Source organism: Podarcis tiliguerta (genome assembly GCF_965153285.1).
Source record: "Podarcis tiliguerta genome assembly, chromosome: 6".
In the NCBI taxonomy this organism is placed as follows: Eukaryota; Metazoa; Chordata; class Lepidosauria; order Squamata; family Lacertidae; genus Podarcis; species Podarcis tiliguerta.
Window position 1 is genome coordinate 22100085 of NC_139539.1, and position 144179 is coordinate 22244263.

The following is a 144179-nucleotide window of genomic DNA, read 5'->3' on the forward strand; positions in this document are numbered from 1 at the left end:
ATTGGCTGAGAATTTCTATGGCTAAACGGAGGTCTGTATCAGATTATCACAGTCCATTCCTTTCTGCAGAGCAGAAGAACAGAACAGACTGAGCTGAAACAAATGTTTTCTCTGCCCCCGCTCTCTGCCAGAAGGAGACAGATCTGTGACACTCCAGTTGGTGACAGGAGGCTTTGGGGGTAGGGCGATAGGGGGCGTCAGAGCAATGATGTAGAATGGAGCATTGCACCATTAATGAGTACATATTTACAAATAGTTATCTCCATCACAATAAATATCCCTATAGTAACCCATAAACAGCGCCCCCTGAATCAGTTTATTATGGTCAACTATGACTCCCCAAGGGACGCGGGTGGCGCTGTGGGTAAAACCTCAGTGCCTAGGACTTGCCGATCGCATGGTCAGTGCTTCGAATCCCCGGGGCGGGGTGAGCTCCCGTCGTTCGGTCCCAGCTCCTGCCCACCTAGCAGTTCGAAAGCATGTCAAAGTGCAAGTAGATAAATAGGTACTGCTTTATAGCGGGAAGGTAAACGGCGTTTCCATGTGCTGCGCTGGTGCTGGCTTGCCAGATGCAGCTTTGTCACGCTGGCCACGTGACCCGGAAGTGTCTTCGGACGGCGCTGGCTCACGGCCTCTAGAGCGAGATGAGCACGCAACCCTAGAGTCGGACACGACTGGCCCGTACGGGCAGGGGTACCTTTACCTTTTTATGACTCCCCACCGGGACGTGGGTGGCGCTATGGGTTAAACCACAGAGCCTAGGACTTGCCAATCAGAAGGTTGGCGGTTCGAATCCCCGTGACGGGGTGAGCTCCCGTTGCTCAGTCCCTGCTCCTGCCAACCTACCAGTTCGAAAACACCTCAAAGTGCAAGTGGTGCTTCAGGTTAAGAACAGTTTCAGGTTAAGAACAGACCTCCGGAACGAATTAAGTACTTAACCCGAGGTACCACTGTAATAATGTAATGATCTTCACACAACAGCTCCGCAAAGCAGCCAGTATTAATATCACCCCCCACAGCAGAGATAAAAGATAACCTATCTCAAGCCACCTATTGCTCAGGGAAAAGTTTAAACAGCAACTGCCCAGTTCACATTGAGTTAAGTTGGCATCTGTCTGTTTCGGGAGACAATGGAGGAGTGCACCTTTTGGGGGTGAAACCGTTGGAGAGTTACAGCACCTGCTCTGGCTATAGAGACCAATAAGGGAGAGACATGTTTTGTTGCAGCTGGGGCAGATGAAAGCGTCTGGTTTTGCCGATACAGGTGTGCCACGGCCTTTCTTCTCTCTGCGCTGCTCCGAGCGGTCAATTCTCCTCTGGTCACTGCTGTGGATGCATGACCTGTCTGTTGCCAGGCACCGCAGTCGTCCGCGAGGGATTCCCAAACGGCACAGTTGATGTTGCCAGCCGACATCTTTGTAACGCATAATCACTACAATATACCAGCTAACTCCACAAAAGCTGAGAGCAATTAAGTGTAAAAGGATATCTCACTACCTTTGGATCCTAGCTGTGTATGAAGCCAATTATACAGTTGGAATGCAGCCAGCACTTAACACAGCCTCTTTGCTAGGCTTGGAAAACAATCCAGGGTTTAGTTTCCATTTCATGACAGGTTTCAAGCAGCCACTTCTCTGGAAAAGCAGCCACTTCTCTGGGAAGAAAAGCAGATGACTCTGGAGAGCAGGGAGCTTTCTGTCCATGGGGCAATAGGCTAGTCTGAGAACTAGGGATGTACAAATCAGGCCATTTCAGTTTCTCATTTTAATATTCAGTTCAGTTCATCACCTTTCTGCATCAGTCTGCATTTTTGTAAAATATTGCATTGAAAAAGTCCACAAAAATGGATAATTATCTCCCCTAATATGTACACTTTTTGCAAGATATTTTCTCTAATATGCATGATATTTTTATGCTTTTTCAGTGCACACTTTCCCCTAAAATAGGCATTCTTGCACACCTGCAATATTCAGAGAAGTGAAAATTTTGAAGGAGGGCTGTGCTTCAGTTCACATATTGTTTAAGGAAGTGTAAATTAGGCAGATACTGGACAGAATTTCCACTAATTCAGCTGACATCAGATGTCATCATCACATTTGCTGCATTGATTTTTTTTTTTTTTTTGCAAATTTAACAAAGGAACAGAAGGGAGGAACCAGTAACGAAAAAGAAAATGATGTGAATAATATTAATACAGTGGTACCTCGGGTTAAGAACTTAATTTGTTCTGGAGGTCTGTTCTTAACTTGAAACTGTTCTTAACCTGAAGCACCACTTTAGCTAATGAGGCCTCCCGCTGCTGCCACGCCGCTGAAGCACGATTTCTGTTCTCATCCTGAAGCAAAGTTCTTAACCCGAGGTAATATTTCTGGGTTAGTGGAGTCTGTAACCTGAAGCGTATGTAACCTGAAGCGTATGTAACCTGAGGTACCACTGTAGTAACAAAAACAAAAACACCCACCATCAGTTCACATTATGGATACAGTAACAGTCAGTACATGAATCTTAATGTAAACATATAAGTTAATATAAGCTCTCCAGATGTCCAATCAGGTATTTGCATGAAATTGATGTTTATATGAAGTATGTTCAAATATAGCCAGGGCACTGAGGCCCTCAGACCATTGCATGGTGGGTATTTATCCTTTGAAGTACAGTGGTACCTCAGGTTAAGTACTTAATCCGTACTTAACCTGAAACTGTTCTTAACCTGAAGCACCACTTTAGCTAATGGGGCCTCCTGCTGCTGCCGTGCTGCCGGAGCACAATTTCTGTTCTCATCCTGAAGCAAATTCTTTACCTGAAGGATTATTTCTGGGTTAGCGGAGTCTGTAACCTGAAGCGTATGTAACCTGAAGCGTATGTAACCCAAGGTACCACTGTATAAATGAGTTGAAGGGTCTTAATGTAAAATGGGTAGGTAATATGGGAACTGGGAACCCATTTCCCATTGCTAGGACTCTGAACAATTATTTAATTGGCAAATGTCTGAGAAGCATTCCACCCACAATATGCCTTGATTTCGCCCATAGCTTCCTTGAGAATAAATGTTTGTCTACACCTAAACAACAGCCAGTGGGTGTATTAAAGTAGGAAGCCTCTTTTGACAAACAGAAAACAGAAGGAAGGATGTTTCAGCGCACAGCTGCTGGGAGATGAGGTTACAATGCGAAGTTGAACAAAAGCAAAGGAAACAGATCCCCTCCTGTGTGCAGGGAGATGGGAGCCAAGCAAGTAGCTGCTTGGTTGACATCACGGAGGCCGAGCATTGGATTACAACAAACAGGGACTTACTTGGCAAGGGAAGGGAGCGAGGAAACGCCTCCTGAGCCCTAGAAGTGCGACTGCATTTAGCAGCTATTAACGCAAGGAAACTGGAAGTCTGAAACTGTGACTAAGCTGTCTGCTCTAGCCCTTTGACATTCCCAGCACACTCACGCTTGGGGGAATGTGTGGGTGACCGAGCCACACTTGAGCCTTGAGTTTTTACAGTTGGGGTTCCTAACTCGCCACACTGAGAGCTGTTGGAGCTTGGAGCCATCTTCTGTAAGTAAAACTTCGCATTCTGAACAATAGTAGGCAGCAGCTGCGTTGAAACCGTCGCTTTTATGCCACAAAATGTACGGTGTTGTATAGTGAAGGGCTGAGTTGAGTGGTTGGCTGGGGTCCTCCCTAGAACACATTTGTTTAAAATATCTTTTCTTCCACATGAACTTTTCGGTGTGTGGCAGAATTGTGTTCACCATGAAATGTATAACAGCTGTGGGAGAAAAGCAATGTTCTAGTGATTTATTAAAGATTAAATTAAGGGAGCAACAGTGAAATGAAGGGTGAGAAATCTTTCGCAGTTGGGGGAAAATAAAGCGAAGTTTTTACAAAACTGAAATTAAACTATTATTAAAATTACTAGTTTTGTGCATGTATTGTATTTGTGTGTGTGCATGAGAGTTTTTTTGACTCTGGAAATAATTGTATTTTACATGGTACAGAATGACCATCATATTCTGCCAATGAAGGAGTTGGACAATGAGGAATTTTTCAATTTTATGGTTAAGAATATTGACACTATTGATTGTCAAGCTGCTTCACCTGTTGTGAATGTTAACAAATGTCACCACCAGTTAACAAGTGATTGAGAAGAGAAAGAACATTGTGATGTTCACAATGGATTGGAGGCAAAAAGTTGGGCCTAAAAGGCAGGAATGTTTGGTGTGGAGGTCCAAACTGAAAAACTCAATTCGTCCTGGTAGCTAGCAAGCTAGCAAAGATGAATTATATATCATAATTTATTATTTATAGCATTCAATTCCTGCCACTTTGCCAAAAGAACTCTCAGAATAGTGGCTTACAAAAGTCCGTACTGAGGCACTCCCTGCCTTCAAAGTTCACAATCTGAAAAGACATGGCACGCAAGGGAAAAGGAATGGGAGGGAGGAGGAAAAAGCAAGCTCAAGCATTAATTCAACAAGTTACAGGTCTTATAAGTTCTTATATACAGTTCTTATGTATGAATATAAATTGCTGCTTACTTAGATATTTGTTTTGTCAAGCCCAGTAGTGCCAACTCTGACTTGCAGTAGCTCTCCAAAATTTCAGGCAAAAGTCCTCCTTCCCCAACTCCGCTATCTGAGATGCTCTTAACTGACTTTCCAGATACTGAAATTGGAACCCTCCTCATACAGAAAACCAGATCATGGGCTCAGTCACTGAACCCGGCTCTTCGCTACAGACATCTGTTGGCTGTGCGAATTAGACCCAGGTCTGACCAGTCCAGCGTTTCACCTATTTGAGTCTCTTCAACAGTTTTATCTCTTCTCTATAACCATCTTAATGTCTGTAGGAAAAAGTAATGGATCCTTTGGCCTTGAAGTTTAGGCCGCCTCAATAATTCCTGTGATTAGAAAAGCACCTAAGTACCCTTTATGCTGGATCCCTGTTGATGGTATTGCAAACACACAACAGCCAAAAAGTAAAGGTAGCCTTGTTGGCCTATGAGAAAAACTCCAAAACCCACATTGGGCCAAGCAGAATGTCACAAAATAGTGTGCAAGCTCAAGTTCTCCAGTACTCTTAAATCAGGCCCAAAATTCTCAAAATGTCTACCCTCGGGACCCACTCGTGAGGGCTGAGATTTACTGTGTTGGACTGAGACTTGGGAGACCAGGGTTTGAATCTCCACTTGTTCATGGAGCTCACCACACGACACATACTGGATGACTTCAATCTTGGGTGAGAATTTTCATAAAGAAGTCTATTGGCTGCTGCTACTGGTTAACGGAAGGTTGGAATAAACTTCACCATGAAGCCCAGTGTTAGACTAGGGGCTAACCCATGCTTCTGCTTGCCCCATGATATTTTCTATTTGTCCCATGGTTTCCAGCAGTGCCGGATTTACAAGCTATAGCTTAGGGCCCCCACTCTCTTGGGCCCCCCCCCAAAATTAAAGAATTAATTAAAGAAAAAAACAACCTAGATGTACATTTCCAAAATATAAGATAAAAAACAAATAAAATAAAACCGACATACAGCAACAGTGTTTTGTGTTGTGTAGGCTCTTATGATGCAAGTAATGGGCCCCGTCTGCCAGCCTGCTCCCTAAAATATCACTGGTTTCCTCATTTCTATATATAGGGTTCCTGCATTCTGCATGGGGACGTGGGTGGCGCTGTGGGTTAAAGCCTCAGCGCCTAGGGCTTGCCGATCAAGAGGTCGGCAGTTCGAATCCCCGCGGCGGGGTGCGCTCCCGTTGTTCGGTCCCAGCGCCTGCCAACCTAGCAGTTCGAAAGCACTCTCGGGTTCAAGTAGATAAATAGGGACCGCTTACTAGCGGGAAGGTAAACGGCGTTTCCGTGTGCGGCTCTGGCTCGCCAGAGCAGCAATGTCACGCTGGCCACGTGACCCGGAAGTGTCTTTGGACAGCGCTGGCCCTCGGCCTCTTTGAGTGAGATGGGCGCACAACCCTAGAGTCTGTCAAGACTGGCCCGTACGGGCAGGGGTACCTTTACCTTTTTACATTCTGCATGTGCAAATGGCTTTAGAATCCTGTTAGGTCCAAAATTACCAAATAGCATATATTCAACACAAAAAACAGCTACAATTTGTTGTTGACAAAGGACAGCTGGACATATAAAGGGAACCATTACCTTCAATAGCTTAGGGCCTCCTCAAACCTAAATCCGGCCCTGGTTTCCAGGCATGGGTCTGAAAGGTTTTTATTTTGTCCTGCCTTTTCCCTGGGGGAACCCACTATTTACTGCTGAATCAATCTGCAGAAAACCCAATTGATGTTTGTTCCTATTCAGTAGTAAATAGTGGGGTTTCCCGGGGAAATGGTGGGACCTCTCAGACCCTGTGCCTAGAGATCACGTGACGGATGGAAATAGGGAGGAGCTCTAGAAGTGGGGCGATCCAGATTCAAATATCCACTCAGCCATGGAGCTCACAGGATAATTTTGGGCCAGTCTCCATTTTTCAGCCTAACCCGCCTCACAGGGCTGTTGTGACGATAGGATGAGGAGCAGAATGATATATGCCACCTTGAGCTGGAGGACAGGTGGGATATAAATATATAAAATCAATCAATATTCTTTCATTAGCCTCTGAAGGATTTTTATACTCTCTAGGAATACCCACACTTATATTGCTTCTGTCCCCCTTTTTTATTCTTTTTACAAAGTAATAATAATAAATAAATAATAAAAATGTGCACTCCACCCCCGAGACCATTCCATTGTAACTATCCAACCTCCCAAAATTTCAACACCTCTTTCGCTGGTTTGATCCCTTTCCGTTTTAACAGTACAAATTCTACAGACACCTTCCATATCTCCTCCCACTTTTAACTGTTACGGTTTCCCTCAAAGAATGCTGGGAATTGTAGTTCCATGAAGCACCTGAGGATTCTTTGTTAGAGCTCCCAATTCCCCATCATAGGACTGCAGTTTCCAGTGCTTTCCTAGGGAATATGCCTGGCTGTTAAAGTATGTGGTATAGCTATACCTTTTCTCTGAAGCATCAGGTATTGATGCCCACTAGAGAAATAGCAAAACAGATTAATGACCTGGCCTGCACCTCCTCCAGTGTTTAGTCCGTGAAACAAGAGATGTCCTGATGACCTTCAGATCTTGTCATCACCATGACTTATATCTTTAAAGGATTTCCTCTTTGGAACAAAAACTAGTCTACGTAGCATTTGTTGGACAGCTGTACTTTTGGAGCATCTGTACTGAGGTCATTTGTTCCATCATAGAAATTCAGATAACAACAGTTACATCCTCCATCTATACCTATGGAACTGGCACTGTTTTGTAACCAGATATAGTTGTACTTTTGATACCTGCTGACCTAAAACCAATTTGTCCTTTTTAGGACAGCTTTGTCCTGAAATGTGAAGGATTATATCCAGCTTTTTAGTACCTACATCATTTGCTTTCTTTCGATTCCGGAGATGAAACTTTGATTAAAAACAAAACAAAGTGGCGACGATCACATCCTTGCTCTGGAAGGCAGACCAGCTCATGTTTTCTTGTTGGTGACGTTTTTCAGCTCAGAAGACTGCAATACACTAGTACTTGTCAGAAACCAAAGAAAATATATTGACTGAACATTAGGAACAAGCAGCTGCAAGCAAGGAAACCCAGAGAAGTTTTAAAGTGCTGAATGCAAGCCAAAATCATTAAAACCGTGGAGAGGGGGCGGGGATTTTTCTATGAACTTCACTGTGTGGATGGATTTTCAGCTAACTTACCAAAGACATTTCCGGATCTCGGTCCATCTACTAGGGAAATTCCAGAATGAAAACTCAGCTGGATACAGGCTTATTTGCATACTTTGCAAGGAACCCAGGGGGCAATAAAATAAAATGAATCAGTGAATATATAGCCCATTTTTTCCAAGCCAGAAGTAAAAATAAGGAGAAGACATTAGTGGGAAAGTTTTCCTACACAATCTTGCCACAGAATATAACAGAATCTCTACATTATGGACTTAGCTGATACAGTATAACCGCGATTCTTTGGAATTGGAAGATGGGTACATATTGTCATGTGTTCTCAGTATCTCACCAAACTATTATTCCTGGGATTTCTTAGGGGATGCTAAGATGATATAAACTCAGTATAACTTTCTAAAGCAGATATGGCCCTAGTAGCAGCAATGGCACAGTATCTTATCCACCCTGACCCAGCAACAATGCTTAAATATCCTAACCAGAGCAGATTTTAGGAAGCAGAAGAGGGAGGAGAGGAAGGGGATATTCTGTTGTGCAGATGGAAGTCAACTTATGCAGTGCTGGATACAACCACAATGCGTCTTTTAAATTTTCCATTTCCCTTCCAGTTCCCCTTCAAGTCTTCCCTTCCCTTCACACTTGTGGTCGGTGTTATGTACTGAAGTTCTCACCCTGGGTCAGCAGGGGGATACTGTAGATAGTTTTCACTCAGGTCCACGTCAGTTATTTTAGGCGGGAAACCCTGGGTTGTTGTTGCTACAATGTTGACAGCCGGCTGCCTATAAAAGCAGGCCGGCTGAGCTGTTTGCAGTTCAGTTCTGTTCCAGCTTACAAAATAAAGAGCTGCTTTGGAGAAATCGCTGTGTCGTCTGCCATGTCTACCCACTATTCAGCAGTCACAGAGTCCTCAGAAGGGTCCAGAATAAGTGTTTGCTAATGATTAAGGACCACGTTTATCCTCCTTTCCTTTCTACTTCCTCTCCAGAACTACTTGGTGCCTTCTGGTGCATGGAGCTAGATGTCTGTCCTCAGCAGAAGGAAAATGAATTAAGTAAGGTATGTTCCCAACACACACACACACACACAAACAAACACACGTTGGTGGCTGTATGCATGTGCAAGCACTGTATAATCATAATCATAATCATAATAATTTATTTATACTCTGCCCACCTGAGTTTCCCCAGCCACTCTGGGTGGCTCCCAATCGAGTGTTAAAAACAATTTAGCATTAAATATTAAAAACTTCCCTAAACAGGGCTGCCTTCAGATGTCATTTAAAGATAAGATAGCAGCTTATTTTCTTGACATCTGATGGGAGGGCTTCCCACAGGGCGGGCGCCACTACCGAGAAGGCCCTCTGTCTGGTTCCCTGTAACCTCACTTCTCGCAATGAGGGAACTGCCAGGAGGCCCTCGGTGCTGGATCTCAGTGTCTGGGCTGAATGATGGGGGTGGAGACGCTCCTTCAGGTATACTGGACCGAGGCCGTTTAGGGCTTTAAAGGTCAGCACCAACACTTTGAATTGTGCTCGGAAACTTTTGCAGATATTCATATTTCGCAGTTTGAAGCAACTGGATGCATAAAAACTGACTCCTTTTTGGAAATGAAACACTGTCAAGGCCCAAAAAGAACTGTCTTTAAAACAAAACAAAAGCATCATATGATGGTGGCCTCAGAGCAAGCAAGCAAGCGGAGCTCAGCCAACCAGTCCACCAGCCCTTGCTATTGCAAACAGACAAACAAGTGGGGGGCCAGGGGGGCCAGCAGGCAGCCAGGTGCTTGCTCTGTGACATCCACAAAAACTGTTGAGCTTTTTTTGTGCAAAAACAGAAAAAATATGAAGCCCGGACACTATTTCCGGCCAGCCAAATCCCTTTGGCCATTCTCCGTTGGGTCACAGAGGCTGGGGGCATCCTCTGTGCTCCTAAGAGGAGGCAGTGTGGGGAGAGGCACCTCTCTTTAGGGCAGGGGAGCAGCTCAGAGATCAGGGGCAATGACAGCTGCTGCCTGGAGGACTCCTAAGGAGAGGGAGGAGGAGACTGAGGGCACATTCCACAAGGGAGCGTGTTCGAAAAAGGGTGAGAGGCTGCCAGCTCTGCAGGCAAGGGGTGACATAACTGGGCTCCTGAGCCCCACAGGGGTGCTGCAGAAAGAATGTAGCTGGTCAAGAGAGCCGAGGACTCAAAAAGGTTGAAAACCTCTGGTTTAAGGACTCCACTTGGTTTTAAGTTGGTTTGAGAAACTGCATTGAACGGTACAGTGGTACCTTGGGTTACAGACGCTTCAGGTTCCGGCTCCGCTAACCGAGAAATAGTACCTCGGGTTAAGAACTTTGCTTCAGGATGAGAACAGAAATTGCGCAGCGGTGGCGTGGCGGCACCAGGAGGCCTCATTAGCTAAAGTGGTGCTTCAGGTTAAGAACAGTTTCAGATTAAGAACAGACCTCCAGAACGAATTAAGTTCTTAACCCGAGGTACCACTGTAGTATTTTGTGGGTTAAACCACAGAGCCTAGGACTTGCTGATCAGAAGGTCGGCGGTTCGAATCCCCGCGATGGGGTGAGCTCCCGTTGCTCGGTCCCTGCTCCTGCCAACCTAGCAGTTTGAAAGCACGTCAAAGTGCAAGTAGATAAATAGGTACCGCTCCAGCAGGAAGGTAAACAACGTTTCCGTGCACTGCTCTGGTTCGCCAGAAGCGGATTAGTCATGCTGGCCACATGACCTGGAAGCTATACGCCGGCTCCCTTGGCCAATAAAGCAAGATGAGCGCCGCAACCCCAGAGTCGGCCATGACTGGACCTAATGGTCAGGGGTCCCTTTACCTTACAAGAGACATATGCATTTTGGACAATGTTGTGTGAACCTGGGAGTAAAAACCCAGCACTAGCAATGTGGTGAGTGCTACAAAGCATGCATATCTTATTCGTTCTATATGCTGCATCGGACAGTTCTTGCCAAGTCAAATCATCTGTCCCACTCATTTGCAGCACTGCACTAGGACTGAAGCAAGGGATCTACATATAGTCCTGAATTCTCTGCCTAATGAATAGTCCACTGTGTGTAGTACGGCAAGACTGCTGGAATTTACCCTAACCCATCCTTGCTTTGTTGAGGAACACTATAGTCTTTTTTGGACATGCAGTATTTACTGTACATCCCTGAGAAAATCAGGAATTTTCCAGCGCCTTCAAAGGAGCTCAGACAAAATGAAAGCATTGTTTTAAAACAAAAACAAAAAACCAAGAAGATGGAGGAAGACAAACAACAGCATCTTGGGAGAGGAGAATGCTCCCTGCTGCGATTCAGCATAACTTCATTCCATAGTGACACCCTCTTGGGTCCTCCTTTATTTCTGTTTACTGAGAGCTGCAGAGAGAACAAAGTTTTCTGCTTTCTACAGATGATTCAGATTTCTTTTGTGGGGGAAAACCAGAAGCTTTTCTTTTCGGAATAATTGGTGGAGAAGTACCTACCGAACAGCTGCTTGAATGATTTATGCCCAAAGATGGAAGCAAGAAACAGTTCTGACAAAGGAAGACTGGCAATTAATGGAAGAATAAGAAATCAATAGGAGAGACTTTTAAAAATAGAATGGAGGAAATTGATTGACTATTGGAAGACACATTGGAAACAAATTAAAAGCATTAGCGGGACTGATAAAAACACGTGCAGTAAGAGACAATTCAGGGGAACATAAAGGGAAAATTATAAATATATTTGAATTGGATATACACTAATAAAAAGATATGAAATAAATATCCACAAAAGGGAGGGGAGGGAAGTTGAGCGGGAAGGTAAATTAGATTTGTAAAGATTTCGTTTTTCTTGTTAAAATATTTATAAAAACTGGGGGGGGGGGGATTTAAAAAAATGATTTCCCTACCAATGGCTTAAAATTCATCTCCTACACAAAATAAATGTGCTGTTGGAAAGTTGCAAATTCTGCAGAATTCAGGAAGATCACACAGGGAAAAGGAGGCTATCCCAAGCTTCTCCACAATCCCCAGAATATTTATGAACTTTAAAAAGTTTCCTTTTGAAGAAAACCGAATAAGGCTTCAAACCAACAGCAACACAAGAATATTCATGTGGAATTAAAATTTTAATTTTTTAATTTATTTTTTTAAATTAAAAGATGGCCGGGCTGCCTGCTGCATTATGTTGAAGGGGCAACAAACACTGATGACTCGGCCAGCATTCAATTCTCCAGGATGCTTGTCCACCTTTGGTCCCCACCTTGCACTAGGGTCTCACCTAAAGCTCCTAGAAGCTGTCAGCATGCAACAGCAGCCACACCCTGGGTCAACTGGCTGGCTAAACCAGCTGAGGATAGCTAACAGATCTCAAACCCTTGGTGAGTTAGGGATTTCCCCTGCAGCGGATTGAGTGGACAAGATCAATAGTGGGTCCAATGGTCAAAAAGGAAGTTTCTGCATGTGCATGTACTGTAGAAGGAAGTGAGAGGTAGAGAAGGAAAACTATGATCCTCAACCTCCGTGACCATTCGGGATATCTTCTGGAGAAGAAAAGGCTAAGGAGTAACACCTACACAGATTTGGAGTGGAGTCCCTAAGACTGTTGGATGGTGCCTTGGGCATCTCCTTCCAGCAACTCCTGAAGCCAAGCTGTTGCCAGGCGTATTGCTCTGTGTTAAGTTGTGGGTGAATGTCTCAGATGACACAGTGATTCTTCAAACAGCTCTTGTTTATTCATAGGCCAGAACAGAACTGAACTGAAGGCTTCAGCCAGCCTGCTTATATAGAGCTCCACTACAACGCAACCGTAACAACTTTCTGTAACTATCCAATCACTGAATGTCACTTTCAATCCCTTATTTGCATATGTGGACCTGAGTGAAAACTATTTACAGTATCCCCCTGCTGGCCCAGGGTGAGAACTTCAGTACATAACACTCTGCTTTCCTTTGGACCACATCACTGAGACTGAGCTCCCTACACGTTGCCCCGGCTTGCGCCCTGGGGAGGTCGCTTGGGTGCTACTAACATTGTGGTTTGACTTCACCCCTGGAGATGCCCTCCATTGTCTCTTGAGATATTAAGGTTAAACTCACCCATAATTTGTACCGCATTTATCAGATCGTAGTGACTGAAACCTTATTTTTCCTACCCCGCTGTAATAAAATGTCCCTTTCGAAATTTTCTCTGCTTGTGGATATGATTTTTTGGGCCTTAAGCACATTTTCAGGACCACAGACATTTTGACTCACGTGTAAAGATTCATCTCTCTCATGTTCACATTTTTGGGTTCATGTGTGAATTGCGCGGGTATTATGCATTTTCCCAGAGACACATTTAACGCTGATAACTTGTTGGTATTTACCTGCGCAAGCCAAGTTGCAAAGCCAGGATCATACTGCAGGGGGCACATTTGATGCCTGCATTCACCTTCCATGTCAGAGCTCTGCCCATATTTGTAATATGGGGATAATGATAATATGGGGATAATGCTGGCTGATGTGAAAAGCACAGGCTGCAGGCTGCACCACTAGAGGGAGGGGAAATATGTGTCATTTCTCCTGTGGTCCTTACTACCGCCACCCAGTGGATATCTTTAGCTCCTGCCGGACTAATTTCTTTCCTGGGTCAACCAGCTCTCTAAACTGGATAGTATGGTAAGGCAATTAGGGGCCTAATTGTTCCTTTTTGGGGGTGGGGGAGAGACACTATTCTTGGTATTGCATGCTTCCAATATGTTCAACACCCACCCCCCCCAAAAAAATATCTGCAAACAAACCAAATTTAGCTTTTACTAAAGGTTTCTATAAGGCAACTATTTAAACAGCTGTGAAGTTGTTAGTAAAATAAAAATAAAAAGGAACATTTAACCACTAGAACAAATGCAAACTACACAGGGAAACACATCCTGATACCCAGTTGAGACTAAGTGTTAAAGTGTTAAAGGCTTTTCAGTGTTAACTTTGATCCTGAAAAACCTGCTGCAGTCCTCTGGCTTTTTCCTTCTGGTTTCTGTACTTTTTCTTCAATAGCACTCTAACAAGGCAATCTAACGATGTCTACTCAGCTGCAAGTCCTATTGAATTCAATGGGGCTTCCTCACAGGTAAATAGCGCTAGCTCTCTTCTTTGTCAGTTCTACTTACACACCTCGTTTCCAGCGCTTGCCAAACCTGTCAGCTAATCAGAAGCGCAGCAGTAGAGTTTTATTTGCATTTATCGTCCTCTTAATTTATTTGGTTTCTTCCCACTCCCTCACTCCCCTTTAAGGCTTTAGGTTTCCTTTTCCCCTTTAGTGTCAAACATCTTGGTCGAACCTTTGCCCCTTCTGATCGGAGCAACTCGAAAAACATAAACCAACCGTTTTTATGATAAAGAACAGAATATAAAATGATGAAACAATCCTCTTCCTTGTGGTGCATATGAAGTGCTTTCGGCACCTTGAAAGCACTATATAAAAGTTAATATTTAACCTCATAGCGTAGCATCAGTTCATTCTCTAATCAGTTTATGCATCAGGTCCATATATGTGAAAGTGTCTATTCCACCTCTCTGTTCATAGAGTCCAATATAGAGTCGACGGCGAAACAAGGCTTAGACTCTGTGAACTGTGGAACTGCAACAACCTTTCGTGTGGATTGTTGGACTCTATGAACAGAGAGGTGGAATAGACACTTTCACATATATGGACCTGATTAGAGAATGAACTGATCCACTGGGTCTTCTACTTTTTCCGTTGAACTTTATGAGCTTCTTCTGTTGAAATCTACAATTCAATACAATACAATGAATAGTATACATTATTTTTTCAAACGTACAGCCAGTTACGTCTTGTGTGTTTATTGGGTATGCAAGGCTTTGGCAAAGGCGGACCTCACCTTCCTATTCTGCCTCAGGTGGTGAAACAGGATGGGCTGCCCCTAACCCCCACTAACAATGAGTAGCCCATGGGTGCCGAGGTAGGCAGAAGGTAGTTCCAGAGCGATCTACCAGTAGATCTTGGAATGATTTGCAGTACTGAGTTTTTGTGTGGCAGGGCTGAGAGTTCAGTTTTGGAACTGTATGCAAATTCCTGGGCTGAGCATGTGCTCAGAGGCTAGTTGGCAGATCTTGGGTTCTAGTAAAAAACCCAACACACACGCACACACACGCACACGATCCCTCCCAATTCTGAGGTCTGTCTGCCTCTGGCATACGATATAAAGCATTCAGTCTATTTGCGCCATAAGCTTAGTCATATTATTCAATGGTTAATGTTAACGTGAATAATATTCATTGGTTTGCATTACAGATATTCAGGTACTTACATATATGTAAACCAGGTGCTACCCACTTGATTGACATGCAGTAATTCATTCCATACCTGGATAATCATCTACTAATAAAATCTCCAGGGAACACGATAACCATATAGCTTTAATTGCTATTGCTAGTGAAATGTTAACAGGAAAATTTGTAGTGATTCTACTTGAAATTTGGTATCCTGGGGAAAGGCCCACAACCCTAATATTTCCCCCTCTCTTTCGAATAATACTGTCACAGTAGCCACAATGAAAAAGCCCAGAGGTCTTCTTGATATCCAATACTTGCATCAAATAAGATCTTAGAAGTAAGTAATCTGTACACTTTAAATCATTCAAGAGCTCCAGGGGAAAGTTTGAACACTAGCTGGAAAGGGCAGGAGGGCAGCTATTTTTAAATGCTGTTCGCAACTTTTCAAATAGTTGTGCAAATTTATAGACTAACTGTATCTTCACCGGAGATTCAGTATGCCTGTGACTGTTGAGGGCAGTTCACAAACGTTTGTTGTTTCACCTGAAAAAGCCGAGATAAGGATATAATATATGCACAGTCAAATCATGAATGGATTACGCAATTCATATATTTTGTAGACCCACTTGTGAGGGTTTTAGCCTGAAAGGCAGCCTAAAAAATACAACAACAACAACAACAACAATAAATATTTAAAAAATCTGGATGTCGCCTGTCCCATTTTTTCTTGGCATCTTGTGAAGTGAACAGCATCTATTGGAAATCCACATCCCAAAAAAACCTAGGCATGGAAAAATTTAAATAAATGGCCTCCCCAGGCCATTCAAGGCCAAATTGGGTATTACATGCAGATAAGTAGTATACTTCATCAGTTCAGCATTCCCCCCCTTTTTTACTATTGTATTTTGCATATCTCTTTTCTCCCCCCTTTTCTTCTTTTTCTATTTTTTTACAAAGTAATAATCACAAATAAATAAGAATAAAAATGTGCACCCCACCCCCAGGACCATTCCATTGTTAACTATCCAACCTCCCAAAATTTCAACACCTCTTGCAATGGTTTGGCCCCTTTCCGTTTTAACAGTACAAATTCTACAAACACCGTCCATATTGCCGCGAAATTATTTCTCCTGTGTATTCCCTGTCTTACCTTAATGGCACATGTTAATTTATCATTAATAGCTATATCCCACACCTCTTTACACCATTCTTCCATTTTAAAGTCTTCTTGCCCCTTCCAATTCCTAGCTACCATTATTCATGCAGCTGTCAATAAACCTGTGAGGAAGTCCTTCATGGCCTGCAAACCTTCCACCTCTTCAGCATCCTTTTTAAACCTGAAAAGTCAGGTAGGACTGGAGATATTGGAAGAGAAGGGGGTGCTTAAACCTTTCTCTTGTGAGCCTTCCAACCCTTCAATGCTTTAAACCAGTGGCTCCCAATTGGTGGTCACCCACCAACGGGGTCTGTGGCAGATACCCATCAACTGTCTGGGACATCTCATTTTGGGGGGCGGTGCTCTCATGCAGGTCACATGACTCATGTGGGAGGGAGCATGGCCCGGAAGATGTGCATCCCGGTTTTGTGCCAGGGGCGTGTTGGAGGGTATGGTGGCACCATTCACAAGACTACCAGAGGGATAACATTTTCAAAAGCAGGGGGTCCATGGCTTGGCTTTTGAAAAACAAGGGGTACGCAGTACTTAGCTAATTGGGAACCACTGCTTTAAATGGTTGGTGTGCAGACCAGTCCACATGTGCCTCCCTTGGGGAAACGGTCAAAAAAGAGAGTTGAGAAGAACTTTAAATAGCTTGTACTACCGCAGCCCTTCTCTTGCTTTGGGGGGGGGGGCAATATAATCCCATTCTTCTCACTCCATCCTGCCATGTCCTCTGCTCTGACAAGGCTGAGTGGGGCGAAGGATTCCATTCAGAACTTGCAGGGCGGAAAGAATTGCACATGTCTGTTTCACAGTTGAGGCTGTTGGATCTTTAACTGCCAGGTCATTTAAAAAGCGGGTATGTGGCAGGAGTAATGGGGGAAGGAAGTTGCTGAAATTAGATAACGGGTGAGGGGTACGCATGGGAGCAAAGGGGAGCAGCTTCACACATTCATTCCCCACTAGGCCAGTTATAGGCCGAGTTTAAAGCCTAGTTTAAGCTGCCACCCTTCTCTGGAACTAAAAATGGCCACTGGCAAATGGCTGTCGTGGCACAAGATGTAGGGCCTCTGGCTCACATCCACTGAGCCAGTCAGAACCTGAAGTGAAGGGAGAAAGCAAGCAAGGAGTAGATAGTACAGGTGGTCGGAGTCAGTGAGGAGCTGAAGAGAACAGGAGTGCTTATCAAGAAAACAGAAGTTCCCTAAGTATATCTCCATACACTCCAGTTGCCCCTATCAACAGGATTTCAGTGGGCATAAACACACTGGGCTGTGCTAGACAGTAGCTCCTGATTCTAAAAAGGAGAATAGGTGGTTAGGCTGAATTACAGGGTTGCTGCATACCTACTGTTGCGTTGTTAATGCTTTTCCCAATTCCCCTTCGCTGCAGTAAGTCCAGGACTGCTGAGCCTGCCAGTTTAACATTTGGAATGGCCGAGAAAAAAAAGGTAACCTTACTCAAACAATGCCAGAAATGCCTCATCGACATGAATGGAGACATGTTAGATGCACAGGGTATATGTCTTCACTGCAAAGCTGAGGAGCAGCAAAAGAATCAGAAAGGCAAGAGGTAAGGCAGGGTAGAACAGCAAGGTTTGGATTAATTTACGGAACTCACCAACTACAGTCCTACCTCGGGTTACAGACGCTTGAGGTGGCACGATTTTGGGTTGCGCACTGTGCCGAACCCGGAAGTACCGGAACAGGTTACTTCGGCGCATGCGCAGAAGTGCTGAATCACACTTTGTGCATGCACAGAAGCGCCGAATCGCAACCTAAATAATTGCAACGTTCAAATATATAAAAGGATGTCACATAGAGGAGGGAGAAAGGTTGTTTTCTGCTGCTCCAGAGAAGCGGACACGGAGCAATAGATCCAAACTACAAGAAAGAAGATTCCACCTAAACATTAGGAAGAATTTCCTGACAGTAAGAGCTGTTTGACAGTGGAATTTGCTGCCAAGGAGTGTGGTGGAGTCTCCTTCTTTGGAGGTCTTTAAGCAGAGGCTTGACAACCATATGTCAGGAGTGCTCTGATGGTGTTTCCTGCTTGGCAGGGGGCTGGACTCGATGGCCCTTGTGGTCTCTTCAAACTTTATGATTCTATGAGAGGTCATTGAATACAACCCGCACGTGCGCAGATGTGGCGCTGCGGGTTGCGAATGTGCTTCCCGCACGGATCACATTCGCAACCCAAGCGTCCACTGTAGATGGCTTAAAAAAAAAAAGTACCATTGGAGAATGGATCCATCAATAGCTATGTTAACTAGACAGAGCTTCCATGCTCAGGGCCTTAGGGAAGGGAAAATGGGGTGGGAAAAAGCAGGCTCTGCTTATATACTTCCTGTAACAACTTGGTTGGTCAATATGGGGAAGAGAATGCTGGACTGGCTGGCTCTTTGGTCTGATTTGGTTCTTGTTAAGTCTGGCTGGGGTTGGGGTTAAGAGAGAAAAGAGGAAGCTAGAGCATTCATTCAAAGACCCTGTGACTTAGCTGGCTAGCAAGAGCATCAGAAGAGCACTGCTGCGTCAGAGCAAAGGCCCATTTCATCTAGCACCCTCTTCTCCCAATGGCCAGCCAGATGTCGAAGGGAAGTCCACAAGCAGGGCATGAGCACAACAGCCCTCTCCCCACTTGTGCTTCACAGCAACTGGAGTATTACTCCACGCCTGAGAGTAATACAGTGGTGCCTCGCAAGACGAAAAGAATCCGTTCTGCGGGTCTTTTCGTCTTGCGGTTTTTTCGTCTTGCGAAGCAAGCCCATTGACGGAGTAGCGCTATTAGCGCTATTGGCTAAAAAAGGGCTAAAAACGGCTTTTTAACACTTGGGAGATTAGCGGTTTTGCTGCTAAAATGCTTTTAGCAGCTTAGCGATTCAAAATAAGGGGTTTTGGAGCGAAAAAAAAATTCACATTTTTTCGTCATTTTTCGTCTTGCGAAGCAAGCCCATAGGGAAATTCGTCCTGCGAAGCGCCTCTGCAGACGGAAAACCCTTTCGTCTTGCGGGTTTTCCGTCTTGCGAGGCATTCGTCTTGCGGGGAACCACTGTACTCAGCCATCATGGCTTGTAGTCATTGGTACCCTCAACTCCCAAGGCGTTCTTAAAGCCATCCAACTTGGTTGCTACATCTTGTGGTTACGAATTCCATACTTTGTGTGCTATGTGAGGAAGTACTTTATTCTGTCTGTCCAGGATCTTTGAATATTCAGATTAACTGGATGACTTTGGGTATTATGGGAGAAGGAGAAAAACTCTCATCTAACTCCACACCACTTAGAATTCTACACACCTTTAAAGCCCTAAATGGCCTCGGTCCAGTATAACTGAAGGAGCGTCTCCACCTCCATCGTTCTGCCCAGACACTGAGGTCCAGCGCCGAGGGCCTTCTGGTGGTTCCCTCGCTACGAGAAGCCAAGTTACAGGGAACCAGGCAGAGGGCCTTCTCGGTAGTGGCACCTGCCCTGTGGAACACCCTCCCACCAGATGTCAAAGAGAAAAACAATTACCAAACTTCTAGAAGACATCTGAAGGCAGCCCTGTTTAGGGAAGCTCTTAATGTTTAATAGGTTATTGTACTTCAGTGTTTTGTTGGAAGGCGCCCAGAGTGGCTGGGGAAACCAAGCCAGATGGGCGGGGTATAAATAATAAATTATTATTATTATTATTATTATTAGTAGTAGTAGTAGTAGTAGTAGTATCATGGCCTCCCTTACTTGTCTTTTTTCTGAACTAACAAACTTGCAAATGCTTCCCTTTCCTGAACCCTTTCCAGCTCTGCAGTGTCCTTTTTGAGGTGTGGCAACCAAACCTGAACACAGTGTTCCAAGTACAGCCTCACCAGAGAGTTGTATATCGACAACATCATACAGTCTCTCTTCCCCTACCCCGCCGCCCCCAATCCTATTCCAAACGATCCCGAACACAGAATTTGCCTTCTTCACAGCTGCCGTATACTAGGCCACTGTTACGACCAAGCTATCTACTATTATTCTACGGTGGTCTTACTCATCATCACCACTTCAAACCTCACTAGCACATCTATGAAGTTTTGGGATGCACATCACTTTTTACCTGGCTTATCTCTTTGCACGTTGAATCACAGTTGCCATTTTAATGATCATTCAGCCCAACTGAATGAGAAACTGAAACCGATATATTTGTTCACCCTTCCTTCTGAAGCTGTGAACCTTCATATTCTAAGATGTAGTCTCTTAGCTTCTTTACCCAAATCCCAAGATTCTGCTCTCAAAATTCTGCTGGCAAAATTCACTTTTAAACAGAAAAATCAAGCTTGGTTGGAATTTTATTGCTTACTTTCACTTTAAAAAATGCAGCAGTAGCATTGTTTTACATCATTTTCTATTTATGATCAAGTATGCATCACATCGGGGACGCGGGTGGCGCTGTGGGTTAAAGCCTCAGTGCCCAGGGCTTGCCGATCGAAAGGTCGGCGGTTCGAATCCCTGCGGCGGGGTGCGCTCCCGCTGTTCGGTCCCAGCGCCTGCCAACCTAGCAGTTCGAAAGCACTCTCGGGTGCAAGTAGATAAATAGGGACCGCTTACTAGCGGGAAGGTAAACGGCGTTTCTGTGTGCGGCTCTGGCTCGCCAGAGCAGCGATGTCATGCTGGCCACGTGACCCGGAAGTGTCTTCGGACAGCGCTGGCCCCCGGCCTCTTTGAGTGAGATGGGCGCACAACCCTAGAGTCTGTCAAGACTGGCCCGTACGGGCAGGGGTACCTTTACCTTTACCTTTTATGCATCACATCTCTATATAAGGTAAAAGGTAAAGGAACCTTGGACGGTTAAGTCCCGTCAAAGGCGACTATGGTGTGCAGCACTCATCTCGCTTTTCAGGCCGAGGGAGCCGGTGTTTGTCCGCAAACAGCTTTCCGGGTCATGTGGCTAAACCACTTCTGGTGCAACGGGACACTGTGACGAGTGCCAGAGCGCACAGAAATGCTGTTTACCTTCCCGCTGCAGCGGTACCTATTTATCTACTTGCACTGGTGTGCTTTCAAACTACTAGGTTGGCAGGAGCTGGGACAGAGCAACAGGAGCTCACTCTGTCGCATGGATTCAAACTTCAGACCTTCCTATCAGCAAGCCCAAGAGGCTCAGTGGTTTAGACTACAGTGCCACATGTGTACCTACATCTCTAGATGCAGATACCAACACCAGTGCTCAAAATTTAAATATTCAATGCCACCTCAGTTTCAAGTGACCGGGGCTGTGACTTTGCACTCAGTGAAATATGCAGCAGGAACTGATCACACCTTTATATCCTGCAGATAAAGTTCTGGGCTCGTGTTACCAAGATACTACCAAGTAGGTGAAATGACATTGCAAAACAGATCGGATCAGATCTAGTACACCTCTGTAGGCAATTTTCTTCTTATATGCACCTGCTTCTATTGACAAATTTTGAAATTTCAGAAGTGAAGCCAATGAAAGACCTCCTTGTGCTTGCTTCACACCTCTTATTCTCTAGGACCAATTTAGCATTAGGGGTGCTTCCAGATGATATGTTTATTGTGCATTGATCCTGATTTGCTCACAGGGAGGCTAGATGATGTTGCATCGAAGCAAGTGCTATCCTACCCTTTCCATTGCATTTGCTCCTAACTTTCCATATCACAAAAAGTTAGATCTCTTGAGGAAGTAGGTTTGTTGCCCAAGAGCTCCAAATCAACTTTAATTTGCCAGCATGTGAATCCTTCCTGGGGAAAAACCCCCACACCTTGATCTCCATTCTAGTACCGCCTTTGGCCTCAGGGAAAAACAAAGCAAAACTCAGTTATAGCTATCGCTCCAGAGCTTTTGGAGATCATCAACTGAAACATCAGATGAATTAGAGTGGGATACATTGCCACTTTCCCTCCTCACGTTACAAAAAAAACACCCTTTCTAGTTGGTGTCCTACATTTCTTCCATCAGATTCTGATGGCCTCACTCTCAGGCTTAGCTGCAGCAAGATGGATGCATCATGTATCTTTGGACCATGCCTTTGGACTTCAGTTTTGCTGCTTGAAAACAAAAACAAATAAGCACCATTTCATGAGAGAACCTGTTTGTTTAAAGCAGCTTCCCATACAGCTGAGCCAATTGCCCTGCTGCTTATTGAGAGCGTCCACAACCTGCTGCAGAACATGTGAACCTTGACAAAATCCCGTTTTACTGTAATGGGAGTTAAACATAACCCAAAGACTCCATCTGCTGGCCATACAATGTACTCAGTCCAGCACACCAGACTTGTCTCTTCTCTGTCTTAACAGGAGCCCCAGTATTTCCTAACTAGAACTCTAGTATTTCAACCCCAAAGATATTCCATGAGCAATGAGTCCTGTCAAAATCTATCTAGCAAAATAGGATGCAGCCCACAAAAGTATATCTTACAAGAAATTTATCATTCTATAAGGTGCCATTGAGCTCTGTTCCTCTGGAACTACTTAAAATAGTAATCTCCTGAGAGGACTTTTACATTTTCCAACAAATCTATTTATAAGTTATTTACCATGCCTTTTTTCTTATTAAAATCAAGGTTATTTAACATGTATCAAATACTAAACAAAAACCAATGATAGAAAATGGTGCATGAATTCTGGGAGGCAGAATAGCTTCATTAGCTACTTCTTTGTGAAAGCCATGGTGGGTAGAGGATAATCTAGTTAAAAATGGAAGGAGTCAGAGAAGCTTATCACAGTTTATTGTGGGCCCAGTGCTGCAAGTCTTTCACATTGTACACACAATGTTGTCCTCATCAAAATGCCACACACACCCATACCCCCCCGCAACTCAGACTTACCACTTCCACATGTATTTTCCATGGATATGATGAATCCAGATTAAACAGGAAAATAATACAGGGCCTGACTTTGATGAGGACAATGCCATGTGGAAAACACGGTGCAAAACATGCCTGCACGAGCAGCACCAAGACCACAGTGAGCTGCTGTGTATGGAGGCACCCAGAGTGTCATATGAAGAGTGTGCGTGGTTGGTGTGCAAAACAAAAAAAAGGTTGATAAGTGGTTTGTTGAGACCTCCAGCATTTTTCAAGTGCTCTGATAAAAGAGTAGTTTGAGAACTGAGGCAATAGGGTGTCTAGATGCAAAGAAAGGACATCTTTAAATGACTGTAAGAAGAGAAAAAGTGCAGCTTGTCATATAGTTACCGGGAACCAGGCAGAGGGCCTTCTCTGTAGTGGCACCCGCCCTGTGGAACGCCCTCCCACCAGATGTCAAAGAGAACAACAACTACCAGACTTTTAGAAGACATCTGAAGGCAGCCCTGTTTAGAGAAGCTTTTAATGTTTGATATATTGCGGTATTTTAAAATTGTGTTGGAAGCGGCCCAGAGTGGCTGGGGAAGCCCAGCCAGATGGGCGGGGTATAAATAATATATTATTATTATTATTATTATTATTATTATTATTATTATTATTATTATTAAAAACTGCTTCATGGTGCATTTCTAAGTTATTGGAACCAACCCGACATTCTCAATATAAGTTGCCAGAAATACAACCAGCAAATGACTAGTATCTATAGTAGCTGCTGTGAAAGCTTACAATAAGAGGAAACACATGTTCTCTTTAGTCCTCTCCTCACAACTTCCCTCATTTTTGCAATTCATCGTAGGCTTTTTGGTGGGATTGTTGCAGCTTTGACAATTATTTGTTTTTAATTTGAGTCCCAAGGGTGTCTTTTAATGCTAGGTACATGTGCGCTGCTAGGTTGGCAGGCGCTGGGACCGAACGACGGGAGCGCACCCCACAGCGGGGATTCGAACCGCCGACCATGCGATCAGCAGTTCGAAAGCACCCCCGGGTGCAAGTAGATAAATAGGGACCGCTTACCAGCGGGAAGGTAAACGGCGTTCCGTGTGCTGCGCTGACTCGCCAGATGCAGCTTGTCACACTGGCCACGTGATCCGGAAGTGTCTGCATACAACGCTGGCTCCCGGCCTATAGAGTGAGATGGGCACACAACCCTAGAGTCTGTCAAGACTGGCCCGTACGGGCAGGGGTACCTTTACCTTTTTTACATGTGCACTGCCCTTTTCCAAAAGCTCCCATCTCACTGGTCCCTGATTGCTGTTCTTGAATACAGCTGTTAGGTCAACTCTGTGTCACCTTCTCATACCAATGTAGCAACCTGATCAGTTGGTTTGCCACAGTTTATAGCATGCTTGTTCCAGGAAATAGCTCCAAAAGGACAACACCACAACTCAGAATGTAGGCGTGTATTCTCAGATCCTGAAAAAAGAAATCCAGATCTGGACAAGAGGAAAGGCAGTGTGAATTCTATGGACTTCAGGAGTTCAGTTCAGGTCTTTCCATTTTGGACTTCGGACAGATAATATTTCTTGAGATGGCAGAATGCCCCAGTTGGAGAAAGGGCATCTTTGTAATGCTGAAGGTGAATACATTTCTCAAGGGTAATCAGTTTTTAGCTCTGTGTTCCTTTAGCTCCTCATCAATCATGGACTTTACAGCTGAGCTTGAGGGGAAGGAGGGCAGGGGAGAAAGGATGTTATGCCTGCCAGTATTTTTGTACCAAACCTGCTAAGGTTTGTAGGGTGGTGGGACCCCTCCTGATAACCTGTGTATTGAACATTCATCCCAACGGTGGCCAGCTTTTTTAGTTTCTGTGTTGCATGTTCTCATAGGTTTGAGGTTCGATGCTGATGCCACCCCAGCCCTGTGCCCTAATCTTTGGGGCTGCTGGAAGCAGGGCACCAAAGAACATTGAAAGAGCCAGGCACTTTCACGATCCTCCCTCTCTCTGCTTTTAAAAATTCAGCCATGGGAGACTGAAATCAGGAATGGCAGCCTGGCTGGAGTGCAGAGATGGGCTGTTTAAATTGTTACCTTCCTTTCCCAGAAGCAGGTGATGTGCAGGACTAGGAGAGAAATTTGGTTCAGTTCACCTTTAAAGGTAAATCTACCTAATTTATGCCTTCCAGAACAATACATTGCCATCTTTTGAAAGCCGCACTTCTCTGAATTTTGCAGTACAATTCTCCAGTCAAGAATATGCACGTGTCGGTGAAAACAGCATACAAAAATGCACTGCATTAGGGAACATTGCTTTGCAAATATGTATATATTAGGCAAAGTTGCATATTTCTTAAGAAATGTGCATATTAAGAGAGATTTGTACTAAATTGAAGAAGTTTCATGAGGACTTTTAAAAATTGCCACCTGTTGTGGATATGTGGAGAACTCAGCTTAAGAATAGAAAAATGAGAAACCAACATTGAGTCACCCATTCCTACTTCCCATTTTTGTGAAAATGGAAGTGAAAGTAATCTCTTCCGCTGCCAGCCCTCCACCCCTGCTTTTAGCCTTCTGTGGGTACTTTTCATACAAAAAAAAAAAAAAAGGTAGGAGGAAGAATCATAGCAATGCAGTGCCCAACCCCTGGCCCCAATATACAGAACTGGGTTTACTCTACTGGCATCCTATGAGGCTTTCTGTTTTCCAAATTGTATCTGGCACTTCCTACCGAGCTAGATGGACACGTGGTCTGCCAATAGGAATTTCCTCTTAAGGCAGTGGGTCTGCCTTGCAACTCCTGAGCTATCTGGAGAAAGTGAAAAGGCGTAATTTCAAAATGGCTCCTTGATTACATTGGCTAGTGACAGCGGTTTCATATGATGCTTATGAATTGTTCAGTGAAAGCGGACCTCGTGCCCCTTGATGTTTTCTCAACCGTACACATCTCCGTTACACAGGGATCCTGCCTCATACAATGTGAATGAGACGATGGAGACCGAGCCTGCCTATTCTGACTTCATCAGCTGCGACCGGAGCGGCCGGAGAAACGCAATACCCGACCTTCAAGGAGACGCAGCTGCTCTTAAACTGGAGAAACTGGCAAGCACCATGGAGGATATCGCTATTGCAGGGGATGGTGAGTCCCTCTTTGCCCAAGTCCAACCCGAGCTGCTTCTCAGGCAGCTGATCTAATCAGGAAGCTCAGATGAACATGTTCTCTGCAAAACACACAGGGCTTATCTAAATCACTGCACAATGTATACCAGTTGCATCATGTAATGCAGATGGGACATAGGTATATGCTACTAACATCCAACTTCTCACACTTCTTAACACGTTGCTGAAGAGCTAGCATTCTGCTGGTACCACTGAACCATTGCCAATAGCCACACTAGCTTTATTTGCTAAATAAATCAATTTCCATCGGATCCAATTCACACAACTCTCTGTTTGATCCTTTATTTTTACAGAAAACCAAGATTCGGCCGATGCTACCGAGAAGGAATCTGGACTGACTCCTAAGAGCGAAGACGGCAGCCCGACCTTGTGAGAGCTCTGATTTAGGCTGCGGAAGGGTGGACGACGACAACTGCGGCTCTTCCATCTGTTAAGAAACCAAATTGCAATAAGGAGTCCCCACTTAAAGGTTTCTGCCATGGCCATCTGGCTCTTACAGTCACTTTCTGTGGCAGCTGGTACCTTCAGAGAACTGTCTCTCTCTCACTCTGCAACACTACACACCAAGAGATGTGTAGTGACTTGAGCCACTCAGAGAGCCTTTTGGCAACTATCTTCCTGTATAGGAAAAACACAATTTCAGTAATAATATATAGACTTCAGATTTTATCGTACAAGGTACATTTCGCTCACATGATAAACTATTATTTATTCCTATCTCCCTGTAGATTGTTAGGTGACTTGTGGTATCTATCTCACTTGTGCACATGTTGCATCTCAGAAGTGCTGATATTTTTTGGGCTGTGAACATTGGTGAAGAGAAGTATGGGACATAATCCGCCAGCCACTTCTCCAACATGAACGCCATTGAAACCAATGAAGTTTGGTTCATTTGTGGCATAAGGGCAGGTGCAGCCTTGCACAACACTAATTCAGTTCAGTGGCAATTCCACAGGAAGTGTTCTCCATGAAAGAGGCACCAGTGACGTACCACTTCTGCTTACGTCGCTGCTTCTTTCTGGTATGCAGAAAATAGGATTTCAGAGGCACAAACCAGTGGATTCAAAAATTGGTTTAATTGTGCGTGCTAAAAAGAGAAGGCAGCACTACTTCAAGCTAACTCATAAGCAAGTTCTAGAGTTCCAATGCCTCTGGTAAATTGTTGCATCCTCTGTTAAGAGTTGTATCTTGTGGTGAAACTTGTATGCAGATCTATAAACCTGTTGTCCCCCCACCCCAGCAATTAAAACTAAATGAGTTCTTCGTTCATGTGTTTTGCTCTTTTCTAGCACTTTATGCCCCAGAATTGCAGGGTTTTCATTTGGTCTTATAACCAGTGCTTTTTTTCTTAAATAAATATTTAGGGGTACTCTCATTTTCCTATTCATATTGAAATACTGCCCCCCAATGAGGCCAAACTTAGAATCACAAAATGTTTAGGGGTATGCGTACCCCCTGCGTACCCCCAGAAAAAAGCACCGCTTTTAACCCAATCTTAACTATGAGTGTGCTAGAAAACGTTTGCGTTAATTGGAGCATCCCAATTCCTGTGCCAGTATAAGTTACTGCTGCAATGCTGCAGGGACAGATATTTACGATCGGAGTTGTTGTTGTTTAGTCGTTTAGTCGTGTCCGACTCTTCGTGACCCCATGGACCAGAGCACGCCAGGCACTCCTGTCTTCCACTGCCTCCCGCAGTTTGGTCAAACTCATGCTGGTAGCTTCAAGAACACTATCCAGCCATCTCGTCCTCTGTTGTCCCCTTCTCCTTGTGCCCTCCATCTTTCCCAACATCAGGGTCTTTTCCAGGGAGTCATCTCTTCTCATGAGGTGGCCAAAGTATTGGAGTCTCAGCTTCACGATCTGTCCTTCCAGTGAGCACTCAGGGCTGATTTCCTTAAGAATGGATAGGTTTGATCTTCTTGCAGTCCATGGGACTCTCAAGAGTCTCCTCCAGCACCATAATACAAAAGCCTCAATTCTTTGGATCGGAGTACAGACAGCCATGTCTATCCATGAATATGGCAGGATTCTCAAACTGGCCTCTGGGGGGCATTAAAGCACTGGTCTATGTGTGCACACCTCAGGCAGGGTGGGGTGGAAATGGCAGCTGGCTGCCCCCTCACAGCAAGAGGATTTTAGCTGTGTGAGTGTGGCAATCTAAGAACAAAAGAACTTTGTTGGATCAAACCCAAGGCTATAGCCCAGCATTGTTTTGCCCAGCAGACAATGAGCACCACATGATAGCCATAGCCCTCTCCTGCTGCTGGTATTCAGAGACATACTGCCTTGATTATATTCTAGTACTAGCCATTGAATATCTTATTCTCCATCCATTTGTCTAATCTCATTTTAAAGCCATCTTAAATTGTTGGCCATCTCCACCACAGTCTGTAGAAGTGACTGTTGTTTAGTCGTTTAGTCCTGCCCGACTCTTCGTGACCCCATGGACCAGAGCACGCCAGGCACTTCTGTCTTCCACTGCCTCCCGCAGTTTGGTCAGACTCAGAAGTGTCTACCACAGATTAACTCTGAGCTGTAGGAAGTTCTTCCTTTTGTGTGTCCTGAATCTATTCCCATTCAGCTTCACTGGATAATCCTGGATTCTGGTTATTATCAGGGAGAGCATATACCGGTAAAAAAATTATATATTTTTTCCATACTATGCATTAATTTTATACAACTGTCTGTCATGTCTGTCCATACACTTCTAAACTAAGCAGCTCTGGACATTGTAATATTTCCTCATAAGAGAGTTGCTGATCATTTTGGCTGCTCTGTTCCAGTTCTACATTTTTTCTTTCTAAAAACATATATTAAGTTTTCAAATTTACAGTTCTCAAAGAAAACACCATTGCCATATGTAACACAGGAACTGGGTTGGGGTGGAGATAAAAGGAGGAAAGCGAGCAGAAGAGAAAAAATGGAAAAGGGGGGGGGTCAACAGGACAACATTCATTCACACAAAAAAGAAAACACTGAAAATCTGACAAATATGGCTGTTGTTAAGGGATGGGATGGGATAAAAGGAGATGTTTACAGTTATGAATTTAAGAAATTATTTCTACATTATTTTGAGATAAGACCCAAACTGTACACAGTGTCAAATACACACAGTCTACTGGCTCACTGCTATCCATATGAACTCACTCAAAATAATTCTAAAGGTTTACTGAGACTGGCTGGACTTACCATTGCAGAAGCCTTGCTGATTCTTCTTCAGCAAGGCACGTTCTCCTAAATGCTTGATAATTTTTGTCTTTCATATCTTCCAGTAATTTAGACATTAGGCTACTGAGTATGTAATGTTTTACACACACACACACACACACACACACACACACACACCACCCTCCAGATCCACTGTAAAATTGGTGTTACATTGACAGCTGTCCAGTCCTCTAGTACATTAGGCCAAATGACACATTTCTGTTAGATTAGCAATCCACATATGCTTTTAAAACACTTGGGTGGATACCAGCGATGTGTTAATTTTTAATTGACCAGTAATTCATTTAACTTCATCTATTGCCAACACTATTTGTGTCAGCTCTTCAGACCTACTTCCTGAAGAAGTCAGATCAGGCTATCTACCTCAGGCGTAGGCAAACTCGGCCCTCCAGATGTTTTGGGACTACAATTCCCATCATCCCTGACCACTGGTCCTGTTAGCTAGGGATCATGGGAGTTGTAGTCCCAAAGCATTTGGAGGGCCGAGTTTGCCTATACCTGATCTACCTCAATTCTTCCATGGTTAAATCTGACTCAAGAGTTGGACTATTAGATCATCTAATACAACTGCCTACTCAATCCAATCTCTCTCAGTAACATGCCAGCCACTACTACTCCTTCCAGAAAGCAAAGAGGCTTTGTGTTACCTCTTTCAATAAGAAACCAGTCTCTGCCCTTTCTCCTTGCCCTTTAATTGGGGTGAAGATTTAGAGGGTGGTGTCAATAAGAAAGAGCTTTCTGGGACATAACCAACAGCAATTACCCTGTTCAGCAAAATGAGTTTTCCTGTTTCAGTCTCCTTTGCAAACCCACTAGTAACTGTGATATCACAGGAGACATGCTAAACATAGTGCTTCTAGCCTGTTAAGTATGCCTGGGTTAAGTATTATATTTAGCCAAATCCCCTGTGAGCTGGTCCCAAGCTACTTCAACATGAAGTTTCAGTGAGGAGTTAACATATGAAGAACATTTGCCAATGGTACTGAAATATCATGCTCTTTTAAATCATGTAACATCCTGTTTTCCAAAGGCATTTCCCACTGAATGACATGCAGCCATTCATTATATCCGGGTTATATAGTATTTCCTAGTTCCTTACTATATAAGTTGGCAACCAAAAGTTGATGGATCTTGCATATGTAGCTGTATAGAAAGATGTGAATATTCAGTTTCAGACTTCATAGAATCATACAACTGTAGAGCGGGAAGGGTCCTCGAGGGTTATCTAGTCCAATTCCCTGCAATGCAGGAATCTCAACTAAAGCATACATGAAGGATGACCATCCAACCTCTGCTTAAAAGCCTCCAATGGAGAATCAACCACCTTCCAAGGCAGTCCTGTAACTTCTCTGTTGGCTTGCATTACATTGGCCTTCCAAAGCACTGTGTTACCTGCTGGAATATTTGGTGATGCAGTGACCATTCAAACTCTTCTAAGTTTTATCTGCTCTATCTATTGACAACCACTTGGTCCCCCTTGTAAGATGTTTCCCTTGGACTGATGTCCTTTTTGGACAAAAGATTCAAAGCAAATTCCAAAAGTGATTGGATTATTTCAGGCCAATCTAGATAAGAACAAAGGAAGTTGCCTTATACGACGGCTGGACCAAATATCCCACTCATCTTTCATAGGACCCTTCGTTCCCTGCTGAAAGTTAGATGGTATAAGTGATTGGGGAGTGGAGCAGACAAAAAACTAAACAAAACTTAAGGCAGGACTGAGCTTACTTTAAAGATGAGGTGGCCATTTATTTATTTTTAAGAAACAAAAAGCAAAGTTGCACCGTTGCTTCAAGCAGTGGCTTAGCAGCCTGGCATTTCTGTTGGGGGTTTATGCCCCAGGGAAATGATACCACATCATGATATAGCATCTTCCCAGGATCATTCTTTTGGGGTGTGGGGAGAGAAATGGCAGCTCTCATTAGGACCTCAGGCAATGAAGGATCTTCCTCATTACCCCCTTTTTCACTGGAAATGCCAGGGCTATCCACCTATGGCTTCTTTCTAAGTAAAAAGAATCCCCGAGAGTCTGTAGTTGTGGAAGAATGACATGGAAACAGTGTGTGCAGAACTGTTTAACCCTTTTCTTTCTTCCCTCCCCCAGTTGCTTTCCTGTACTCAAACTCACAGCTTTTAATTTCTATTTTTTAAAAAGAAGCAGCTGCAACAGCCAGCTGCTGGAGAAGAGGCATGCAATTGGGTGTCACATCTAATTTGGCCTTGAGAAGCATGAAGAACAGTAGCACAAGTTCTTGTTTCTTCTGTGTTATGTAGCCACGCATTGGCACTCTTAAGTGGATGTCTAGCCCACAGTTCCTTCATTACAGTTAATTTTGCCCATCCAGCTGCCCTAACAGGTTTCATAGCTACTGCAGGCCAGGTGGAATCCAACTGGACATCCCTCCATCCCCTTGTTCCACCAAGTGACAGTACCTGCCTTTGAGATAAAATCACAACATTTCTAATTTTGTTTTTTAATTGAATCACATCTTGCAGACTTGGGCTTGAAATCAACAACAACAGTGACATATGCATATAGTTAAAATGGAATTTATTTCATTAAACCAAAATAAAAATTCTCCTTTGTTCTTCAGGATGTGAACAACATAAGAAAAATTTATAAGGATAACTTTTCATTGACATTATAAAAATAACAAAATAATTCCTATATATATATTCTTGGTTATACATAAGACATTATAGTTTACATTCAGAACTTATTTTTGGAGACAAGCGCTATGCAAGGCTCAGTCTCTTTTTCACATGCGACCCAGTGACATCAAAGCCATTCATCAGAGGCATATTTTTGGTGTCTGAAGCTTTGTAATACCAGCCTATATAACCACCGAAATATGGCATTGTATGATTTCCTCAGCTGTGTTTATGAACTTTTAAAAACATTGTAAACCTAAGCCTATATCACTATTATATAGAATAATTAGTAGTACAGCATCAGAAATACAGTGATAGACAGGCTCTGGGTCATGCAGACTTAGGTTCGCCTGTACCACTTGTTATCTCTGATAGCAATAAGCCCTGCTTGCATTGTGATGAAAGCAAGGATGTGTGTCATTCCTATGTCCTACAAAACTAACACTTCATGGCCACACTTAAGACAAAAAAGGGACCACTAGTCCCAGCAATGTCAAGAGTACTTGGTGATAAGCTCAAACAGACAAAGGGCTCTGTGAAGAGCTTTCCTTTCACAAAGAAACAGTGTTTAAAGCAAGTCCAGCTCCTTGATATAGATTCTTTTCATTTTTTAAAAAAGCATAAAGATATGTTCGTTTTATAAAGGGCCTCAGTCTCATTTTCAGCTTCATTTTCAGTTTCATTTTCAGGGTAGAAGCCTATATTTTCATTTTCATTCAGTTTCAGTTTCAGGGTAGAAGCCTACAATAAGCCTCCATTTGTTGTGAACAGTTTGATACACATTCAGATTGTGCGCCAGCCATGTTCACAGGTACGTCAGTCCAGAAATGTTAAACTAAGATAAGAAATCCTGCTCTGTCGATAGACAAAACACACGATTGTGTGAATTCACTTTTGTGTGGCTGAAGACATGTGTCTCTGGACCAAGCCAGATTTATATTAAGTGCACAGCTGTTACTGAAAATGGTAACTGAGGTTTTAGGCACCATCCTCCTGTCCATGACATCTAGAAGAACTCAACTGCATTCTGATGTCACAACGCCACTTCATGTTGTTGGCTGCCACCTGGAAGTGGGCAGAAACATGGTGTGTCATGATCAAATCAGTAAGTTCTATTAAACATTATGGAAGGGGAGCTAAACATGTGGTTGCAGCAGATGCACTTTTGCTAGATTATCTGTTTGTGCCTTCAACAACTATTCCTTATGAATGAAGCACAAAGGTAAAATAAATAAAACCTGGGTATTTTAAGATATGCTGAGCCACTGCACAAACTATTCATGCTCTACTACTGAAAGCACCTTGAGGCATCTTTAGAGGTGCACAAATGCTGTTCACTTTTCTAGAAATCTGATAAAATTACATAATTTAAAAGATCCACTTTAAATGCTGCTCTGTTCATGTAAGAGGGGAGCAAATATTGCCAACTCCTTCCTCCATCTGCAGCCCCACAACGTATCTCACAACACATCCAAGGCTCCCCAGTCCCTAGGAGCAGATATGCAAAGGGAAGGGAGAATCAAGAAATCCCTGTTCTATGAACTCTGTTCTGTTCACGGAAATAATAGAAGTTCAGATCAAAGCACATGTATTTGGGAGTTTCAAGTTCCAGAGTGGAATATTTCCGTGAGTCTAGGAGACAAATTCTATAGTACATTTGTCTTATCCTTGCAAGTATATGACTTCCAGGTTCCTTATAATGAAATACAAGGACAAAAGGATCTGCTCAGATACATGGAGACTTTGTGGATATTTTTAAAAGATTCTCCAACAAATGAGTACGTATTTCTAAAAGATGCAAAATAGAATATTATAATCACTAGAAGAAATCCCACAAATGTATGCGAGATGAGGCCTCCTGTCATGGTGGTGAACTATTATTTTGATTTGGATACTATATTTTCTATTTCTGCAAAAGACCACTGACATGTGGTTTTTAAGGTATTTACTTACAGACTGACCATAACTTGGTTAAACCAAAGTATTTGCATAAGTCAAATCAGTTCCATGGATCGGTGTGTGTGTGTGTGTGTGTGTGTGTGTGTGCATCAAAAGACCATGAAGTTCAATTCAAGAAATTCAGCCTAACTGGTTTGTGTACCAGGCAGTTGAAAACCTACCAGATAACTTAGCACCATTAACTAAATTTACCATACTGTTGGTAACAGACAAGAATTATGCTATATAAAACAGAGCTTAGTCAAAAATGCTAGTTAAAAAGGGCAGCAGTTCCAATAGCGTAGGCAGCAGACAAAGCAAGTGTACTGGAATAAAGGAGCTTGCTTCTTTTGCAAATCAATCCTTTTTAAAGTGCTGTGTTGTTCTTTGAACATACACAGCTTAAGACATCTTGGACAAATCTGATTTGGGGAAAGGCAAGATGCTGAATCTGGACTACAGTAATTTGCCCCAATTCGGCAGCGATCCCTTGCTATATTGGGACCTATATGAACAGATCAGATGCATGTGACTCAGAAGAGTCATTCAAGGTGATCACCATTGACACTCTCTTCTGGATAGTGATGCACGCTCCCAGCATTCTTGAAATACAGGTAGGAACTGTTATCTTCCAGGTGCACTCAACAATCCTTGGATCAGAACCACTATTATTTAAGTATTAGCTCCAAAGAATTTGATGACATTTAAATAAGTTTTAGTTGGTATTAAGGCCAAGCAGAATCAAGGAAGGAATAAACCCAGCCTATGACTGTGTCAAACAATCAGACAACCAGGGATAAAGTGAAATACTCATTTCTATCAGAGATTCCCCACTAAAAGATGCTAAACATCTGAAAAAACTCAGCTGTGATTCTCTCTGTTTCAAGTGTATGGGCATACAGAAGACAAATTACAGAGAAATCTCAGTAAGGCCAGAGATAAGTTATAGCTTTCAAGACAGAGAGGGAAATGGTTTGAGAGATGCTTTGCTTCCCCACTGTATATACACATTCTTTTGTCTCTCTGTCGCTTCTGGTCAACTAGGTTCTTGAAATAATCCAGTCTCTAAAACCTGCTTCTACTTTGGTAAACAGAGGTAAATTCAGCCATTGCAAGAAGCAACCCCTCCTCCAAACTTTCCAGTCTCTGAAAAGATTATTATCTTTAGCCTAAAAAAAACCAAACATGTAAACTCATAGCACCCATCTTATTTATGGGATCTGGGTGCTCTAGGCAAATATAACACAAACATTGTAGGAATACTGTTCTTTATATATACTGTATGCCCCACTCTGTGGATGGTAATAGTAAACAAGATAGTAACACAGTACTAAGTTTGTGCGTTGTCTTCAAAGAAACAAAATGGAGGTCTCTGACTACCATGAAGTTGTCAGGAAAAGAGGTCACGAGTAGACGGCATCATATGGATCAGAACTCTGTGCTTTGTACCATCCCATAGGCTTCATACAGCTTGTAGAGAAGCTCCTTTTTTTCTTTCTCTGGCAAGAAGCTAGACTTGGCAGCATTTATGTTCTGCGAAAATTGGAACAAACACAGAAGTGAAGCTCAGCAAGTAGAATATTCTGCTTGTGTCTTAGTATGCATTACTAGCCAAGTCTAAGTGAAAGTAATGGATGCAGTTTCCAACCCTACATTTTCAGCTTTTCGTTAAGTGGGAAAATGACAGCCTTTTAAAAACAGTCTTAGCTTAGCTGGGATTAAGTCCCGCTACTCCTGATTAGACATGCAAAGTGGAGCACTTTAAGAAGCACACACAGTCATATTCCAGAGATCTAGTAATCAGTTGATGCAACACTGTGTTATGCCAAGTGAGAGCAATGATCCATCTATCTATCAGGACTAGTGAGGGCTCTATGGAATCAAAGGTAGCATTTCCCCAGTGCTGCTCCTACCACAGAACTTTTAAGTAGAGATTCCAGGGATTAAAGCTGGGACCTCCAGCATGCAAATTATTATTACCAGATTTTTCTACCACTACTACAAAACTTCTGTAATCACGATCACACGCAAGGAATGGAGCATTAGAAATCAGAGAGGTTCCTGGTGGGAAAATCAAAGTTTCAATCACTTGGCCCACTTCTCATTCCAGCGGCCCACCATCACTGCCACCAGCTCCAAGGGAAACCTAAGTGTGCAGAAATGCACATGGTTCTCTCCTTTCAGTTGTCCATGCCTAATATACAGATGTCGGGGCTGCGGCAGGGGAAAGCTGTGCGACAAAGCAGTACAGCCCTGCTCCCTGATGGGATGGGGGATATGCATTGGCTTATAAATTAAGGACCCATTAAAAATCAAACAAATGTTTTCCTTGCCTGACCAATTTTATGCCTTTGCTGGTCATTCCTATGCTATGGGACATGTCCAAGTTGCCAGTGTTAGGGTTCTGAGTTTCTAATACCTTTCTCATTACAGCTACAGTGGTACCTCTGGTTACGTACTTAATTCATTCCGGAGGTCCGTTCTTAACCTGAAACTGTTCTTAACCTGAAGCACCACTTTAGCTAATGGGGTCTCCTGCTGCCGCTGGAGCACGATTTCTGTTCTCATCCTGAAGCAAAGTTCTTAACCCAAGGAAATATTTCTGGGTTAGCGGAGTCTGTAACCTGAAGCGTATGTAACCTGAAGCATATGTAACACGAGGTACCACTGTACAAAGGTTTATACTTCTCATTTGTTCTCATATTACTGTCTGTGTCAAAATGACTTCAGGTCTGGGGCATTACGCAGGGATCATAGACAGGAACAAGTGGACTCCCAACCTGTCCTCATGGGGTGACCCTTAGCGGTAAGGGCTCACATTTCAACCTCTTTAAACGGCTGGGTGGTCCCTGCCACATCTCCTGGTTAGTCTCCGTAGATGAGAGAAGCAGACTACACTATGAGCTGCCCTATGTTAGTGGCCTTCTTCCCCCCAAACTTCTTACCTGCCAGGCTGGTGTGAACCACTGGCAGCAAACCATGGTGATGCACAAAAGTTGGAGCCTTGTGGGCTTATTGTTCAAACTAAAATACTGCTCTGAGAGCGCAGCAATGCAAGCAATAGATGGTTCCGTGTTTTGACTTCCAGAAGCAGTTTAACTGCTGATCTCTGGAAGCAAGAACCTATCACCTCATTTTTTGTAAAGTGCCAGATATGTTGGTAGTGGTGCTACATAAATAACATGTCATATGCTGGCTTGTTGGCTAAACGATGTGGTGACTCAGCACTCTCTTTCCTCCTGACATGTAATGTGCCTGCCAAGATGAGTCAACATTTCTCCAGAGAGATTGTAAACGGAGATTGTTTTTCTGGCTTGTAGTGAAACTGAGCACTTGTCTCCATTTGCATGCCTTGTGCCTTTGTTTTCATAAGTCAAACCCTAATATATTTTCTGCATATCCACATGCTTTCTTCCTACATAGTTCTTCCTTTTTATGGGCACAGTGTTTAAAATAAACAATTATATCCATGCTCCCACATACCAAGTCAACAAGGCTCTTGGGGTGAATGGGCAGATATGTGCCCATTTTTTAAAAAATGACTAAGCAAAGAACTGACAGTTCTGGAAAAGAAGGAAGAAGGGCTGAATGGGTGGGTAAGTAGAAATTCAGCTAAAAATGGTTTCAAGAATGGGTGAGGAAACACTCCAGCTATGAAGTGGGGAGGAGGACAATGGCTGCAATAAAGGACACTGTGTCTTGTAATAAGCACTTGAATGAGTATATATAGAATTACTCTTCTCAACAACTCCTTAATGAGTTAAGAAGCACTCCACTTCCTGGTTATTTTATTATCTGAAGTAAGGAGCTAAATCTATCAGTCAGAGCATGGGTTGAAGTGCATCAGTGCTTTACACAATGACAAAGTTTATGAACATATGCAGATACAGATTGTGAATTAAGATGTCCATTTACAAAGCAGTAACCTTTCTGCAATGGTCTTATAATTATGTGGTGAGCTGACTGACTACTGCGCCTGTCTATATGGCGTTAAGAATCTCACCATACCTCTACAATGTAGAGTTGTGATTTGGTGCAGGTGTGGGGTACAATTCACGGAAATGGACAGGCTGCAGATGTGGCTCTATGCCCATTATGGTGAGCTCCTATAAGGCCATTTCTGTTTTGGAGAAGTAACTTTGAGAAGATTTACTTTGGCTGCAGATCGAAGCACAGCTTACTTGGAAGTCAGCTATTCTTTCAAAGCAAAGATGTTTAGGATCAAGCACAACCAATGCAAAAAACCGAAACCAATTTACCAGCCTCTTGAATTCTTCCTCAGTGAAGCCCATGCAATCACGAGCTATTTTGTAATCCGTGTTAACTGTGGAGTTGAAAATGAGTGGATCATCCGTGTTCAAGGAATAATTTGCTTCATCTTTCATAAACCTGAAAAAAGCAGAATTGAAAGAACATCAGGTTTTTTTAAAGAGTATAATTTGCATTTTCCTCGGGGGGGGGGGAAATATAGTGAAGCCTGTTTTCTATCCCACTTGTATTGAGCCTCCTAGACAATTTCCATTAAACTACAGTCCAAACACCAAATATACTTTTTATTTATTTTTCACTGTACAGTCATACCTTGGGTTACAGACGCATTGGGTCGCACGATTTCAGGTTGCGCATCGCACAGAACCCAGAAGTACCGGAACGGGTTACTTCCGGGTTTCGGCGCTTGCGCAGAAGCGCTAAATCGCGACCTGCGCATGCATAGATGCGGTGCTGCGGGTTGTGAACGTGCTTCCCGCACAGATCACATTCACAACCCGAGCGTCCCCTGTACAATAATGTGACATGATACAACACGTTTCAAGTAATCCGCAGAAAATATCACAGGGGGAGAAATCACTAAAAAATGTTTTATCATACATCAAATCATATTACGTTTTCTCAGATCTTAAGAATAATATAAGATCCAATGTATATTTTCTTGTCATACTGTGTTACTTTTCTTTGTTATAGAAAAGACAAATTAGATAAAGTGCTAACTGAATGCTCTAGAAGGCAGACGGCTTTCTCAGAAGTGGCATCCTCCCTGTGGAACAGCCTTCCTTCAGATGCCAAGGAGATAAAGAACTACACAACTTTTAGAAGACTTCTGAAAGTAGCCCTGTATCAGGAAGTTTTAAATGCTTATTATGTTGCTATATATGCTGTAAGCCACCCAGAGCAGCTGGGAAAACCCAGCCAGATGGGCAGTGTATAAATAATAAAATTATTATTATTATTAGATGGCAAACTGGGAGGCTTAAACCTCATGGCTCGCCTCAGTATTAGGATTTGAGCTGATAACTGGGTAGTGATTTTGATCCAATAAGTGAGAAGTAATGTCAGAATAATTAAATAAAAAAAAACCCCAACCCAAATCCTTACCTTACTAATGGATGCTTACAGAAGCTGGTTTGGCATGCACTAGTGAGGTGACTAGACCAAGGACAGATCTGTATATTTATATAAAAAACAAAACAGAATCAGTACACATCCCCTTTAAAATACCTATGTTCATAACTCAGAAATGCTGGGCAGTGGCTGTCAGTGAAGGGAGAATATACTGAGCTGGATGGACTAATGGCCTGCCTTGATACAAGGCAGCTTCCTCTGTTAATATCAACTGCAGCTATTATCTGGTTCACGTAACAGAGTTGGAGACTTGAAAGACATTCCATTACCTCGAAATGCATATTTTCTTCCAATAGCCGTTTATATAGACTTTCATCTTCCAAGACATGGTAGCCATGGCCAATTCGCTCTGCCTTTAGGATGTTGACTGCCTATAATGAAAGACAGGGAGTGGTGGGAATGTAGAATCAGCTTTTTGCTAATTAGGTTACTCACCTTTGCACAGTTCACGATAACTACAGCCCACAGCATTAAAGTGAGAGCAGCTCTATAAATTGTTTTGAGCTATTACTCCTATTATATAAGGTATACTTATCACAGTCTGCTAAAAGCTTATTTAGAAACACAGCCATACTATGTATGGCACAGGCCTTCTGGAGACCCCCCCAAAAGCCTTGGATTGTAATATTTAAAAAAGTGGGAGACTATGGTTTAGTTTGTCATTACATGAACAAGCATTGGGCTCACACATTCCTTCCTCTCTTTATGATCTCCAATGCACTGTCTTTTGCAAATAGCAATAGTTGTCTTACCTGAAAGATTAAGCTATGTAGCTTGCACTCAAATCACAATCAAATTCGAGAGATGGGTGGAAGACAGAAATTAAACACCTGGTATAACTTTTTTTGTCTTTTTACAGAAGTGGGTGCAGCTCTGTTTGCCTCTCCTGAGTGGATTACTCCTGTGAAATTACACCACACAATGGTGGCTTTTTTTTTTTTTTTAAAGGAACAGTTTATAACTGTTTTGATTTTTTGTAAGAATTAGATGAAGCATACATGCATGTTTGCCCCTTGTGAGGAGACGAATCCCACCAAATCTCAGAAGGGTAGCTGCAGAAATCTTCTTGCAAGGGCAGCTCTTACAGTTTGGGGTGTGTGTAACAAAAAAGAGAGGAATCATTTAGTCTCCCTTAGCATCCTGTGGTCTGAAAATTGCAGATATGAGAGGTGGCTCTAGGTAAAAGTATCAAAATTGCACACAAATTGGTCTAGCCATTTTTTAACTAGGCACCTTTAAAGTTGAATGGAAGGGAGAAAGAACTAAATAGGATTCACTTTCCACCCTCAAGACGATGGAAATGGAGAGTCTAGGTAAAATTGTTCCCTCTGATTACAAACTTGACCTATCAGTCACAACAGAGCTCTCCTTCCACCCTCTCTCCCATCGTTCAGATCATACATTCTACAGTTTGCTGTATATTCAGTGTCAATTGTCAGCTTTTCCAATGACACAACATCCTTTCTTTTTTTTGTCCTGCAGTACAACTTCTTACCTCCTTGACAACCTTGGGTGGCCCAACCTCACCAGCATGGACAGTTCGATGAATGCCATATCTTTCAGCTTCCTGAATAAAAGGAAACACAAGGAAGAGAATAAAAACTGACTGGCAAATGCTAGAGATCCATAGAATTTCTCAAGGTAGCATTTGCTACCTTATCTTTCTTTGGCTGTAGTCTAAGTAGAGCTGCTAAAAACTGGAATATGCACAATAGAAAAATCTGCTTAAAATTGGTATTTCTCCCGAAGAGGAAAATTTGTTATTTTATTAAAATACATGTAAAACTAAAGATTGTCACTTTTTGCTTCACAACAATCATGATAAAATGTGTAGCAAAATACCACTTAATGCCAAAATAGGCTTCAAAGTGGTTTACAAAATATAAAAAACACAATAAAAAACACAATTACAGCATTGTTAAAATACCCAATAAAACCATTCCATTAAAACATAAACATGTGGAATTAAACTATGCAAAAAAGCTCCTTGGAGATTAAAAAAAGGAGACTGCTTGAAAGTTCTTGGGCATGTCTTCAAATGCTGGTGGAATAACTTCATTGTAGCCGAAGGTAACAATGATACCAAGATTTTTCAATAAGCCTAGCAGCAGTACATTTCCTTCCCTATCTCCTTCCCACTTTTATGTGTTCTGGCACCTTTCCTCCACTCTTTCCAGGCATGGTCTGTGCTTTAAATCTTCGTGTCTGAGCACACGCACAACCTCCGAGTTTTCCCTGAAAAAACCCACTCTTTAAATCTTAATTGGAGGAAACGGCAAAACACAGAAAAACTGAATTGACGTGCTAAAGTGCAAGTTTCACAGGGAAAGCTGTGCAGGTTGCGGGGCAGTGGCAAATGCTTGGACAAAGAGGTTTTAAGCGTGGATCTGTGCCTAGAAAGATTGGGGCAAAAAGTAAGCATGGACAAGCTTTTAGTCTGGAAGAAAATGTATTTCCCTCATCCCAAGAGTCTTAAGTCTTTCACAGCAGAGCCTAGCATCAGTCGGTGGCACCCAAGAGTCCTTGGCTAAAACTGGTGGAGCGCCTGTATAACCTCTACCCCATGTATAACTGTTCACATGGTTGATTAAAAAAAACAAACAGCAAAAGCATATTGATTTATACCCGAGTAAATCTACAGAGAGGAGTAACTACACCAATCTTCTATTTGGAAAGCTTTAGCCAGACATTTCTTATCTCTAGTCTCAGTCTGTGACTGAAGGTTTGCTAGCAGTTGGGATTAGGTTCTCGTACCTGTAGACCAGTCCCGTTTTAATAAAAAGATGTAGCAAGTTTTACATGAGTGCATGATAATAAAACCCTGGAATGGGAGTCTTATATGTTGTTCTTCTCAGATTGCATGTAAGGCAGGCACTGAGGGTTTTGAACTACCCAGCTCCCCCCAATCCTGTTCTTTTGGCTCCTTACTCATATCATCTGAACAAACCTCATAAGCCTTCCGATGATCTGGGTAGGTCTCAGCATTTATCAACTCATCGCCAGCTAAGTCTATAGCAACCACTGTATCATTCTTATACTTCTTACACAGTTCCACCACTTCCAGTGACCAGCCTGGAAAGAAAAGCACAACAATCTTGTAAGGATGCAGCTGAGTTTCTGCAGCTGCCAATGACATACACACACACACACACACACACACACACACCATGTATAGGAAAATATTTGGCATACAAAAACATCACTTTGTTTTCTAGAGTTTCCCTCCTTTGACAAGGCCTTCTGAGAAGATCAGGCAATTGTTGGTAAGGTAAAAAGGTAAAGGACCCCTGGACGGTTAAGTCCAGTCAAAGGTGACTATGGGGTTGCAGCGCTCATCTTGCTTTCAGGCCAAGGGAGCCGGCATTTGTCCACAGACAGCTTTCCAGGTCATGTGACCAGCATGACTAAACCACTTTTGGCACAATGGAACACCGTGATGGAAGCCAGAGCGCATGGAAATGCCCACCTTGCTTTGATAGAGAACAATTAAAAAAACACACACCATGATTCTATAGAAAGAACATTATGCAGGCCACTAAGCTATCCAGAATCAGAGAAAAATACAAATCCTAAAATGGTCTCCTGTGAAAAAAGTAAACTTGCAACAATAGCTATTTTTACAAAAGCTGTGAAGTCCAGAGGTCAGGAGTTCAGAGAATGCCAAGCATCTGGTTAGGTGTGATTTAATTGGGTCAGCTGCTAGACAAAATAGAAAGCAGATGGGAAGATAAATATAAGCCTCTTCTAAAATACTGAGGACATCTTAATAGTGTGTGTATGAGAGGATGGGGAGGAAGATTTGCGGTATAATTGCAAACATTGCTGGAAAGCAGTTTCTGCCAGAACCCTTTCCGTTTCTTGGTTTTCAGCAACTCTAGTTATGATTTCATAGAAAACTGTAAGTTTGGCATGCAACCAAACTCAGCAAACACTCTGGATGCACCATGATTTTTTAAAAAATCTAGAATCCCATCAATTATTGCATTACTCTACTCACTCCTTCGTGCATGGACCACTATAATTTATGCATGATTACAAGTCGGAGAAAAATGACACACTGTATTTCATTGATCCAAGCCAAGGGTTCCCAAACTGTGGTCTGTGGACCACCAGTAGTCCAAACTTCATTCAGACAGTCCATGACATGTCTGGATTTGTGGCTGAAGACAGTTGAAGATGGGAGATGGCACACCCATCACATTAAAATTTCACACTGATTTTTAACTCTATATTTATTGTGTCTTTTATTTCTTATATATTGTATTTTCTTGTATTATTCTATGGAATTCAAACTGAAATACAATAAACAGGGTGCACCCGGGGTGTTAGCTGAGTTTGTTTGAATGCAACGCAGACAATTTTTAAGAAATAAAAATATAACTGGTTTCCCTAAAAGCCAATTAATGGGAAGTGTTCTGACAGAAGCTGTTTTCAAGCACTGTTTACAGGTATACAGTACAGTGGTGCCTTGCAAGACGAAATTAATCCGTTTCGCGAGTCGCTTCGTCTTGCGGTTTTTTCGTCTTGCGAAGCATGGCTATTAGCGGCTTAGCGGCTATTAACGGCTTAGCGGCTTTAAGATAAAGGAAACAAACTCGCAAGAACTCGCAAGACGTTTCGTCTTGCAAAGCAAGTCCAAAGGGAAATTCGTCTTGCGGAACGACTCAAAAAACAGAAAACCCTTTCGTCTAGCGAGTTTTTCGTCTTGCGAGGCATTCGTCTTGCGGGGTACCACTGTACTGCATTCTCTCTCTCACGCACACACCCAACTTCAAAAAGCAACACCAACAAACTTTCTTTCTTTCTTTTTTACAACTGAAGACGTCCAAGTAATTGCTATATTAGTGAATCAAATGTAGTTTTGTTTAAATATTTTGCTTTTTATTGTACCACTTCCTAAGTGCTCTGGGTAGACAACTGTTCAAGGAAAGCAAACCATCAAAACTAATCAGCTAATTAAAAAAACAGTATACAGTCACTCTAGATCTTTTCCGCCTTTATTATTTGGTTATTGAATACCAGCTGAAACAGGAAGGTATTGCATCGTTCACGCTTAGACAGACTTTAAGGCAATGGGAGGTTTACAGCCTTTTAACCCAACAAGAACACCTCTTTGCATGTTATTTAACGTAGGCATAGAGGACAGTTGGTCTTCTATCTTAAACATTAACTTCAAAGGTCCATATAGCGAAATATGTCTGCTGTTGTCTAATCTAAACAGCTTCCATGCTTTCTTACGCTGAAGCGCTATCCCTGCATTAAGGTCATGTATATCAGAGTGTTTGAAAGAACAAGGGGAAGGATATCTCATTATCTAATCTGTAACTGCAAAGGTTCTTTTCATTATTGCCCTGGGCCAACCGCAAGGAAAATAAAGGAGCAGTGAGTTCAAATATTTTCTTCAGGCAATAGTTAACTTATAATTGAGACTTGACTGTTTAGGTCAGACTTTATTGGAGAGGACCTCCTCAAGAAGATATCTTCAGGAGATACTCACAACTGCTTCCTATTATTTATTTTTTTACATTTGTTAGTCAATTTCCTCTAGACATGCTTGTTACCACATAATTCCATAGCTGGCTTGAAAGCAGTATTATTGCTCATTGCTCAATTATAGTTCTGAGTAAGCACAGGGTTAGCACAGAAGTCACAATGGAGTTAGTTATGCAAGTGACTATATCTGTACTGCGGATTATCTTGGCCCTGAACTTGAGTCATTCCAGCCACAATGCCAATCATAATATCAGAGCTGTCAGATTTCCACACACTAACAGGAAAGTGTGACCCTTTCCTTATAAAGCAGTGGATTAACTCTGTCCTGACAAGTCTCAGTATAAATGCCAATACATTTTCAGAAGCTTAATATGGAAATCACTTAATCAATAACCATAGCAGTCAATTCTGTGACTTCCAGCTGTGAGCTAAAAGGAAGGCACGTTTGATCAACTCCCATCTGGAATCAACTCCCACTGTGATCAACTCCCATCTGGAAACCTATGTCCTGACTATGGAAGGATGTGCGGATCCAGAATTGGCCTCAACAGTCCTTTATGGACACACTATTAAGACCATATTCATGGAAGACAATCCTACTCAGCTGCAAGTGATCACCAAAGAAGAAGCAGCATCTGGTGAAGCAGCCAAAGCACTTCAGGGTTCAATCCTGCCCATATCCGAGGTTCAAATGTGGAAGAGCAGAGGGATGATCACCCTCCAGCAGATCCAGCCCTGCCAGTGATCCTGAGGAGGTTGCCTGGGTTTCTGGCTGGCTCTGCCATGTAAAACAATCCTGCTATCAGGAACAGTCAATTCCACGAATATCTCAACGGAACCTTCCATCATCATATTTGCCTTGTCTAAACTGAGCTTCAAATTTATTCATCCACAGCCATCCATCACCCATTACGGAGGATGCACCTGGTTCAAATGAAAGGGAGAAATAGGGCAGCCCTACCCATTCTTGTGCCCTCCTGATGTTGTTAGACTACAACTCCCATCAGCCCCAGCCAACAAGGCCACTGTTTCAAGGATAATGGGAGCTGCAATGCAACAACATTAGGAGGGGACCAGGTTGTGGAAAACTGAAACAGAGTGGGTACTATGGTACACTCCACTTACTGTATTTTTCCATGTATAAGACTATATTTCCCCCCAATTTTTTTAAGTTTAAAATTGGGGTTCGTCTTATACATGGAATGTTGCAACTAAATATATAAATAATTTTATTTCTTAATTTTGGGCTCAAAAAATAGGGGTTGTCTTATACATGGGGGCGTCTTATACATGGAAAAATATGGCACTTTACATTTTTTATTAATTTATTAAAGTTGCAGTCACTTTATCTTGCCCAAAGCATCTTACAGCCAAAGAGAAACAGACAATAACTCCACATAGATACATTGAAACCAAGAGGAAAGAGAAAGACATTAAAAACATCCCACCCACTTCTAAAAAGCCACAGGTAGTTAAAGCCCAAAGGCTTGGTTATAGAGGAACGTTTTTGCCTGGTGCCTAAAAAGATATAATGATGGCTCCTTATTAAGAACAGCTGTTTGTACTGCACACAGCAAAGCACCTGTTTTTAGGTGTTCCAATTACAATATTATTTTTAAAAAAACAGGTGTTTGCTAAAGATGATAGTACAGACAACAGCAGCTTAAACCAAGAGGCTTGACTGATCTGAACTTCTGCCTGTTGCAGCTTCCTTTCAACTTGCAGTCTAATTCTATGCAAAGTTAGGTATGCCATAGTCCACTCAAATGAATGGACTTAGGTGCACCTAAATATATAGGCTGTAAAGAGGCTGTTCTAAGTTCCAGGCAATATTTTGAAATCAGCTCAGCAAGATCTTTAATACCTGCCAAAGTTTCAAGGCATAGGCAAAGCTTCACTGACACCAACTTTAATTGACTGCTGCTTTCACAAAACTCAAGACAGAAAATTCTCGTTAGCTCAGCAATCTGTGATTAAGATGCTATGCGGACTCTTAATTTATTACATAACCATACTTCAGCAAAGAGCAGAGATAAGTTAGCATGTTGTTAACAATTAACTACCTACTGTGTAGTGCTCCGACACATTAAGGCAATTTGTTTCATCATTTAATAAAGATCAAACCTCACTGTAATCATTTCAGACACTTCAGCTACATTTAGCAGACATTAATATCCAACCTGCCATTTTCTCCAAAAATTCTGGCAGCAAACATCTTCTAAGATCAAAATATTTTTAGTCCAGAAAGCAGAACATGAGCCCAGTCCACACTGGGAGGGCACAGTTGCCACTCTACATGCCGCATGTTCCACTGCTGCTAGCTTGTGAACTATAAACTCTATTTGAAATTAACGCGGGTGGTGCTGTGGGTTAAACCACAGAGCCTAGGACTTGCCGATCAGAAGGTCGGCGGTTCAAATCCCCGCGACGGGGTGAGCTCCCGTTGCTCAGTCCTGCTCCTGCCAAGCTAGCAGTTCGAAAGCATATCAAAGTGCAAGTAGATAAATAGGTACTGCTCCGGCGGGAAGGTAAATGGCGTTTCCGTGCACTGCTCTGGTTTGCCAGAAGCGGCTTATTCATGCTGGCCACATGACCCGGAAGCTGTACGCCAGCCCCCTCTGCCAATAAAGTGAGAGTCGTTCACGACTGGACCTAATGGTCAGGGGTCCCTTTACCTTTATTACGAATTCGAAGAACCACATCTGCCTAAAATAGCGCAGAAGCATTTCTGTATTATACGTCCATATGCCCACAATTTAACAGTCCCAGGAGATGAAGTTTTAGATGTTTACTCAGAAATTTATTTACTTACTGCACTTACATAAATACATAAAAGTATTTACATTCTGTCTTGCAAAACATCAGGGTGGTGACAACTTTTAAAAGCAATACAAAGCAATCATTAAAATGACTGTCTACTCAAATGAACACACAAGCATTAATGTATGACTGAGACTTCTTGCCTGGATAAAATAAATGTTAAAAGGGGGGGGGGGCTTGCATATTATTTGCCTTAAGGATATTGTTAAGAATTAGATCAGCATATTGTTCTCAGTGGCTGAGAAGATGCCAGCAGGCAGAACCTGAGGGCAATAGCACTCTCCCTTCCTACTGTTCCAAGCAACTAGTATTCAGAAACAGACTGCCTCTAACCATGGAGGCAGAACATAGCCATTGTCGCTAGTAGCCACTGATAGCCGTACCCTTCATGAATTTGTCTAATCCTCTTTTTAAAGCCATCCAAGTTGGAGGTCATCACCGCTTCCCATAGGAGTGCATTCCATAGCTGAATTATGCATGCATTTGTATTTTTCTTTTCTACCCAGGAACTCAAGATTGTGTAGGTTTTCCTCCCCTCTCCCCTTTAATTTTTGCAACAGCGCTGTGAGGTAGGCTAGGTTAAGTTAACATATGTACATAAGCAGTAGGTCTGGGTCAATAGATTGCAGAGAGGTAGCTGTATAAACAGTATTTATGTGAAATTAATATCTGAGAAAAAAATAGAAGGCCAACGTAGAAAATGTTAATTGTGTCATTAGAACCATGCGCAGAAAGTGAATGAATGAAGGTTGGCAAATAGAGAGAAAAGAACAACTGTGGAAGAAGTCTAAGATTACCAATACCAACAGCATAATTGCACTGTTAATTCATACTTGCCAAAAGTTCCCAACTAATTACTACAAATTAGCCCACTCTCTCATGCCTGAATGGTTAGCAAATGGTTGTTCAAGTTTTCTTATCTATTGTTATATGAAGTTATCTTCCTCCTGTCTCTATTTGTTCCTCTGTTTCTATCCCTGGACCTACACTTAAGTGAGAATAGTTAACGAGGTTATGTTGTGGTTGGGCATCTAAACACAATGAATTACTTACTGATATATTGCAAAAGGATTTGACCTCGGTGTGTGGGGAAAGGGTGGGGAGGCAGAGAGGTGAGCAAGACAGATTTGATAAAGTAAGAATCAGAGCCACAGATGACCTGTAATACATTACTTGGCATGTGACGCATGCAGCATAGAATAGACCTGGCTTTGATGTTGAAAGCCTTCTCTCCAGCTTTTAACCCCCGATTAACAAGGCTAACCACTTCATCTGGAGTTAGGTCTCCCCTGTACAAAGAAAAATACAAAGAGATCAGTTAGGCATCAGTGCTCAAGGAAGTGCTCATAATCCTACCACCAAGCTGCTTGCATCTCAGGCTGAATTACAAAGGACTCAGTACAACCAACATCTGGGTACAAATAGCAAACAAGTCTGCCAGATAAAACCTAGTTCAGTGGTAGAACAGATGACAGGAATGCAGAAGATCCAGGTTCAGTCCCCAGCATCTTCATTTGAAAGGATCTCAGGGCTCATCCACACTTGCAAAGCACGAGAGGTTTTCTGTTTGGGTCTAAGCAGTTTTCGATTTGCCCTGCCACTTTCCCTGAGAAAACCCGCTCTTTAGCGCTGAATTGGAACAAACATCAATTCACAGAAAACCTGACTGATGTCAGCTCCAATTCAGTGGTAAAGAGGTGGGTTTTCCCAGGGAGAAAGTGACAGGGCAAGCGAAAGTGTGGATGAGCCCTCAGATAGCAGAGTTGGCAACAGCAAACAATATTGGTCCTCAAGGGATCAGTGGTCCAAATCAGGCTAAGGATGTCTCCGCTGTTCAGATCCAGCAGTTCCCAAAACATTTTCTAAGCACTATAAACATACCAGAAAAAGTCTAGGTGCTATTCTTGGTATTAAGTCAAATGAATTTTACATCTATATTGGTAATGACCATGGTAGATCATTGAGTATTTCTATAAGGAAATGGGTTTTTCCAGCTGGAATAGCATCCTCCCTGCTATCTATTAACATGCACAGCTTCAGTCTTCCCTGGCAGGAATTGCAGGCAATAGCAGCAAACGTTCCTCCCTTCTCTACTCTCACTCCCGAAACTCCCTTATACAAATTAGCAATGTATTGTCAAACAAAGCTCTGGTTTCTTCTAAACAAATTAAGAGCTAGAAAGATCACCTGCAGGGTTTCAAACCAGTAGCTGTAACAGTCAAAACGGCAAGGATTTTTTTATTTTTAAGTAAGAGCTGGGGAAGAAAAATGCTTGTGTTTGAGCTCTGGTTCTTTTCTTCAGCTAAGAGTAACTTCTGCCAAGAACTCTTACAGCTGCTTCACACAGGCAAGATGGATGAAGTACTCGGGGCAGGAGGTCTCACTAACGTGGCAGCATTCTCAGAGAAAAGGAGGGATGGAGGAAAAAATACGACAGGCTTGATAAATCACCAGCTCTGCTTTCTAAAATGGAAAGCTAAAGGCAGATGGACTTCATGTGCTCTGTAAATACAAAAGCTGTGGATTTCATATTCTAAAACTAAGATTATTTTCTTGTCAAAAAAGTAGAAACACAAGGCAAGCCTCAACAATTCTGTTAATTATGGGCACATCACAAATACTTATTTTATTTATCCTACACATTTGCTGCCATTTATTTGCAACCTGTTGCAACATAGATCTATTGTAACCTATTTTAAATTTGGGTGTGTGGGGGCATGCAAATCATGGCAACTACATAAGGGTAGCTAGAGATCTTTGTCTCCTGACTAATTACAGTAACCTGATATTCAACTCTGTTATGTCATATTTGAGGTGCAGGATTTTACTATCTGTTCACTGTCTACCTCAAGCAACGGGTAATTTTCTAAATATCCCTTTTCTGTTTTATAGTTGAAAGTTTAGTTATTTTTCTATTGTGCACAGTAAAGAGTTTTATGTAATTTAAAGAATCTAAATATGCTGCTCCATTAAGAGAGTGAGTGCTTGTGAGGATGATCCAAAAACATGGAAGTATTTTAACTAGGGAATGAAATTTCGGAGTATCACTGATTTCTAAGGGAAAGTTAAACAGTTCCTAATCCCTGTCTATGACACCAATTGGACTTTAATGCTACAAGCTTATGCATGCTTACGTGGAACTAATCCACACCGAGTTCAACAGGTTTTACTCCCAGGAAAGTGAACATAGCCTAAAATGCTAACTTTAGCAACAGTGCACTTTCATACTTTTCTCTCATTCTCTAGGGAAAATATAACAACAGTATATGCAAAGAAAGTCAATTAGATATCCGTTGTTGAACCATATCTATCAAAAATGCATGGGCAGCATCCTTTAAGCCAGCGGTTCTCAACCTGTGGGTCCCGAGATGTTGTTGGACCACAACTCCCATCATCCCTGAGCTCTGGCCTTGCTAGCTAGGGGTGATGGGTGTTGTAGTTCAACAACATCTGGGGACCCACAGGTTGAGAAAGGCTGCTTTAAACAAAGAGACTGGTATGTTTTATTATTTAGACTCTAGAATGCTGGTTGGGCATACTGCACTGATCCCTGGTGTAGGGTGGAGTGCAGTGAGGCATGTGAAGGAATTTCACATTGCCCTTGAAGATGTACTTATTTTCAACCTATTTTCTTTAACTGCTTGCTGCCAGTTAGTAGCATGCCACTAGCTATTTACCTCTCTTAAGAAGGTTGCTTTATATTGTGTTATCTTACACCTTTAAGAAGGTACTCACTCTTCTTGGTTCCAAGGGATAGGATGCACTTTGCAGTTGGCTAGGAGGTGAGGGCTGTACCGGGCTTCAACATAGATTACACCTTCCTTTGCTTTCATTTCTACAAATTCATAAGCAATTCTTTCCACAGCCTCACGGTCCCCCCTGTGAATGTAGAAAATATTGATTTCTATAATTGCTGTAGTCAATCAACAATCTAAACTCTACAAAACATGGATATGCGGTGCTGTGGGAGTTGATGCTTCTCAGCAGACCAAAATTCTACGCCTCAGCAACACACTGTTCAAACCCTTGTGAATTTGCAAGTCTGATCTGACCACAGATTAATAAAATTTTATTTGGTACATTTATATCCTGTTTCCCCAAAGGAATTTAAAATGGTTCACGATAATTAAAATCATATAAAAGGAGCCAATATGGTCTCATCCAATTCTAAAACTCAAAATATTATGAAGCAGCTAAGCTATGTTTGCCAAATTAATGCAGGAAAAACATTTTTCCTATTTGAGCATGAGCTACATAGGCTAATGGGAAAAATTCAGGATACTTAAGTAGCCAATTAGCCGCAGCAAAGAATCTTTTCGATCCTTTTTGCATTACAAGTGGCAAGGCATTCAGTGTAACTCTCACACAGAGTAGATAAGGAGCTGAAGAAATGGTTGTAGTTCTAAGTGTGCAAGACAGATAAAAAGCAAAGTGTACTTTGGATTCACTGGATAAGGGCTGTGTACTTATTCTGTTTTGGAACCAGCACTTTCTCTACTTGCCAGTGTCCTCCTACCAGTCATCAAAATGTGACATTTCTGTTATTCATGAGTGCCTAAATTTTAAGGTAGTGTCCATAAGTTATGAGTCAGTTCTAACTCACGATCTGAAAAAACAACAATATGAGCCAACACTGTCATTTCTTAAGCAGCCAAATTTCAAGGGTGCCAAAGAAGCCTGTAGGTTCCAAAAGAAACATCCCAGTTCTTCTCAGTTTTTAGACACTGTGGCTTGCCTAGTCAGTTACTAGCATTCACACACCATGCTAGTTCAGATGTAATACAAACTACTGTCTGAGGTTGCATGAGATTCAAACTCACACACTATCTCTCTGTCTCCTCTTGATTTCTTAATTGCCACTATTGGCAAACCACAGTTTGCCTTTTCATCCAAAATGTGTATCTTATGGCACATATCAGTGGCAAACTTTAAAATTTCAGCAGCACCCTGTGCAACACCAAAATTCAGCACCTTCCCATTTCTGGCCTTACACTGTTTGTCGTTGCTCAGCACTCAGTGTGGGCAAATGGGTTGCGCTTCTCTAAATCTGCCAATGCCATACTAATCAATTATTATTTAAGGATTTAAGAGTATTGCTACTTTCACAACTGAATGGATGTTAATTTGGATTTCAGGAAGTAGTACACTCTCTATTTTGAATCATCCCTAAGTGACCCACTAAAAGTTTAAAGGGTTCAAGGAAAAGGAATGTCATGTTTGTTGTCATCTGTGACCTTGGTCCTGTATTTCCCTCCCCCCAATCCTGCAAATTAGGATTCTAGTTGGAAGATAAGTAAAAGCTCCCCTTTTTGCTATTAGAGTACAGAGCAAATCAAAATCCCCCAAAAGCCATATTTCTCAAGTTAGCAGTAGTTGTGCTTTTCCTAAATATGGCCTGTCAGCAATACAATTAAGCCTGTGTTTGGTTAAGATCTAGATGGTCAATGTGGACCAGAATTTATTCCAAGAATCAGAATGCAAAAAATCTATGTACTGGAAGAGATTTCTCCAATATGTCAAAATCAGTAAGCTCTGCAACCAGTTCAGGAGTCTGATGATCATTTTGCTATGCTGAAAGTATATTGTGCTGGTCCCAATGAATCCAATCCTGCTGACAGCAGTTCTAGAACTGCCCACACAGGGCTTCAAGGACGAAGATAGATTATGAACCTGTTCCACTCATTAACTACTGATAGGGTACAGGGTCACCATGCACCAGCAAGTCACATACACCAGGCTGTTTCTTTCTCAGCGGGAATAACGGCACTGATCTCTAAGCAATCTCACAAATTAAAGGTTTGTACTATTTTGGTCTAATGCTTTAATGGCAAGAAAACATAATCAGAGCAAAACCAAAGCAAGTTTTGCTTGGTGCTCATATACTATGCAACATGCATCAACAGCAACTCAAAGGGATAGAAGGGAGGTTTGATAACAGTAAAGATGGAGCAAGTTACTTTACTCACGCAATTGCTGGCATGTAGACAGAAAATTTTTCTAGGAATTCTGTGAGACTGATAGGTTCGCTGTAGCTAACATATTGTAGAAGGCCTTCTACTGTATCTGCAGGAAGCTGTTTTCCCCTTTTCCTAGATGTTAAACAAAATACATGTATCAACTGCTGTAGGCTTACTTGGGTAAGTTCTGAACTAAATTCTTTTAGTAAGTCAGTGAAGAAAACTGATGGTCAGAAAGCCCTAGATATTTTTCATGTAGTCACTGATTAATCTGATGGCACTTTCTGTGTCTATAATTCCTCTCTTATGCTCTGGAAGACCATAAAAATATACATTGTAACATATGTAACAACATACAAAGTGACTCTATGTGATTAATGGAATTATGTCTTTATTTTTATATTATAAAATTTCTTGTTCTTATGTTGAAGGAGGCAGCCTGAGGACAATTCTCTTAAACCAATTGAACAAAGAATGTAAATGAAGCACACATTTGTAGAATCTTGGCTTTCTGATTAAATAAATCAGGAAATGTTTGTGTAGAATCTCCATCCTCAGCTAAAAGCCAAACTAAACTGAGTGCTGGCTAATGAAATAGCAAATTCCCTTTTTGGAGTACAATTGCTGGTAAGCTATATTTTTGTACTCCAGATGTTTCATGGCCCTTACTTCTGGTTCTTCTGTCAAATTTCCTTTTTTCATAGAAACTGGTATCTCTGTAAACAAAAGCATCTGACTTCGGCCTTAAGCAGTCCCCTTTGCAAATCTGAATTCCTAACGCAGTAACCTTATATGACCTTCCCATTTTGCTGTAATAGTTAGGTCTGAAGTATATTTATATTAGTTTATTATTTGCAAAAATCTTTGAACTTTTCACATCTGGAAAAAGTTTTAAAACAACAATACCAATCAGTGATAGTCTTGATTCTGAATAGACTCTTTTAGTTCTCTGCAGAGAATCAGGCTCTTTCACACTTCTTAGCTTGCTTGATTCTTTTCTGTCTCTGACTCCCAGATCCCCCCACCTTCCTGACTGGGGATGGATTTCGAAATAGTTGCAGAGGGGTAGTTGATGAGAAACATGCCACTACTGCAGCTTGCAAACTTTGAGGGGGAAATCCTATGCACCCTTACCTGGGGATAAGCTCCATTGAACACAGTGGGACATACACATGCACAAAACTGTGCTTTTGATGCATTTCCCTTACCAAAGCACACTAGTTGTTCTAGAACAATTAGGTGGAATCTTACTCTCTAAAATTGCATTAAACTAACAAAATGCAAGTAATGAAGCCTGATAAAAGATTTTGATATTTCATTTGCTTTTATCCTGGAGACATTAATGACCAAGGAACATTTTGCAAACAATTCAGACTAAGCATGAGCTTCTGAAAAAATAAAAAGGAAAAACACCACCCAAAACCACTCACTCACTTGCCAAAGTATAAAATGGTTTCTGGTTTAATGGCCCCATCTAGGTGGACATGAAGTTCTACCTGCAAAACAGTTGAAAGAATGTGAATAGTAATATACATTAAAGCCCTTGTGACCTAAGAGTGGAAAATGACATTTCTGACAGATATGTGCATGCAGTCGTAGTTTTTAGTTTAGCACAGCAGCTCTCTCTCCCCATCCTGCAAAATACAAGCAACTTGAAAGTTGGTAGCATTTAAAACCAGCTTCTAGAGCAGCATAGGGAAATGATAAGCTTTCGTAAAAGAAACTTACTAGCCAAAGCCTCTGGTTTCTTTTGCAATTACGACAACTTCTCAGTGTCAAAATTTCAGATGTAAAAAGAGAACCAAATATTCTTACTCTCTGATCTCTGAATAATGCCTGCTTACACAACACAATCTAAACAAATAAAATGAGGATAGTAATTTGGCTGATGGTTGCGTAGCAGCTTCTTATGAAGGAAGAAGCCACAAACATATCAGATTCCAAGATTTGCTTCATTTGCCTGCTCCCAATGAAAACGCCTATTATGGACGCTCTTTTGAACCTGTTTGTAAAAAGCAGCACAGCTCATCATGAGTGCACTAGTAATTTCCTTTTGTGGTAAAGAGATGTCTGTGAGTTTTGGGTTTTGCAAGCTAACATCATTTTGGAGTGCTGGCATTCTCCCTCTGGAGATCTGATGTGAGAGCAGTTGATCTTGGAATGCTTAAGCCCTGCCTTCCCTTACACCCAACCTATATATTTGTAAATACACTCAAAATATTACAGAACACCATACACTTCCAGTGACCCCTTTCCAAAGAAAACTAAACCTAGTATATGCTGAACTTCTCACCACTCAGAGAAGTGGAGAGAACAGAACACTATTCACTATAATATGCCCAATCCAGGCAGCCCAGGGTTGTGAGTTGAAAATAGAATGTATTCAGCTAGTTTAAGAATAGTGGTACACTTCAGCAACAAGTAGCAGACTTTGTTTCCAACATATTATTTCTGAAATTTCTATCCCACCCTTCCTCCCAAAAGAACCCAGAGTGGCTCCTTATGTACATGACAATAACCCTGTCTGTAAGTCAGTGAGTCTGCAGAAGGCTCATATTAAGATATACTGTATTCAAAATTCCAATGCCTTCCTCTGACATAGCAAAAGCTGCTAGAGTTGGAAGGTATAATCTATCAGGCTGCCTGATCTGATAAGTCCACAATGCAATGTTTCAACTGCTGTACACGGAAAAGAAAACTGCTCAAACCTCATACAAACCAAGCTGCACATTGTGAGAGTTCTGACAAACCATTAGGATTGCGCAGTACATAAGATCTCTATGTTACATTAAGAATTTATTTTCTTATAGTTCCTTGTAAAAAATTATACAAATTTTAGATGCATTTTAATTTCATATTATTAAATTGTTTTATTACCAGTAACTTTATTACTAAAACCTAATTATATAAAGCAGGTTAAACCAATTCTTGACTTCTCTAATATGTTTCTGCCCAATGGGGGACTACTCTGATTCCTTGACATCTATTGTACTGAATTGCCCCTCACTAATGAGTGTATTTTCAGATTAGTAGCAAAGAAAGCCTCTAATTTATGAGATGTGAACCTAGTCATTACTCTCATTTTCCTTCCTAACAAAAGAAACTGGGACAAGCTGAGGTATGGTATTTATGGGGCATGTATAAAATTGTACTACACTCCCTGGGAAAGGATCAAAATGATCTCAAGACACTCATGCAAACAAGTGAAATCATAGCAATGCTAGTGTTCAACAAGCTGTTGCAACGCCTCAAGGGTTTTAGTAGATGAATAAGTTCACAGTAAGTCCACAACACTATCATTACTCTAGAATACTTCTTCCCACTCAACCAGTTTCATTAATTACAGCTTGACAAATACATACAGACTTCTTTTCAAACCTTTTATACTGGGAAGAGCAGTGCATTGTAAATGACCTGGTAGAATCTTAAAATTGTAGAATTGGAAGGGACCCTGAGGGTCATCTATTCCAACACCCTGCAATGCAGGAATCCTGCTCACAGCTGTCCCTGTACCAGCTCAAACCAACTATCTTCTGGTTAACAGCCAGGCTCACTGACTCATTGTACCACATACTTACATTGATACAATGACTGGGTGTCTCAATGGTATAAAGGAGCACAGCAAAGCTTGAAATAAATGCCCTCCATCCAATGAAATGGAGCCTGTTCAGACATTACTTTCTGAAACCACTATCAACACAGCAGGGAGAAAATGGCAAATGAACTGCCCTGTCCCAGCTACTACATATCTCTCTGGAATAAATGGATGGTTCAGAATTGGGAGAGAAATGCAGTACAGCTCAGTTTATTATTTTATCTAATTTATTAATTACATGTTTATTATTTACAATCTAATTTGCCACATTAAATTTTAATAAATTATTCTTATCAGATACTTGGAAACATGCATATGGTTTTAGGTTTGGTCCCAAAATGTTGTTTCATAACTTTTTCAGACTAAACATATTTAGTGGAATTATTCTAATTACATTGCTTTGCCTTTAAAATTATTTCATTAATAAAATTTGACTCATTGCACTGCAAATCTATGACAAGCTGTATTTTCTAACAACAAAAATGTAAGCATGATAGATGGCTGTCATCCAATTAAAGAAATCTTGCAGTGTAATCCTAACCATGGCAACTCAGAATAAGTAATAAAGAATTCTGCTAGTCTTATTCCCAGGTAAATGGGGTTAGAAATGCAGCTGGGTAGTTAATTAATCCACCAATTAAATTTATTTATGGGTAAAAACAATACTCCTGAAGCAAGAATAAACTTTTGCTTGTTTCTAGATGATGCATTCCCGAAATAAAATTTCACAAACTGAGTTCCATTGAACGTATCCAATTCTGAATAGGATCAAGAGCAATATTGTTAAGGATCAAGAGGATCAAAAGCAGTATTGTTGAAATTCTCCTAGCTGTAACCAAACAATTGTCTATCTTCAGTACAAGTCTGAAAGCCTCACCATATGATTATTATGCCTCTGTTGTTTATCTTTTCATAAACAAATTCAGAGCCAAAGACCAAGAACTCACTTAGATGTTATATATAAATAAAACAAGAAGCGCTGAAGCCTGATACTGCAAATTCTTCAGTATGCATACTGAACTTAACTACCAAAAGTCTTCCAGCTGATGCCACTTATCAGAAGAAAGCAGATGACTCCTCCTCAGTCTGTGACGTCAATGAGACTACTTAAGGAGGGCAAAGTGCTCTTAAGAAACTAGGGTCAACATTTTTATTATAATAAACTGCTTAGAGAATACTGTAGTCCCTGCTTCTGGATTTCCCAAAGGCATCTGGCTGGTCACTAATATAAACCAAGATGCTGAACTACAATTTGATCTCATACAATAAGGTTTACCTTATGATTTATGACCAGGGCTGACAAACCTATGGCACTGTCCTCTTCCACATATCCTATTGATATTTGTAATCAATCATGAGTGTCATCATTACTATATTATTTGGAGTCTGAAGCATCAGAGAAAGGCAGTCTAGACAATTGCACCATAGCAGTAAAAGTCAGTTTCCTAAGGGTTGCCAATGTTTCAGCTTATTTCAAAAGTGTTACAAAAGATTGCCAGATGTTCATGTGCCTCCTTCACATGAAGGCAACACAAAAATGGGCCTTTTCTGTAGTGGCTCCCTGTTTATGGGATGTTCTCCCTAGGGAGGTTCACCTGGCACCTTCATTATATATCTTTAGGCAGGCCTTGGCTGATTAATATTCTAGTATTTGAAATGTGTTTGTGGGAGGGGGTTATTGTTTTGTAGTTTTTATTTTAACCCTGTATTTCTGTTTTTAACCTGTGTTCTTATCTTGTGAACCGCCCTGAGATCTTGTGATGAAGGGAGATATATACTGTAAATCTAATAAATTAAATTAAATAAATGTTGTTTTTAGGGATGCAGTAATATCGCTGCTACCAATATTTTTTTAAAAGAGGTTGTGTTTCACTGAATTTGTGTAAACTTTATTATTTAATGAATTAAGTTGAGCTTGAGCAGTGAAGAAACCCACAAAGAGATGAAATGAGTTGGCACAACACAGAACTACCCCAACTCGTTTTAACCATAATATCTGGATCTAAGTTTAACTACTCCCACTGAGTAATGACTAATGGCACTACTTATTTCGTAAATACGTAAAATCTTGTTTTATCAGATTTCTGCAAAAATGTGAAGATATTGTGTCTCAAAGCGGCAATGAATCATAAAAGAAAAGCAATTTTTAAACTTACTTCATGTCTTATTCTTGCAATTCAGCATTGCATATTTAACTTCCTCATCATCTGGAACTTCCCTGCTGTTTGGAACTCTACTGACTAGCAGAATGTGCTGTCACTGAATGTTAAACAAGGCGAGTGTCAGAGATACAACCCATATGATTACTGCATAGATTGAAGTAGTTTCCAGGGTTTTTTGTTTGTTAAACACTCCTACTTCTTTCTGCTGAGCCTTGTTGAAGATAAATAAGCTGGTTCCAGCAAAAAGTTGTAGTGCCATCAGCAATTGATGCAAGTTCATCAGTGCTGAATGGATTAGATCTATATATTATTAGTCGATAAGACTGTTGGACTACGAGCTCAGAGGCCAGGGTTCAAATCCCTGCTCTGCCATGATGCTCACTGGATGATCTTGGGCCAGTCAGTGCCTCTCAGTCTAACCTACCTCAGAGAGTTGTTGTGGTGATCAAATGAGGAGAGGGAGAACCATGTCTACCACCTTGAGCTTCTTGAAGAAAAAAGGTGGGATATAAATAAAGAATAAAGTGCTGTTTTACTAAACAATTTGTGCCGCCCAGTCAGTCTGACATCAATACCAGGGAAGATTCTGGAGCAGATCATTAAGCAAACAGTCTGTGAGCACCTAGAAAGGAATGCTGTGATCACCAATAGTCAGCATGGATTTCTGAAAAATAAGTCATGTCAGACTAACCTGATCTCGTTTTTTGACAGAATTACAAGCCTGGTAGATGAAGGGAACACAGTGGATGTAGCCTACCTTGATTTCAGCAAGGCATTTGACAAGGTGCCCCATGATATTCTTATAAAGAAACTGGTAAAATGCGGTCTTGACTATGCTACCACTCAGTGGATTTGTAACTGGCTGACTGACCGAACCCAAAGGGTGTTCATCTATGGTTCCTCTTCATCCTGGAGAAGAGTGACTAGTGGGGTGCCACAGGGTTCTGTCTTGGGCCCGGTCTTATTCAACATCTTTATCAACGACTTGGATGATGGACTCAAGGGCATCCTGATCAAATTTGCAGATGACACCAAACTGGGAGGGGTGGCTAACACCCCAGAGGACAAGATCACACTTCAAAACGACATTGACAGATTAGAGAACTGGGCAAAAATAAACAAGATGAATTTTAACAGGGAGAAATGTAAAGTATTGCACTTGGGCAAAAAAAAATGAGAGGCACAAATACAAGATGGGTGACACCTGGCTTGAGAGCAGTACATGTGAAAAGGATCTAGGAGTCTTGGTTGACCACAAACTTGACATGAGCCAACAGTGTGACACGGCAGCTAAAAAAGCCAATGCAATTCTGAGCTGCATCAATAGGAGTATAGCATCTAGATCAAGGGAAGTAATAGTGCCACTGTATTCTGCTCTGGTCAGACCTCACCTGGAGTACTGTGTCCAGTTCTGGGCACCACAGTTCAAGAAGGACACTGACAAACTGGAACGTGTCCAGAGGAGGGCAACCAAAATGGTCAAAGGCCTGGAAACGATGCCTTATGAGGAACGGCTAAGGGAGCTGGGCATGTTTAGCCTGAAGAAGAGGAGGTTAAGGGGTGATATGATAGCCATGTTCAAATATATAAAAGGATGTCACATAGAGGAGGGAGAAAGGTTGTTTTCTGCTGCTCCAGAGAAGCGGACACGGAGCAATGGATCGAAACTACAAGAAAGAAGATTCCACCTAAACATTAGGAAGAACTTCCTGACAGTAAGAGCTGTTCGACAGTGGAATTTGCTGCCAAGGAGTGTGGTGGAGTCTCCTTCTTTGGAGGTCTTTAAGCAGAGGCTTGACAACCATATGTCAGGAGTGCTCTGATGGTGTTTCCTGCTTGGCAGGGGGTTGGACTCGATGGCCCTTGTGGTCTCTTCCAACTCTATGATTCTATGCTTAAAGTTGGTGTGTGCAGTTCATGTTGCAGGAGCTGCTAAAATACACCCCAAAAAAGCATACTGCAATTTAGCAAAATTTTCACCCATTGACTTCCCCTTATAAAATGTGGATGTATGCATCCATGTGGAGACAGTACTCATGAATGTCTTAACATACATTCAGATCATGTTACTACCCAAAGTGTAGTAAGAGAGAGAGTGAGAGAGAGAGAGAGGTCACACTTGTCTAGCTTGCAATCAGATTCAGACTACATTCGTTGAATTACTGACAAAAGCAGAAGTCGCACAATAAAAACACTTTGATGAACCAGACACTGTTTGCTCACTCTCTGTATCAGTACTTAAATCTGAGTGCCTATCCTGACGTGGCACTTATCTATGAGCAAGACAGAAGTATCAGGAAGCTCTAAATGATGAGTAACTCAGCCACAAGTTTCACTGGGTGTTATTGGGCCAGTCACTATCTCTCATTCTAAACTACCCCACAGGGTTTTTGGAATGTTAAAATGAGGAGGGAAGACAACCCCATGCATCCTTGAGCTCCTTGGTGGAAAATAAATGCCGTAACCGATAAGCAAAATCTTGTTTTCTGTGTAACGCTCGGTGATAGAAACTGGGCAGACCTACAAACAGGATGCCCAAAGCGGGGCTAAAGGTAAAAGGAGTAGCAACACTAATGTTATCATTTGATGGATAAGGCAAGAGGACACTTAGGCCAGGAACAGGGAAGGAACATGTGCAACGGTAGATAAAATGCAAGAGATAGGAAGAAAGTGGGGGAGAATAGGCAGTTATTTGCTATACTGTATGTGTGTGTATGTATGTGTGTGTGTGTGTATATATATATATATATATATATATGCAGGTTTTGGTGTCCTCGGGTGTCTTCCCGTGTAAAAGTTGGGGTGTCTAGGCGACGTTTCGACGAGGTCTCACTCGTCATCTTCAGGCTGGTGCTTTCGGCTTCTTGTTACTGGAACAGAGCAGGATCTCAGTGTTTGGGTTCCTATAAATACTGTTGAGGAGGTGTGGTGTATAGCCTCCAATGTTCTGGGCAGAGAGGAGGTTCCCAGGCTAGTGTGCCTTTTCTTCTTTTGTTCTTTAATTACTTGAGGGATATCTTGAGTGATTTCTTGAGTGATTTCCTGAATCCCACTTAGGTGGGTCATTAGGTGTGGATTAGTTGCTAAAGCCTTCGTGTCTTGAACTCTTGAACTTTGTGAAGAGTTTTTCTGAGAAGATGGCTGTACTGCACTTGGTTGTGCTCTGGCTTGGCTTCGTGTGTAGGGGCGAGCTGTGGTTTTGTGGCCTGTGCCAGCCAGATCTGTGTAGGGATTGCAGGGGGGTGCAGCATCCGGAGGTGCCACCCTGGTTTGGCTACTGGATGGTGTCTGTAATTTATCTGTGGAGAGGGTCTGGGTTTGGGTCTGGTGTGGTTGATTGGTGATGGCGTTCTGTGTGCCTCCGAAAGCACCAGCCTGAAGATGACGAGTGAGACCTCGTCGAAACGTCGCCTAGACACCCCAACTTTTACACGGGAAGACACCCGAGGACACCAAAACCTGCATTCCTGTACCCGTGAAAATCTACGAAAGCATATATATATATATATATATATAAAATTTCTATTCCGTCGTTTTCCCAGGGGAGCCTAGGTATATCAGGCAGGAGCAGTAAGGCAGGTAACGTTAAAGGTAATAGGGTGATGGGAGGGAGAGGCAGGAATTGAAAGGGAACTGGGGTCTTGGGAGTGGGCTGCAAATAAAGTGGGGAAAGCCGAAATAAAAAGAGGTGGTTATACAGAGGTAAGCGAAGGGGGCAGATAATAATAATGATAATAATAATTTTATTATTTATACCCCGCCCACCTGGTTGGGGTTTCCCCAGATAAGGCAGAGCGGGGAAGCCCACCTACCTTTATAAAGCAGCAAATAGTAACGAAACAACAAAATACCACCGGGGTTTTTTTGGGGGGGGGGAGTTGGGTCATCTGAGACCCCGTTTCTGGGAACGGGTGTCTGAGGGAGAGGTGAAGCGGGCACCTCCCCGAGGCGTTAAAGAGGCAAGAAAAACAGAAATAACGTTGAGGGGGAAATGAAGGTGGGGAGGAGTTGCTGGGGCAGAGCCAGAAGGGCAGGAGAGGGAAGCACGGGCAGGGATCCTCCCGCCAGGCGCGCTTCCCGGGGAGTAAGTCCCGCTGAGGCACCGCGGGGCTTCCTGCCGAGCAAGCGCCCTTGGCGAAGCCGGCAGGTCCGCGGAGGTGCCTGGGCAGGGCGAGCCCGGTGGCGGGCGGTCGCTCCCTCAGCGGCCCGGGAAAGCCTCTTGAGCTGACGGCGAGCTCTGGGACGCCCAGCTTTCTCACCTTGGGCTTGTCGAAAACCCGCGGGCTGTTCTCCATGCTGCTGCCTCCTCCTGCTCCTCCGCCAGTCCGGGCTTCAGTGGCCGCCGGCCCGGCCTGTTGCTCTCCTGCAGGGCTGGCTCCGCCCAGCGGTCTCTTCTGGGACCGGCCCGCCCGGTGTGTGAGGCTGCGAGAAGGGCGGCTGAGGCGACGGGGAAAAAACAACAACCCTTCCCTGCCAGTAACCGACGCTGCCGGTCGCGGCCAGGGCTGTCAGGGCTTCGAGGGTTACGAAGCCGGCTCATCTCTGACACACATACGGAGTTTTTTCCCCCGTCCCCTACCCTCACCAACAACACCTCTACGGTTCAGTGCAGGTTATGAATGCCCGACAGCAGGGCCGGCCCAAGGCATTTTGGCGCCACAAAATGGCGCCCCCATTCTACCAGGCAAGAAAGGGTGAATGAAGAACAGCTACACCAGCGACCAGGAGGGACTAAAGATCTACATCAGGATCTCCTGCCCCTGCGGGTCCTGGCGCCTGAGGCGGTCTCCTCACCTTGCCTTTGCAAGGGTGGGCAGGCCCTGCCAGAGAGGCACACAAAATCAGGTTAATGCTCCCGCCACCCTTGAGCATGTGCGGAGTTCGGTTAGGAACATGCAAGCCTGCCTTAAGACCTTAGCTCAGGATTGTCTGCACTGACTGGCAGCAGCAGCTCGTCGGGGTCGGGGGTCTCTCCTAGCCTCATATGGAACAGACTTGACTGATTGGTTGATTGATTGTTATCCATGTACAGTGGATGCTTGGGTTGCGAACGTGATCCTTGCGGGATGCACGTTCGCAACCCGCAGTGGCACGTCTGCACACGTGTGTGTTGCGATTTGGCGCATCTGCCGAAACATGGAAGTAACCCGTTCCGGTACTTCCGGGTTTCGGTGCATCTGTAACCTGAAAAAACAACCTGAAGCGTCTGTAACCCAAGGTATGACAGTATTGCTTGATTGCAGGGAAAAAAACCCCAAAGAAGTTTACAAAATAAATAAATAAATAATAAATTTACAACTGTAATTTGTAAAATTGGGATAGCTCAGTTGGCAGAGCAAGAGACTCATAATAATAATATTGTTTATCTCTTTGACCTCTTGGGAAGTACTGCTAAGAAGGCCCTCTGCCTGGTTCTCTAATGTCTTGCAGTGAGGGAACCGCCAGAAGAATGGCCTCAGTGTCTAGGCTGAACAATGGCGTGAAGACGCTCCTCCACAATATATACAGGGTGAAGCCGTTTAGGGCTTTAAGGGTCAGCACCAGCACTTTGAATTGTGCTCGGAAATTTACTAGGAGTCAATGTAGGTCTTTCAGGACTGGTGTTATGCTGTCCCGGCTGCCACTCCAAGTCACCAGTCTAGCAGCTGCTTTCTGGATTAATTGTAGTTTCCGAGTCACCTTCAAAGGTAGCCCCACACAGAGCGCATTGCAGTAGTCCAAGCAGGAGATAACTAGAGCATGCACCACTCTGGTGAGACAGTCTGCGGGCAGGAAGAGTCTCAGCCTGCGTACTAGATGGAACTGGTAAACAGCCATCCTGGACACAGACTTGACCTGTACCTCCATGGACAGCTGTGAGTCCAAAATGACCCCCAGGCTGTGCACCTGGCCCTTTAGGGGCACAGTTACCCCATTCAAGACCAGGGAGTCCACCCCACCTGCCCGCCCTCTTCCCCCAAAACAGTACTTCCGTCTTGTCAGGATTCAACCTCAATCCATTAACTGCCATCCACCCTCCAGTCGCCTCTAAACAATTACATAGGGCATTCATCACCATCAATGGTTCCAATTTAAATGAGCCACATGACCCCTGTCTGAAAAACAGGTGGCATTCCTTTCTGCAATAGGTAAGGAAGCTTAAAACGGAACTCCTATAACTGTGTTAATACTGTCTTAGATCCAAAACAAGTTGTACATGAGTTCATATAGAAGAAAAGACTGTAAGATACTGATGCCACTGACAACATTCTGCAAATATCACCTGCCATGATACTAGATGAACAGGTTTGAACTAATCTCTGTACACAAATGTACAAAGAGGTATTTGACTTAGGTTTGATGCTGCACATTCAACAACACAAAAAGTAGTAGTTACAATTTAAGTGAGCGCTAAAAATGTCAAGCTTGATTAATTCTTGATTTATTTATTTTTTGATGGAAACCCTTATATGGGATTTTGTATATAAAATTTTCCTCGGCTCTTCTTGCTGGCCCATGTAGGACTAGCATGGATAGTTGGCCCCTGTGAATATTTGACGTTTTCTCCCCTTACGGCTTTGATCTATGGGCTACCACTAAAACGAGACTGCATTTTAAACTGTATTCTAATTTATATTTTAATCAACTGTTTTATTTTTTGTTTTGTTTTTAATGTTTTTACTGTATTTATATTCGGTGTTAGCTGCCCTGAGCCCAGTCTTGGCCGGGGAGGGCGGAGTATAAATAAATTATTATTATTATTATTATTATTACCTACATAGTAGTTTGTTTCTGATGTTTAACATAGGGCATTTGAATAAAACTAAACTTCAGATTAGTTCAAATTATTAAAAGCTTTTTCTGAGTTTTCTCTGCTAAATGTAAATATCCAATTTTCTAGATTTGTTCCTCGTTTTCAAGATTTAAGATGAGATCCCCACCCCCCGCAAATGTCAGGAATACAAGTTAGACAAATAATACAAAGACCGTGTTCATACATCGCATCCTTGGTCCAGCAAATTATGATCAGGAATGTATCACATGCAGTATACTCCCTATGATTCCTTTCCTTTCTTCCCTTGTAAACTCAGATAAACTTCAGACTTTCAGGTTTGTTAAACTACAGTTTAATTACAGTTTCTGAATGATGGAACTTTGGTTTGAGCATGCCGGTAGTTTACAAACCAGAATTGCAAAGAGCAGTTAGATCTATGGATGAGTTTCGTGTAATTGGATGGGGTTGCACTCTCCGTGAAGGAGCGGGTTTGCAGTTTGGGGATGCTTCTGAATCCAGCTCTGTCACTGGAGGCTCAGGTAGCCTCAGTGGCTAGAAGGGTCTTTTACCAACTATGACTTGCTCAGCAGCTACAGCCATTCCTGGAGCCTGCATGCACATTCAACTGCCAAACAGCATCTGTGTCACCCAGGGGATCACAGCTGCAGAGATGAGAAAAGGAAGGTTATTCCATTGTCTGGAGAGGTCATTTTCTGGTTCACATGGAGAAATGGTTTTCAATGGAACACAGTGGTGAAAGTGCACAGCTATATTGAGGCAGCACCGGGTGTTGAAACTTTGCGCCCCTAACAGTTTTGCACCCAGGGCAACTGCCCTTGTGTGTCCCCCTCCGCTACGCCACTGACTGTACAGAACCTACATCTGCTTTATTTCAAGGCCCCTTTTCAAAGTGACCCCACTGAGTAAAGGTGTGTACTTTGGAAACAAAATTGTTTGGGGAAGCCATGGACAAGAAGGGTAAAAGCAGGGAGATAGAGGGAAAGGGTCAAAAGCATACCTGCCCATTCGATCTCTAACATTAAGAATTTATAACAGGATTACCACTGTGAAGATCTGAGATAGGAGGCTGGCTCCAATTGAAGATGGTAGTTTGGTCCTAGGCTTTAAAAAAATCATTACCATTTGAATTGGGCCCAAAAGCAAATAGGGAGCCAGCCAATGAAACTGATGCAACGTTAGTGTTATGTGATTGCTGTACCAGATTCTAGCCGGCACTTTTGCTGCTGCATTTTGTACCAGCATAAATTTTCCAGTTCTTTCAAAGGCAGCCTTGCACAGAGCTCAGTGTAGACTTGGGCAGGGTTTTAACTTGAGTAGCAGGAAGTAATAGAGCTATAGTTTTAAGATGTTATTTTTGTTTTGCATTTATCAGCTATTGTTTTATATTATAATGCTGACTGGTGTTATTTTTAAATTGAGTTAGTGTATCTAGCCTTGCTTTGAGGGACAGACTAAGCATTTTTTTAAAAAAATTAAATGAATACAAATTAGCAGCTGCCATTTTAACAAGAAGTTCAAAAACGAAAGAAATTTGGTTACACATTTCTCATCTAGCCTAGTCTGTATTTTGAATTATTTCCTTCGTTAATGGTTTTGGATGGTGTTTCAGGCTCACAAGGATGTCAGTGCTTTAATAATAAATGATAACAAAAATAGTTATAAAAATACACACATCCAATTTTGTGTTGAACACATTGGCATTTTTGTTTTTGTTGATGTCGCAATTGCTGGGGGGGTGTGGATCTCGAAGGGAAGCCTTATTAGTCTGTTGCAGAGCGTACAAGTCCTGTATTAGGGTTGGTGTCACCTCTGTTTTACAGATGATATGCCTTTGTTTGAGGAACTGTCAGATAACAGCCCTTTATCTGAAGGCATTCTCTGTTTGAAGGGATGCCTAGTAGTCCATGTCCAATTTAAAGATTAAAGAAACACCAGAAGAGAGAGCGGAAGGGACCTTGAAGTTATCTGTCAGCAATTGTACCTTCAATTTGTACCTGGGCAGCAGGCTAAGCAGGCACGAAGGTCTTCCACACTACAGAGAGATGTGTTTCCTTTTAAATTATAGCAACAATAATGTGCAGTTTTTATGCAAGTTTGTGCTTGCTTTTCCCTTTCCTTTCCTCTCCCCACCCCCTTTTTTGAGGGTGGGGGTGCATAAGTGACAGCTCTACCTGCAGCACCATGAAGATCTACACATCCACTGTGGCATAAGCCTTTGCGGGGCCCAATTTGTCAAATGAAAGGTGCAGCCATTCTGGAGAGTGTGCTCTAGGACTAAATGTGTGCATGGCTGCTTTGTAGCTTTTGTCATCTGACTAAGCTTTTAACCTTGTTGTATGGGGCGCTTGTATCTAATTCTTGTGAATGCTTAAAACAAACTCTTGTGAAACCTGTTTATAGTTCACAGATGGCTGATGACTGATGGTGCATAGGGCAGGCAGGGACAGGCAGGTTCCGGCAAAGCTGGGTAAGCAGATGTGGTTTCAGTTTGCCTTTTGGGGGAAACCACAAGTGGGCACTGAAAGGTCGACAAGGAAGTTCCTAGATTTTTTGACATGATTAACTTAAAGAGTTCCTATGGTGGTTTTTTCCATGCTGCTTCAGCTGCACTGCTTCAGCATGCTGTGCATAGTATTACAAACTGCCAAACCACACTATTTTGTATCTCCTTTATGATTCTACACCCACAGCAAGAAACGCTACATCGGCGTTGTTCATTTTGCCTATTTGGTTCTTGTCATTCAAATAGTGAGTAGTGATTCTAGTCGCTAGATGCTTCTCAAGCTTGCTGTCTTTTTCAGTGGAGCATAAATGCCTATTGGCCTGCAATTCTATACACACTTTCCAGGGAACAAAGCCCCATTGAACACATGGAACATACTTCTGAATAGGCACATGTGGTATTGTAGTAATAGGGCAGGGATCCCAAATCATTTTGAACCTGGGAGCACATTTGGAAATCTAAGAAATTGTAATGTGTACCACAAAATAGCCATCTCACTGAAGAAAAGGTGGCTCAGTACCCGTCTTCAAACAACAACAACAGGGAACACACCTATGCAGACCCTAAAACAAATAATATACAGATAAGAAAAAAAAAAACAGGCCACCATCCCCAAACAACCAAGTGAACAATAAACCCTCATAGATGGGCACCTAGGAGGGTGTCTGGGAGTGCCACGACATACCTGCCAAGTGCCTGGAAAAAACAGGACATCCCATTTTCTCATGTGAGATCATGGCAGCCATTTGGGTGTTGCGATCTTGCACTGTGCTCTTGTCCCGAAAAAGTGCTTTGGGGGGGGTATGGGAGAGTGAGGGGCAGATCACATTACTCACCTGGGAACGCATCCTGGAAGACATGCGTCCCAGTTTTGGGTCTCCAAAAGTTGGATGGTTTGCCATGGTCCCACCATTGCCACCTTGGGGACCCCAGCACTAGCGAATTAGCTACCCAAGAGAAGAATCAAATTTACACTTTTGTAGATTAGAAGTCATGTTCTTGAAGTAAAAAGATTGCCTTTCCATTATGCTGTGCATTTGGCTCCAATTGCTCTCTCCTTCTTCACTGAGTGAGTAATCATTGTCCTGCTGCATTTATTTATTTATGCAGGCCTATGCACATGATTGGAGCATAAGCAAATAATGAACAGGTTCCTACTGACTCTGAGTAATTTACAACCTGCATTTTAACCGTGGTCAGGAAAGAGACAGCAAAAGGAAGGGAAGAAAAAAAGAGCAATAAAGGGTAAATGTAATCAAATGTGCATGCATATACTTAGGTACACATACTTAGATCTGCTAAGTGCTATCATACTTCCTACTTTACTTCCAGGCTTCGTTCTGCCCATCTCTTTTTCAAACACAAGCCCAGAAACATGCACTGAGTCTCTTACACACTTCTAGTCATGTACATTTATTTGCTTTTCACCTACCTGATCACAGAATCCTGCCACCCACTGAAAACCCAAACCACTTTATCCCATGGCAGCCACAAATGCTTTCAAGTAGCACCTATAGAGAAACTATAAACCTATAGGGACCTATAAATATGCTTGCAAATGTGCCTTATTAATTGCTCACCGTGACTATGTAAGTAATCGTCACTGCCTTGTTGTTATTGCATTGTATTTCTCTGACCTCACTCTAATACTTCTCCCCACTACAACACAGTAACAGAAGCTACCCTTCTGAAATTCATACAGAAATGGTGTTGGGAGGTAGAGGGGGGCTCCTCTGAGGATTGTTACAGTGTGGTGTAGTGGTTAAGAGCGGTAGTCTCATAATCTGGGGAACCGGGTTCGCGTCTCCGCTCCTCCACATGCAGCTGCTGGGTGACCTTGGGCTAGTCACACTTCTTTGAAGTCTCTCAGCCCCACTCACCTCACAGTGTTTGTTGTGGGGGAGGAAGGGAAAGGAGAATGTTAGCCGCTTTGAGACTCCTTAAAGGGAGTGAAAGGTGGGATATCAAATCCAAACTCTTCTTCTTCTTCTTCTTTTACTCCAAGGAAGCAAACTGATGGATGCGAAAGTGTGAAGTGTGCCTCTAATTTTAATTTAAAATAGAAACCCGTTTGGGAAGTGCTGGTCTAATGATCTGTGATGCTAACATTACAAAATATATACCACAGTACGACACACCTTGATACAAGACACTCCAGAACAGGGTTGGTCAATGTGGTGCCCTCCCGATGTTGCTGGACTATATAACTCTCAACATCTTTGACCATAGGCTATGCTAGCTGAGGCTGATGGTAGTTGGAATCCAACAGAACCTGGATGCCAACATATTCATTATGCTTGCTCTAGAACCGGTTCACAACCTGTGGGTCCTCAGATGTTGTAGGACTACAACTCCCATCATCCCTGAGCTCTGGCCTTGCTAGCTAGGGGTGATGGGAGTTGTAGTTCAACAACATCTGGGGACCCACAGGTTGAGAAAGGCTGCTCTAGAAGCATTCTTCAGGGTGTGGTACGGGCTTCTCCTTGGTTGGTAGATGGCTAACTCTGCAAGGGTAATTGCATATGTCTATGACAGTGCAAAAACAAAAAAACTGATATGCCTTTCCCAGTAGCCTAGCAGAGAAGGAAGCTGTATGGACCAATAGGGCTAGTATGGTTTAGTAATTAAGAGTTGTTGGTATAGGACAGGCATAGGCAAACTCGGCCCTCCAGATGTTTTGGGACTACAACTCCCATCATCCCTAGCTAACAGGACCAGTGGCCAGGGATGATGGGAATTGTAGTCCCAAAACATCTGGCGGGCCGAGTTTGCCTATGCCTAGCCTAGGAGCTCAGAGGCCAGGGTTCAAATCCTCACTCAGCCATGAAACTTACTGAGTGGCCTTGGGTCAGTCACTGTTTCTCAGCCTCACTTATCTCACAGGGTTGTGAGGATAAAATGGGGAGGGAGAGGACCTTGTGGCAATGGTCAGGACTTATTGGAGAAAAGGTGTATTTATAGGTAATACAAATTATTAGAACCAATAGATGACAGATCTAGAAAGAAGCTGTTATGATCACCAGTTAAATGGTTGCTGTGAGTGATCAGGCCAGTGTTTTCATCCTGTATACATTCAAGCTTTGCATAGAAACATCACATGCAGAACTCTTGTTGTTTTTGCTGCAGCAGTAACCAAGACAACAAAGGGGAATAATCCCTGACCCAACAAAACTATGAAACCATGTAAGAGTCAGGAACAACAATATAATGCAAAAACATTTTGCTGCTTTACTCTCAGCGATATAAAATCAATCATTTTAAAATAAAACTGAGATGATTAAAATGTTAACATGTTATTTACATTACTGTTGCACAACAGAGAGTAATAAACTAATCACCAATATACCTGGCGATCAGAGATTCCAGTTCAAAATTATGAATACATAGTACACCCCGCCCCCCAGTCATGATACATAAAAATTATTAAGAATGATCCATCTGTATGATACAAGTGTCAGAAACAAAGCGGAGACTTCTTTCACATGTGTTGGGATTCTAATTTGACCAACGCTTGAGGAAACTCAAAAGCCAAATAAATACTAATGACGGTATGAAATTCCTCTCCATCTGGTATTTTTCTTGCTAAATTATGTGGAAAGATCTGTGAATCTCACATATGTTAGCAGCTGCTAGAATATGATTTGCAAGGAAGCTGAAATTGTTTATGATACCTTCCATCAAATAATGGCAGGGCAAAATATAGGAATTTGCCATTGTGGCTTAAATAACACATTTTCTTGGATTTAGAGAACAAAAAAATACCCCTGTGATCTTTTTAATACGAAGGAATAATTTTATTGAATACTGTAAAAGAAATCATCTGGTGCCATATTTAATTTATGGTTTTACAATGTTCTAAGATTGCTCAGAATCTACAGTAAATTAGGATACTGCAATCCATTTTTTGAGAACAAAAAAGGGCATTCAATTTTGCCTCCTCATTGGTGTTTCCTTTTGTGCATTGTTGAAGCTATCAAATGCTAATTTTGTAAGACCTTCCTGTTATTGTTAATTACAAGATAATAACAATTAAAAACAATCTCTTTAAAAGTAGCACATTATTTACATTATTGCCTCAAGAGAGAATAATAAACAAATTACCAACATAACTGGTGAGTAGAGATTCCAAAGGCCAGAGGTGTTGCAACACTGTAGTCTTCTCCCAGTTCTGTCACCCTCCTGGGCTGTGATGCACTTCACATTCCAATCTGTCACCTAACATAGGAGCCACCAACATTGCACCCATAGGTGTCAGTGTGCCCGCCAGTAGCTCCAACTGGTGCCTCTGAAAGTTCTCAGTAAATATTCCCTCAAAAATAAAAAAATGCACAGTGGTCTGCTTTCTCTTCCTGATCAGCTCCTGTTTGCACTGGCTTTGCCTCTCCTGCATTCAACATACCCCTTCAGATATGCCCACATTTCATTGGATTCAAGGACTGTGTACCCATCCTCACTTCCATCTGAACAGGTGAGAGGTGTAAAGAGCTCTGTGAGTGTGGCTGATGTAGGAGCCTTGCCCACATTGATGGTGGACCTTTTTGCGGTCCTGCCTCTTTTTCTGCTCTTTTAGATGCAGCAAAATGGGCATAGCCAAGGGGAGGGGGCAGGGAGGGGAAGCCCCCCCCCAATCAATAAAAATACATAGCAAATTGAGGTTTGGTCCCCCCTCCTAACAAAAGGCCTGTCCACCCCCACAAAAATCCTGGCTACTCCCATGTGCAGCAGCCATTTTGTCTGATACCAAACCCCATACCCATCAACTGTCCTGGACCGGGACATCCTGTTTTTCCCTATGAGAGGACAGCGGTCATTTTGAGCACCACCATCCGACCCTGAAAATGTGCTTTTTTCAGGGCTGTGATCTTGCCACTTGCAGGAGTGTGCCCTGGAAGATACCGCCCCCGTTTTTCATCACAGTGTGTTGGAGGGTATGATACCCCACAACAACAATTTGGTGTTAATGTCATGCCACTCATGACAGCCATTTTATGACTGGCACCACAACACTTTTTCAAAATTTCAAATGTACATAGTGCCCGCCACAACATTGGTGACCCGTGCTCTAACTAGTTTCTGTAAAGAATGCACAATCCCCATTAGGGTAATTCCTCTATTAGGTCAATCAAGATGTCACAAAAGTGTGTGCAAGGTTTTAAGTTTTCCAGAACAGTTCAAGATAGTAAGCAAAGCAAGGTTCAGAGAGAGCACAAAAATCGGCTAACATTGTAATCTGTATTAGTCACAGTCTTAAGATGGAATTTGGAAGGAGGTAGCAGATATTCAGATGTGGATTTGATTAGGTGCTATGCAGCTTTCTGATTGCACTGATCTGCTGGAAAGAAGAAAAGTTAAAATGGTAAATCTGTCATTTTAAAAAAATGCAATCCAGCTTCTATTTCCCTAGTTAGTCATTAAGTAACAATAGCCAATCATATCTCTTCTATGCATACTGAGACTCATTCATTGTGATCAGATAACAGAGTTCTGGGAACTGTTCATCAATGGTTTTCTGGTAAGGTGGACACACACTTCTGCTTTGAATCAAACAGCAAGATGAGGAAACCTTGCTTAGAAAACAACCTGGACTTCAAAGCCATAGCAACATCTGATTAAGGATAAAAATAGATACCTTGGATCAAGGTCAGGCCAATTAAAATCACCCTGACCCTAACTACAAAGCTTTGCACAAGAGGATTGTGTGTGCTATAAACAATGGCATCCTTTGGGAATGTAGCACACACTATGCTGGCTCAGCAGAACAAATGCATTTAACGTGCAGCTGCAGTGCTTCTTTTCAAGAAAGTCATCATATATGCTAATAGCAAAATCAGTTCTCTGAGTTCTGCTCCTTATTGGGAGGAGCTAAATCTAAATGAACCAATGGCCTGACTTGGTAGAAGGCAGCCTCCTATTTTCCTGTGTAGCATTAAATGGCATAATTCACACCCAAAAGTATCAGTGCTATTAATGGGACTGCAGAAACTCCAAGTTTTGTAGTTGTACCATCCCCACCCAAAAAAAATTCTAAAATAAAACACTTAAACACAGTTTCTTGTTGTTTGTACTATTATATATATATATACATATACACACAAAGTATTAAATATATTTTTAAAGTAAATACTGTCATTCCATGCTGGCTGCAGTTTCCCAAAGAGAAGTTGGGAACAGAACAAAACAAAAGGAATTCCCACCCTGTTCCTGTTCAGGTAAACCTGAAAATGTTATAACAACGTTGGCAGAAACAGTCAGACTCTGTTTGGCAGCCTACCTTCTGCCTCCATTTTAATTTATTTTAAGATAAAAAATGAGTACAAAATAGCCTGGCTTAAACCCACACAATTTGTTTCCTGCAACATGCTTGTTAGATGTATGCTTTTCCTGGGGTCAGAAAGTTAACCTTCACCAGGCATATGGAGGCTGAAAACTGATAAAGGGTTCATCCATTGGTAAAGTCTCTTCTTCATGAAACATAAACCTCTCAGAGTCCGACAGGCTTTCTTAATCTGTGTGTACTTTCACATGCGAGTCTTAAAAACAAGAATAGAAGGCAGCCCCTGGTGGATTAGCCCAAAGGCCTATTTAATCCAATATCCTGTTTCCCACAGGCCCACATGTGAAGATCACAAGCAGCACAATAAGGGCCATATTTTTCTCTAGCTTTCGATCACCCAGGAACTGGTAGTATTCAGATGCATGTTGTCTCTGATTCTGGTGGTAGCATATGGCCATCTTGGATGCTTCAAGCCTGGTAGATCCCAGCACTGCTAATCATTGTTTTTTAGCTATAAGCAAAAGGTGCATTTGCAGTCAGTAAATATTGTGCTTTTCGTGTGTGTGTGTGTGTGTGTGTGTGTGTGTGTGTGTGTGTGTATCTCATTATTTGCCACCCACATCTATGGTCATGACATGGCCCTTTCTTCTTTTCCATAGCAGGGAAAACTGATGCTATCTCCTAGAGCACTCTTGGGCAATCCTCTGCCTACCAGATAAACAAGCTTATCAATTCAGCAATCAGAAAATGCTCTCGGTTAGTGAGGAAAGAGCTTAAACGCAAGCCTGGGTACAGATGACACACTGAGCAACCGCCTCTGCACACTTGACCTCTTTATGTGCAGCGCACTGCAGAGAGTATCTCATTCACTTCCTCTCTCACCTGCACTCTGCCTCAGGTTAGTTGGGTGGATTGGGCCCAATGAATTTTGCAAGTTAAGAAATTTAAAGTTCACTTCTGTTGTTTGGTCATAATGAGGATGGGCAGGTATAAGGACTCGTGATGGGAGTCTGCACTCCTATATTGGGGCATCCGCCAGTTAGACCAGGGACCACATTTCCTTGTCGACAGCCTTTGGCAAAGGGCTCATGTGGTGGACATGGTCAAAACAAAAGTGGGCGTGTCCAAAATGGGCATGGTTGTATCTCGTACTGAATGGGGCCAGCACACACACCACACACACACACACACACACAAACACACACAGTGCAACATATCCCTCACATACACATTCACATAAGAAGAGCCTGCTGGTCCAGGCAAATGATCCATCTAATCCACATTCTGCTTTCACAGTAGCTGGCTAGATGCCTTCAAGCAGGACCTGAGAACAACAAGTAAGAATAAGAATAATTTATAACCTGCCCATCTGGCTGAGTTTCCCCAGCCCCTCTGGGCGGCTCCCAACAGAATATTAAAAACACAATAAAACATCAAACATTAAAAACTTCCCTAAACAGGGCTGCCTTCAGATGTCTTCTAAAAGTCAGATAGTTGTTGATTTCCTTGACGTCTGATGGGAGGGTGTTCCACACGGCAGGCGCCACTACCGAGAAGGCCCTTTGCCTGGTTCCCTGTAAACTCACTTCTCGCAGGGAGGCAGGGGTGTAGGAAGGGGGGGAGGGGACAGGTTGCCTCAGGTGCCATTCTGGGAGGGGTGACAAGATGGCCCCTGCCTAACTGTAGACTGGCCAAGGGCACGCACAGTCCGTATGGGCTGCTGCTCTCATGTGCCGTCCGTACAGGATGCCGCTCGCGGTGCAAGTGGCAGCCCATACAAACTGTGCATTTGCAGCATCCCGTACGGTCGCCACACATGCACAGTCCATATGGAATGCCGCTCGCACAGCAGCCCATACGGCCGCCGTGCAAGCAGCAGCCCGTACGGAGTGCGCATGTGCGGCATTCCGTACGGCGTGCGCATGCGCGGGATGCCGCACATGCGCACTCCGTACGGGCTGCCCTGCCCCTGGTGCTCGAGAGGGTTCCTCCACCACTGCAGGGAGGAAACCGCCAGAAGGCCCTCAGAGCTGGACCTCAGTGTCCGGCCTGAATAATCGGGGTGGAGATGCTCCTTCACGTATCCCTCATGCGGTGGTTTCCAGCAGCTGGTATTCAGAAGCACTACTGCCCGTACCGTGGAGGCAGAGTAGTTCCATTGCAGCTAGTAACCACTGATAGCCTTATCCTCCTTGAATTTGTCCCATCCGCTTTTAAAGGCCACCACCACCTCCTGCGGCAACAACTTCCAAAGTTTTAACTATGTGCTGCATTTTAAAAAATGCTTTCTTTTATCTGACTTGAATTCTCCGACATTCGGCTTCGCCGGATGTCCGCGTGTTTTGGTGTAATGAGAGAGGGAGAAAAGCAATTAATTTCCCTGCCCACTTTCCCTAGGCCATGCATAATTCTGTCAACTTCTGTCAGGTTACCTCACCTTTTGTCTAAACTAAATTGTCCTGCGAATATATGCTGCCACACATAGCCCTCTCTCAGTCTCCTTCCTCCCTGCTCTCTCTCTCTCTCTCTCTCTCTCTCTCTCTCTCTCTCTCTCTCTCTCACACACACACACACACACACACAATACATTTTTCACTTTACCAGGCTTGAAAAAGGCTCCTATTGGAAGTAACTGGAGTCTTTCCCCAAGCCTAAATGTACCATTGTGGGGCATTTTCAGCAGGGTTAACGCTCCCTTATTGGCTACAGTAGGAGGCCTTTTTCTAGCCTATTCGCAGTGGTAGGTGGAGGAGAAGCTTTGGGCTGGATGGGGAAGCTCCATTGGCCCACTGCCCAGTGGTTCTTCTAGGGACCAAAGGTTTGTCTCCTTAGAGTGTAACTTCCTGCATTTCTAATGAATCTGTCAGTATCTGTGCCAAGCAGCCATTAGAGGGCACTATGCGCTTGCTGAACTGGCTGCAAATCAGGCATGTTCCACACAGGCCAGCCCCCTTTGCCACCACATAGTCATATTTTATTCTCCACAGGAGGCTCTCTGGCTTTCTTGTTCAAATAAATGTTCCGACCTCTTTTGGGAATTGCATGGGTCTTCAAGTCAAGCTCTGTGTAGCCAAGGTGCTGTATACGTTCCGGAATACAGCACAGGAAATTCGGCACATTGCTGACTGTTCTAGGGGCTTGTGGAGGTGCATTATGCCATGGCATTATGCCATGCTGTGGCTGGTTCCATAAGAACTGTGGAACTGCAGGGAACCCTGGAGGTCATCCAGTCCAACCCCCAGCTATCTTTCCCCACAGATTTTAGCTCAAACAGACTTAAAAGGAATGATAGATGAGAACAGGGGTTTTATTGACTTGTACACTAAGTACACTAAGCGCTGTGGTCTAAACCACTGAGCCTCTTGGGCTTGGCGATCAGAATGTCGGCAGTTCGAATCCCCGCGACGGGGTGAGCTCCCATTGCTTGGTCCCAGCTCCTGTCAACCTAGCAGTTTGAAAGGACGCCAAAAGTGCAAGTAGATAAATAGGTACTGCTCTGGCGGGAAGGTAAACAGCATATCCGTGTGCTGCTCTGGTTTCGGTGTTCCGTTGCGCCAGAAGTGGCTTAGTCATGCTTGCCACATGACCCAGAAAAACTGTCTGCTGACAAACACCAGCCTCCTCGGCCTGTAAAGTGAGATGAGTGCTGCAACCCCAGAGTCGTCTGCGACTGGACTTAACTGTCAGGAGTCCTTTACCTTTTTTTACACTAACTTTATTGCATACTGCCTTGGTATTTTTTATGAGCTTATAAACGTTTTTGTAAATAAATATTCTTATAAATATAACTGTTTTATCTATGCATGGGCTTACCTCAGTTTTACCTTCTTGCATATTTTGCTACTTTATATTGGCTGCATTATAGGGTTGCCATATTTTAAAAAGTAAAAACCAGGGCACCCCGAAAGTTGTGCTTTTTTCAGGAAGACCTCAGAATTGTTGAGCTTTTCTTTAGGAAACCACCAAAATTGTTGAGCTTTTAGGAAAACCTAAAAATTTTAAAAAAACAAAACCGAAAGACAATTTTTTGATTGACTTGTCTAAGATCTAGGACAAAGCGCCACATTTCAGAAATTCCCCTCGAACATCAATTCCACCTTTGAAATCCCAGTTGAGAGCCAGTGTGGTGTAGTGGTTAAGAGTGGTAGTCTCGTAATCTGGGGAACCGGGTTCGCGTCTCCGCTCCTCCACATGCAGCTGCTGGGTGACCTTGGGCTAGTCACACTTCTTTGAAGTCTCTCAGCCCCACTCACCTCACAGAGTGTTTGTTGTGGGGGAGGAAGGGAAAGGAGAATGTTAGCCGCTTTGAGACTCCTTAAAGGGAGTGAAAGGCGGGATATCAAATCCAAACTCTTCTTCTTCTTCTTCGTCTTCTTCTTCAGTAATGTCCGTGATTGTGTTGCAAGTGTGGGCTGTCAGATGACATGCATATGTTTGCTCATGTGAGAATGCTTGATTGGTGAGTGTGAAAATGTGTTCTCTTCTTGCTGCCATAGACAGAATATTTCACTTGTAAAATAACCCCCCTTGCTTTGCTACCACAGATATATATAGTGCTATGATTCTAGAAAATAAAGTTTGGGGCACAGAGTGTGATTGCAGCTATCCTCCAGTGTTAGTGTGGATGTTGTGTGCTCACCTTTCCACCAATGGAGAGGGGTGTTCCGTGTGTGTGTGTGTGTGTGTGTGTGTGACAAAACCTGTGTGTGAGATTTCATCAACCTTGTTAGCAGCTGCAGGGGCTACTTCAGGAGAGGTGGTTAACTTGTAAAAATCGCAGAGGCTTGACTTCTCCTGCTGACTTGAGGTTCCAGAGGAGACAGATTGCTGCCGTTATGTTTTCTGCTTTTAAAAGTACAGTGCCGTTGTATTTTCGTTGGACATGATGCATGGACTCGCTTTGACTGTGGGCAGAGCAATCCAAACCCAACAGGGCATGGCAGAGTTTCTGAGACACTGCTGCATCTTCAGTCCTGTTGCTCACACTGCCCAAGGTGGGGGGAGAGGCAAATTGTTGCATGTGTCTGGATTTGAGTCTGCTGTCGCAGGATCCAGTCTATCACAGGCAGGCTTCAACGCTCCCCATCACCAGAATGCCCCACTTGGGTGGTGCTCTCACCTGTCAGTGAGTTTGGTGGGCAGAATGGGGATCTCTACGCCTGCAGGGTGATGCTGGTACCACTCACTGGGCTGAAGTCAGGAGAGCAAGGCGCAGGGACATCTCCAGCCAGTCCAACTCCCTTGCAACCCATTGCAAAGGGGGTTTGGATTGTAGTCTTAAAGTGTTCAATACAGATGGCTGCTATAGCAATTGCTACACTTGGCAGACTGCTACTGAATACTGCCCGGTATCCACAGCCGCCTGTGACAAGCCAGTTCAGCATCAGAGGAGTGCAGTGGGAAAAGGCATCAATCTCAGAGGACTGCATGTTCAAATCTTTTTCCCCCCAGCTCTTACATGACATATGAAGTGTCACAAAACAACCAGACAAAGCACTTATAGAACCTGTTTCAATGTGCTTTGCATAGTACAAGAACTTTGTAAATTAAGCCAGGATTATTTCCCCTACAACTGCAGAAAATAAGTCAAGTTTTTGTGTGTGTGTATTTTCTTTTGCTTTGAAAGGCAATGATACCTATTTCTTGCAGCTGAGATTTTCTCAGTCCTTGAATTGTTGGCTGTTGCTGTGTCAGAACTCTAAAACTGTTTGTCTTGCGTGTGTGGATGTTGGCAAAAGAGTCAATTGTCGAGAATCTGGAAACAGATCATTAGGGAGTCAGCTACCTCGGTTTGTGGACGACTGGCTGTCTCTCATGAAGTTGGCACTCCTCTTGATCATTCCTCAACCATGATGCAAGTCTAGGCTAAAATAAGCTTCCCCCCAGGGTCCACAAGAAAGCTTGGGTTCAGGGAAAAGGTAAGTGACTGGGGATAGTGTTGCTTCAACACCAATGTTCCTTCATTTTTGGGAATGAATGAATCCACTGGGGTCAAGTTTGCAGCACATCCTGAATGACACATAGTTTATTGGGCAAAAACATTAAGAGTTAAGGAAACCTCAACTTGTGGACACAGAATTTTTAATTTCCATTGAAGACCAACCTCTCTGGGGCTGAAAGTGGGATTTGGCAGCCATTGGCAACATTTTATTAGGATTAGAGTAACTTCCCCTTCCAAACCCATGTGAAGCAGCCAGAGGAACTCAGAGTGTGCATTTGTCACAGAGTGTACATTCCTAAGGATCCAAGGTTACTGTGATCCCCGTGACATTTATATCTGGCTGTACAGATTGCTTTGCATGCAGAAAGTCCCATGTTCAACCCCCAGCTTCTCCAGGTATGGCTGGGAATGTCGACTTGCCAGAAATCCTGCAGATCCACTGACAGTCAGTGTGGACAATACTGAGCTACATGGACCTAGACTCAGTATGTTCTATGTTCTTATGCAGGGTGCATTTGCCACATTTATATATGCACACACAACACGGTGCTATGGGCAACTACTTCTGGCTGCAGCTTCCTTTTATTAGGAAGATTGCTGGCTAATTGCTCAGGATGCCTGGTTGATGTTTATGCAAAGGGAAAGGCTATGTGAAAGTAACACACTGCCTCAGGAACTGATCCTAGGTCTCTCTGTGTGAAAAACCAGCTTTTTAGACAGCAAGCATGCTCATAGCAAGCTGCAGGGCCAGCCCTACCATTAGGTAGAGTGGGACAATTGTCTCTGATGATAGGTGCTAGGGGATAGCAGCAGCAGCAGCAGCCTGCTGGCTGTTCCTCCTGAGCCCCCAGGCATTCTCCCCTGTGGGAGCATAGAACTGTGTGTGCTGGGCAGTCTTTCCTGCACCCCTGTCACTAGATTGCTTTCCTCAGGTGTGCTGTAGGATAAGGCTACAAGTAAGATTCAACTGGCAGTCTAGTCTGCTTCTCTGCATGGAATGGGAATAGAGTGAGGTGTCATCTTGTCCTTTGCCTCAGGCTGCAAAATATCTTGGGCCGGCCATGGGAACCTGTGAGGTCTGGAAGAATCTTGGGGTGTCAAATCCCTCTCTGGAGATCTGAAGTGTGGCACTGGATCTGCTCCCTTCTTGAATTCCTATATTCTGACTTCCACCTGTGCTCTGCTTCCATATTTGTAAATAAATCAAATATAGTTAAAAAGCAATATGTCTCTAGTGATCTCTCCTCCAAGAAGGAGCCATGCCCTGATAGCCGTGCCCTGGAACTTCTTACTGCTTGGGGGAAGTGGGGAGCGTATAACAGTGTTATAGGTATACCTGAAATATGGCTTTAAAATAGGCATGGGGAACCTGTGGCTCACGAGATGTTTTGGGCTCTAGGTCCTATCAACTCCCAGTGTCCCTGCCATGCTCGCTGGGACTGATAGGATCTAGAGTCCAAAAGCATATCACAAGCCAACGGTCCGCATGCCTATTTCTCCTGTTTCACTGCAAAGGATTAGACTAGATTACCCCCCAACTCTATAATTCTATTATTTTCTATAATCACAACCTGTAAGGCTAAGCTTTCCCAGTCTGATATTACAGTCTCATAGCTTTGCTGCTCATAGCCATCATTCACAGGGCATTTGAAGCACTGTCAACAACAATCTCTGAAGAGTGGAAAGTCAGCTGGACTCCCAGGTCTCTCTGATGAGCTGCTAACTGCACTTCAGAGCCAACAGGACTCCAGGATCTCTTCAACTATTTTACGGGCATAACATTCAGGCCATGCAGAGAGGCCAAAGTGGCAAACCACATAGAGACCTAAACATTTCAGAGTGTTGCCACCCAGTGTTTTTACAGGGGTCGGTTTATGAGCCATCGGTCAGCACTTATTATAACCGCTTTATGACCTCTTTGGTACTTGGTCGTATAAACACACCAAGATGGAATTAATAACATCGCATCACACAAGGCTGTTATTTTAGGCTGTAGGGTAGGTTGTGGGCAGGCATAACTGTTGCACTGCTAGAGTCCAGTTATGTACTTGAGGTCAGATAAACCATTCATGGGGGTAAAAATGTGCTCCTAAATAACTTGAGTGGTCGAGGTGGGAAGAGCTTGAAGCCGAAGGAGGAACATCTCTCTCCCTTATTTCAGCATGCAACCTGGCTTGGTATGGGCAGCCCAACTATTTCACTGGATCAGGGAGAAGCATTTGCTGTGTAACCATTAGCATTAGGCAGGGTCAGCCCAAGACAATTTGGCATCTGAGGCAAGCCACAAAATGGCGTCCCCTTCCACCCAGGGAAGAAGGGGTGAGCGAAGATCTACACATGACAAGTGGGGAAATAAAGATCTATATTGGGAACAAGGGTGGCAGGAGACCAGCAGTGCCTCCTATACTATAGAGGTGGCCTTGAGGGAGGCTGCTAAGGAGGCAGAAGATCTGGCCTCCAAGGAACATGCCTCAACTCTTCCTGCCAATCATTCCTTGAAGGCCGGATCTGCTTCCCCTGTGAATCTTGCCGCCTGAGATGGTCGCCTCACCTTACATCATGAGTGGGCCGGCCTGGTATTATTGTAGTCATTATTGGAAAAATGGGTCTTTATAGGAACGCAGGTGGCGCTGTGGGTTAAACCACAGAGCCTAGGACTTGCCAATCAGAAGGTCAGCGGTTCAAATCCCCGTGACGGGGTGAGCTCCCGTTTCTTGGTCCCTGCTCCTGCCAACCTAGCAGTTCGAAAGCACGTCAAAGTGCAAGTAGATAAATAGGTACCACTCCAGCGGGAAGGTAAACTGCATTTCCGTGCACTGCTCTGGTTCGCCAGAAGCTGCTTAGTCATGCTGGCCACATGACCCGGAAGCTGTACGGCAGCTCCCTCGGCCAATAAAGCGAGATGAGCGCCGCAACCCCAGAGTTGGCCACGACTGGACCTAATGGTCAGGGGTCCCTTCACCTTTACCTTTATAGTGGTCTTTATGAACCACTATGCCTAGTGGGCTTTATAACCTATTGCTAGTCTGCATGGTGCTACCCTAAACGTGCATGTTATAGAACTTGAAATTGCACCCCTCAGCTTTTTGGTGGGGAGATGAAAACACGGCAGGGGTGAAAGGACTAAATTCACCTCTGGATCCCTCTCTGGAACACCTGGTTGGCATTCTGCTGATTTCCTAAAAGGGATCCTGGCAGCTAGATCAGGACAGGAACCATGTGCATGGTGCTTGGGCCAGAATTTGAGTTACTTTGGCTCCAAAAGTTCCTCAGGCATGCAGCATACTCTGCCCTGAGCACAGGGCGCCATTGGAGCAGCCCCACCCCTTTCAAGTGGCTCAGAATACAATCCAGATCTGGTAGTATTTGCTTTATGTGCCGAAGTTTATTTCTTGTAGCTGCAAGGAGTGCAAAGAGGGGCCAAAAAGGTGGAAGATAGAAGCAAACAGGAACTAGGCAGGTTCCCTTCGTGGCTATTTTTAAATGCTTCAAACAGCTCCAGCTGGCCCAAATTTAGAAAGGAAAACAGAGGGCTTCCTCCCTTTCCTTTCAGCTATTTCCCAGCATGTGTTTTTATGGTCCAATGGGAAGAGGGGAGAGAGAGAGGACAGAGGAATGCACTTCATTGGCAAATGAACACCCAGCCGCATCCTTGCCATCCATCCATCAAAGTTAGTAGAGCAGGCTATGAAAGAGCCTTGTCATAAACTCCTGGATATCACATTCTAGTGCCTGTTAGGGTCCATCTTCGGCCTCAAACCAATAGCTGCCCCTTCTTCTTCCAGGTGTGCTGTACTTTGCTTTGCTAAATAATGTCCAGTCTGGAAGCACACTTTCAGGTTGGACAACACACTTTTTGCAGAAGTTCCCTGGCTCCATCCCTAACATGGTCAATAAGGCTCAAGTGCCCCACAGTTGCCAGGCCCAGGGAGACCAGACTGATGCCTCTCCAGGTGTTGCTGTTGTCTGTGGGCCTCCTGTGATGTCACAAAAGGACATGGTGGTTGAGGGGAAAGAGGGTCTCCCCCTGTGACTGGGCCACCCCTAGATCTCAGGAGCTTCCCAGAATCTCAGGTTCTGGGAGGCTCCTGATCTGGCAACCTTATTTGTCACTCATATGCTGAAATGATCATATTCTGAGCCACCTGAAAGTGATGTGTCTGTTCCAAGAGCTCCCTGTGCTCAGGGTTTGAAGCTGAAGTAATTCAAATTCTGGCCCAAGCACCATGCACATGAATCACATAATTATAGAGTTGGAAGGGACTCGAAGGGTCATCTAGTGCAACCCTGTCCAATACAGCATGGTTCCTCCCCTGATCTAGCTCTCAGCATCCCTTTTAGGAAATGAGCATAATGCTAACCAGGTGTTCCAGAGCGGGATCTAGAGGTGGATTTAGGCTCTCCCCAATTTACTATAGTTTGTTTGATTTCTATCCCAGCTTTCCTCTTGAAGGAGCCCAGGGTGGCAGTTTTTTCCTTCCAGCCCCTATGCTGTGGGCCCGGTCCAGAATGGGATATTCTCTAGGTGTTGTATGTGAAAGCATGAAAAAGACAGAGATGCTTGAAAGAGACAACATCTCTGCTGCAATGTGTCATTTGGCCCCAGCAAATTCCAAGCAACCTTCACCCAACCTCCTCCCCATCATCTCCTGCCATTGCAGCCACTTCACAACTTTGGTGTGTGTTTAAAAAATAACAAATCACACACACACACACCCCCACCCCCACACCCACACACACACCAGAAGTTGTTGGGTGAGTTCAGCTCCCCCCCCAAGCTTCAGACTCCCCACTTGAATTCTATAGGTACCCTCCTCTCTGAAGGTCCAGGGAGCAGGAGACAGACTTCTGCTTTCCACATTAGCCATGTCTGCTTGGTGCTGAGTTCTTTCTCCTTCTCATATTTGGAGACGCAGGCAATGGAAACTTCAGCTGCTGCCGCATTCCACTAAGAAATTCTTCAAATTCCCCAGCCTCCCTGGGGTCCAGCCTTAGTTATTTCACATTGTATTATTCCCATCTGGAAACTGATCTGAAAACAGAGGACTAGATTTGAAACAGAACTGAAAATCAGTGACAGGACAAGGAGCTTTTGGGCAGAGGCACGTTAACCAGGAGACCTAAATGTCTCTGTGAGCTCTTCTGTTCTAAGGGGAAGAAATTGTGCCAATCAGACACATCTGCTTCAGTTGTTTTGAGTGATATGTTTTGTCCCACCTGCTTCCTGTAGGATCAAGGACAGCACTGTTTGTGTGACCTCTCCTTGCACAGTGGTGGAGACCCAATGGCTTTTCTTGACTGGACAGTGTCAATGCCAAGGGCAGCATCTTATAAATAGACATTCGTTGGGCTATGCTGAATATTTCTTCACCCTAGGGCTTAATTTGTGTAGGGACACTGGGAATAGACAAAAGTACCCCAGTCAGGTGCAGTGTGGCCACATTCACCCTATACCATTAAAGCACAAGTTAAGCTACATTGCTTCCCCCAAAGAATCCTGGGAGATGCAGTTTACCCCTGCAGAGCTACAATTCCCAGCACCCTTAATAAACTACAGTTCCCAGGATTCTTTGTGTTTCAAGTGTTTGATGTGGATGTGAGTTTCGGTCCCCCACTGCATGACAACAGAGAGTTTTCACAATCAAGGATTACAGGAAACGGCTTCCAGATCAGAGAATGCAGGGTCCAGGCAAACTTGAGTCCCATCATCTTTTCCTACTCTTGAAAGACTGCTTTATGGTTCAGAGGCTGCCACCTACTAGAAGCCGGGCCCATCCAGCCTTACACAGCAAACGCAACAACAACATGTCTTTGCGTTTAAGCCAAACACCTTTTACAAATTACTTCGCATGCTTTGCATTCTCAGCCTCTTTACAGGCACTTCAGTTACTCAGATTGATCGTGGCTGGAGCCGGAGTAATTATATTTCCCACTGATTTTGAATTCAATCTGAGCCGCCGTCCTCCCCTTCCCGTCCGCCTCCGATACAGGATGTTCTCTTGGCCTTGCATAGTTTCCAGGCGACATCGTTGCTTTCATAACCAGACTAGACCAAAAGTTTATTTTTCTCGGCTGAATCGTACAAACACATAACACAAGACACACTCTCGCACACAGGTTGCAGCTGCATCTTTACTGAGCTGGCTCAGGATGCTGAGGAAGGAAGACCCTTCTTGGACTGGTTTATATAAATTGTATATGAGCGAGAGGCCACCAGATTTGTTCGGGATGGAGGGCAAAGGAAGAACATCTCCAAAGGAACCACCACAGCAGGGATGGAGAACAAGTGGCCTCCCAGATGTTTAGTAACATCTACAGCTACTACCTGGGACACGGGTGGCGCTGTAGGTTAAAGCACAGAGCCTAGGACTTGCCGATCAGAAAGTCGGTGGTTCGAATCCCCGCGACGGGGTGAGCTCCTGTTGCTTGGTCCCTGTTCCTGCCAACCTAGCAGTTCGAAAGCACGTCAAAGTGCAAGTAGATAAATAGGTACCGCTCCAGCAGGAAGGTAAATGGCGTTTCCATGCGCTGCTCTGGTTCACCAGAAGCGGCTTAGTCATGCTGGCCACATGACCCGGAAGCTGTATGCCGGCCCCCTCGGTCAATAAAGCGAGATGAGCTCCGCAACTCCAGAGTCGGTCACGACTGGACCTAACAGTCAGGGGTCCCTTTACCTTTACCTTTACAACTACTACCATCCCTAGCCTCTGGCCATGCTAGCTCTGGACTGATGGGAGTTAAGGAGTCTGGCAACCTTTCACGGCCACAGGTTTCTCACCTCTGTTGTATACAAAGGTCATAAAGAACTTTTTTTTGTTCTGAGCTAAAGTGGGAAGATTGATACACTATTGGGCAGGGCTCCTGGGCCAACCAGAGGCCCTCTCCTCCTTTGGTGGATTCTAGTAGGCTTCAAACAGTCCTCCAAGCAATGCTCTAAACAGCACTGGACAGCTGAACCCAGCTGCCATTTTAATTTCCCACAATGCCTATGACGTAGTGTCACTCTGGAACACTTGGGGGAATTTAAATGGGAACTAGACCTGCTGTTTGGGGTGCCAGGATGGCAACATTTCTTTTGTAAGGGGGCTTGGCAGGCAGTGGTTCCCTGTGGCATGTGACAATGTTTTTCTTGTATCTATTGTTGCCGATTCTTATGAAATACTGCATTTTAACACTTCTTTTCTCAAACCAGCTTTGATCCAAATTGAGAAAAAGAATGATATAACTGCGCTTTGAGCCACTAATGTGCACAATGGCGTGATATGTGGCACCACCACTGCAAAAACAACTGTTAGGAAAGATTTTTGCTACCCTTTTGTATAGGTTTTGTGCACATTTATGCACATTTGTGATTTTCTTCAACAAATCCTGGTGGAGATACTGGTAATTCTTCATCCCCTCCCCCTCAAACTGTGCTCAAAGACTTCTGGTTCAGATCTTGGCTCTTAACTGTTAGCTATAACCTGTGGCGTAGCATGGGTTGTCAGCACCCGGGGCAAGGCAAGTAATTTGCGCCCCCCCCCCCGCTGCACTGTCCCTCCCCCAGATAGTCCCTCGCTCTCTCTCCGCACCACACCGCACGCCTGGCACCCTCCCCTCCACAGTGGGTGGCGACCCAGCGGCTCGGATTGGATTCGCACAGCCAGCACTGCAGTGAGAGAGAGTGAGTGAGCCAGGTAGGGGCAAGGAGCTGCGAGTGTGAGCGCGCCCCCCCCAGATGTTGCGCCCGGTGCGGCCGGCCCCCCCTGCACCCACCACGCTACGCCACTGGCTATAACATTAGGCACGATTCTTTCTTTAAAAATGCCAAGTTAAAAGCTTCTGAAAGAGAGAGAAGAGAAGGAGAGAGGTTACAAAGTGCCACACGGACAGGGACAGGGACACAGACATTCATAATCTTCTAGCCAATAGGTGTTCATGATAATTGTGCAACCACTACCACATGGCAATCTCAATATGAATGTGTTGTGTTGTGTGTCTTTTTGAGATGCAAAACCATGCATTCATTATTGGGAATCTGATATTCCTGAGGCAAAAGCTCAAAGATGGGAGGAATCTGTTTAAAATGTCAGCCAAAAATGGGTAAGAAAGAGAGACATGTGCTGGCCACATTCCTCCCCAGTGTGCCTGTAGCCACACACACATGTACTGAGGGATTTGTTAAGGGGCTAGCAGGGTCCTCCTTGTTCCTCCTTGTGTGCATTGCTGTGGATTGGCTATTGCCCAGAATGAAATGCCAGTCAGCACACTCCCTGATTCCACATCTAGCCCTCCAACCCAGGAGTTGCCTCAAACTCATGTTGCACATTCTCCTCCTCTCTGCAGAGCCACAACCAAATTCAGCTAATTTGTGATTAGGGGAGAAGAATTTCTACATGAAAGGCCATGCTATGTAGGAAGAAGAAGAAGAGTTTGGATTTGATATCCCGCCTTTCACTCCCTTTAAGGAGTCTCAAAGCGGCTAACATTCTCCTTTCCCTTCCTCCCTCCCCCACAACAAACACTCTGTAAGGTGAGTGGGGCTGAGAGACTTCAGAGAAGTGTGACTGGCCCAAGGTCACCCAGCAGCTGCATGTGGAGGAGCGGAGACGCGAACCCGGTTCCCCAAATTACGAGACTACCGCTCTTAACCACTACACCACACTGGCTGTAGGTTGGTTCAAGAACTGCAGCTTTATGCCTGCCATAGGCAGGGAAAGAAACTAAATTGAGTTTAGGTGCAGAATAGCATCCCTTCGAACTAGGAAAACTCATTTCCTCCAGACCATGCGCTACTATGATAGTAGTGTTGCTGGAAAAGATGTTTGTGAAAATAAATTAAATTCTTCATCCAGGATATAATGAAACACATTTATTACCTGTTTTGCACCCCCCTTTCTCCCCCCCCCTTGTATACATTTCAAAGGATGAGCAGAGGAAATGCAACCATGCTTTGCAAGTCAACAAAATCTTCTTTTGCAATGCTTCCACTAGATGGCATACCATGCCAGGAACCAGACTAGTCCATTGCTAGCCGATATAAAGAAGGGATACCTTTGCACCTGAAATGCCTCTGATGGAATTCATTGTGTTGGCTGCAGCTGTTAAGCCTTGTCTGAGTCTCAAGACCATGGACTGAGCTACTCTAATGGCTAAAGAGCTATGGGGATGAATCACAGCTCAGTGGCAGAACAAATGTTTTGCATGCATAAGATCCCAGATTCAATCCCCAAGTTGTCCACTTAAAAGGATCAGTTAGTTGGTGGTGGGATAGAACTCTGCCTGAGACCCAGGAGAGGCACTGGTATTCAAAGTAGACAGTCCTGGGCTATATAGACAAATAGTCTCACTTGGTATTAGGGATGGATTTAGCATTTAAAGGCAAATCTACCTCATTCACACCTCAATGAATTTTGCAAAGTGGTTTTCCAGCCAGGCAATGTCTGCCAAAAAAATCATACACCAAACTGTGCATGGAATGCTTATATTAGTGAAAACTGCATGCAAGAATGCATTATGCTAGAAAATGTATAAATGTTAAGGGAAATATGCTTTGTAAAAATGTGTATATTTGGCAAAAATGCAAATGTGTATGTTAGGATAAATTCATTCATAAGGACTTTAAAAAAGAAAATCAAAAACCGATGAGAAAATGTGAATAACTGAATTTAAGATCGGAAAAATGAGGAACTGAAAGAAACTGAGATCGATGAATTTGCCCATCCCTATTGGAAACAAGGCACTTTCCTACATCTCCAACTATGAACTGCAGTGCTCCTGGTTAAGATACTGCTTCTACAATGTCAATTGGCAAGCCTCAGCCTCCATTTCACTATGAGCATAGTCACCGTTCTACCTTGCAACTCAATTAATGCAGAGAGCTTCCTTTGCAACCTAACAGATGATTAAAGAGGTAGTTTATGAGAATCTAGTAAAGAATGCATTGATTACTACTAACCAACATGGGGTTTATCAAGAATAAAGTTTGGTCAGGCGTGATTTATTCTTTGAAAGTGTCTGGAGGCAGTGATGGATTGGATGAGGGCCAATAAACTGAGGCTGAACCCTGAAAGACTGAAGTGTTGTGGGCAGGTGGTTCCTGTGTCTGGGAATTAGGTGTGTGCCCTGTTCTGGGAGGACCAACAATCTTTCTGAAGCATCAGGGTCATGGTGTAGGAGCACTCCTAGATTCCAACTTGACACTGGAGTCTCAAGTAGCTTCCATGGCTAAGAATGCTTCTGCCTAGCTTTAGGCTGGTTTGCCAGCTCTAGTTACTCCTGGACTGGAATATCCTAACCTCAGTTGTCCATGCTCTAGTGACCTCCGGCTTGGACTACTGCAATGCACTCAATGTGGGGCGGCCCTTGAAGATAGTCTGCAGGTCGCTGCTGGTGCAGAAGGCAGCTGATTGGTTGGTAAGTGGGGCAGCCCAGTGGGGCCCTGTGACACTAGTCCTGAAAGCACCGCACTTGGCTGCCAGTGAGCTACTGGGTCCAATTCAAGGTGTTAGTACTAGCAGAGTGGTGGCCAAACTTGACCCTCCAGCTGTTTTGGGACTACAATTCCCATCATCCCTGACCACTGGTCCTGTTAGCTAGGGATGATGGGAATTGTAGTCCAAAAACAGCTGGAGGGCCAAGTTTGGCCACCACTGCACTGGCATATAAAGCCCAAAATTGCATGGGACCCAAGGACCTAAAAGAGGCAATATCAGTCATCACAGGCCCCACGATCAGCAGGTGAGGCCTCCCTGGTTGGTGCTGCTGACCCATTGCAGGGCCTTTCCAGTGGTGGCTTCCTGGCTATGGAATGCCCTCCCTAGTGAGGTGTGCCTCTCTCCATCCATCATTTTTAATCTTTTAGGAGGAATTTGAAAACATTCCTGCTTATTTAGGCACTTGGCACCTGAAGAATGCTGTTCTGGGCAACCCTGAGGGTACTGCATGAAATAATGTTTTGAACTGTATCTGCTTTTAGAGGTTGTTTACTTGTAACTGTTTTTAGAATGTTTTATTTAGCTGTTAGGTTTCTGCTTGCCACCCTGGCCTCCTTTGGGAGGAGAATTTATTATTTAATTTTAGTTCCCTAGAATAGCCTTAATAGTCTTTTTCAGGGGCAGGAAGGCTTCAGGGTTGTGAAATCTACTTTTCTCTTTTTAAATAGAACGTTGAAATACGCCAGTCAGACCAAGGTGAAAAATTGTAGGGAGGACAACACTTTTAGAATTAAGAAACAGGGTGCCTGTGAGCATGTAACTCAGCCAATAAATTTGGATGCAGTACCAGAACTTGTTGCACACAAAGGTTTGCCCCTCTCAGCTTTCTTCATCTCAGCATCATAATTTCAAATGCGAGGCGAGGTCTTTTTGCTGTTGCTAAGCTGTTGCTAAACATAATTCTTGCTGGTCTACTGCAAATGACTCAGAGATCTACCAGTAAACCCCATTTTACTGTTTGCCCACATATGGTCTTTCTAATGGGACATGTACACAGGACTTTCTCAAAACACTGTGCTTCATTTATTAGCCAAGGTTGTCTATAGAGAGCATTTTACACCAATGTGACCTAGCCTGTCTCACTAAAACCACCTACCCCTAGAGCTATTGCTCGAAAGGCACTTTGCCGTAGCACTTTCATTGAGTGCTACCCATTTCCTTGGATAAACCTAGTGCAATTGATACACAAAGGAAGTATCTTTTTGTAGGGGCAGGCTGTGGAGAAGGCAGATAAGCAAACAGATTAGCTCTGTGAATAGCTCAGATTGGTGCCACCTGAGCTGGGAAGTAAGCATAACTTCCAGTGCGGACATGAATTACAATTATAGACTCACTGCTATGTTCAAAAGCTCTATATAAACAGGGTGCCTGGAAAAAATATCCATCACTGTGTGGGGAGGAGGTGCACAGGAGGTCTGCCTGTACCAACTCACAACATCCACTACACAACTATAAATAATTTAGGAGAGGAGCTGAGCTCTTTCTCAAAGCAAAGTTTGCCAAGAGGAACAAAGGCAGACAGAACCGCCCTCTGATCAGAGCGTGTTTAACAATTCAGCTCCTTCACACAAGCCCCGTGGGATCACAGCGATCAGACTCTTGGTTTTTAAAATCATGCAAAAAGACTAAACAGTCACAGAATGAGAATAGCGTGCTTTAACATTTTGCAGGAATAATAATAATAATAAACCCAACTGTGCTGCTTGATGCTTGATGATATCGGACAGAGCTTATCAAATGATGAGGTTTAATTGATGGCAAGGTTCAGGAATTTGCTCTTGTCCAGACTTCCAGTGACGGCATGGTATAGCAAAGAAGGGCAGACAATTACTGCGCAGGATTTGAGATAGCCTTTAGAAAGCACGTCTCGCAATGAATGAGGAGATGGATACGCTGATATTAAAATAATTATCCCTGTGGGCTTGGATTATGAATTCTTTCTTGTCTTTGGCGAACTTATTATTTACTGTTGGCTTTCCTGCTGGCAATATTGAATTTAACCTCCTCGCTTTAATTCCTTGCTTCTTCCTGGCTGTCTGGGAACAGAGAGTTACAGGGAATCCAGTTGTACATCCATCCGTCTTCAGTATGTATCTTGCCTGCCCTCACTGCAGGCAGCGAGGAAGATGCAAGATGCTCACAGTGTGGTGTAGTGGTTAAGAATGGTAGACTTGTAATCTGGGGAACCAGGTTCGCATCTCTGCTCCTCCACATGCAGCTGCTGGGTGACCTTGGGCCAGTCACACTTCTCTGAAGCCTCTCAGCCCCACTCACCTCACAGTGTGTTTGTTGTGGGGGAGGAAGGGAAAGGAGAATGTTAGCCGCTTTGAGACTCCTTAAAGGGAGTGAAAGGCGGGATATCAAATCCAAACTCCTCCTCCTCCTCCTCCTCTTCTTCTTCTTCTTCTTCTTCTTCACAGACCTTATGGCAGGAGCTGTGCAATAAGCCCCATGAAAGACAGGCCGCATTTTGACACATCTGTTGCCCAAATGTTTGCTCTCCAGTTATTCCAAAAGATCTCTTTGAATGCTGAGTCTGAATAAGAGCCCAAAACCAGTTTCCAATTTTTTCGGGGGCCTTTGAGCAAAGTGGAGATCAGGATGCTCCATAGAGCCAGCTGACACTTAGCATCATAGCTGTCAACTTTTCCCTTTTCTTGCAAGGAATCCTATTTGGAATAAGGGAATTTCCCTTTTATGCTTTGTTGTTGTTGTTGTTTAGTCGTTTAGGCGTGTCCGACTCTTTGTGACCCCCTGGACCAGAGCACGCCAGGCCCTCCTGTCTTCCACTGCCTCCCGCAGTTTGGTCAAACTCATGCTGGTAGCTTCGAGAACACTGTCCAACCATCTTGTCCTCTGTCGTCCCCTTCTCCTTGTGCCCTCCATCTTTCCCAACATCAAGGTCTTTTCCAGGGAGTCTTCTCTTCTCATGCGGTGGCCAAAGTATTGGAGCCTCAGCTTCAGGATCTGTCCTTCCAGTGAGCACTCAGGGCTGATTTCCTTAAGAATGGAGAGGTTTGATCTTCTTGCAGTCCATGGGACTCTCAAGAGTCTCCTCCAGCACCATAATTCGAAAGCATCAATTCTTTGGTGATCAGCCTTCTTTATAGTCCAGCTTTCACTTCCAAATAGGTTTCTTTTCATTGGCTAGAAAAAACAAATGGGGTCCTTTGCCTGAATAATCAAATGGTCTTGGGACAACCTGTCAGTCCACACCACCCTCAAATTCAGGGGAGATAATAATACAGATTTACATATGCATTAGAATGTTGTAGTAAAGTTTTGAGGTGAAACAGAATGCAATATACTAAAGTGAGTCTCCAGGAGGGGGTCACATTTTTGAATGCTCCTATGGATAAGCACATCCCCATGTAGAAAACTTGCATAGCAAGAAGCACTCTGAGATGAAATCTTTTTCCTTTTAAAAAAGATTTTATTTGTATATTTTTCACAAATAAAATGGTTAATCAAATATTATCCCATATACAGTCACTTAAACAGTTGATTTCCCTCCCACCTTTCCATGGTTTTCTCATGATTATCTTTTGCTACTGCATATTATAATTTATCCATACCTTCTTTTCTTAATTTTATTCTCAAAGTAGCTTTTAATGGCTGAACTTACTTCAAGCCTGCTAGTGTACTAACATGTTCACAATATTTTTTTTAATAGTCTACAGATATTTTCCAATCCTCCTTGAAGGCTGTTTTAACTACAGTCATACCTCGGATTACAGATGCTTTGGGTTGTGTGTTTTCGGGTTGTGCACCGCACCGAACCCAGAAGTACCAGAACAGGTTACTTTTGGGTTTCTGCACTCGCACATGCACAGAAGCACTAAATCATGCTTTGCACATGCACAGAAGTGCTGAATCGCAACCTGTGCGTGCGCAGACACAGCGCTGTGTGTTGCGAATGCTGCGGGTTGCGAACGTGCCTCCTGTACGGATCACGTTTGCAACCTGAGCGTCCACTGTATAACACCCATCCTAAAGGATCTTCATTGGCTCCCAGTATGTTTCCAAGCACAATTCAAAGTGTTGGTGCTGATCTTTAAAGCCCTAAACGGCCTTGGCCCAGTATACCTGGAGGAGCGTCTCCCCCCCATTAGTCTGTCCGGACAATGAGGTCCAGCTCCGAGGGCCTTCTGGCAGTTCCCTCCCTGCGAGAAGTGAGGTTGCAGGGAACCAGGCAGAGGACCTTCTTGGTAGTGGTATCCTCTCTGTGGAACACCCTTCCTTCAGGTGTCAAGGAGATAAAGCACTAAACAACTTTTAGAAGACATCTGAAAGCAGCCCCGTATTGAGAAGTTTTAATGTTTGATGCTTTATTATGTTTTATATATTCTGTAAGCTGCCTGGAGTGGCTGGGGAAACCCAGTTGGGTGGGGTATATTCTTCTTCTTCTTCTTCTTCTTCTTCTTCTTATTATTATTATTATTATTACTACTACTACTACTACTACTACTACTACTACTATTACTGCTACTACTACAGCTGCTACTATTACTATGCACTATGACAGGCTTCCTCAAACTCGGCCCTCCAGATGTTTTGTGACTACAATTCCCATCATCCCTGACCACTGGTCCTGCTAGCTAGGGATGATGGGAGTTGTAGGCCAGAAACATCTGGAAGGCCGAATTTGAGGCAGGCTGTACTATGGAAAGAAGTGTGCCCTGTGTTCCCTAAGCTAGCTTGTTGCATTGAGGTTCGATGGATGATGCTGTCCTATCACCTGTCAGAGACTGGACTGAAGGGGACGAGATTGAGGAGGAGGAATGATGGAGACTCCCCCCCCCTTCTCCTGACTCTTCCAGAGGAGAGGGAAGCAGTACAGTGGTGCCTCGCAAGACGAAATTAATCCGTTCCGCGAGTCTCTTCGTCTAGCGGTTTTTTCATCTTGCGAAGCAACCCTATTAGCGGATTAGCGCTATTAGCGGTTTAGCGGCTATTAGCGGCTATTAAAGGCTTAAGGGATTAGCGGATTAGCTGCTACAAGGCTATTAGCAGCTTAGCGCCTTAGAAAAAGGGGGTGGGGAGCCCCCCCAAAATCTCAAGAATCGCAAGACATTTTCGTCTTGCGAAGCAAGCCCATAGAGAAATTTGTCCTGCGGTGTGCATTGAAAAACGGAAAACCCTTTCGTCTAGCGGGTTTTCCGTCTTGCGAGGCATTCGTCTTGCGGGGCACCACTGTACTGATTTTACAGCAGGGGTTTGAGGAAGATCACAGCTCAGAGATAGAAGAACAAAAGAGTTGGGGAGTGTTAGGAGAAGGGGAAGGGGAGGCCGAGCAGCTAGCTGTCACATCACTGGAGAGTATTTCTCACCCCGCCCCCTTCTCCTAGAACTCGGCATTCGCTAAGGGTGCAGGAACAAAGGACACAGAGGCACTTGGCCACAAGCGGCCACTGTAAAGGGAAATGCTTTTGCTAGGATGAAGGGAGGATGTGCTCAGTTGGAGCAACACCATTGTTAGGGTTTGTTGCATCCTTTTGTCTCTTGCTAGCATGAATGAATAAGCTCATTAAAAAGGACTCTACCTTGTTTTCTCTGCATATTGCTGCCACAAGGGAGGAAGAGAATTCTGAATAGGACTGCCCCAATCAGTGTCTGTACATGCATGGGGTTGGGGGTAAGGAAACACTTTCTTGTCCTTCATACCAGGCAGCAAAGAGTCTTGAGGTGGCCCTACAAGAGACAGAATAAGGGTATCAAGCTGGAAGTCAGCTAGCAGTGACTTCTTCCCAAGCTAATAGACCATAAGTTGTGGGACTCCCTGCATCTCACAAGCCACGATGGCTGCAGAAACAGATGGAAAGAAAGGAGATTGCTTGGCAGCCAGCCCATCTCACAAGGTTGATGCTTGCATTGCCTCTGTCACATACGTTAAGTATAATTACAATATCATCTTCCTTTATTTGTTTACGATGCCAGAACTAATAATCTTACTAGTTCTTAAAGCTTACTTGAAACTCTAGATGTTGTTTAGTTTCCTTGGGAACAATATTTGCATTTTCTAAGTGGGAGGGAAATGTAAATTCTGAAGTCAAGGTTTCCCAAATGGTTTGGAGGGACGCGGCAATCACAAAGCTGTTTTTCATACTGCTTGCTTACATTCAATAAATACTCTCCTCCTTTAATGTAAAGCAAGTGTATCCGTTTCCATCTGGCAAATATCGGAGGGTATGCTGAAAATCTTATTTGAGATGCAATTGGCATCATCATCCAAGGGCACAGGCTTGCCAGCCAACTGCACAGAATCTGAATTGCTTGCACTGGTTTCCTCATTTCTATAGTAACACAGGAGGACGACTGCCAGTTCCAGATGCAAAGGAATGTGATTCTCGTCCTTATGTCAACTCTTGTCTTACACAACTGGCTACAGAAAGAGAGTCCAACTGTTTCACACCATGGAAAATGTAGAGACTGACATCGTGATTTCATTATGCATCTAATGAAATTGTATGTCAGATATGGCACAACCAAGTGTGCAAGTTGCATCACTGAGAAAAGTGTGGAGTCTTCTTTGCCTCCATGCACTGAAAAGAGAATCACCAGGGTGCTAGATGTAATCTGTAGTGATGTGTGTGTTCTACTTTATGTTCCCTCTCTAGGGAAAAAATAAGGACATACTATTTTTTTCTGGGTGACTTCTCGAGGGACTGTGTTGTGTACTTTCTAAAGGAGAAAAGTGAAACAGCGAAGACATTCAGAAAGTACATCACCAGGGTGAGCAATAAGATTCAAAGGAAACCCACAACCTTGGTCAGCAACAACCCTTCAGACAGGTTGTACCACCTTCCATCTTTTCTTCTCCACTGCTTTTTCCAGTGGATGATTGAGCCCCCCTAGAAGCTCATTGATTTGCAACTGCACATGGAATCAGCCTGGCCCATACTGGTCTTTGGCACCTCATTAAATGACACCTAGCGTAGGGCACAAAGGAACTGATATCAGCAGCCATGGCAGTTCTGTGGTGGAGATGCTGCCTGGTTCCCATGCTGCCTTCCCCTGAGCGGCTATGAAATCTAATGAGGCGGGAGCAAATCCCTCTGGGGGACACTTAGTCAGTGAACAGCCTTGATAAAATCTTAAGTATGGGCCATTGGCTGTTTTCACATTTGTGGTTTTGGCCTCCTTTCTTCCTTGGTATTTCCAGAAAATTACAGCCGCTTCCTTCTGCTTCCTGAGCTCAGCAGGGTGGCTGTTGGCATAAGGTTTATAATATGGGTTTCTTCACTGGTTTCAGACTTGCTTTCCCTCAACTCTGCGAGTTATACAATATGGGGCAAGGCTTCTCTGTATTGTTACACGGTCCTTCCCCACGTGGTGAGGTGTTCTCAGGGCAGTGTGATGGAATATCGTTTCCTTTGGAAGTGAGAATGCTGGAGAGAGAGAGAGAGAGAGAGAGAGAGAGAGAGAGAGAGAGACACTCATGTGGTCTTTGAAATATTTGTTTTATGTGTAAGTATTTAAGCAGAGGATAAGCAGAGCCAAAATAGACACTCCTGCAAAGTAGATCCTCAGAGAGCAACTTCGCCACTCTTAAGGATGCACCCCAGTTTGAGCTAACTCCAGATAGAAACTCTTAGGTTTCTCTCTCTGTTTCTGGCCCAGCCCTACCATTAGGTAGAGTGAGCTGGCTGCCTTAGGCATCAGATACTGGAAGACAGCAGCAGCTTGTCGGAGGTCAGACCTGTGTTTCCCATGCAGCCTGCCCTGTGGGCGCCCCTCACCCACTGTTAACCTTGGGCCAGCTGCCATTATTTCAGCCTAACCTAGCTCACAGTGTTACTGTGAAGATCCAATGGGGGTAGGAAAGGAGCATGTATGCCACTCCTTCTTTGGTAGAACAATGGGATTAAGATGTAACAAACAGATCATACATACTCCTTATTGAACTGAGGGTGTGGTACAGGGGTAACTGCATGAGGAGACGTGGAGAGTCAGGAGGAGAAAAATACCCTCCAACATTTCTTGGATGAAAGTAGGGATCTTCTATTCAACAACAACAACATTTATACCCCACGTATCTGACTGGGTTGCCCCAATCACTCTGGGTGGCTTCCAATATATATCAAAACATAATAAAACATTAAGCATTAAAAAAACCTTTCCTATACAGGGCTGCCTTCAGATGTCTTCTAAAGGTTGTATAGTTACTTATCTCCCTAGCTCAGGGGTCACATAACTCCACACCCTCCAACATTTGTCCAATGACAATAGGAACAGCCTAAGGAAAAGCAGGACATTCCGAGATCAAATCAGAAACCAAGGTGGTTTCTGTAAATCCGAGACTGTCACTGGAAAATAGGGACACTTGGAGGGTCTGGCGACATGGCCCATAGCAGGTTTTGAAAAACGCAAATAGCATCAGCTGGGAGGGGATGATATTGCCTGGAACTATAGCAGGTGTCCTCCTGCCTCAAAGCAAGTATCAGCTTCAGATGAAGGAGTTTCCTTAGGACTACTGCAGGGGAAGAAGGGGTTAATTTCCCACTCCATTCACACGCAAACTCACACACTCCAAGCTCTCTCTCCCCCCCCAGCTGATTCTATTTCTTCTTTTTAAAATCTCCACATTAAATGCAAAAACACAGTTCACATCAGGTTTGGCCTTAAGACCAATCACGATGCAGAAGCCATTATTGCTGTTATTATAATATATCCTCAGTGGAATGCATGGTACTTTACAGAGCACAAGAGAATAGGTCCCTTTCCCAAGGTGCTTCCAAGTCAAGAAATCCATACATGAACAACAGAGGAAGGAGAGGGAAGATTTCAGAAAATCTTGATGTTGAGTTTATCCACATGGATTTCTTTTTTCCTAATTCCCATCTTAACCCATAATATTGTCAGGAAGAGAGTCCCCATGCTCCCCACCACACTCTGGGCCCAGTTCTACTAAAAGACATCTTTTTCACCCAGGCTTTCCCTGACCCAGAAGACTGGGCCCTGAATAACAACAACAACAACAACAACAACAACAACAACAGCAACAGCAACAGCAACAATTTATTCTGAGCGGCTCCCAACAGAATATTAAAAACACGATAAAACATCAAACAATAAAAACTTCTCAGTACAGGGCTGCCTTCAGATGTCTTCTAAAATCAGACAGTTGTTGATTTCCTTGACATCTGAACGGACGGCAGGCGCCACTACCGAGAAGGCCCTCTGCCTGGTTCCCTGTAACCTTGCTTCTCGCAGTGAGGGAAACCGCCAGAAGGCCCTCAGAGCTGGACCTCAGTGTCCGAACTGAAAAATTGGGAAGGGGACCCTTCTTCAGGAATACTGGGCCGAGGCCATTTATGTGATTCAATCCTCTGTTTTGGTTTTATGCTGCTGTTTTATTGGTTTTGCATTGCATTTTTGTTTTAATGATATTGTTTAGTTTTTATATTGTACAAACACCTAAGAGATTAAAAAATTAAGCTGCTGGTAAATGATTTTAAATAAATAATTTTTTTGCATACTAAGTGCATTATTATACCCATTGTTATACATCTCAAATTATATTGTGATTTTAAAATTCAACAGAATACACACATTTTCTGTATGCAGCCTTGACTAATTTACTATAAAGCACTTTAGCACGTTATTTTTTTTACGAATGAAGTGATTTTTATGCACTCTTCTGAAATATATGCATTTTTCTAAATGTTGGTTGGTTGGAGAACTGCATCACACAATTCAGCTAAGTTCAAATTTCAAAGGATAGCTGTGGTTTGGTTCTCATATTGTTCCGAAAAGTGCAAATTTGATATTTTGTCTACTCTCCTTTTTAAGCTGTCTAAGCTGGTGGCCACTACTGCATCTTGTGGGAATGAATTCTACACTTTAGCTATGCACTGTGTGAAGAAGTACGTTTGTCAGTTCTGAATTTCCTATCATTCATTAGATAATTCCCAAGTTCTCATATGACCATAAGGGACACGGGTGGCGCTGTGGGTTAAACCACAGAGCCTAGGACTTGCCGATCAGAAGGTTGGTGGTTCGAATCCCTGCGACGGGGTGAGCTCCCGTTGCTCGGTCCCTGCTCCTGCCTACCTAGCAGTTCAAAAGCACGCCAGTGCAAGTAGATAAATAGGTACCGCTCCGGCGGGAAGGTAAACGGTGTTTCCGTGTGCTGCTCTGGTTTTCCAGAAGTGGCTTAGTCATGCTGGCCACATGACCAGGAAGCTGTACGCCGGCTCCCGTGGCCAATAAAGCGAGATGAGCGCCGTAACCCCAGAGTCGGCTACTACTGGACCTAATGGTCAGGGGTCCCTTTACTTTTACCTTTACATATGACCACACATGCACACAAAACATCTCCTTATCCTCTTTTGTCACACCATGTACAATTTTATACCCCTCTATCATTTCCCTTGGGACGCGGGTGCCGCTGTGGGTAAAACCTCAGCGCCTAGAACTTGCCGATTGTATGGTCGGCGGTTCGAATCCCCGCGGCGGGGTGAGCTCCCGTCTTTCGGTCCCAGCTCCTGCCCACCTAGCAGTTCGAAAGCACCCTTAAGTGCAATTAGATAAATAGGTACCGCTTCATAGCGGGAAGGTAAACGGCGTTTCAGTGTGCTGCGCTGGTGCTGGCTCGCCAGAGCAGCTTCGTCACGCTGGCCACATGACCCGGAAGTGTCAGTGGACAGTGCTGGCTCCCGGCCTCTTAAGTGAGATGAGCGCACAACCCTAGAGTCGGACACGACTGGCCCGTACGGGCAGGGGTACCTTTACCTTTACCTATCATTTCCCTGTCTAAGTTACTTTTCTTCCCCTAAAGTATAAAGCCCCATTTTTTAGCCATTTCTCATAGGGAAGTTTCTCCATCCTTTGACAATTTTCATTGCTCTTTTCTGCACCTCTACCTTTCCTACAGCATCATTTGCAGGAACCAGAACTATGCGCCGCACAGCAAGCATGGCCACACTATAGATTTTCAAAAAAAAAAAGGTAGTTTCATCATGGGCAGTTTTGCTTTTCACCCCCTTTCCTCCAGTGTAAGCTTTCACACCCACCAAAACCTGGATTTTGTCAATATCTAAGTAGCAAATTAAAAATGGCCCTAGGAAGCCCCCACAATTGTTTTATGAGGTGGCCTGAATCTTCCAGAGACCAAACATTCTAGTTTGAATCCATTATACAGAGATCACTCCTGCTAAAACCAATGGGATTTCTTTCAAAGCGTAATATTCGATTGAAATGCAAGACAAATGAGGCAGGTAAGAGCTCATTCACTCTGCATATTTATAAGATAATGACTATAGAAGGAAGTGGTAGCTTGTGCAGAGCCATTGCAGTGCCCAAGTTGCAATGCTTTTCAATGTAATTAAAAGACACATTATGCTGTGTTCCATCATAGCCTTTTCACAAGTCACCTCCACATACAGCCTAAATGGGGTGGGGAGCAAAGCTATTGACCTTATGCCCCCAACTTATTCTCCATGACATCTGCAAAGAGAATGTCCTGTTGCATGCTCATAGGATTTCATGTGAATCAGAACCCATGCAATCTGGATTCCCCTTTTCATGTAGCGCATACCGAATTCACTAATGTTGGGGGGGGAATGGGGTGCACTATGATGTTGGGGTCAGCAGATGCTGCCCCTCTCCACTGAGCTGACACATAGAAGCAACCTTGTGAAGAGGCAACAAGTGTTCAAATAAGCAAGAAAGGTGCAAGCAATGGCAGCTCGTAAACTGGAGAGGAGGGTAGCCTGCAGTCATTGAGCAATTATTGAGGGAGAATGGGGCTGGGACATAGCGTGGGTTGCTGGCACCCAGGGCGAGGCAAGTGTTGTGCCCCCTGGTGGACTGGGCAGCGGTCAGTCCATTCGCAGACCAGCGTCCAATCAAGGGAGTCTCTCCTTGCAAACTAGCCCTGCTATATACTAAGCTTGGATCCTAGAAAAATAGGCAGGTAGGATCGTAGAATGCAACAACTGATTGGCCTGCAGGAGAAGACCAATCAGGCTCCAGGAGGAAGTTAATCAGCCTATTAGGCTGGTAGGATCGTAGAATGCAACAACTGATTGGCCTGCAGGAGAAGACCAATCAGGCTCTAGGAGGGAAGCAGAATCAGCCAATCAGATGGGACTCATTGTGTAAATAATGCATATAAAAGCCTGAGGGTTTTTTTTTGCGGGGGGGGCGGATTCAGTCACTGTTTTACAAGCTGCAATAAAGAGCATGAAATCACTGCAGGACTCTGAGTATATTTCAAGCCCCAACCTGGGAGCAGAGATAAAGCAAAGAAACACAAAGGCAATCAGGTCAACGCATGTGGCTCTGGCAGTGCTTTACTGCCTTCCTCTTCCATCCTTGGTGGGCCGTGGTGGCAGCTGCCTCCCCTCCCTCTCAGCCAGCCCAGGGGAAGAGGGCATGTGGGTGTCCTTTCGCCAGCTGGGAGCAGAAAGAGGCACTTATCTCCCCACAGATCTTGCCTTGATGAGGTAGCCCATCATGGAAGTGTCTGGTTGCACCTCCTCAGAAATTTGCACCCGGAGCCATCGCTCCCTTGCCCCCATGCTACACCACTGGAATGGGGCTCTGTGCACCAATGGGTGCAGGTACGGCTGCATACCCATGAGCTCCCAATCTGGCATGATATATCTGACCTGGGCGCTGCTGGCCATTCAACAGCATTGCCTGCATCCGGCACTGCCTTAGCTACCCCTGGTGCCTCTAATGTTCCCTTCTCTGGTCTGGGTCTACAGTCATTGGCAGTGGTCAGCTGCTATTATCCAGGGGTCAGCAAACTTTTACAGCAGGGGGCCGGTCCACTGTCCCTCAGATCTTGTGGGGGGGCTGGACTATATTGGGGAGGGGAATGAATTCCTATGCCCCACAAATAATCCAGAGGTGCATTTTAAATAAAAGGACACATTCTACTTATGTAAAAACACACCGGTTCCCAGACCATCCACGGGCCAGATTTAGAAGGTGATTGGGCCGGATCCTGCCCCCGGGCCTTAGTTTGCCTACCCATGCTATTATCCAACCTCTCCTGCAAGCTTCCGCTTGGGTGCAAAGGTGCTCAAAGTGTGCAGGCTTCCACAATACAGTGGTACCTCAGGTTAAGTACTTAATTCGTTCCGGAGGTCCGTACTTAACCTGAAACTGTTCTTAACCTGAAGCACCGCTTTAGCTAATGGGGCCTCCCGCTGCCGCCGCGCCACCGGAGCACGATTTCTGTTCTCATCCTGAAGCAAAGTACTTAACCTGAAGCACTATTTCTGGGTTAGCGGAGTGTGTACCCTGAAGCGTATGTGACCTGTAGCATATGTAACCCGAGGTACCACTGTACACAGAACCTCTGCTCCTCAAAGATCTCTGTGGAGCAGTGGCATAGCGTGGGTTGTCAGCACCCGGGGCAAGGCAAGTAATTTGCGCCCCTAACCCATGGATTTGCGCCCCCTAACCCATGGATTTGCGCCCCCTAACCCTAACCCCCAGATGTTGCGCCCGGTGCGGCCGCCCCCCCTGCACCCCCCACGCTACGCCACTGCTGTGGAGTAGGCATCTTGTTGAGAGCACACAAATACAGACCGAGAGAAGCTCTCCCATTAAAAGATACACTTACTGTTGATACCTTTGCTGCTTCCCCCTCTATTCTGCTTCTCTGCAATCAGCACAGCGAAACTTCCCTTCTGTGCTTTGTGAATGGGTTGCATGTTCTCACCTTGAGGTGAATGGAAATGTTAACTGGAATGTGGGGGGAGAAAAAGAAAAAGAAACAACTTGACGCTTGTCCAAACCTACTCGTGTTTATACTGGAGCCTAGGAGTGACATCAGAGCAGGGAAGAGTATAAACACTTGCAGGGCTTTACTCGCAGACTTTAAAAACTTCAGACACGCTGCTGTCTCCAAACTGCCTGGGGAGGGATGTGCTGAAGTGTCAGAATGAAACTCCAGCTTCTCTTGATCTCCTTCCTTTGTCTCCTTTCCAAGGTAAGGAAGCTGGGAATGTTTGTTTAGATAGCAAGGATCTCCCCCCCCCCCCGTTCCCCCACTTACAAAACAATTTATAATCGAGCAACTTCAGTTTGGCAACTGGAATAATTAAAGGATGTCCTCAAACACTAATGTGTCTTTTTAATGTGCATGCTTAAGTGTCACATCTGTGCAAATGTGCTGTTGTGAATAAATGTTGAAAGGCCAACTTTTATCCTTTAGCACCACGGTTCCCATATTTTAAATCACTGTATTTGGATCTACTTCATTAATTGTGCCGGTACCAAAGTCATGTGCTTATGCTAGCAGAGGAGCCTGCATAGTAATCAATTAAATAGTTTTCTTCTGCACACTCAGTTCTCTGTTTTACAACCTCAAGAGGCACAAAGCCAAGCAGCTGGCATTATTTTTCAATATTGCTCAATTGTTGTCCAACTTTTGCTCCGGGAAATACAAAGAAGCACATGTACAGCTGATGCCTCCTGCAGGATTGCACAAGATGAACAACACAGTTCATTTAACATGTACAGTGGTACCTCAGGTTAAGTACTTAATTCGTTCCGGAGGTCCGTACTTAACCTGAAACTGTTCTTAACCTGAAGCACCACTTTAGCTAATGGGGCCTCCTGCTGCTGCTGCACCGCCGGAGCATTATTTCTGTTCTCATCCTGAAGCAAAGTTCTTAACCTGAAGCACTATTTCTGGGTTAGCAGAGTCTGTAACCTGAAGCGTATGTAACCTGAGGTACCACTGCACACACACACACACACACACACACACACACACACACACCAGAAAACAATTTAATCACTTGAGAGTTTTCCAGTGGATTTAGAACACTGCTTCAGTTTCAGGTTTTTGGAAACACACTGTATATGCTGAGATCGTTGCAGTTGCCTGTCTTTAAAAATATGTAATGCATGGACTGGATACCTGTGTGAAAATACAACTGGGTGTTACTTAAGGACACAGCAACCCAGAATATAAAGCCTAGGAGAGGTAAAATTAATCAGATCATAGCAGATATTCAGCATATCTACATCCAAGAATAGCCTGTAGTGGTGAGAAGCAAGCCCATGAAAACAAATACTATACCTCAACAGCTGTAAGAAGCTGTGCATTATATCCCAATGACATCAATTCCCGTTTGGTCATATTATCCTAGGAAATAGAAAGGTGTGGTTTGCTTTTCCTTACTGCACACTCTCGGTATGACTCAATGTCAGGGGTAGCACAATTGATCAATTTTTAGATTATTCAAATAGCACTCCTGTGAGTGACTCTAGGTAGGTTTTGTTTCCAAATTCTGTGAGGGAGATGAAAGGGCATCATTTGATGAGTTACACTGCAAGAGATGCTGAACATATTAGCATCACAATGACATTATTTTCTTTTGAATGCAAATACATCACCATAAAGAAGAAACACTGACAAAGAAGCTCACCTTGAGCAGATTCTTAAGAAGGCAGGTTCTCTTATAATCTTTGACCCCTGTCTACTGTGTAGCGCAGGTGTGAGTTACCACAGACACTAGTCCCTTTCTCACTTCATTGGAAAGGAAGGAGTGTGGCAGGCTGTATCCATACTAAACACATTGCTTTTTGGCGGGGGTCTTGATTCACCACTTCCCCGTTTGTTTTAACGCAGGGGTAGGCAACCTAAGGCCCGTGGGCCGGATGCAGCCCAATCGCCTTCTCAATCCGGCTCGTGGATGGTCCAGGATTCAGTGTGTTTTTACCTGAGTAGAATGTGTCCTTTTCTTTAAAATGCATCTCTGGGTTATTTGTGGGGCCTGCCTGGTGTTTTTACATGAGTAGAATGTGTGCTTTTATTTAAAATGCATCTCTGGGTTATTTGTGGGGCATAGGAATTCGTTCATTCCCCCCCCCCCAAAAAAAATATAGTCCGGCCCACCACATGGTCTGAGGGACGGTGGACCAGCCCACGGCTGAAAAAGGTTGCTGACCCTTGCTTTAACGTGTCCACTGCCTCTCTTCTTACCTCAAGGCCTTATTCATGTGTCAATTAGTTCATTTGTTCATTCATTACGTTTTTATCCCTTCCTTCCTTTGTTGAGCCAGTGTGGTGTAGTGGTTAAGAGCGGTTGTCTCGTAATCTGGGGAACTGGGTTCGCGTCTCCACTCCTCCACATGCAGCTGCTGGGTGACCTTGGGCCAGTCACACTTCTCTGAAGTCTCTCAGCCCCACTCACCTCACAGAGTGTTTGTTGTGGGGGAGGAAGGGAAAGAAGAATGTTAGCCGCTTTGAAACTCCTTAAAGGGAGTGAAAGGCGGGGTATCAAATCCAAACTCTTCTTGGAGCAATACAGATCAGCCTGAGGAGTACAACTCTGATGAGGAATGGCCAGGATCCTGAAACTCCACAGGAGCAGTGGAGTAGTCTTGATTTGGAACAATGGTTTGCTGAGGGGCACAGTTTGGGTGACAACAGTTGGGCAGAACTGGGAGGTGAACAGCAAGAAGAAAAACGGGAAGAGAGTGAGCTAGCAAACTCTCGCTCACTGGAAGATGTGCAGCCTCTCAGTGCCAAGGCTAGGAGATTAGATAAGGTGGCTTCGCAAAAGGCTGAAGGTTGAGAGATCAGGTGGCTAGGAGACAAAAGGATGGAAGTGACTAGAGGGAAGTCAGTGGAACCTTAACTGGGAGCACCTGCACTCTGAGAAGGGTCGCTTGTTCTTTTGCTGCATTCATTAAACATTTCTGTTACTGGTAAGAGACTGCTTTCACTTTGTACTGTTTATCTATGGCCAAGGGGGGAGGAAGCAGTGTCTCTGAAGCCTGACACATAATGATACGTGGACTACCATGAAGTCCAAATGTGGCCTAAATGTAATTAGAGTAGTAACCATAAAAAGACCCTGTGTTGTGTTCAGGCATATTAATGGTGCCCTGTCTCCTTATGTACAGCCCAGGCTCCAGATTTTCACCTTCCTCCTTGACATGGACTAGGAGAATCCTTATCAAAGGCTGCAAGCCTTCGCCTAATGAAGCTGAATGAAATACAGATACAGTGGTACCTCGGGTTACAAACACTTTAGGTTACAGAATCTGCTAACCCAGGAGTAGTACCTCAGGTTAAGAACTTTGCCTCAGGATGAGAACAGAAATCGCGTGGTGGTGGTGCAGCAGCAGCAGCGGGAGGCCCCATTAGCTAAAGTGATACCTCAGGTTAAGAACGGTTTCAGGTTAAGAACAGATCTCCGGAACGAATTAAGTTCATAACCAGAGGTACCACTGTACTAAACTCTGTGTTAGTTTAGATCAGGGGTAGCCAACATGCTTCCCTCTACATGTTTTGGATTACAACTCCCATAATCTCTGCCCATTGTCAATGATGGCTGGGGCTGATGGGATTTGTAGTAAAAAAAATATCTGGAAGGCACCACTGGTTTAGAGACTAGCCCAAAAACATATCACCAAAATGTTGTGGTGCAGTCTGTCAATTTGGAACACACCCTTTCAATGTATTTTAGAAGCTAGGAAGATGCAGAAAACTATTTATTTATCTTGCTTCTCTCATTATTGATGTAACAACTTTACAAAGAATTTTCCAGCCTTTGTTATGAGTTATGCCAGAGGACACTCAATTGGATACTTGTTCGACTGATACTAAACTAGCTGATACTATTACTTTGATGTTAGCCGCCCTGAGCCCGGTCCTGACTGGGGAGCGCAGGACATACATCTAAGGATATTCATCCTATGTTAAGGTGCTTACTTATTCAGTCAGTGGTCAGTAATGAAAACACAATAAAGCCAATATCAAAATCAAAGTTGACCATAAATCAAAGTTGACCATCAATACAGAAGTGAGCTTCGGTCACATGAGTCTCCTGGTATTATTGTTTGTGAGAGTCCCTATCCTATTAACTGCTACGTATCCTTAGCTTTGATTGATCTTTGGAGGGGTTCAACTACTTGGAGGAGTCAGTCACGCAAATAACACTTTGTGCCAAATCAGTAGTTAGGCCTCTGCTTGGAGGTAGGCCTATTGTGCTCCTCAGCTGATCCCATCCATTTTAGGTGGATAGGGATTATAAAGCAGAGTGTCTTGTTGAATTGTGCCCCAAACGTGTAGGGACATCAGAAGAGACCTGCTGGAGTAGGCCAAAGGGCCATTTAGCCAGCATGTTGCTCTCACTGTGGTGAGATGCCTATGGGAAGTCCACAAAGGAGGTTCCAACTAAACATCAGGAAAAACTTCCTGACAGTAACAGCTTATTCGACAGTAGAACGGACTCCCACAGGAGGCTGTGGACTCTCCTTCCTTGCAGGTTTTTTTGTGGGAATGTTCAGGGTAGCAGGAGACGATATCCTTCCTAACTTGCGCTAGCAAGTTCCTTCACTTAGCAGAGTGCATTCCCCTTTACACAGCAGAAAACTTGTTGCAAACTCGTGTGAGTTTCTTAAGACAATACACAATTCACCTGGCTTGTCCAGATTGAACTGTGTTCTAATATTTTCCTGGTAAGACCCCTTGAATCCCTCCTAAAAGAATAAAGACACCACAGTCTTATTCATAAGTAACAGAAAGAAAGTTTACTCACGATCAGGCAGAGCACAGTGAGATCCCTAAAGGTAGACTTTAAGCTTAAAGTTTGAAACATATACAAATAGGTTTACCCCATAAGGGAGATTTACCTAGTGACTGCAGGCTTAGCAGTCCAGCAGTTCACAGGACGAAAGGAAGATGGAAAAGAGGGAGAGAGGCAGCATGCCTTGTCCTTTTACCAGGTCTGGAAAGGTCACGCCCACCCACTAGTCACATGCAAGGAAGGATGTTCCAGGCCAGGAGGAACAGGAAGTTTCAACTGGCTGGACCAAACATTCCCTTGCATGTCCACTCTAGCAAAACAAGTGAAGGGAGAGGGGAACGGTTAATCATTAATATTATCTACACATAGTAAATTCCGGCACTCTGCTAGGATGGTTACACAAGCTCAAACCCAAAAATGCAGTTATTTGCAAAGTCTAAATCAGACAGGTCAGGAGGCCGTTTCCTGTCTAACCAGCTATCTGAAACTGCTGATGTTAGTTACAGGTCAGAAGGTCGTTTCCTGCCTAGCCAAAAACTGCTGTCAACTAAAAACCACTAGCAAGATGTTTCCTGCTTTGCTTCTGCTTTAAGTAATGCAAGATAAGAAGAGATACGAAGGGAATGCTTAGCTAGCAAAAGAATACACGTGTACAAGGAGGTGGGAGGGGGTGCTTACTGAGCAGAGAAAATGCTTAACCAGCAGAAGAAGTGCTTAGCTAGCAGCCTTAGCCAGCAAATATAGATGTGCCATATAAGGAATAAGTTGGAAACTTGCCAGCTGATTGGGGAAGTTTTGGGGGGAGGTCTGGGAGGTGGGTAAATACTCTAAAGTATAAGAAGGCTTGCAGATGCGTATTGCTGCACAGTCAGATTTCAGAAACTATATTCTGCTGACTGTCTCTGTGCACAGATTTGCAATAAAACTCTTTTCTCCAAAGAAGAAACTTTCCTGGAATTTTTTTATTCTCTTCTCGGTCCTGGGGACGCGGGTAAGCAATTCTCTGGCAAAGTAAAGGGCATAAGCCTACAGCTTGGTGCATTGGCCGGGAATTGCCCCACCCCAAGGGGGCCGGGAAGAGCCAGGCTCGACCAGGTGAACAGCTTGGACCGGTGTTGGGGTTCCAGTGCACACCCTGCCTGTTCGTGGGGGGAGCCAGCCACACCGCTCCTGAGTGGAGACACCTGGTCGCGGGAGAAAGGAGACGGCCGAAGGGACGTGGGTGACTTCTGAAGTTAAGGTAAGCTCCGGGAAGTGGTATTGGAGCTTAGGAATAATGGGGCTTGATCACCCCCGGCTGGCCGTGGCAATAAGGTGCCGTCAGCTAGGTAGGGAAGGAAAGGGAAGGAAAGGGAAGGAAAGGGAAGGGGGAAACAGGGGAGGGGAGGTGTGTGTTGAGTGAAGATACTCCAGTGCATGTAGATGAGTGGATGAGAGGCTGGGGCTCAGAGCCATCGGCCAAGCGATGTGTGGTCCTTGAAGTGCGGTTCCCAGCAGCGCGAGCTCGTCTGGGCCACTGACAGGACGTGGAGATTGGAGTGTGTGTGATTGCTGGATTAGGTGCGGAGTATCTTATAAAATGGAGTCAGGCGGTAATAAATGCACCCCTTTGCAATGTTTTCTGAACAAATGGAAAGCCGCCACAAAGGATGATGATTGGGGTTTTAAATTGAAGAAAGAAAGATTAAGAACCCTTTGCAAAGTAGACTGGCCCACCCAAGGGACTGGATCGCCTTCCAAAGGAACCTTTGGTGAAAACCTAACAAACCCCTTATGGCAGAACATTATTAAAGTTCACCCTGACCAGGTGCCATATATTTCAACCTGGTAGACAAATGTTGACAAAAATCCCCCTTGGCTGAGAGCGTGCCACACAACCCCGCCTTTGAAGAGGACCCTGCAAAGATAATTAGGTTATTTGAAGGGATCTTTAAAACCTACAAGCCCACCTATGATGATATACAGCTTCTGCTAGATTCCCTCCTGACTACAGAGGAAGTCAGGAAGGTACACACAGGAGCTAGGGATTACTTGAGATCCCAGAACAGATAGGAGGTAGAGATAGAAAATATTTACCCCAGGAGGACTCCCAATTGGGACTATAATGACCCTGGTGGAATAAATGCTATGGAGACTTACCATAGAACAGTAATAGAGGGCATGAAGAGGGCGGCCAAGCGTCCTATCAATATGGCCAAAATTGCTGAAGTTGTGCAGCCGCCCGGCGTCTTCCTTGAAAGACTGAAAGAAGCATATAGGCCACAATGCCCCCCGGGGAATTAGTGATGGAAGCCCCGCTGAGGGAATATTGGTGCCTCATGATGGTACAAGAAGAGGAGGGGCCTATTCCCACCTGCATTTTAGAGCAAGTAAATCCAGCTGTATGGGCAGAAGATAATCCTCCAGGAATGGCTAAAAATGTACCGCCCGTAATTCTGAAACCCAAACCCTTTGCTAACCCCATAGCTGTACACAAATAGACCAGTATGTTCAGTCTCTCTCTCGAGTTTTCCTTCCCTCAATAGGTGGACCCAGGCTCGCACTCCCTGTGTTTTAGTCGAGCCCTGCACCACTTTGAACCTGGTGACGAAATGTGGGTGAAAGACTGGTCCCAGACTCCGCTTCAGCCCTGCTGGAAGGGACCTTACACCGTGTTACTTCCCACACCCACTGCCGTGAAGGTTGTAGGCATCACCCCTTGGGTCCACCATACTCGTGTGAAAAGGGCAATAACTGACTGGACAGTGATCCCCAATTCACAAGACCCCCTCCAGCTGACCATCTCCAGACGCCTGGCAGACGACCGCTCTGCTGATATCACACCGGAAGCTGATATCTCAACGCACAGCTGAAGAATTGGATGGGAGGGGCGCCCGCGGGCAGCGTCCCCAACTCCGTGCCAGGACTAACCCAGGAAGCTCACCAGGACATTTAATATTTCCATAGGGACTTTCTCTTTTCTTTTTGTTATCTGCTTTATGTCCCACAGCCCTGACCCCACTGAGCCATACCGCATTTATTGGCCTGATGGACTCTGCTACGACTGGTTCGTCTTACCGGTGGTAAGAGATGGTGTGCTCTATGGCTATTGGAAACTGGGATTTGATGAGATTGCCGTCTTAAAACACCCCACTGCCCCGTTGTGGCTCCTCTCCCACACCACTGTCCGGCATGCGTGGATAGTGCTCATACGGGAAGTTGCAGAGACGCTCGAACTCTATCGAGTTCTGGACCGCTTTTGCTGTTGTGGGAGGGTAGTCAACTGTTATATGGGAGGTAGAGCACTGTACCAACCTCATTTGATAGACCAGGTCCTACTCTTAATGCAGGCGATAGATGGGACGGAACCTATCTTAATGCAAGTATTGCAGGGGTGGGAGCCTTAACCAGGTGTGCATTGAAATTGCTAAACAAGTGGTTCAATCCACCCATCAGGGTTAGCAGAAAAGTTGACCCACGTAGTGGGAGCATCAGCTCACCAGTGGACTCTCATCCTTGAGGCTCAACAGATAGTCGGGCACAAATATCAGTGAGCTCTTCAACAATGAGCACACCCCCTGAATATTGGTGGGAGGAACCAGGGAAGGATTGGGGTTGGTGGATAGGGGTTATCTCAACCGCTCTTGTCATATGGATGTGTGTTTTCTTTTGCTGGCATGAGCGTCACCGATTTTGTGGGAGGGAACAACCAGCCCCCATCCCCTTGACCCTTCTGGTACTAGCCCTACTTGGGTTGGGTCTGGGAGATGACTCACATATACGGAAAACCGGCCGGTCAGAGCCCTATCATCAGATTTGGAGTAATAATACCTATGTTAGAGATATAGATCGTTTCTCTTCTATGCTTAATCTTTCTGAATGCTGGGTTTGTATGCATATCCCTCCACAATTTAAGAAGCCTGGCATACTACTGCATAGTATTCCAATAAATGAGTCATTTAGAATTAGTAATCTTATGTCAGATGGTCGCACCTATTCACCCCCAGTGTTTCTGTCACTCATGGAACAGGCACCTCGTTGTCTCCGTTTCAATCATAACAGTAGCAATTTTTTAGGTCACTATCCATATTGCAATTGGACTTATGAGTATATTAACGGATCCTCCTGCTTCCAAAAAGGTACTTCCATTTATGATGCTATGTGTGTCGATTTTTATACTTGGTTTACCTGGATGACGGCGCGCAGCAGATCTAACTGCCTGCTCCAGTCTGATTTGTGGTTGCTCTGCGGCACAAGAGCCTACAAAGAAATCCCCTCTGCCTTTTCTGGAACCTGTACTTTAGGAGTAGTCGTACCCCTGGTGTATAAGATGGATAAGCTCCCAACAGTCCGTCTGCGTAACAAAAGGGACGCGAAATCACCTATTAACCAGTATACCGGCACAGCCATCTCTAGGTCCCTTCTACCCCCTTTGGGTGTAGCCATGAATTACCGGGATCTGCATAGATTGGCAAACTGGACCGAGGCTTTGTTTAACTCCACCATCTCGGCCTTAAAAGCAATTAATAAGGAAATGTCAGAGATAAGGGAGGTAGTCCTTCAAAATCGTTACGCTTTGGATGTAGTCCTTGCCTCTAAGGGCGGAGTTTGTGCCTTAATTCATTCCCATTGCTGCATGTACATTTCAGACCAGTCAGCAAATATTTCAGCCACCATCAACCACATGGAAACAATGATAGCTGAAAACCCGCTGAAAGCCACAGGGAGTGATGCATGGGGTTGGATGTATTCCTGGCTCCCTGATGGCAGTTGGCTCAGGAATGTTATAGTATTATTAGCAGGACCGCTATTAATCCTTTTGCTTCTTTGCCTCTGTATCCCCTGCTTATTGCAATGCTTGCAGCAAATGATGCAAAGACTCCTGTCACGGAAGCTAGGACCCACAGTCATCGCTGTGATGAGGGAGTATAGGCCCATACCCCAGAACGAACCTAAGTATTAGGTTGTTCAGAAGAAGAGGAGGGAGTGAAGGGAGAGGGGAACGGTTAATCATTAATATTATCTACACATAGTAAATTCCGGCACTCTGCTAGGATGGTTACACAAGCTCAAACCCAAAAATGCAGTTATTTGCAAAGTCTAAATCAGACAGGTCAGGAGGCCGTTTCCTGTCTAACCAGCTATCTGAAACTGCTGATGTTAGTTACAGGTCAGAAGGTCGTTTCCTGCCTAGCCAAAAACTGCTGTCAACTAAAAACCACTAGCAAGATGTTTCCTGCTTTGCTTCTGCTTTAAGTAATGCAAGATAAGAAGAGATACGAAGGGAATGCTTAGCTAGCAAAAGAATACACGTGTACAAGGAGGTGGGAGGGGGTGCTTACTGAGCAGAGAAAATGCTTAACCAGCAGAAGAAGTGCTTAGCTAGCAGCCTTAGCCAGCAAATATAGATGTGCCATATAAGGAATAAGTTGGAAACTTGCCAGCTGATTGGGGAAGTTTTGGGGGGAGGTCTGGGAGGTGGGTAAATACTCTAAAGTATAAGAAGGCTTGCAGATGCGTATTGCTGCACAGTCAGATTTCAGAAACTATATTCTGCTGACTGTCTCTGTGCACAGATTTGCAATAAAACTCTTTTCTCCAAAGAAGAAACTTTCCTGGAATTTTTTTATTCTCTTCTCGGTCCTGGGGACGCGGGTAAGCAATTCTCTGGCAAAGTAAAGGGCATAAGCCTACACAAGGAATGTTGTATTTGACTGCTCCCAGTGAATTGCATCCCACATATTTAAGCAGAGGTTGGACGGCCATCTGTCAAGGATGCTTTAGCTGAGATTCCTGCATTGCAGGGGGTTGAACTAGATGACCTATGGGGTCCCTTCTAACTCTTCAATTCTATGATTCTATGACATGCAAGACTTGAGCACAACAGCCCTCTCTCCACCCACGATTCCCAGTAACTGGTATTCAGGGGAATGCTGCTAGTAGCCATGGTTTGTGTACCGAAAAAAGAAAGGCATTCAGTGTCACTACAGTGGATGCTCGGGTTGCAAACATGATCTGTGCGGGAAGCACGTTCGCAACCTGCAGCGTTTGAAACCTGCAGCGCCGCGTGTGTGCACGTGCGGGTTGCGCTTCTGTGCATGCGCAAAGTGCAATTCAGTGCTTCTGCGCATGCGCAAGTGCTGAAACCCGGAAGTAACCAGTTCCAATACTTTCGGGTTCGGCACAGTGCACAACCTGAAATCGCGCAACCCGGAGTGTCTGTAACCCGAGGTATGACTGCATATCCTTTTTAAAAACTTATTATTATTCAGCTGCTCATTTCACCATGTCCCTATATTCTTGCACACCCACTCTCTCTCTCTGCAGGTGTATGCACAGCTTTGCCAGACTCCATGCTACTGCCCATGGATCCCTCCACGTTGTCCACCAGGCTCCTCCTTAGTTCTGGACGGCTGCGGCTGCTGCAACATATGCGCCCGCAGACTGGGAGAGCCCTGCAGCTATCTACACGTCTGCGATCGGAGCCAAGGACTTGTCTGCGATTACAGCGCTGCCCTGATGGGGAGAGGAGGAACCTGCAATTGTGAGCTATTCCTTCTTGCCTCTCTTTGCAGGAGCCCCTCTGTCATTTAGCGGGATGGAACTGGCTCCCTCAAACTGGGCAAAGCCAGAAATGTCTAATGCATACGGAAAGAACGCCTGGAAAGATTAGGAAACCTGCAGGGTGCCCTTGAAACACAAGAGTCCAAAAGCATGTTGCACTCCAAAATCTTTATCAGATCTGTGAGTCAGGGCCAAAGTACACATGGCTAGCCATCATTCATGACTATCTTGTGTTTTAAAAGTGTTAATAGTAACTGTGGGAATTACAGGGTAGCAGGGAGAGGAATTTGAACTGGGACTGCAGCGCTGGGGTGTGTGTGGATTTTTCAATCTCACATTGTTCTTTTCAGTTAACACCCCTCTCTCAAGAAGTTTCTATTGGTCCTTTATGGCAAGACATGCAGTTGTTGTATAGCTTTTTTAGGGACGGGGGCGTTAATCAGGAAAATTTGTGTGGAAAGGGTTAAAACTTTGCTCCTCTGTGCCATGGCCCTGATCTAAATTCCAGATACCCTGCTGCTATTATACTCATGCCTAATAATTATGAACAGCCGTAGCAAGACAGAAAGTGCCATACATAACTAGGAAATGCTCCATATCCTGAGAAGTACTAGTAAAGAAGAATATTTCACTCACCAAAGAGTTAAGGGCCATTGTGACATCAGCCACTCAGTGAACCAATCTTCTCCCTTTGCCCTCGCCTCTGTTGGCATGCCTGAAAATCCTGAGTGTCGAATGGCGCATTGGTCCACGGTGGCGATTCCAAACATTCACACCTTTTGGTGGGCACTTCGCTAGAAAGGGGTGATGATGCTCTCACAGGGCCATAAATCAGAGGCTGTGATGACAGTCCTGTAAGTTGGTACACAGTGCAGGCTTGGCTATATGTCATGACTGTGTCTTCTCTATTCTCCCCCTGGAACTCCCATGGCAGCAGGCAGGAATGCAAACAAAACTCAGCAAATATGCCCCGATTTCCTGTCCTACTTGGAGAGTTCAGGTCAGCTGACAGGGATGTGAGTTAAACAAATATCGGCCTTTTACAAAATAACAAGACCTAACTTGGAACAAAGTGACTTTCCTGTTTTTGAAAAGCTTTCTAGAAAGAGCAGGAGAACGGTGACCAACTCTTGGAAAGTTAGGGATCCCACACTCTGAGGATGGAATCAGGCTTAGCTTGGGTATTAGTCCATTAGGCAATTAAACAAAACAGGGATATCAGAAACTGCCAGGTCAGAAACTATCTAGTTAGCCTTGTATTTTCAGCCCTAGCAGGTGGCACTCCCAAAATATCAGGCAGAAGTCTTTCACATCATTTCTTGCTTTTAACTAGAGATGCCAGGGATTGCATCCGGAACTCTCTGCATGGAAAGCAATGTTCTGTCACTGAACTATAGACCCTCATCCTAGCAGGAAACAAGGCTGTGCTTGTCACTGCCAGTTAGTAGAAATCAGGGGTTCCAAAAAATGTGGTCTGTGGACCTTCTTTTGAGCTTAATTTGGGTGGTTTGTTCCATATCAGCAATAAATATTCATATTGTTTTATTGTCCACCAATATGATTTGCAATTTTCAAATGTTCCTGGGCAGGGGAAATTTGGGAACCACTGGTGTAGATAATCCTGAGCTTCCACCTTTCCAAATGACCTGTTTATTGGGCATCTATCCTGATTTGTTTGCCACGAAATTAGATGATGTTGCATCAAAGCTACTGTTTTCCAGACTTTCCACTGACTTTCCCTGCCACTTTCCCTATTGCAAACAATCAGATCTTTTGAGGAAGCAGATTTGTTGTGCAACAGCTCCAAATCAGCTTTAATTGTGCAACATGGATTTGCAGGTGTATGGCTGAATCCCACCTGAAAATTGCGACAGTCTGGACGACTTTGATAGACGTATGGTCTGACACCGTATAATACAGATTTCTATGTAAATTGTTTTGGGCTGGCCATGTTCATATGAGTGCAGAGGATTCTTCAAATAACCTGGTCTGAAACTGTTCAGATTTCACTTCCCATTCCCACTTTGGACTGTTGCCAATGGATTTCTTGTTTTCTGAGCTTCTCTAAGGAAGACTGTGCCACAGCAGAAAATCCAGATGGAAGGCCAACACAAGGCCTGACTGTGTAACTGTTTTTCACTCCACCTTATATTGTATAGCCAACCTTCTGGTTTGTGGAGTTGCATCTGTAGGAGAATCTCTGACACAAAAATATTTTTCATAATCATTAGGAACAATGTACCTCTCACCTGTTCTTGCAGTGGAAGAAGATACATGGACTCATCAGTCTTATAACTAGTCTTTTGGCCCAAAATGTTGAGTTTTAAATAACCTTTTTAGTTTTTGGCTGTTAGGCTCAAATGTACTGGGTTTCTGACCCTAATTCCTGATACCTATGTAGGGAACTGAGTGGAGAAATTCCCTTTCCTAAAAACAACAATGCAGAGCCAATTTCAGTTTCAGAATGTGGAGGTACCATATTCCATTGCTGATCATATTACGTGGTAGCTCTGTTACAGACTGAATGCCTACATTTGATTTCTCCCATTGTTTTTGGCTGCTCTGAATGTGGACTACAGATGAGGACAACGATGACAGCTGCGAAGTGAATGGGAAGATCTATCAGGATGGGGAAGTGTTCCAGCCAAGCTGTAAGCTCCAGTGCCGCTGCTCAGGAGGAGGTTTCACATGTGTCCCCCTCTGCAGTGAGGATGTTCGCCTCCCCACTCCAGATTGCCCCCATCCAAGGCGTGTGGAGATCCCAGGGAAGTGCTGCCAGGAATGGATTTGTGAAAGACAAGACAGGCAGATCTTGACGGATACCATGGCAGGTAAAACTCAACAGGTCCTGGCCCACCTTTTTGGTCATCACTTTGTTGTTGATGTTACGGCCCAAACCAGCCTTGCATTTAAGCACTAGCCTGGTAGCCGGAGCTGAAAAGCTGTTGCATGCAGGTGAATGAGGGGGCTTGCAAAGGTGGCTACTTAGACATTGCCAAAAAAAGAGGAAAGGCATTGCCTAAAAGGAGGCTCTAGAGTTTCCTGGAATATGCATGTGCTGATTTATATTGCAGATTTAGAAGTAATTTCTGTAATTTAAACAAGCACAATGCATCTCCCCATCGTGGGGACGACTGTGGCCAGGTGACTTGTATGTACCTGCACAGTCTGCTGTTCAGGTGCTGCTAGTCTAGGCCTTAAACATTTGCTTCAGAGCTTGTGCAGCTTAGATCTTCAACTGGAGTTAGATGATTCGGTGCACGTTGGCACTTGCTGGAATTGAAAGTTCACTGGACAAATCATGTGCAGATTCCTCCTTCGGAAGACCTTGCTAAGAATGGAACCAAGGAGCTATTTCAGGAATCCCTGGGTGGAATTCAACCTGGCACTTGGTGAACATTTTGTCAGTGCAAGCATTGCGGTTTACCAGATGGAATAATCCCCCTTGTCCTCACCCCACACACTGTTCTGAGGCTTCTCCTGGCACTGAAATCCCAAGCCAATTTCTGGGGGCACAAGAGGAGGAAAGGTGGGAAAGCTCCATTGAGCAAGCAGAAGCCTTTGCACTGGCAGGACTCATTAGGGTCAAGCCATGCCCTCTTCTTCAGATTCACTTTCCTATAACTCTCTCCTCCTCCTCCTCTTCCATGAAAAGGAAGCCTGAAAGAACTTGTGTTTTTTTTCTGGGGGTGGGTGATTTCTATTGACAATTATAAAAAAGACCTCACAAGCTTCCTCCTTATGCTTGTTTCTTTCCCAAATGTAAACATTGTTGTGTTGCTGCTCTCAATATGTTGAGCTATTGGCACAACACAGTTGAGCATTAAAACTCCAAAACCAAAAACAAAAACATTGGGGAAACACTGTAGAACTACTAATAAATCAGAATGCTATGTAGACAGCCCAATATAAATCCACCACAAATCTTTCTTCTTTGGCAATCACTCGTAGCCGAGTAAGATTGTCTTCCATAAACACGGTTTTAACAGTGGGTTCGTAAGTGACTGTGGAGGCCAATTCTGCATCCACACATCCTTCCACAGTGGGGACATAGATTTCTGGGCAGGAGTTGATCATGGTGAGGGTTTGCCAAGTGTGCCTTCCTCTTAGCACATTTCTCCCTTCCATCCTGAGTTCGAGTGTCTTCAAAGCCCATGGCACCTTTGGTAAAGGCTGTCCTCCAATTGGAGTGCTCACAGGCCAGTGTTTCCCAATTGTTGGTGTTTATACTACATTTATTTAGATTTGCCTTGAGAGAGTCTTTAAACCTCTTTTGTTGACCACTGGCATTATGCTTTCCATTTTTAAGTTTGGAACAGAGTAGTTGCTTTGGAAGACGATAATCAGGCATCCACACAACATGACCAATCCAATGAACTTGATGTTGAAGAATCGTCGCTTCAACACTGGTGATCTTTGCTTCTTCCAGTACACTGTCATTAGTGTACCACAAATATGTTGTTATTGCATCCATGACATGTTACAGAATACACCTAAAAACAACAACAACAACCCACCCCCAGTCTGGAGAAGGTCCTAATTCACAAAAGCTTAGGCCACAGCAGTAATAATAATAATAATAATAATAATAATAATAATAATAATAATTTTATTTATAGCCTGCCCATTTGGCTGGCTGCCTCAGCTAAACCTGCGAGTTTTTCAAATCCCAAAAAAATCCTTCCCATTTTTTGCTACAAAACTAAGAAGGCTATTCCTCTAGAGGTTGTTACCATGAAATTTATGAGCATCCATTTTAATGAAGCTTCTTTCTTTCATTCCCTGCTCAGCACAAAGGCTCCCTGGGACAGCGTCGATATTGATCCCCTATGCATGTGAACAGTGGAGCACCGAATGGTCCGCCTGTTCTGCCACCTGTGGCGTAGGGATCACCACGCGAGTATCTAACCAGAATCAGTACTGCAGGCTTGAGACCCAAAGACGCTTATGCCTCCTCAGATCCTGCCAGGGTCTGACGGGAATAGCCAGCATGGTAAGTGATGGGTCTGTGGAAAAAATACAAGAAATCTCCATTAGGGCTGAAGTTGCTTTTTTAAAGGAGGGAATCCCCACCACATGGCAGACATATGTTAGGTGGCTAATGTGGTTACTGTCACAGAGAATTTCTTGCGTTGGGGACAGAGCAAACAAGGATACAGAACTAAAGGGCAGGAAGAAGGGGCTGGTCAACAAGCAAGTGAGGGCAAGGACAAAGGAGGAGGTCCTTCGATGGGGTGAAGGACATTTGTGAGTGTGAAGCCTGGCTGGAAGACCATGGCTTGCTGAGGGACATAATGGAGAAAAGTCTGTATGTGAATGAGCAGCCCAGCAAGCCAGCTTTTGGGTATAGTTGTGGGAAATACATGTTTGTGAAGCAAGCCCAGAGGGGTAGCTTAATCTGGAGAACACGAGACTCTTGATTTCTGGGTTCTGGGCTCAAACCCCAAGTTGGGCAAAAGGATCCCTGCATTGGAGGGGGTTTGGGATAAATGACTCTCATTGTCCCTTTCAATTCTACCATTCTAGGATCCACTCACAGGCTAAGCGCCTAGGGCTGCCCTGTGTTGATTTCCCATCCTCTCCTTCTGTAACAGCCTCATTCAGTTTTCCCTATTACAATGGCAGAACCAGGGGGGGATTGCTGGGGAGGGAAGGCACAGAGGGGGAAAAATTCATCGTGTCTGTGTGACCTTATTCTCACATGTTAGATTCCCAAAACAGGAAGAATGCACATATTAATACTTCTGCCCTAAACGGATTCCCTCTACAGAAAGTCCAACTGGCTTTGATGGAGTTAAGTCTCAAGTCAGCATGCATAGCATTGCAGCCTTAATTCTTAATGCCCAAATCATGATTCAGTTATAATTTACATATGAAAAGTGCCTTTCCTTCAAGTTAGCCACAGGTGTCCAGTGAAGGGGGTGGGGCGCAACTTGTCTGAGGGGGTTGCTTGCCCCTCTGTTACCACCTATGTACCATGTACATTTCCTCAGGCCCACAACTTTGGATGTTCCTGGCTGGGTTGAGCAAATGCACATTTCGTTGACATCAGGACATAGAGCAGCTTTTCCCAGCCTGGTGTCCGCTGGGCATTTTGGACTACAAATCCCATCAGCCGTAGACAGGGCTGATGAGATTTGTAGTCCAAAACATCTGGAAATCTGGGGGAATCTGGCATAGAGTAAATTTAGCCAGACATTATGGAGGGGACAGTTCCTTATAATATTGTTTTCCAGTGCAGGGCAGGAGGCATTTTAACCTTCCCCCACCTGCCACAGGGCCCCCCAAATTCCTATGACTAGCGTTGTCACCTACCTCTACCTAAACTCTCCATGGACCGCTTAGCTGTGTGCTAAAGGACCGAGCATCTTAAGAAAGACATTCTCTTTAAGTCTGATATAAATTGTTCCAGCAAAATCAATACTTGCAATTCGACTGCCAAGCTCTGTAAGTGGCTGAATCCCCAAATAGCAACGGACCCTCTGTGACCCAAAATGCAGCAGCGTGATTTATTGACACAGCTGGAGCTAAATGAGCTACCTGGCTGGATTTAAACTGGCCTGGTTTTGGGGGGAGGGGGGGGTTGTGCTGCTTTCCTCCTTCATTGAGGAGGGGCTCTGGCTCCACCAGGAACAATTCGTACTTTATAGCTTCTGAAGTGTCAAGTTTGAAGGGCTGCAATGAAGGTTACTTTGCAAGATCTAGGTGTGGCAGCTGATAGCGCAATTTCTGGGAAATAAAACACTCACACTGCTTTCCACACATCAAAGATATGTGTAGTGATCGGTGTGGTGGGACAGAGCTGCAAGAGCGCCTTCTGAACACTAGTGTCGCTACAACTTACCTGGACGGGGCTGGTGTAGGTCAGGGTGCTGGCCAGCTTGTGGTTTTGAAGAAACACTGGTAGGAGCATCAGACTTGTGTCAGGAGCTGGGATTAGGGGTAGGGTGGCAATAAATCACACAGCTTCAGTGAAATTAACTCTTTATACAAGGAAACAAGGTCAACTTATGAGGCCTAGAGAGGCCTAGAGAGCACAGCAACTTGTCCCAGTAGCTCTTGCCCTTATGAGGCAGCTGTGGGGATGGAAGGTCCCCACCTTCCCCCAGTTGCCTAAGTCTCTTCCTGCCCCCTGGGTCCTTCCCAAGCAATCTGAGACTTCAGTTTTGTGCCTGTCTTCTTGTAAGTTGGTTTTGGCATTTTCTGTTCTTGTAAAGTTGATTCAGTTTGGATCAGCCCAGGCTAAAATGTGTTCATAGTGTCAGCTGTGAAAAACAAACCCAGATGGAGTTTGGGAAGAAAAAAAATGTTTGATTAAAGCCAAGGTCAAACTACATGTTACATTAAGCACCTTTCAGGGGGAAGTGTGCTCAGCAACGCCACTTAAGTCATTGATCAGTCCAGACAACAGATTTTCACCTATACATTATGATTAAAGGGTTTCTTTGTGTAAGTACTGATATCTATTATCTATCATCTATATCTAATCTATCTATCTATCTATCTATCTATCTATCTATGATCATCTATCTATCTATCATCTATCTATCTATCTATCTATCTATCATCTATCTATCTATCTATCTATCTATCTATCTATCTATGATCATCTATCTATCTATCTATCTATCTATCTATCTATCTATCATCTATCTACCTATCTACCTATCTATCTATCTATCATCTCTATCCATCTATCTATCATCTACCTATCATCTATCTATCTATCTATCTATCTATATCTATCTATCATCTATCTATCTATCTATCACTCTGGAACACTCTGTCACAAGAGACTAGGGCCCTGCGGGACTTGACATCTTTCTGCAGGGCCTGCAAGACAGAGCTGTTCCACCAGGCCTTTGGCCAGGGCACAGCCTGACTCCCTCCCTCAGCAATCTTCGCGGAGCTCTGGCCCAATGGTTGCCAGTGGCTTGATTTGAATTAATTTTATAATGAATGATTTTAGAGTGTTGTTTGTGCTGTACTTTTGTACTGGTTTATTGTTGTTAGCCGCCCTGAGCCCGGCTTCGGCTGGGGAGGGTGGGATATAAATACAACAACAACAACAACAATAATAATAATAATAATAATAATAATAATATCTATCATCTATCTATTATCTATCATCTATCTATCTATCTATCTATCTATCTATCTATCTAATCTATCTATCATCTATATCTATCTATCATCTATCATCTATCTATCTATCATCTATCTATCTATCTATCTATCTATCTATCTATCATCTATCTAATCTATCTAATCTATCTATCTATCTATCTATCTATGTATCAATCATCTATCAGTGGAAGCAGTGAAATGGTGCAAAACCCCCCCCCCAACATATAGGATATTGAGATAGGGGGATAAACAAGGGAAAATTGGGAACGAACTCTGCAAGCATACCCTAAGTACATCAGCACCAGATACATGAAAATAAACTCCAAAGAAAATCATACCCAAACTAGACATTATGCAAAAGACATCATCATCATCATCATTATTATCTGAGAGTCTGCCAATTTGAACAAAAGAATAGCAGTCACAATGAGCATCTCAACCCGTTCATATCCCACCATCTGTCTAGTCAAAAGGGCCCACCTTTCTTCTGTAAGGGAATAGATACAGATACAGAGAACCAGAAAAGCAATTCTGGGAGGGATAATGTGATCAGGTGAACAACGAGAGGAGAAAATATTAAGCACCCCCGTCTCCCCCACTAAAACCGACAGCCTCTGAGGGCTGCTTCTCAGTTAAAAAGAAACCCGGAGATTGGTGAGTTTTCTCCCGTCCTCTCTTGACGTCTAGTTTGGCCCTCTCATTCAGCTGTGCTTTTTCAGAGTATGTTGGAAATTCCACTGAGTGCGTTGTCTCCACAGAGAGGAAGAGGAAGCCGCTTGTAAACCAGCCCGCTCCATTCAGAAGTTGATATACTGGCCTTATCCTAGCAGCTGGATCGTCACAAGTCCAAGATGCTCTCATTTCTTTGATAATGAGATAACTGCCTAGAAACAGAGAGAAGAAATGACCGTCTTTAGCTGGGAGAGAGGAAGAAAGCTAAAGTGCAGCTCCTCATCGCAGCCGACATCTGTCTTCTCCCTTGATTCCCCTGCAATTATTCTAGACAATGTTATCGTTCCGTGAGGGAAACCAGACCATATGTTTTAATACTGTACAATACTGATGTGTTTAATGCCAGCTTGTGGCTACTATTATAAATCCATCCATTGGAAAAATGATGCTTTGCAGCTACAGTAATCTAAGGAACCGTGTCTTGTAATTCTTTCTCCGTGTTACCATTTCACTGGAGAATAGTTATGGGGGAGCTGGGGGAGGGAAGGGTGAAGCAGCCACCATTATTCAAACCAGGCTGTTGTTGTTAGAAATAAAAGAATAAATGCAATGATGAACTGGCTGAGGCTGAATGGACCAGGGGTCGTTCAAGGAACTTGCAGTGAAATCTAATGTTTCGTGGCAAGCCCCAGGCAACATAGAGCAGAAAATAGACCTTATTTGGTATACAAGAAAGGGAAGAACAGCAGTATAAGAGAAACAGAGCATCTGTAGTAAAGTTCAAGGCATTCTTTGATGCCCTGTGCAGCTGTTCTGCTTGTGTAAACATGAATAGGGAAAGTAGCACTGATGGTCTGAAGCACTGCTTCCTTTTCCTCCAACCATCAACAGTTTCCCCAAAGGTGGAAGGTCTATTCGACATTGCTGAAGGGTATTGATCATGTCTGTGATGCCATTCATACTTTGCACTCAGAATCTCTACAGAACAGCCTTTCGCCTTTATTGCTCCTAGTTTATGGATTGGATACTAAGAACTTGCAATACAGTGGTACCTCGGGTTACATACGCTTCAGGTTAGATACACTTCAGGTTACAGACTCTGCTAACCCAGAAATAGTGCTTCAGGTTAAGAACTTTGCTTCAGGATGAGAACAGAAATTGTGCTTCGGCGGCGCAGCAGCAGCAGGAGGACCCATTAGCTAAAGTGGTGCTTCAGGTTAAGAACAGTTTCAGGTTAAGAACGGACCTCCGGAACGAATTAAGTACTTAACCTGAGGTACCACTGTATACTCAAGGAAGCTACCCAAGAAAATCCCCAGCTGGGCAAAAGCCAATGTTTTAGCAATATTCTAGCAACCTAGCTGATGTGTTCAAGACTAACAGAGTCTTCAAAGGTGCTCCCATGCACTATTTACTGCAGAAATGGACAACAATAGCCAATGAATGTGTCCCATCAGCGCAACGATTTCTACCTGCACAATGGGACTTTCTCGCCTCTCTTTTTTCTACCCCTTTCCCAAATCTGCTTTGGAGGCAATGAAGAACTCCTACAACAGATGAGGCGTGGGGGGCAGAGATATCCTTGCACTGATGGGATTTGTTACTCCACACTACTTTGGATACATCCTATACCTAGAGGTTCGGGCCATCTCTGCCCAGGAGGGGCCACAAACTAGTCCCTGTGCATCAACCTGAGATGGTGGGACTTGCTGCATACCACGGAGACCTCAGGGTTTGTTGGGTAATGTGCGAAAAGGTCACACATCCGTATAGTTTTGTATTCTGCCCACATTGTGCCCATGTAGGTCTGCTCTTCTTCCCTGTTGCTGAATGCCCTCCTTCAGGGCCAGACACCCCCCCCCCAAGACAAGCACCTGACTTTTCCAGCAGATGACCCTGGATTAGGAATAGCAAGCACCGTTGTGTTTTGCAAATAAAGTCTGAAAACCTGTACTCAAAACTATCAGGAATTTCTTGGCCCAGGGGAACAGAATACAGAAGGTCATATTTGTTTCTATGAAAAAGTCAATTATTTTTGGATTGGCCCCAGAGAATAAGGCAACAATTATCCTGCTATATCTAGCAGATACCAAAAATAAAGAGGACATGTTCAAGCTGTCACCAAAACAAGAAGGTTCTTCTTCGGGTGCCTTTGACATTTCTTGCTTTGAAAGGGCACCTGTCTCCAAATAATTGGGGTGGGGGTTAGAGAGAGAGAATCTCCCTTTGAGCATCTTCATATTGTTAATGGAGGTGGTTAGGGACTTAGAAATACAAGGAGTTCAAGCACACAAACACACACCCTTCCAAATTACCAGGCACACTACGTAATATCCAGCCCCAAACCTTTTGCAGCCTGAGGCGAAAATAAGAGACTCAAAATAGAAAAACAATGCAGCAGAGATGGAAAGCCATATGAAAACAAACAAAACGAAACTATTCCAAGCAGGCCATGGGGTTATCCAGAAGTTTTGTTGTGGTGATTGAAACTTCTAGCTGGACTGAAGGATGAAGTTTAAATGCCCTCTAATGGCCTTGCTCTAGATCTGCAGGCATAAAACTGGGAAATTGCGACTTGCCGTTTGAACAGTGATGAAAGCTAAGCAATGAACCTTTCTATATATATAAGCTGTCTATCGTTTGGATCCCCGACAGCAAAAGTGCATTTTCTCTCACTATGCTTCTTTTCTTTACACAAGCCAATATTTTGACCCACTCTGGTATGAGCAGGAAACAGAACTGAGGATGGGGCTGGCAAGGTAAGAGAAGGACTGGATTGTCAATGCATGATAAGGTTACATTTAGGCTCACCCATTATTATCTTGAGCCGGATCCCAACATGTTTCTCAGATCTTTTTTTCTGATTTTTTAGTGTCAGCACAGGGCCACACAAAACACAACATGGAACCCAGATTTATTTACTTACACATGTGTCTACTCTTTTCCCATATAAGGTGGAAAGAGGGGCTCAAAGAGGCTGTGGGGACAAGGGGGGAGAGGGCCCCCCACATTATATTCCTGTACCCAGTCATTTCAGGCACTTTTATATATGGAACATAGCAATATGCAACATTCATTGTACAGCAGCACAACGATATTCAACAGTAAAACAAAAAATAAACAAAGCACATCCAGAGATGCAGCCCTATTTGAACTCTCGTCCTTTCTGCGAAGCTGGTATATGTCTTCAGGCATTTTCCCACAGTCTAACTGGGCTGCTACCGAGAGAGCCATTGCTTTCATTCCCTCCTGGTGAACTTCCAAGAGTCATCTGATTGGCTACAGTGGCGAAGAGGATGCTGCTGCACTAGAGGGATCTGAGCCAGCAGGGCACCTCTTGTGATCTTCTTTCCAATACTGGAACAAAGGTGAGAGGAAATTTCTAGGGGTGGCTGAATGCAGAGCAACAAGGCTCAGGTTTGGGGAACATTAAGCTCCCCTCACCAGTGGCGTCGCAACGGGGGGCGGTGCGCACTGGGTTCCATGTCTGTGGGGGTGACAAGAAGTCACCCCACGAGGGCTTGCAGTGGCGCGAGCAGCCATCGCACCGCCGCAGCCACATGTGGAGGATCCTCCATTCGTGGCTACAGCTGCAAGCAGAGGATCCCGGCACCGTCCGTACGGCACTGGAGCGGCGACACTGGCAAACTGTTATACAGTCCATGTGCAGCGTCACTACATATGGCACATGCGTGCGATGCCGCACATGCGCTGTACTTAGCGGTTTGCCGGTGGTGCTGCTCCAGCGCCGGATGGATGGTGCAGGGAACCTCTGCTTGCGCCTGCAGCCATGAACGGAGGATAATAATAATAATAATAATAATAATAATAATACTTTATTATTTATACCCCGCCCATCTGGCGGGGTTTTCCTGGCCACTCTGGGCGGCTTCCAACCAAATATTAAAAACAATACAGCATCATACATTAAAAACTTTCCTAAATGGCTGTAGTGGTGACAGAGGGATCCTGGCACTGTCCGTATGGCGCTGGAGTGCCAGCACTGGCAAACTGCTATACAGCGCATGTGCAGCATCGCTACATACAGCGCATGCACCAAATGTAGTGACGCCACACATGCGCCCTACGTAGCGACACCCGCCCCGTGTGTCACGCTGCCTTCCTTCGCCCCTGCCCCTCACTCATGCAGCCTTTCCGATATTAAAATATACACATACTCCCCTGTCTGTGTATGTTGGGAGTGGGGAACTGTTTTGACTCTGTGGGCCAGATCCTTATGAGATCCTGGATTAGAAGGCCAAATTTGACAGGGGGGGTGTGTGTGACATTGCCCACCTGCCAATCACTTGATGTCACAATGACATGAGGCGATTGGGCACTTTGAAGTCCCAAAGTAGAGACATCAGAGGAATGCACGGGGCCTGCAAAGAGTCCTGAGTGGTAGTTTAGAGACTTGAGGCTTGGGTTTAGCACAGCCAATCCACCTGCCCAACAGGTGGTCGAGTTGAAGCCTGTTTTACTTTGTCAGTGTGCACTTTATGGCTCCTGATTGTGCATTGGCAGCCGTGTCTGTACCTGCTCTGCACCTAACGTCAGATATGAAAGATAAGATGGGGAGCAAGTGGATGTGGGTTGGGGGAAATGGCCTCACAGCCCAAACTTGAACCCCTGGTTTGCCAGATTTGGCCCAAAGGCTGGAGGTTTGCCATCCACGCTGTTTTATGCTCACACGTTGAATAAAAAACATGGCTTCCACGATCACATCTAGTTTGACCCTCAAGTATTTTTTCCAGCAATAAAGTAATATGTTCTTTGGCCTGCAATAACAGTAAGACTGTGATTCATATCAAAAGGGGACTCGTAATAAATGGTGGTGAGGAAACTTAACAATGGCATTCTGTGGGAAAATCGAGGAGTTTGGAACTGGAAAAGAGGACTTGCAGCAATATATTGAAAGCAAAATTGGGCCACTCTTATCTAGGAAATGGAATGAATGATCAGGACAAACAGAAAGCAATATTTTTCAGTGTCTGGGCAGTGAAACACACTCCCTCTTAAGAAAGGTTTTACAGCCCCAGAAGCCAGGAGACAAAAGTATAGCAGACCACCAAAGCATGTTACCAGAGAACTATATTCTGAAGCCAAGCGTTGTTATGGGATGTTTTAAATTCCATAATAATATGCGCAGAGAAGTGGGGTTTACACCAAAACATGCAGCCGAGCAAAAAAAGTTACTGCTCATTTGGCCACCTCCTGGAAGATATATTGAGATAGGTTTGTTTGTGGCTTGTGGAGTGAGGGAATGATGAGAAAACGGCTGCTGGCAATAGAAAAACTGACCCAGGCCAAGGACTGTGGAACTGGAAACAGCTAGGGAAACTGGTGGGTGGGGGTGGGGGGAAGAAACTTAAAAGGTTTTATATTTTTAAAAAATAAATAAGGGAACTCAGATTGCTTCCATAAACAAATTACAAATCAAACAACGAAAGCTTCAAGTCATTGAAAGGTGCTTGGGGCAGTTTGTTTGGTTTCAATGTGTGAGCACAAAATGTTCCAATGCCCCCTCCTAATTGAACATGTTCAGAGCACCCCAAGGTATGAATATGCAGGCAGGAGCAAGTCCCACTGTGTTCAGTGGGCCTTACTGCCAAGGAAGTGCTCATACGATTGCAGCATTTGCCTAAAGCATTAGATGGCCTATCGGACTGCACAACAAGTCCATGGAAGTCACTTCCCAGAGAACAAGGAAGGAAGCAGAACGGCTGCATATAAGGAGAACCCACCATACCATTGTTCCAAAAGTCGTGCATTGCCCCCGCTCTCTGCTGAGCTTAGCTTTGCAAATGTGCTTGCACAAAACTTACACAAAGATCAGACCATACTGTCTTTAATGAGCATTTGTTCTGATTTGTTTCTGGAAAGGTTATCTGACAACAAACATTCATTCTGATTTCAATGCTTGCACATTGATCATTCATAAGAACATAAGAAAAGCCTGCAGGACCAGACCAATGCCCCTGCTCCCACACTGACCACCCAGTTGTGTCTGGGGAGCGTGCAAATGGAACAAGCACACACTCCCCTCCTATGGTTTTCAGCAACTGCTGTTCAGTAGCATTACAGCCTCCAGCCATGGATGCTGGGCATATCTATCATGGCTAGTAGCCATTGAAAGCCTTACTCTTCATGAATTTGTCTAATCTTCTTTTAAAGCCATCCAGGTTTGTGGCCATCAATGTGGAAGTGAGTTTCATAGTTCAACAGTGTGTTGCATAAAGAAGTTCGTCCTTTTATTGGTTCCAAATCTTGCAACATTCAGCTTCATTGTCTTGCAGCTCACTGATGACCCAAGTCCTTTATGCTGCCTTCTTCTTCATTCTTACCTTGCTTGCCCTCTTTAGGCCTGAGTGACAGCAGTTCTATTTTGAATTTGTGCAGGGCCTGGGATCTAGGCCAGCATAATTGTGCAACAGCTTGAGGCTCCGTGAGGCTCTGCAGGAGCAGAGCGTTGTTTTTCCGACAAGCAAATACCTCTCCTTCTTCAGATGCATTGTGCTTTTCTGGCTAAATGTTGTTTTGAAGAAGCAAGAGTTGCAAACAAGCACTGTTAAACTCCCTAGGTACACATCATGTTATTGATTGATTTAAAAGATTTATAAACCTCTTGATCAAACAGCTCTCCAAACAGGGTACAAGTACCATTGCTAAAATCCACAAACCAATTTTTTAAAAAACACACACAAATGTGTATAAAACCAGCCCTAAAACACAAATAAAACCTTAAAAATATTTAAAACTGATACAGGCAACTAAACTATATGTAACTAAATTATATATCAGGTTAGGCTTGCTGAAACAAACATGTTTTCACTAGGCATCTGAAACAATATAGTGATGGCATCTACCTGATGTTGATATTTGTGTCACCTACCAGCAGGGATTGGTTATATTTCAGGAGTTGAGGTTGTGTAGTATCTGTCAGGCTTCAGGGAACCCAACCCCCTTCCCTTATGGTTGGGAGCCAGAAATGGGAAAACAATAAGTCCTTACCAATGTAGTTTATTCAATACAGTGGACGCTCAGGTTACGAATGTGATCCATGCGGGATGCACATCCGCAACCCGCAACATTCGCAACCCATGTCTGCACATTCGGCACTTCTGCGCATGCGCAAAGCGTGATATAGCGCTTCTGCGCATGTGCGACGCCGAAACCCGGAAGTAACCCGTTCCAGTACAGTACTTCCAGGTTTCGGTGGTCCGCAACCTGAAAAAATGCAACCTGAAACGGCTGTAAACTGAGGTATGATTGTATTCACAGAGAGAGAGAGATGCATGATGCTGCCTCTAGGATAATGATGTTAGAATCATAGAATCATAGAGTTGGAAGAGACCACAAGGGCCATCGAGTCCAACCCCCTGCCAAGCAGGAAACACCATCAGAGCACTCCTGACATATGGTTGTCAAGCCTCTGCTTAAAGACCTCCAAAGAAGGAGACTCCACCACACTCCTTGGCAGCAAATTACACTGTCGAACAGCTCTTACTGTCAGGAAGTTCTTCCTAATGTTTAGGTGGAATCTTCTTTCTTGTAGTTTGGATCCATTGCTCCATGTCTGCTTCTCTGGAGCAGCAGAAAACAACCTATCTCCCTTCTCTATGTGACATCCTTTTATATATTTGAGCATGGCTATCATATCACCCCTTAACCTCCTCTTCTCCAGGCTAAACATGCCCAGCTCCCTTAGCCGTTCCTCATAAGGCATCGTTTCCAGGCCTTTGACCATTTTGGTTGCCCTCCTCTGGACACATTCCAGTTTGTCAGTGTCCTTCTTGAACTGTGGTGCGATCTGAGCCAAGTCCCACCCCCTCCGTCTCTCCTATTATATGTCATCCCTGCGGTGGCTGATCTGTGCTTTCTGCTCTGCCTCTGAACTTTCTGTTCCACTACACTCAATGCCTGGACCTGGGAGAGGGTGGGGTTCTGGCATGCTGTCCAAAGACACTAAGTCTGTCAGCTGTCTCTCCCCTGGTGCTTCCTCTTCATGCTGCTCTCCCAGCTTCTCCCCTCTGCAGCCTCTGAACTGTGACCTTCTGCAAACCACTGTTCTAAATCTATACTGTCTCCCCCTTCTCTGGGAAGTGCAGGAGGAGGGGGAGGCAGTCTCCACCATTCCTCCTCTGATGTCCAGTCCCTGACAGTACCAAGCGTGTCACACTTAGGACCAGGAACCAAATGCTCTCCATTAGAGTACAGTTCCATCACAACAGGCTCAAACAGAGAAGCTGTAGTTGCCTAAGAAGACAAGCCTGCTGGATCAGGCCAAAGGCCCACCTACTCCAGCACAGGGTTCTCATAATGGCTAACCAGATCCAAATGGGAAGCCTGTAAGTGGAACCTAAGCACTGCAGAACTCTTTGATTCCCAGCAAAGGGTTGTTGTTTAATTGTTTAGTCATGTCTGGCTCTTCGTGACCCCATGGACCGGAGCACGCCAGGCACTCCTGCCTTCCACAGCCTCCCGCAGTTTGCTCAAACTCATGCTGGTAGCTTCGAGAACACTGTCCAACCACCGCATCCTCTGTCTTCCCCTTCTCCTTGTGCCCTCCAGCTTTCCCAACATCAGGGTCTTTTCCAGGGAGTCTTCTCTTCTCATGAGGTGGCCAAAGTATTGGAGTCTCAGCTTCAGGATCTGTCCTTCAAGTGAGCACTCCGGGCTGCTTTCCTTAAGAATGGATAGGTTTGATCTTCTTGTAGTCCATGGGACTCTCAAGAGTCTCCTCCAGACCATAATTAAAAAGCATCAATTCTTTGACGGTCAGCCTTCTTTATGGTCCAGCTCTCACTTCCATACATCACATACACAGCAAAGGGCATCCAGAGGCATACCACCTAAAACAGTGGAGGTGAAATATGGCTATTGTGGCTAGTAGCCACTGAGAAACTTGTCCTCTTTAAAGCCAACCATTGTTGCCTCTTGTGGAGCCAATGCCATAGTTTCACATTGCCGTGTGTGAAGATATACTTTCTTTTGTCTGTTGTAAATTTCCCAGCGTTCAGCTTCATTGAGTTCTAGTTTTGCGACAGAGGGAGAAAGCTTCATCCTGTCCACTTTCTCCAGACCATGCTTAATTTCCTGCCTCCTCGTAATCTTATTAGTGATATGCCAACGGTTTGCTTTTGTTCTCTCTTCCAAACATGCTCCGCATGTGGGCTGGAGATGCAGCCAGATTCCTAGGTCCTGTTTACATGGACTTCAGAGGCATCTCCACGCCAGATGTTGAAGATTCCTGGCATGTAGTCAGAAGATGGATGGGTGTGGGGTGTGTGTGTCAGGGTGGCCAACTATTTATGGGCAACTCAAAGTTTCTGCTGCTCTTCCTTCTTATGGTTCTTTATCTTTAAACTAGACTTAGACCAGACAGCCCGTGAATTAGAAGGCTGTTAAGAGAGTGTCCTAAATCTAGGGTACCAGACAGTGTCCATAAGCGAATGGTAGAAATTAATAAACGGTCATATTTAGAAACTGAATAGCCATGTTCAAACAGGCTATGGTCTCTATCCAATGCAGTGCTAAGTAAACATCCTATCAATGCAAGGATTGCTGCTTGCACAATGGGTGCCCCACATACCCTCCACAAACCTGCTCTGGGGGGGTTGGGGGAAACCCAGAACTGATTTGGGGGGCGGGGGAGTTGCAGCAGAAGGGAAGAAGAGAGGGAAGAAGGGAGCAGAAGGGAAGAAGAAGTCCCATCACATGAGTGGGGATCCTTGCGCTGGTGGGATGCTTCTTTAGAGCTGCATTGGATGAAGGTCAACATATCTGACGACCAGATGCTGGAGTCAAAACAAAAGAAGTTGGTTTCCCCCTTAATGGCTTATTTGTCAGCTTCAATGTCGTAGGCATCTGCCTGACCCCTGCTGGAGACAGAATGCTGAACTGGACGGTTCCCTGGTCCATCAACAAGCAAGGCAAACCCTATGTTCTAATATAGAATCCTTATTTTCAGGCAATGTAGCTCCTCACTGCTGCCAAGGAAAGCATCAGTGCCAGAAATAAGTCATGCCAGGCATTTGTTTCCCTGATTCTGCTTTCAAAAATATCGCAGGGAGAAGCTGAGGCTGACAAACACCAGGGACAATTTAGGTGGGGTGCCTTTTTTTTTTTTGCACAACTTACAGTTAAAAAAAAAATAGAATAATTGAAAAGAAAATGAGTAGAACCTGGTCTCGATTTTTAAAAAGTGCTTGGTGATGAGAAGCTCTTGAGGTCATAGTGCAAAATGAGCATCAACGTTCGGACCACTATTTGCTCAGTCACATTTACAACACGGGATTGTGTAATCTCTGTATACACAGCACTTCAGATATGTGACAGGCTGTGAACCACCATTAGGCGTTGGTGGCAAGAATCATTCAGACCTTCAGCGCTCTCTCTCTCTCTCTCTCTCTCTCTCTCTCTCTCTCTCCTTTCTCCTTGAGTGCTTCTCTGGGCTTTATTTGCTACATCTGAACAGTAACAGCTAAGGCCACCTGTTCATGCTGGACCATCAGTAGAGATCTTCTAGCACTGCCAAAATCGTGTGGGCACAACCAATATTTCCGTGTCCCCAATCTGTCCTGCTGTAAGGAGTGCATATGTGCTGGCTTTGATTGAGATGAAACACACACACATTTTTAAAAATCCAGCCTCAGACTTAGCCCAGAGAAAGAGCTTAACTAGAAGAGATATTCAGTGCCAACCTATTGGTGCCAATGTGGGGAGATATTTGCATTTTTTTTATGTAAATAGCAGCTTCAGGGGAGGAATCTTCCTCAGGACCATAGCGGAAAAGAGTTGCATTCTCTTTCCATTCTTGCTGCAATCCCAACAAAGATCACATGCCTCTAGCAGATACTGTTTGCATTTTTTCATATGCGATGTTGAATGCAAAGATGCATGGGAGCAGACATCTGGCTGGGTTTCCCCAGCCACTCTGGGTGGCTCCCAACAGAACCCTAAAAACAAAATAAAACTTCAAACATTAAAAACTTCCCTAAATGGGGCAGCCTTTAGATGTCTTCTAAAAGTCAGATAGTTGTTTATTTCCTTGACATCTGATAGGAGTGCATTCCACAGGGTGGGCACCACTACCAGAGCTGTGACTGGTGCAGTCTGGTAGCTGGCAGGACCCCTGGAACAGCAAGGACCCCCTTCTGACCAAAGACCCTGGGCTGTTGAGTGCTATTTTGCTTGGCTCATGCACACAAACAGGTGCACAGGTTACATGTCATCAGGCATGCACATAAGCTGCAGTCGGTTGATTTCAGACAGACAGATGCTGCACCACTGCTGGGAGAGGGAAGGAATCTTCTTTGGCGATCACTCGTAGCCGAGTAAGATTGTCTTCCATAAACACAGTTTTAAGAGTGAGTCCGTAAGTGACTGTGGAGGCCAATTCTGGAACCACACATCCTTCCACAGTGGGGACATTGGTTTCCGGGTGGGAGTTGATCATGGTAGGAATTTGCCAAGCGTGCCTTCCTCTTAGCACGTTTCTCCCTTGCATCCTGAGTTCGAGTGTTTTCAAAGCCCATGACACCTTTGGTAAAGACTGTTCTCCAACTGGAGTGCTCGCAGGCCAGTGTCTCTCAGTTGTCAGTGTTTATACTACATTTTTTAAGATTTGCCTTGAGACAGTCTTTAACCCTCTTTTGTTGACCACCAGCATTACGCTTTCCATTTTTAAGTTCGGAATAGAGTAGTTGCTTTGGAAGACGATCATCAGGCATCCGCACAACATGACCAGTCCAACGAAGTTGATGTTGAAGAATCATTGCTTTGACACTGGTAATCTTTGCTTCTTCCAGTACACTGATATGAGTTCTCCTGTCTTCCCAAGTGATGTGTAAACTTTTTCAGAGACACCATTGATGGAATCTTTTGAGGAGTTGGAGATGGCGTTTATAAGTGGTCCATGTTTCACAAGCATATAGTAAGGTTGGCAGTACAGCAGCTTTGTAAACAAGCATTTTTGTTTCCCTGCGAATGTCCCGGTCCTCAAACACTCTGCACTTCAATCGGGAGAAAGCTGCACTCACAGAGCTCAGGCGATGCTGGATTTCGGCATCAATGTTGGCCCTTGTGGAAAGATAACTGCCTAGGTAGGAGAAGTGATCGACATTTTCTAACGTTGAGCCGCAGCCAAGCTGCCATAACAGCTCAGCTCTGCAAGCAGGAACTACCCCATTGCTTGCCCAGACGGGCTCAGTGTATGCAGTTTGTGTGTGTGTTTCTGCTGGGGGGGGGGTGTGGAGGGGCTAACTGCAGATCTCTTGCTCGGTGCCCATAAACCCCAGGCAAGCCGTGGTTTGTTTTGAACCGGCCAACATATTTTCCTGGGCCAGAGAGGCAGGTGGTCCATGCATGTAGCAATCCCTAAGAATAGCTAAGGCTGCCATAAATACATTCTGTCTCCTTTTGCTTGAGAAGGGCTTTGGCTCAGAGGCAGAGCATTTCCTTTGCATGCAACAGGTCTCCAGTTCAGTCAGCAGCATCTTCCGGCAGGGCTGCAAACGTCCCAGATCCGAAACCCTGCAGAGTTTCTGCCAGTCAGTGCAGATAGACAACACTGAGCTAGATAGACCAATGCAGGGGGCAGCAAACTTTTTCAGCAGGGGGTCGATCCACTGTCCCTCAGACCATGTAGGTGGCCAGACTATATTTCTTTGGGGGAGGAATGAACAAATTCCTATGCCCCCAAAATAACCCAGAAATGCATCTTAAATAACAGCACACATTCTACTCATGTAAAAACACCAGGCAGGCCCCACAAATAACCCAGAGATGCATTTTAAATAAAAAGACACATTCTACTCATGTAAAAACATGCTGATTCTCAGACCGTCCGTGGGCCGAATTTAGAAGGCGATTGGGCCAGATCCAACCACCGGGCCTTAGTTTGCCTACCCATGGACCAATGGGTGATTCAGTGCAAGGCAGCCTCCCACATTCCTAGATGGATAATACTTGGGAATCAGAACTGGACAAGTGGGGCGTTCTACAAATGACCCGTACTATTTTGCTACAGTTCCCAGGAGTCTCTGGGGGAGGGTTTCCCAAACTTGGGTCTCCAGCTGTTTGCACTACAACTCCCATCAACCCTAGCTAGCAGGATCAGGGGTCAGGGATGTTGGGAACTGTAGTTAGTCCAGAAAAACAGCTGGAGACCCAAGTAGACTCAGGAAAGGTGCCATAGCCCGTTTCCTCATTCTGACATTTTAGTTTGTAAACTTCACTCTTTGTCTCTCCCTTTTGAGATAAGTTGGGTATGTTTGACCCGGAGAAGAGAAGACTGAGATAGCCATCTTCAAATAACTGAAGGGTATAGCGTATTGTTCAGCTATGGAACTCACTCACTCAGTGATGGCCAGGGATCCATTAGCTGTGAAAGAAAGAGAGTCAGTGCTTTTTTCTGGGGGGATGCAGGGGGATGCATACCACTAAACAATTTGTGAATCTTTGTACTTCTGTCCATTTACTGTATTTATTTTTCCTGGTTTGAACTATAAAATAGTGATTTTCTTGAATCAAAATGAGAGTACCCCTAAACATTTTTTTAGAAAAAAAGCAATGCAAACAGTTAAGTGGGAATATTTATTATGATTATTTTATTTATTAAATTTATGTACCACCCCTTCATCAAAAGATCTCAGGGCAGTTCACAGAATAAAATACAAGATAAAACACAAGTAAATAATTAAACCGAAGCAACAAAACGACACAATTTATGTCCCATGTGTATACATCATCATGTCCAATGATGTTATGCGCATGTAAGCTGTATTCAAGCATATTGCGAAGCCAGTCCCCAGCTTCTTAGGATTTGTATGTGTAGCGGACTACACATGTAGGACAACCAGGCGTTAAATGCAACTCTTATTTGGATTTATTCATCACTTACACACCATAAACTACCTTAAAGTGGCTTACAATCGCTACTCACAAGTAATAAAGTGGTAAGATGGGGAAATCGTGGCAAGTTATGGCTACAGCCATCATCCATGAAGCCCAAGTCCTTCACCTACTTGGATTCTGCACAGTGGCGTAGCGTGGGTTGTCAGCACCCGGGGCAAGGCAAGTAATTTGCGACCCCTAACCCATGGATTTGCGCCCCCTAACCCTAACCCCCAGATGTTGCGCCCGGTGCGGCCGGGCCCCCCCCTGCACCCCCCACGCTACGCCACTGATTCTGCACAACCGTTTCCCTGGAGGGATTTGGAGAACCTGCGCGAACGCAGGACAAATAAAATCATGAGCGCGTGGTGAGGACCAGAAGCAAAGCCAATGAAATCTAGGTAGTCGTGCAAAGGCGAGGTTCAAACCGAGGGCACGGGAAGGGTGGCCATCGCACGCCCCCTGCTTCCCCTCCCCCCGATGCGCCCCCCTCCCCGCCCGCCTTCCTCTCTCCCAAACAACCCCAGCTTGGACTTTCACTTTCGGGCTCCTCCCGGATCCCTCCTGCATCTCCGCCCACTGCTCTCCTCGCGTCCCGTCCCGTCTCACCTCCCCTCTGCTCTGCAGACTCCGCCGCGCTCCGGGACCAGGGCGCATCCGACAGGCTCCCCTTGCGACGGTGCGGACGCGGCCCCGCCGACGCCTCAACCGCGAGCAGCACGTCGGAAGGCGACGGCTTTCCATCGCGACCCGGGGCCACGAGTCGAATCTGGAGTCGGAGAGGGCGGAGATCGGACGCAACGCAAAGCAAACCAGCGGCAAAGTGAGACCTGTCCTCCTGCGCCCTTTCCCCTTCCTGCAAAATCGTCCCGTCGGGGCGAAAAACCCTGCACCTTTTCTTCCTCTGCAGCGCCGTCCATTCCGCTTCCCTCCCTCGGGTTTCCACATCCTCATCACCCTGTCCTAGGACACCTTCTGCTTCCTCCTCCCGCTCTTAGCTCCCTTCTGTGTCCATTGCCCACGCAGGCTCTTGATTCCCAGACCTCCCTTCTGAGGCAAGGCTGCAAAGCTCTCCTGGTGCCTCTGCCGTCCACCAATGCTGCCTCCTTTCCTAAGCCTTCCCTTGGGAACTCATAGATCCCACCTGCATAGACATCCCCCCTGCTCCTTTCCCTGAATTAGTCCTGGCAGGATCCCCTTCTGTAGTTCCTCTCCCTGGTTCCTCCTCCTCTACCCCAGCTGCAGCTTTGTCATGGACCTCATGGAAGGAGAAACAGACAGCCTGGCCAACACCACAGCTGGCACCACCCCACTCAACATTGAGCTCCTGTGCCCCGTGAACACGGATTTCACCCAGTGGTTCCTGCCGACGATTTACCTGGTGGTCTCCCTGCTAGGGGTTGTGGGCAACGGGCTGGGCTTGTGGAACCTGTGCGCCAGCTCTCGGAAGGGCAGCTGGAGTGCCCTCAGCGTCCTGGTGTGCAACTTAGGGGTGGCGGACTTGCTGTACGTGGTCACACTCCCTTTCCTGGTCTCCTACTACCTCCTGGGTCGCGTGTGGCTCTTTGGCCAGGGCTGGTGCCGGGTGACGCGTCTGCTGTTCCACCTGAACCTTTACGCCAGCATCGGCTTCCTGACCTGCATCAGTGTGCATCGCTACCTGGGCATCGTGTACCCTCTGAGGATGCTGGGCAGGTGCCAGACCCTTGGGCCTACCATCTCGCTCAGCGTCGTGGTCTGGGCCTGGGTCCTCATCCAGCTCTCTCCCGACTTCATCTTCAGCAAGACGGACCGTGTGGGCGTCAAGTGCCATGACACGACGGAGCACGAGAACCTGGGGACCTACCTGCCGTACATCCTGACCATCACGGTGACCGGCTTCGTCATCCCTTTCCTCATCATCACGGGATGCTACTGCCACGTGGTCCTGGTCCTGCAGAGGAACCGGAGCGTGGACCCCATCCTCAAGCGCAGGAGCATCAAACTGGTGGTGCTGGTGACGGTGCTCTTCTCCGTCTGCTTCCTCCCCTACCACATCTTCAGGAACCTCAACTTGCTGTCGCGGAGATGGCAGCTCCAGGGGTCCTGCACTCAGACCTTGAGGAACATCTACATCGCGTATCAAGTGACACGAGGCTTGGCCAGCCTCAACAGTGCTGTGAATCCTCTCTTGTACCTGATGGCTAGCGAGGACCTGGTGACCCGGTCAAGGGCTTTTGGCCGAAGGATGAGAAAGGCACTGGGGTATCTTTGGCAAAGTCAAAACCAGCAGCGCTTGGACCAAAATAAGCAAAGCATTATGCTCAATGAAGAATGTGAGGAGGTGTCTAATTATCTCTGAATTGACTTTAAAAAGAAGAAGAAAAGCATACCCTAAATGCTTATGTGGGCTTCTTTGCAATATCCATTTCTCTCTGGGCAGAGACTAGTTTTTAAAAGAACTGAACGTGATATGTCACGGAGGCACCATTGCATGTGATTTAAGCACGTATTTCTTTTATGCCCTTGTTTTCTCTAGGGAAACAGATCTAGAAAACCTTGCAACTGCTTCTTGGAATGGCTATGTTCAGAGGCAATAGTGGGGGGAATGTGGTGTTTGTCCTTTACCGGAAAGGAAGGGTTTATCAGAAACTGTCCGATGCACAGCCAAGATTTATAGCACTGCACCTTGAGCATTCTGCACCTGTACAGTTATTCATTTACTCAATTTGATAGTCCTGCACCTGTTTACTCAGTATATGTCTAATTGCCACCAATTAGAGGCCTGTGCATTTGAAGACAATAGGATTTAAGCAACCTGACTTAACATGAAGGATTGCAAGCCTTATGTATATCCATATGTGTGGTACCACTTGGTGGGGAGCACAAGCAGGAAATTTATCCAGGTGCCTGTATTAGATGCACTTTTCAATTATCTGTGAAAATGTCCATTTCTCTTTACTGGAGAAAGCATGCCAATGCTATTGCTGTCACTGTAGATACAGGATTTTCAACAATTCATTGACACTTCCCCCCTCCCATTTTTAACCACAAATGATTAATACAAACATTTGGGAAGAAATGGGCTATGCAAAACATTTGAGGGCTAGAAACTTGTGGTTTTGTTTCTGGAGGGGCTGTGTTACAGTGTTTACATTGAATCAGACAACATTCTCTAAAGTATATCCTGAAGTGGCTACACCAGTTAGTCTGCAACCTTATGCACACTTACCTAGGAAGTTCTTCTGAGCTCAGTAAGACATGTACGGCTTACAATATCACTGCTTAATGCGTGCAAATGACCTTACAGCACATTATGATGATTACAAATATAGCTGTACTGGAGTTATTTACTCATTTGTACCAATTCCTTTGGTGTCTATTTCAATATTTTGAAATGAGGAATTAAATAATTTTTTGAAATGGTTCTGAGGACATTGAAGAGGTTGCATTTGCTTGATTTTAAGGTAGTTTGTGGTTGTTTGAAAGATTGGCTGTTGGTCCATATAGAAGGGATTGAACCAGGAGCCTCTCCAACAAAAGTCAATGAGCTCTTGAGCTAAGTCACCACATTTAATGTGACACGAGTCTCTGTTGCACCAAGCAAACCTCACATTATTCAAACACAGAGATGGGGAATCTGTGATCCTACAAAAGTTGTTGGACTCCAGGACCCATCATCCTCAGCCAGCATGCCCAGTGGTCAGGGATAATGGAAGTTGTATTTCAACAACATCTGTACTTCCCCACCCCTGTTCCTCAACAAACCACCCCCCATCAGAACATCATATGCTGTGTTTGCCAATTAGATAAAGGGTGTAAAACAATGTGTGCATTATGCAGTGAAGTTTACAGTTGAATCCAAGGGTCTGGTAGATTTTGCTTTATCGCAAATATTTATCTCTTACAAAATGCCCACTTGTCTTATATCTTCCAGAATCAGTTTTTAAAAACCACACAGCTTCATCCATGTTTGTTGGATTCCCACATTTGTGTCCTGTCTTTTGAGGAGTGTGCATGGTGGTAAAGGATGTTGTCTTATACTGACTCAGACCATGGGTTTATCTAGTTCAGTACAGTGGTACCTCAGGTTACATACGCTTCAGGTTACAGACTCCGCTTACCCAGAAATAGTGCTTCAGGTTAAGAACTTTGCTTCAGGATGAGAACAGAAATCGCTTTCCGGCGGCGCAGCAGCAGCAGGAGGCCCCATTAGCTAAAGTGGTGCTTCAGATTAAGAACAGTTTCAGGTTAAGAACGGACCTACAGAATGAATTAAGTGCTTAACCTGAGGTTAACCAGCAGCTCCCTGGGATTTCGCATAGGGTCTCTCGCAGTCCTGCCTGGAGATGCCAGGGATTGTATCTGAGCTATGGTCTACAGAGACACAGGCCTTCACTCAACTATAGTTTACCACAGAGCTACAGCATCCTTGGAGCTATCTCGTGAGGAAGGTTGGAGGAGGGAGAGATGGAAAGAGAGAAGAAGGCCCAAGGTCAATCAGTGATTGCAATAATTTCAAAAAGGATAAAGCAATAATTTGTGTTGATGCTGCTAGAAGAACGTGTAAGTCATTGAACTGCATCCAAATCTTCACTGGGCAGAATGGAAAGGTCACCTTGTTTCTCAGCTATTTTGGGAAAGCAAGATAGTAGAACAGTGCATATGTGTGTAGTCACTTTAGGCAGCCAGGGGTCTAATCACAAAACAGTTAGCAGTTCATACACGCTAATCTGCAGGAGATCACACATTGGTGTACTTAATATTTTTATCCAACCCGTTTTATTTGGTATGCAACAAATTTAAGCATTTCGTTTCTGGATATGAAATCTGAAAGCATTGTACAGGTTTCTGGCTTACAACATCCAAGCATCAGATCAGAATGGTTATCTTGGGAGGAGTACCTTGCAATCGTATTGTTTCTCTATACAATTCCATATGACATTTTGGGGGCTTCTTGGTTTCATGAAAATAAACATTATCAGAGCAAAATACATATGATATTGCCCGTTCAATCCATGATAATCTTTGTACATCTCCTTGTTGGTTTGTAAAAATGGAATAAGGGTTTTTTTATTGTCTTAGGAGGACTGGAATAGCTCAGTCGGTAGAGCATGAACCTCTTAATCTTAAGGTTTGTGGGTC

At 44.2% G+C, this 144179-nt stretch overlaps 4 protein-coding genes and 1 long non-coding RNA gene across 9 annotated transcripts; 3 read left to right on the top strand and 2 right to left on the bottom strand.

Moving 5' to 3' along the window:
- Nucleotides 1-3230: 3230 nt before the first annotated feature.
- Nucleotides 3231-27362, top strand: PKIG (cAMP-dependent protein kinase inhibitor gamma). 3 transcript variants are annotated; one of them, XM_083447156.1, is made up of 5 exons: nucleotides 3231-3546; nucleotides 8715-8785; nucleotides 17529-17708; nucleotides 25876-26054; nucleotides 26389-27362. In XM_083447156.1, exons 3-5 carry the CDS (start codon nucleotides 17569-17571, stop codon nucleotides 26466-26468), a joined length of 399 nt encoding a protein of 132 aa, XP_083303282.1. In that variant the 5' UTR covers nucleotides 3231-3546; nucleotides 8715-8785; nucleotides 17529-17568; the 3' UTR covers nucleotides 26469-27362. The 3 variants fall into 3 exon arrangements, with proteins under 3 accessions (XP_083303282.1, XP_083303283.1, XP_083303281.1); XM_083447157.1 differs by lacking the exons at nucleotides 3231-3546; nucleotides 8715-8785 and adding an exon at nucleotides 16879-16995; XM_083447155.1 differs by lacking the exons at nucleotides 3231-3546; nucleotides 8715-8785 and adding an exon at nucleotides 17003-17045.
- Nucleotides 27363-33214: 5852 nt separating this feature from the next.
- On the bottom strand, nucleotides 33215-64356 carry ADA (adenosine deaminase). Of its 3 annotated transcripts, XM_083447050.1 has the most exons (12): nucleotides 63603-64355; nucleotides 59764-59827; nucleotides 55021-55078; nucleotides 53596-53718; nucleotides 51365-51508; nucleotides 48803-48918; nucleotides 42264-42388; nucleotides 40812-40883; nucleotides 39586-39687; nucleotides 39290-39357; nucleotides 38176-38305; nucleotides 33215-35449 (listed from the first exon to the last, which is right to left on the bottom strand). In XM_083447050.1, the coding sequence occupies exons 4-12, from the start codon at nucleotides 53607-53609 to the stop codon at nucleotides 35345-35347; spliced, it is 876 nt and encodes a 291-aa protein (XP_083303176.1). In that variant the 5' UTR covers nucleotides 53610-53718; nucleotides 55021-55078; nucleotides 59764-59827; nucleotides 63603-64355; the 3' UTR covers nucleotides 33215-35344. The 3 variants fall into 3 exon arrangements, with proteins under 3 accessions (XP_083303176.1, XP_083303175.1, XP_083303174.1); XM_083447049.1 differs by lacking the exon at nucleotides 59764-59827 and having other exon boundaries at nucleotides 55021-55082; nucleotides 63603-64356; XM_083447048.1 differs by lacking the exons at nucleotides 59764-59827; nucleotides 63603-64355 and adding an exon at nucleotides 63152-63540.
- A 40739-nt stretch (nucleotides 64357-105095) lies between these two features.
- On the top strand, nucleotides 105096-125629 carry CCN5 (cellular communication network factor 5). Its single transcript, XM_083447112.1, has 5 exons — nucleotides 105096-105259; nucleotides 116124-116340; nucleotides 118940-119191; nucleotides 121151-121353; nucleotides 125246-125629. Exons 1-5 carry the CDS (start codon nucleotides 105212-105214, stop codon nucleotides 125267-125269), a joined length of 744 nt encoding a protein of 247 aa, XP_083303238.1. The 5' UTR covers nucleotides 105096-105211; the 3' UTR covers nucleotides 125270-125629.
- LOC310680446 lies at nucleotides 121390-125233 on the bottom strand. The gene is made up of 3 exons (XR_014512766.1): nucleotides 124826-125233; nucleotides 121989-123625; nucleotides 121390-121939 (listed from the first exon to the last, which is right to left on the bottom strand). It is a non-coding gene; the product is annotated as an uncharacterized lncRNA (long non-coding RNA).
- Nucleotides 125630-139681: 14052 nt separating the features above from the next.
- Nucleotides 139682-142461, top strand: LOC310680380 (P2Y purinoceptor 1-like). The gene has a single exon (XM_083447058.1). The coding sequence runs from the start codon at nucleotides 140308-140310 to the stop codon at nucleotides 141394-141396; it is 1089 nt and encodes a 362-aa protein (XP_083303184.1). The 5' UTR covers nucleotides 139682-140307; the 3' UTR covers nucleotides 141397-142461.
- Nucleotides 142462-144179: the final 1718 nt, after the last annotated feature.

Bases quoted from the DNA above. Each gene is read 5' to 3' on its own strand.
- PKIG (XM_083447156.1), top strand. From the start codon at position 17,569: ATGGCCGAGAAAAAAAAGGTAACCTTACTCAAACAATGCCAGAAATGC. The intron at 17,709-25,875 runs GTAAGGCAGGGT...TCCGTTACACAG, and splicing joins AAGAATCAGAAAGGCAAGAG to GGATCCTGCCTCATACAATG. The intron at 26,055-26,388 runs GTGAGTCCCTCT...TTATTTTTACAG, and splicing joins TATCGCTATTGCAGGGGATG to AAAACCAAGATTCGGCCGAT.
- ADA (XM_083447048.1), bottom strand. From the start codon at position 63,230: ATGACCCAACTCCCCCCCCCCAAAAAAACCCCGGTGGTATTTTGTTGT. The intron at 53,719-55,020 runs GTGAGTGAGTGG...TTTAACATCTAG, and splicing joins ACCATTTTATACTTTGGCAA to GAAAAGGGGAAAACAGCTTC. The intron at 35,450-38,175 runs GTAAATTGGTTT...CAATTTTCGCAG, and splicing joins AGGAAGAATTCAAGAGGCTG to AACATAAATGCTGCCAAGTC.
- CCN5 (XM_083447112.1), top strand. From the start codon at position 105,212: ATGAAACTCCAGCTTCTCTTGATCTCCTTCCTTTGTCTCCTTTCCAAG. The intron at 116,341-118,939 runs GTGAGCTATTCC...TGTGGACTACAG, and splicing joins GAGAGGAGGAACCTGCAATT to ATGAGGACAACGATGACAGC. The intron at 119,192-121,150 runs GTAAAACTCAAC...TTCCCTGCTCAG, and splicing joins CTTGACGGATACCATGGCAG to CACAAAGGCTCCCTGGGACA.
- LOC310680380 (XM_083447058.1), top strand. From the start codon at position 140,308: ATGGACCTCATGGAAGGAGAAACAGACAGCCTGGCCAACACCACAGCT.